This window comes from Carassius gibelio, chromosome A16 (assembly GCF_023724105.1).
Source record: "Carassius gibelio isolate Cgi1373 ecotype wild population from Czech Republic chromosome A16, carGib1.2-hapl.c, whole genome shotgun sequence".
In the NCBI taxonomy this organism is placed as follows: domain Eukaryota; kingdom Metazoa; phylum Chordata; class Actinopteri; order Cypriniformes; family Cyprinidae; genus Carassius; species Carassius gibelio.
In genome coordinates this window covers 14,054,381-14,198,559 of record NC_068386.1, presented here as the reverse complement: position 1 = coordinate 14,198,559, position 144,179 = coordinate 14,054,381, and the positions used below count along the sequence as shown (strand labels likewise).

Genomic DNA, 144,179 nt, shown 5'->3' with positions numbered 1-144,179 from the left:
TTGGCAGGACCTTCAAAGCTGTCTCCTCTTTAGCAGCTAAACAATTTGACCAAAATACATAAAGTTGCATTAACATCTATATAGTATGCTGTATATAACAATTCATATTTCTAAAGTAGCATTTCTGACTTTTCTTAACACTGATTATCTCTTCATCACAGAACCTGTCTGCACATAATTATCTGATAATTATGTGTTCACATGGGGAGTTTCTTGACGAAGTGACATTGCCAACTACTGACCTGGCATGCATACAGCCTTTTAAATCATTTTCGCAGATCCGTGTAAAAGGGGATCGTTTTTAAAACGATGACATCTGCTTTTAATACATCATTGCCCTCTAAACATTTCTGATATTTCGGCCCACGGTCATATCCGTTTAAATCGGTGTCATCTGTTAGTTTATAAGACTTTATTCAGAGCATTGCCATGACAAGTATAAAAGCAAGGCTGTAAAGGATAAACTCACCGTGTTTTAACGGCATCCGCAGTAAAAAAAAAAAAAAAAGCTGTATATAACTCCTAGATCTATTTTTCCACAGCTCATATTGACTGGGGAGTTTTATAAAATTTTCTCAGACATTTATATTTGAGTGTTTCAGCAGAACACAGTAAATAGCAGTACAACTTGCTTTTAGAGATGCATGTCTATTCGTCACAGCCTCCCGTGTGATGGCAAAGATGGCGCTGCTGTGAATATAGCAAAAAACATTAACGTTATTTGGCCTCAGAAATTCTTCGGGCACACTCGGCAGATGACCACTGTCTTAATAACGTTACTAAATTATAGTCTTAGCACCTAAAATCTTAACAACTTGTAATTTGTTTTCAGGGCGATAAAACGCTTAACATGAAATCGATTTATTTCTCCTTTCCTCTGACGCAGTTTGTAAAGATTGCACGTAATTCATATAAAACCCTTTTTTTTTTCTTTTTTTTTTTCTTTTTTTTTTTTGGCAAAAACGATTCTGGTTCAGAGTCCGACAGAGACTTTACACAAGACACACGCAGACTGTGCTGGAACTTACCTCAGTTGCTTTTTCTGACGAGTATTTCTAAAATACAGCAGACTTTCCACACACAACTCACTCACTATTTCCCGCCGATTTACGTGCGAGCCCTGTGAGGGACTAACTTACTGCGCTTGTAGGCCTATGGATTTCATACAAAACGCTTTCCTCACTTTTAAATACGCAACGTCCACAATGAATACGATAATAATTACGTGATTAATTTACAATTTAAACAGCATATTTCAAAAAGGCTGCATATATAGGCTAGCTGGTTTACAACTAAGGATTTAAGGATGCTGCATTTTGTCAAAAAATCTAACCAGCTAGCAGTGTAATGTTTCACAGAATAAATACGTTACCCCTCACACTTCCATATCAAAGACTGTATGTTGAACAGTGAAATTAGCTTGCTGTTACCACAACTTATTAAAAATATAGGTAAACATTCATTTAACTTACCATAAAACAATGCGCGCTCCGAGTGCGTGCCTCCTCCAGTCAGAAGTGAAGAATCCAGAAAGTTCCGCAAAGAATGAAGTAATAAACCAGTTGCTGGGTCAAAATAACCAAACCAACTGTTTATTTGTGAATGACCCCGTTACAAATCATTTTACCCAGCATGAGCAACCCAATAATGTGTTTACAGTACCCCAAACAACCCAACTTTTTGACCCAGCACAATCAACCCAACAATTTGTTTACAGAAACAACCCAGCATTTTTTTGAGTGTAAAGTTCATTTTATGAGGACAATCATGAGCACAGAGACCTATGGTTTTCAGCACTGGAGGAAGATGTTTTGTGTGCTTATGTGGTTTGTTCAGTCTCTTGAGGAACATTAACCTGTCAGCTTTACTGATGGAGATTGTTGTACATTTATAAGCTGGTTCACACTGACCCAACAAACAGCAACAGGGTTCACACACTGATCCAAAATTGAGTTTCTAGAAAAGAGTTTCTAAATAATAAAACTAGTAATAAAACTACAGTCAAAACTTTTTGATTCCTTGGACCCCCAAATATGAGGATCCCTTTTCTAGGGACCCGTAAAGAGTTAAAACATGGAACTAATTATAGACTAAATTAACTGGGATTATTCTTATGATTAAGCAGTCTTTACATAAAACAAAAACAAAAAAACTTTGTAATTTTTTTTTTTTACAATTTTTTTTCAAAACCCCTGAACTAAACTATTATTATGAATTATTAGTTAACTTAAACTAAAACAAAAGCCATTAAAAAAAGATGTTGCTTGAAGTAAAATACACTTTTTTTTTTAGCTTGCCAAGGCAAAAATTTCATATTTTATATATTTTTTTTCATGTAGTTTAATTTCATTTACTAAATTAACTAAACCTCAAATAAAATGAATAAAACGATAGGCATATTAAAAACATTATATAAACACTATATAAACACTATATTCTGCCACTATAAACAAACAAACAAAAACAGAGATAATTTTTTTTGTCAGACAATAATTCAAAATATTAAAAAAACACTATAATAGTATTATTATCTTATGATACTAGTAAAATTATATTTTAATCTTAACATATTGTCTTAGGGAGTACTTCAAGTAAACATTTTTGGTCTAAGGGATTTGACTGACAAAAAGTTTGAAATTCCCTGCTATAAACCATGGGTATTATTTAGTAATATGAAGTAGCTGACTATATTAAAGCTACTTAAGGTGGCAGAATCATCTAAAATATATTGCTATCTGATCATTTATAATAAAAAAAACCTTTTTTTGTGCTCAAATGCAATGAGTGGTTCTAAATGAATCTTGATTCAAGATTCGTGACAAACAGCAGCGTTTAACTACTTAATTATAAAAAGACGCCCTTCTGCACAAGAGAAACTTGACTCTTGTTTCTTTTGGAACTGCTTCATTCACATGAGCAACTAAAACTAAACAGACCAGTGCTGAGGACATTTAGGAGAGAGCTTTTGATTACCATATACTTGGCTGAGCTGTAATGATTTCTGTACAACACAATGTGACATGAAATGTTGTTTTGTCACACTAGGCTGCTACTTATTGGAAAAAGTGGCAAGTTATATGGTAAAAACGGAACTATTGTTATGCTACTAAACTTAAGTTAGCTGATCCAACAAAAAACCCATTTGCTATTTGGTGTGTCTTGGCATTTGCTGGGTTAGAGTGAACTAGTGTTGAGACGTCGCTTCTGTTGAAGGTCAACTTTGGACAGAAGCTTCATCTAATTGTTTTTGCATTGTTAGGATGCAGCACAACAGCTTAGGGTCAGTTGATGTGACTGATGAATCATCTCTGTTAATGGATTTTATGATGGATGGCTGAGCGTTTTTCAAGCAGGTTTATCTTGGCTCTCCTTTAGAGAGCTGATTGATGTCACTGAATATTCAGCTTTGTGCTTAAGAGAGACTGAAGAATGACTGCTGTGGCTGTCAAGTGTTTGATAGTTCAAAGTTTGAGTTTCGTCCTTGGGTGCCATTAAAATAACCCCAAACAGGTGAAAAGAGTCCTTCTGTAGTTTAATTTCAATGGCTGATTGGAGAGGGTAATCACTTTGTCCTTTGAGGAAAGCTCTTGTTTCAAAGAGATGTAAATGCAAATTCTCTTTCCTCTCATGTGCTGTTTTATCATTAATGATCATGTGGTCCATCTTAGCTCGAGATCTCCGCCTCCCCCCTGGAGAGCTGCCCTTTATGTGACTTTTAAGCAACACAAATCAATAATAATGATGATGATAATGAATATTATTGTTTTCAGTCAAGTATAGATGAAATAGTGTTCAAACATACAATGGCAACACTTCTTGTTCTTCAAACGACCCAGAAAAGAGATTCAAACTGAGCTGAAAAAGAAAAAGAAAACAATTGTGGAGCTGAAATTTGGGCTTCCTGTAGATTTCATTCAGGGCACACTCAGTATTTCACATTAATTACAGTAGTTCAGGTCACAGTCATTCATTTTTGCACAAAGACATTACACAACTTTTGATCTCAGATCAAGTTTTCATTTCCAAGTGCAATTGCTGTGACAAATATAAGGCCAAATGTGAGCTTTTGATGTTCTTAATATTAATAAGACCTCCATAAGTAACAAGTTGGACCCAGTCTCACCACCACAGCAGCATATGCTGCCTTTTGGATATGATATGCCCTTATTATCTTCTTATTTATTTTGCATTTATTTAGTAACGTGTAGAAACTAAATTGGCTTTAAAACTATTAACCAGTCAGATATCATTTAGAGCTATTTGAATTTCTGCAATAAATACTACCTCATGAGAATATTGTTTTACTTCAATTGCATATTAAACAGCTTTTAGGCTTTGAAACGGTGCTATAAGTATATTAAAGTGTTCGATGTGCATTCAACATCCTGTTTCATATCTGACAAATTCATATTCATATAAGATATGTAAATCCTTATTATTAGATTGAAGTTTTGTTGGGAAGTTAAAGAAGAACCTGCATACATTTCTTTACTAGAAACTAGGTGTTCCCAAACTGGTGTTCACAAACCTCTGGGAGAGCAAGTGTGAGCCCTATATGGTTGCAGGAATAATTAATACAAACCTAAATAAATCTAAATAAATTACTTAAGACATTCATTATTTTATTGGTTTACCTGCATGTCATGTGACCACCAACCAGCATCAGAGAACTGTGAACATACCAATGTGTTTATTGAAGGTTTATTAGTTAACTGAAAATAAATAAATAAATAAATAATAATAATAATAAAATATATAATATATATATATATATATATATATATATATATATATAATCAAATTTGAGAATCCTATAGAGAAAACTATAGGTATAATATTATAACGATATAATGTTTACCAGTTTAGGATAATTTTATGCCACTTCTATCCATCAGTAAAAGCTTCTTGCAGATGTTGTAAGTTGTGTAGCTTCATTTATTGTGACAGTGATGAATGACATCCAGACTGACAAGAATCACTAACATGTGATTGTTTTTCTCTTTTCAGGTGCACTTTAACACACGGTTTGTGATGAAGACCCTGATGACCATATGCCCGGGCACTGTGCTGCTGGTCTTCAGTATCTCCCTGTGGATCATCGCTGCCTGGACTGTACGAGTGTGTGAGAGGTGAGAGAGAGAACGAGCGTGAGCAATGAACAAATTAATCATTGTGTTTCCAATTGCACCTTTCTGTCTAGACACTGTCAAGTTTCTTATGCTTAATGAGGACTCACCTGAATCCTCACCAATAAGTGGCACTGCCTGGATGATAACTCACCATCTGAGGTGTGCAAACACTCGCTATACACATCCACTGTTCTGTGGGCAGGAAAAGAGACCAGAGGGAAAGAGGGATGGAAGGAAAGAAAGAGACAGAACAGGAGCACTTTCATTCACACCCTTGTTTCCAGAAGACCTGTCTATCTAAGCAGTGTTCCTGCTTTTCCAGACACTCATGCACTCCAGGCAGCAGCCAGTCACGACGTGCATCAACAGATTTCCCATGTTGCATCTTAAAAGGGTTGCGGGATAAACTAGGCCCTCAGGCCAGTAAGTGGGTGTTTCTGACTCTACCAGGGATGTTGTCATGGTTACAAACTCTAGATGTGTGTTAGTCTTGGGGTAGACACTTTAAAATATTGAGGGTTCCCTGGATTGGGGACCTGAGGTTTAATGATTATTTTGATAGCAGCAGGCTTGAGCAGCGTGATGTGAGTGACGGTTTGTGCATTTGAATTGCCACGTCTGATCAGGGCAGCGCTGTTGTGAGATGAGCCTACAGGGATCTGCTCTATTTTTGTGCACTGCACTCAAAGTCATGATGTTAAAGGCCCTTTCCAGAGGAGGAGTCTCCCTGCAGGCTGTGTGCTGCTCTTACTCAGTCCAGCACACACTGCACACAGTGGACTTTACACCTCCCCCTACCTGGATGAACTTATTTTAACTATGTTCTTGGGAGGCTGCTATGATGCTTTGAGTGGACTTCGAAGAAACTGTGTACTGATGCTATTGTACAAATAAAAGAGAAATCTGCTGTTTTACCTCAAAACTGCTGTTGATGTCAACTTGAAATTGGCAAATTTACTTCTTTGTCTACACAATTCAACTGGTAATTTTAGTAAAAATATTAATAATAATAAAAAAGTCATAATTAAATGTATGCATCCTATCGCTCTCTCAAAATGCTTTAGACAATTTTTTTCACCCATTCAGCTCATATATATATATATATGTGTGTGTGTGTGTGTGTGTGTGTGTTTGTGTGTGTGTGTGTGTATTGTCACGGCCAACTCGATCATTCTCGACCATAACATAAAATAGAAGCACTTGTTCAGATTGATTGACTTGCAAGATTCTTTATTCAAGTATCAAAATATATTTAAATATTTAAGTATTTAAGTATTTAAATATTTTTTAAATAAATGTTTATATTTATGAGATGGCTGGGAGAAACCATAATATTTTATTTTATTTTATATCAAATGTGTAACAAACATTTAAGAAGCTTTTCGAAAAGCCTGTGGGCAAACTGTTTCCTTCAGAATGCTTTGCAGATCAAATTAAGGAATGGAAACATATGAAAGTATTTGATGTGAAAACTTTGATGTGATATTTGTGCCTATTTCACATCCAGTTATTGCTTCTCCATACCTTCCACAGGCAGAACCTGTTCAAAGTTTCCTTCAATAATCAAATCTTTCCCAACTGAGCCTCAGCTTCATTCGTTCTCTCTCTCTCTTCCAGGTATCATGATGCTCAGGATGTGACCAGTAATTTTTTGGGTGCAATGTGGCTCATCTCCATCACCTTCCTCTCCATTGGATATGGAGACATGGTGCCTCACACCTACTGTGGCAAGGGGGTGTGTCTGCTCACAGGGATTATGGTATAAACACACACACACACACACACAGAGAGAGAGAGAGAGAGAGGGAGCACAGCGGTTTCACGCCCACGGCAGCAAGGGACAGTCTAAACATATGTTTTCCTACTTGTTATCTTATTTCTAGAAACCCAAACCACAGTCTCACCACCCATGTCTGTTAGCAAACACCAGGACACAGCTTGCAAACATTGAGTGTGGTTAGGATGAATCCTTTTTGTGTATTCTGGGATGGCACATTTGTCCATCTTTGAGGCTGTTGTGGGCTGCCATTGTTCTGCCTCTCTGAGCTGAGCCTGTACTGTGTGTCTCTGTGCTTGAGGAAAGCCTGACAGGTGGTGCATAGCAACGGTTTAGATGTGTTTGTTTTGATGTTGAGTTTGCAGATGGTAAATATCTGTTAGTAGAGGTCCCTTCCTCTTGTTTCTCTCCTCTCTCTGTTGTTGTGTTTGGAGTATTTGTTCTTTCTGTTCACATACTGTCAGTTTCAGTGTCTCTGAAAATATCCTCACAGAGAGTGGTGGTTAACGGGACATGGTGGTTCTTTTTCTGTTTATTTTCATTTTAGGAGTTTTTTTGAGATTTTCATCTTTCCTTCTCAATTCCACACACACACGCACGCACACACACACACACACACACACACACACACACACACACACACACACACACACACACACACACACACAATCACATAGCAGATGGGTTTGTGTCAAATAAGAATGTCCGTTATAAAGAAAACTCTACTTTAAAACACGTGACAAATGATTAGATATGGATTCTCTGAATTAATGTATTATTCGTATCTATCTTTTGTATTCTCTGAATTTTTAAAACATTTTAAAGAATACAAAAAATTAAAGACACTAAAATGTAATGTGGTGTAGCAATCAAGTAAATAGGACCAAGATATTTTCCTTTCACCTTAAAAACAGGAGTGTACACAGTCATAATAAAAAATAAAAAAAATGTATTTTTCATAAAATAAAATGTAATTTTTTATCAAATATATTATTAAACCTAATTATTATACTAAAAAAAAAAATCAGTTTTTTAGGGGTGATATTTTTACCACCTGAACTAACCATGTCATATGACACCTTGAATCATTTCTCTATGATTTAATTTCCCACTTGGCATGTTGATTACATCACATGACAGTTGAGTTTTGATATATGATTGTTAATATATTGAATAAATATATGTATTTTAAAAAAGATTAAGCCAAACTGCATAATAAGGATTTCTTTTAATGAATGTCATTATTTTAATGAGGATTTTCTTTTCTTTTTTGTTATAATAGCAGGGCAGTTGTATCATCTTGACATTTTGGCTTTATGCTCCCCAAAATGAATTTTAATTAAAAACATGCTTATCATTCAGCTGATATATTCAAGTCATTGTATGTATGACGTGTATTTGTTTTATGTATTTTGAATAAATTATTAGATCCAGGAAATATATATATATATATATATATACTGTATATATATCCAGATAACACTGACATATTCTCACAGTCTTAATTGTTGGAAAGGGCATCTAATATTTCAAACCACTTGTGTTCTTTCCATTTTTAAATATGAGCTGCTAAAGAGATGAAACACTACAGAATAGGTATAAGAGAAAGAGAGCGAGAGAAGAGAGAAAGAGTGTTGGATGTGATTTCTTTTACTGTTAAGAGTGATTGTAATGAACTTCTATAGGCAGAATTATGGGACTTGTTGCTATGACAACACCGAAGGCCAACTCTGTTAGACTGTACCACTGCCCTGCGGGAACGGGAGTGTTTGGGCAGGGTTTTAGTTTGCCAGTCTCTTGGTGCTGCTTGAGGATTTAGGGATGCAAGGAACACCTGTCTATCCTCTCTGCAAATGTAGATGTGAAATGGAGTACGTTATATATCAATATAGTGTCTTTAATAACTTACTTCCTCAACTTTCTCATTCAGACACCAACTAAAGGCTGATGGATGGTTGTAGTTGAGTATTAGCCTTTCTCTGGCGTCATAACAGTGAAGATTCAGCATTGTCAGCTCTAACACAATGTATTCTGGTCTGAGGGCAGGTGCTTTTTCTTTTCTCCGCATGACATTAATAACCTTCAGATCTGGAAAGATGTGAAATATGAACTGAAATGGAGGATGTCTGCAGATAAACGGATATCTCTTGGCACTCTTTTGTCACTTTAAGAGATAAATGTTTTGTGTTTTATTTGGGAATGGTTTTTATACAAGTTGCCATGTGGAAAACGCAGATACACACTTTGTCGATGTCATAGAGGGGTTTTCCGTGGATGGACTTCATGTTTTATTAAGTGGTGAATATGGGCAACAAAAGTGCTTCTTGAAAATGGGCTTTTTTGCTTTATTTTTATGTCTTGTGAAATGGGCTGAGAGTATTTTTGGATTAACGTTTCTCTTCTGTATGTCCTACAAGTGGGTTAAAAAACATTCCATTAACATCACACACACATTATACACATAGAAGCCTTAGGAAACACACTTTTATTAGTCACTTTTTTAATTCTAATTCATTTCTTATTAGTAGTTCTGTGACCTCATTAACACCACCACTACCCTTTTTGTCGCTTTTTTCCCCAGACCTCTTTCTTTGCTAAACTATTGTTTCTCTCTTCTTGAACTGTAATTGTATTCCTCTCTCCCTGTCTGCATCACTCCAGCTCTTCACCGCTTAATGGGTTTATTTCCTCATTTTCCCACAACCTGTCTCAGTCTCTTTTCGTCTGCGTGCCTCTATCACTTTGGTGTAGTGGTCTGCGATTTCTTCAGTTTACAGGAATAAACCTCTCTCTCTCTCTCTCTGTCTCTCGTATCACCCTGGTCTCTTCTCCGTAATGCCTATAATATTCTCAGGAAATCTCAAGAATCTCATGTCAGGGTCATGTTTCATCCATCCATCCATCCATTTTTAATTACATAAAATTATATGTAATTTTAATTACTCTGCTTAAATTAAACTCTGCTGGATGTGTAAAGTTTGTAGAGACTTCCTAACAGACTAAAGGCTATAATTAAAGCAAAAGGTGATTCTGCTTTTTTTTTTCAACTTCGATTCTGTTTTTATTAATTTTTACATTTTTATTCTTTTCTGACACGTTGGTGTTATATATTTCACAATATTACTATTTTACTGTATTTTTGATCAAATAAATGCAGCCTGGTGAGCAAAATAGACTTCTCATAATTTAAAATCTTACTGAGCCCAAACATTTAAACAATATTACAAAATGAGATATTATTTAAACATCAGAGCTGCTATTTGTTAGGTCAAGATTCGAAACTGGTACCACTAGAGTCAGTCTTTAAAAACTTTTTTCCTGTTTTGTCATGCCTCATCTCCCCTAGGGATCCAAGTGTACAGAACTGCCACTGGTTGCCCTGGTTAAAAGAAATAGGTGCATGACGCCACAGAATGTAACACTGCAAACAATCCTAACAGTCCTAAAATTGTCTTCATTTTTTTTATTATTACATTTTTTTTTCTTAGGATTTTGCCTGACTTATTTGTAATTTATCGCCTTTTACTTAAACCACTTTACAAACACTTTTTTGTTTCATATCCATTTTTTTCTCTTTCTAGTGCTCTCTCATCTGGAATGAAAGGGAGTTAATTTTTCCATGGCCCATCCATGGGACCTTCCTTATTTATTTTCAAATATGTTGTTCCATGTGACTTCTGCTAATGATACAAATATATAAGGTTTTCATGCATGCGTGTCCTCTCACCTTGACCTCGTCTCTTGTTTCTCGCAGGGAGCAGGATGCACTGCTTTGGTTGTTGCAGTGGTAGCCAGGAAGCTTGAACTGACAAAGGCGGAGAAGCATGTGCACAACTTTATGATGGACACACAGCTCACCAAACGGGTAAACACACAGACACACATACACTCACAATTCACTAAATGGACACACAGACACAGCTTTGTTTTCAGAAGAGCATATACATGTATCAGTTTTCTTTCTCCGTAGGTCCTGTTAAAATTTTGATGCACTTGAAGAGCTCAGAAATAGCTCCTCGTATCAAATATGTAGGCAACATCACGGCCGGCATCAGTGACTAGAAGGCTGGTGATCAATAATTTTAATGCAGATTAAAAAGAAATCACTTTAGCAGTGAAGTGCTGCTGCAGAGGAGCAGCTGTAGTAAATGTCTTCCTCAAGTGAGAAAGAAGGTGGAAAATGAGCTGTTTTTTTACGTTTGTTACCTCACATGCACTCAGTTGCCTCAGTTTAACAGGCTTTGGGGTGAAAGAGAAAGAGAGAGAAAGAGACCCATTGATAAATGCTGTAAAGAAACTGTGAGAATCATCCTCGTGCATTGAGTTTGCTGCTACTATGGTTACAAATCTCTACTAAAAGAGAAAAAATGCGCTGGCAACTTTGACATCACAGACCTGTTGCCGTGGAGACACGGCAACAAAAGTTTTTCCTTTAACTGGATTACAGGGTGCATGGTGTTCCTCCGTCTCCACATTAGGAGGAAAACTGCTTGTGTTCCAAATGCTGGGTGTTTCAACCCAATTTTGGTTCAGATATGGACTATACCAAATGTTTGGTTAAAAATTTTACAAAAACACTTGGGTTAGTCCATATTTGGGTTGGGATTGAATAACCCAGGGTTAAAGTATGGTAAAGATGGACAAGCTTCTCAGGCTAGAATTGTTTACCGCAAACTATCTTTAAATATAAACGCTAATGTGCTCGTTATACAGTATTCCAGTTTTCTGATCATGTTGGTACCATTTTCAAAGTGGTAAATATATTAAATACACGCCAGTCTTCAAGAATAAATATGCATTCATGTGGGTTGTAAATATTTACTTTCATGCAATTATTGTTTTTAAAGGTTGTAATGTATTGTCAGCCATTTTAACTACCAGTTTTTTTCAGTACACTTTTAAAAACAAATGATATTAAGAGGCATCTATAGTTCCATGAAAAACATTTAACATCCATAGAACCTTTCCACTGCACTAAAGATTGTTTATGAAAACCAGTTCCTCAGTTTATTAAAAAGCTCTTCACACTAAGAAAAAGGTAAAAGTGTAGAAAATATGCAAGATATAAGTTATAAATCATCCATATGCAACATGCTTATATTACCTAATCAAACTGACAGAATATCTATCCAGTGTTTAATCTAAGGTGTAATAAATGAAGAAATTATACAATCATGAGGTTTTGTGCCAATTCTGAGAGTAGCCCAGAGTATATGATCAATAATACAGTGAAACAACTCCATTAACTCTATTGTAAAAGTGTAGTGCATATCCTGCAAACGTACTTTTTTTCTTGGAGAAATGTTTTATGATTGACTTGGTGAGTCTGGCAGCTGCTGTAATGGTAAGGCTTCAATTTTCCACATAGTCAACAATGATGGTCTAGACTTCATTACAGTTTTGCCCTCATCCTTTTTCTCTCTAATGTCTGCTTGCAACTGCTTTGACCTCTCTGACGGTCTCTCTCTTGCTCTCTTGTCAAATCTTGTCTTTGATTGATTGTGCAGTACCTAGAAGTAATTGCCATGTAAAAAAAACAAAAAAATATATAAATATATATATAAACGGCAATAATGTATTAAGAGGTCATTATGGTTGGTTAACATGTTTATTCTCAAACACGCCTACAAATTAAAGCCAACTTGTTGAAACTGAAGGTAGAGCAAATAGTTTGTTGATTACCTGGTTAGAACAGTTTTGATTAAATCAGTGGTTCTCAACCAGGGGCCGTCAGCAAACTTCCAAGAGGGCCTCAGCATGAAAATGATTTAAAATAAGATAAAACCAACATTAAAATAGGCTATAGCAACCTAAAATATTGTTCTTTCCATCACAGTTTTGGGAAACCTGGATGCATAAGGTAGGATAGGTGATTTCAGGACCCTAAAAAGTCATGTAAATGGAAAAAAAAGTCTAAGTCGCCTATGCCTTGAAATGGCCCTGTACATGAAAATCACATTTCAGGAAAAATCAGTGCATACTGTATATATATATATATATATATATAAAGTCGTTGTAGGGACAGTATGGATTACTAATGGCCCTTTGTATCTAAATAGGTCAGCAATATTGTATAATCCAGTTTGTGAGTCTAGGAGATATAAGGGAGCTTTTCTGAACTTTACTTTTATTTTAGTAGCAGTATTTATTAAACACTATAATACTGCTTCAATGTCAATTGGATTTCAGATATAAGTAAACTCCTCTTGTAGACTGCTATGAGCATCCCTGCCTAAATTACATCGGTATCATCTTCCTCCCTCTCTCACTCTCTAACTTGCCCTGTCTCTGGCTCTTCTCGTAAATGAGACCTGCGTTGAGGTTGGGCCAGAGCTCCTACTGTTGTATTATTAAATACACTGACCACTGTTAATTAATCAGAGCTGTGCAGTGCTAAATTCAGACACAGTGCTTAAAAAAAGCCTGGTGCTGCCCTATGGGTGGAGAAATACTGTCAAATCAGGATCTTATTCTATCTTAGGTTCTATCGTCCCTCCGTTGCCCACCGAGGATGTAATTGTTCTTTTCTCTGAAGAGGTGCTCCTTTGAAGTCTCCTCATTCATTTTTCTTCAGCAGATTTTCTTATTCAATTTTGTGTTTTATTTGCTCTTCCTCTCCCTTTTCTGGTGCCAAACAAATCATGCGATGCATGAGGAGGTCTTCAAGGCCAGGGGGCAGGAGTTAAAAATGTTGTAATATTTGAACTTCAAAACATTCTGTTGTGCCCCGATCTCGAAATCTGCGCAGAATTATTGAATTTTGTCCCTAGTGGCAGCCCCTTCAATTTTTTTAAACTGATTGTGATATATAAATGTATTTAAATGTATTTTTAGGGCTAATAAGTGTAAATAATTAAGTAATAATTATATTTAAATAAATAAATAAATGCATATATTTTTAAGGGTTTTATATGCCATTTTTTGTCAAAATTGAGTTATTCACATATTCTTACTCTATAACAATTTATTTACATCATGTGATGTTTTTTTTTTTAAGTTGAATACATTTTGAGACCTTTTATATTGAAAACAAAACAGGTTCTGTCTAAAATATATGGATTGCAAAAACTTAGCTCAACTAAGCTCAATATATCAAAACTGCTCAGATTTATAGATTATTAAAAAATAAAATGGAAATCGGAAACTCTCATATCACAGTCGTCTTCTTAATTAGAAAGCTTCACTTCTGGTTGGATGCTCACATATGGTTTCATTATTTTAATCGATTCAAGGCTCAAATTGGATCCAAAAATGTCACATGTGCATATGATTTCAGCTCCATGCAGCTGCCGTACATCTCTCCATTGGAAATGAATGTCTTTCAGTCAGTTGTTTGGCAGACCAGAAAAGGCGGCTTTAATTTTGTCCTTCAAAACTTTACCACAAAGATATAAAGGTATATTGTAACAGCTTTAGAGTTGACCCTCTTTTATTGGACATTGCTGGTATGGGGCCAGGATAGTGAATTGACAGAATAATGTCCTACAAAATCAAGTCGCTCTGGAATATCTCCCAAGAGTACCTTTAATTTGGCAGATGTTTGGGGTTGTGTGCGTGTATTGGCGAAGCAGAGCTGTGATAACTTTCTCCTGAGATGTTTTTCCTGTTGCTTATATTGTTGTTATGGTGACATGTCCCCTCAGATAAAGAACGCAGCGGCGAATGTTCTACGAGAGACTTGGCTGATATACAAGCACACCAAACTGATGAAGAAAATTGACCACTCCCGCGTACGCAAGCATCAGAGGAAGTTCCTCCAAGCCATTCACCAGTGAGAAAAACAACCTCCCATCACAGACACACAGCTTGACTCAAACTCTCATCTAGGCACTTTATATTCTCACATTGATCACACTCATGGACCAATAATGCAAAGTGAACTTTAGCGATAAAAGATAAAATCACACAAAAAGCATTTGAAGTGCTTCGCATTTGGGCTGAGTGGTAGTTGGCATGTCTGACCTGTCCTCTGATACAGTATCTGAGAAAGAAAATGACAAAAATCTTCACAAACTGAAGGAATCTGAAGGAGGCAGCTTTTTCTAATAGCTCTATGTGCTAATTTATCAAGCTTTTTTCACTAACATTCATGTGTGATGATGGTTTTCTGTATCATTAATCACTTCACACCTGTTTTTTTTTTTTTTTGGACTACATCTTGAAACTGTGAAACTTTAACTTGAGATTTAAAATTTAATTCGGTTTTAAAATTTAATCCAAATACCAAATTCTTTATATATATATATTTTTCAGGCCTTATCAGCATAATTTGATCCCACAGATCACGCATGTAGCACCCATTGTAAAGAGCCATTCACACAAACAACGATAACTATAATGAAAAAGTTGTAATAATCATTAATAAAAACATTCAGTCAGAGCATTTAAAGTGACAGACTGCAGTGAACACTTAAAATAAACAGATTTTTATTGTCCTTTGTTTTAGATTATTATAATATCAGCTTTAAAGGGATTGTTCACCCAAGAATTAATTCATTATTTACTGATCCTCATGTTGCCCAAAACTTGTATGATTGTTTTTTATTTTGGTACATTTAGTTCACCCAAAAATGAAAATGACCCCGATTACTCACCCTCAAGCCATCCTAGGTGTACTGTATATTACATTGTTGTTTCTGACAAACTCTCTCTCGTGAACTTGAATAGAATAGTTAGTGGAAGCTAGAGATGAAGGTTTATAAAGTTGTAAATATGAATATTTTTCTTACACAAATGAAATGCATCACTTTGCTTAAGAAGGCCTTTTTTAACCCCCCCATGTGGACTTCTTTCATAATGGATGGGTGCAATTTATTGGACTTGGAATTTTGGGCTACCATCCAGTCCCATTATAAAACATGGATTATTCCGGACATTATTTAATATAACTCCGACTGTATTCATCTGAAAGAAGAATGTCATATACACCTACTGTATAGCATGAGGGTGAGTTTTTTTTTTTGGGGGGGGGGGGGGGTGAACTATCCCTTTAAGACCAAACAGATGTCAAGTGGTTGCTTTGAGGGTGCATTCTAAAAAATATTGGGTTGTTTCAAACCAACTTTAGGTCAAATATTTAATTAAAAGATTTAACCCAACAGCTCGGTTCATCCATATTTCACTCAAAGTTGGGTTGAAACAACCCTGCATTTTTTGGAGTGTGGACAAATAAGCAAGCGCTAATGTTTATATGGCTAGAGTTAGCTTGCCTTTTAGCTAATCAGAACTGCTGAGCAAAGTAATGTTATGTCACCTAATTAATATTCATAAGCCCATCCAATTTGGTAATGACATGTCCCTCTGGCTTTTCTGAACATCGTTACACTACTGAAGTCACCATGTTTCCCTATTTGTGATTGTCTGGCCAAACAGTGACTATTGTATCAGCTTCTGATGTGAACACTATCCTCTGTGTGGGTGCCCTCCACACCACTCATCATTTTAAAAACTCTAATCCTCTTGTCACTGTTTTGTCATGGCCCTGTCCGCCAATTTTAAGGGCTCCTTTCGAAATGACGGCTGTGTTTTAAAGAAATCCCACACGTATGCAATCCTTTTAAGTCTAATGCTTTTAGGATTTACGCCGTAATTGCATATTCATCTTGGGGGATTCTCTTCAACAACAAACAAAAGAAAACAAGATGATTAAGTTAATTAGCTATTTGAGGTTCACAATTGAGGGCCGTTGGTGCTAGAGAGATTAGAGGGAGATCTAATGGATTGTGTGTGTGTGTGTGTGTGTGTGTGTGTCCCTGTTTTTGTAGATTGCGAAGTGTTAAAATGGAGCAGAGAAAACTCAGTGATCAAGCCAATACTCTGGTGGACTTATCAAAGGTAAGACTACTGTAAATGCACACACATCAACACAAATCACAGACATGGTCGCACATCAGAGCCTGCACATATGCACGTTACATCTGATAGGAAACAGTAGACACCCACACACACTTTCAATGACATTGTGTTCCCTTTCCTGCAATTTTACCATGCCCACACACACACACACACACACTTTATAACACCCAAGGCTGCAAGCACATCGACTGCAACACAAAATGCTCTGTGACACACATACCTTTCCCAAATATATCTCAGCATTTAGCTGTTTCCATGCTGACCCGTTTGTTTCTGTGACTTTGTGTCTCCTAGCAACCTGAACAAGTGTTAAAGCAAGGGATGACAGTGGGAACGAGGAGACGTGGAGAGGGAGAGGGTGGGAGGGGAGAGAGACAGGAAGTTAAAGAATGACAGAAAATTTGTGCAATTCAAGATATTTTCCTTGATGGCTGTGTGTTTGGGCGTTTTTTTTTTCTAAAAGTGTTTTTATTTCTTTTATGTGAGAGGGAGTTGTTGAGTTTTCTTAGACTGTGCACCATTTTCATTACAGTGTACATGTCGTGAGCTGGACTTGATTTTTATTTTGTGCTTTGTATGAAAATCAATTCATTTGGGTTGCTCAAGGTAAATTTTATTGCATGCTCTCTCTGACATAAAGCAAGGTCAATTTATTTTTTATTAGTGTTTAATATCTTATACAGAGTTGCTTCTCACATTTCTTGCCCGACTGGCAATTAATTTCTCTCTCTCTCTCTCTCTCTCTGGAATATAAACCTCACTAAATTTTAATAGACTTGTGCATAAAGTCAAACTGTTCGCCAGTCGGGAAAGAAAAATAAACGTCATTCAAGATATGTTCTTTGAAAAAAAGTCATGTTGTCTCAAATTGTTGCTTCTTGAAATGTAACATACTTTTATATATTTTTATTGTAAAAAAAAAATAGAAAAATAGTAATTAAGACTAGGACTACTAGACTACTGTAAGTTCTTTAACCTGTTCTTCTTACCCAGAGGACCATTTGATTGCTCATATGATACCCTTTCAGTGCTTAGGAAACCTGTTAGTTACATTTAATTCGTTTTAATTTTGTCTCAGATGTTTCTCTTAAACTTCCTGAGAATAAACTTAAAGCGACTACTGACAAACACTGGTGTAGTGCTATAAAATGAATACGGATTCCATAGTTTAGATGATTTTGCACTTTGAGCCCAGTTTCTCATTGACAACCTCGAAAGGAAAGGCAAGGAGATTTAGTCCGGAATCTTTTCCTCATAAGAAAAATTGAAGAAGCTGAAAACTCAAGCATAAATCTCCATTTAATCTCTGTTTAATTTTATTTGGCTGTCTAGCCAAAGCAACGGAGATATTAAAGTCAAGATGAGATCAAAATTGACCGTTTACTTAATGCACATTCCTGGACCTATTACGAGCAGTGCATCAGTGTATGTAAAAAAATATTGTCATCATAATCAATCATTAATATGTAATAACTTACTCTTCCTCTGCTTTTCTTGTCACTATTGAATAATGCTAACCAACAGACAAATATCGTCTTGTTTTTGCAATATCTACTTGTTTTTACTCCATTTTGGTGCATAACGCCTACTGTTCACAACCCAATCATTTCCCAACGGATAAGGCCCATCAAGTTCCATCCAATACTTTTTATAAGTGAAAATCCTGTTTCCTCAGAAACGTAACACATTAAGAGCAAATGGATTGTGAACACCATGTTGACTTTAAAGAGATCTCATTTGAGATTTTTATTTCCTCTGGGTATTTATTGCTCCATTTATTATCTCTGCTCTTTCTATTTAATCTTTCTTCTGTTCTGGGATAGTATTTGAACTCTTTGACTGCTCTGAATCCTTCACGTTACTTTATCACTGTATATCTGTCTAACTGCGCTCTCATTCTCTGTCTACATAGATGCAGAGCGTCATGTATGAGCTGATGTCTGAGCTGAACGACCGCAGTGAGGATCTGGAGAGGCAGATGTTAGGTCTGGAGCAGCGGGTGGAGCAGCTGACGGCCGGCTTTAATGCTCTGCCCGCTCATTTGTCGGCCACGCTCACTTCCCAACATGCCGCGCTCGTTCAACTATTGCGTGAGCGTGATGCCAAGGTCCTGAGCCCCACTGTGCCCTCTGCCCTCTCACCCACCGCTGCCAACCCCCTCTCCGGCTCTGGCTCCGTCCCGACTCAGCCCACCGAGGACAGTCCTAACACCAGCAGCTCCAGCTGCTGAGACCCCGGTGTGGGAAGTTCCCTCCGAGGCAGAGAGATAGAGGATTAGTCGAAACGAAGAGATGACATAACCATACATACGCATTCACATATGATGCACTATAACAACGAGCATAACACAGCTTAACGCCAGAATATACAGTGTAATGATGAAGGAGGCGCTGACATTTGCACAAAAACCCTATGAGAAAACTGCCATATTTCATGTAGTCCACAAGACGGACGTACTCTACTGTTACCATGAATGTATACATTTTAGAAGACACTGACTCAGACATGTTAACATGCATGGACACTCACTCACTCACTCACTCACACACAAACACACACTTTTTCTGATTCTGTCTTTGCTACCAAAGTGCTCTGTCTATAGTTGACTAAAAATTGAGTGAGGTGTGACTTGCAAAACATGGAACTAGGGTGCTTGGTATTAGAGAGATTATAAATAATCAACAGCTGAGAATGTTATGATATCTGGACAGCACTTTTTACAGTCTGCAAGAGACTAACAGCCATTTGAGCAAAGCATTATTTCGAAGAGCAACGCTGAAGCCAGTAAATACGTTATAAAACCCACCCCATCAAGGTGGAACAGCTGCTCACACGGAAATAACTGTAGAATGAGTGATTATAGTCATTTTCTTAGTGGGATTGCTTCTATTATAATGGTGTTGGAATAATAGACTATTTTACTTCTGACCCCGTTTCAATGGAGAGACCATTTTGAAAACTGACTAATAGTGACATCCTGTGGCCGGAATACTGAATTACATCCGCTTGGAATATTGTACAGTATGCTACTACTGAAACTTAGCTTTGTATCGCTCAGTTTTTTACCATTAATAATTACTGATGCAGTTATAGCTCACATTTATTATAATTATACGATAGCCTTCTTCTCATTCGTCATGGAAATTATGATTGCTGTATAAATAACGATTTTTATTAATATTAATTATAGATAAGGGAGGTGCCGTTTGAGGTTGAAATTATTTTGTAATTTTATTTTACCAGAGAGAATTAATAAAGTATATATATATACATGACTGTCTGTGTGTGAGTATCATTGTGTGACTGACAAGATTTGCTTCTGTATAAATAGTGCAACTTCAGTGCAGCCTTTTTTATTTTTTTATCTTTATAAAATCTTTAAGATACAAACAGTAACAAAACACAAATAGATACATGAATACAGAAACAACAAATAACAGACAAGGGCAGAGCCAGGGGGAGCAGTGCAGCCTTTTACACGCTTGTTGTAGTAGTTCACAATGCGTTGCCCCACGAAAATGAACTTTTTTTCATTTACATTCAATAACCTACCCTGACAGCACACGTACATCTCAGAGACGTCTATTTGACGTGTGCATTTACATCGGCAAGACGTATTTTTTAGAGTGTTTGCTCATCTGCAATACCTCTATAGGACGTTTTCCTTTTAAGTAGATGTCGAATAGATGTCTATTAGATGTCTTTAAGATGTTTATGATTTAGAATGTATGCAAAACTGACATCTGAAAGACGTCTGTCACTGTTTGTAGACAGCAGATGCTTTCCAGATCAAGAGATCTTTAACAGAGATCTTGCTGACGTATGTGTGCTTTGTTTTGTTCTGTCAAAGTGTGTCACAGTGTCTGGTCTGTGTATCCCTGGGTGTCCAATAGTGGTCTCGCTTCCCCATATAGTCACCCCACTGCAGGCACTACATTTCCCACAAGCCTTGTCCGATTCATCACTGTTAATTGCCAACCTGTTAATTGCACTCAGCTGTTCCCACTTTCATTGTTTTCACCTGTCCGGAATGGCATGGTGAATTGTGTTCACCGACAATGTTTTCTGGAAGTATTCCTGAGCCCATGTTGTGTACTGTAATTTCCATTACAGTAGCATTGCTGTATGTGATGCATGTGATCTGGATTGTTCCAGATTCTCTAAATCTTTGGATGATATTATGCACTGCAGATGATAACTTCAAACTCTTTGCAATTTTTATCAGAGAAATCCTTTCTGATATTGCTCCACCATATTTCGCCGCAGCATTGGGGGGATTGGTGATGCTCTGCCCATCTTGACTTCTGAGAGACACTGCCACTCTGAGAGGCTCTTTTTATACCCAATCCTGTTGCCAATTGACCTAATAAGTTGCAAATTGGTCCTCCAGCTGTTCCTTATATGTACATTTAACTTTTCCGGTCTCTTAATACTACCTGTCCCAACTTTTTTGGAATGTCTAGTTCTCATGAAACCCAAAATGAGCCAATATTTAAAATGACATTTCAAAATGTCTCACTTTCAACATTTGATATGTAATCTATATTCTATTGTGAATAAAATATAAGTTTATGAGATTTGTAAATTAATTTTTGGAATCGCGTTTGTAGTTTTCGGTTTCTGCTCGTGTTCCTGCTTCAAAAATGCCATTGTTGAGTCACCAACAGTAGCCTATTCAGTTGTGTATTGTAGTCGAGTTTAGAGCAGCAGTTTCAGCATGCCTATGACAGAGAGACAGTTTGGGGGATTTTGCTAATGATCTCATTGATTACACTCAGTAAGTTGACTAAACTGAACGTTCCCAAGTTGCTGTTACCTCTCAGCACTCATGTGCCTGTGAACATCACACTGACAGCACAGAGAGGATGCTACAAATGTTGAGTGATGGGGCTGTGGCGCGTACTCAACTTAACATGCCATTCTGTCTCATTACGTGCTGTCATGTCTGAAAAGTTATTAATTAAATCAGTTAATTTCTTCGTATCGAACAACTAAATTCAAACAATCTTGTAGTGACATCATCTCCAAGGTGGATACAGCTTGGTTTGCATTAATAGAGTCAATACCCTGCATACTGTTCAGCAGTGGCATACACAAGGTGTGTGTGTATGGTGTGGGGGGGATTTATGGGCATGAGCCCATAGTACTTAAATAAGTACATTTTTAAATCATTTTAAAAGTTTAATAATTGCTTGTTTTATTTTTGTTATTTTTCTTCATGATTATTTTACTTTCTTTTATGTTCAGCACTTTGAATCTCCATTGTGTACGAAATGTACTATATAAACTTGCCTTACCTTGCTTTGAGCCCCTGCCCCTTTGAGGTCGTTTGCTAAAGTGCCCTTGCGGTCCGGTCCGATCTCGGTCTGCGATTTCTGCAAAGAGTAGGGGTGTACGATATGAAGATTTTTGATCATAGATGATGAAAATGTCTCCAAGATCTGCTTTTGAAGAAATATTCTTCATAATATTCTATAATATCAGCTGCAGTTCTGGCGCAGCGGAATTCATATACTGCCACATACCTAGGGATACCTGACATAACATGCACCCTGCCCTTATTCACAAAAGTTTTTCGTTTTTTCTTGCTTTCAAGCCTTATTGGTTATTTAATTGTTTCATGTGTGTGCTTGTCAGACACAGACGAGGACACAGAGGATTCAGTGAAACAGTATTTAATGGGAATCAGAGGTTTCAGACACAGGTGAATCTTGACACGTGGAGGACACAGAAACAACACAACTTTCCTTCAGGTGAGTGGTGGTGCAGACGGTGACTCAGACGATGGTAGTAGAAGTTCCGATGAGGATGAAGAGGGGAAGGCAGATCAGGTAGGTAGATTAATGTCGTTCAGGTAAGTGAGGAGATCGGTGCAAGACCAGACACTGAGTGATGGTGACTGGTGGCTTTATATGTGGTGCTGGTGATGATGCACAGGTGTTTAGAATTCGGGTGATTGGGGACGAGTGGGTGTGGCGTAAGTGTCCGATCCTGGGAGTTTAGCAGGTGTGGTTGTGACAGTGCTGTTCTGTGCAGTTTTTCTGAGGAGTCTAAAAGCATGCGCAAGAAAAAAACAACAAAAAACTTCACAAACTGTTCCTGATTGCTGAACTAAGTTATGTCTTGTGTTAATACTGTCAAAACACAAGGTTTATGTATAGCCTCAGTTGGTTATGTCTAAAATGAAAGTACACAACTGAAAGAAACAGATGCATGTCTGTATATTAGACGCTTGCAGGTCTTAAAGGGACAATACTGAACATGTTGCCAACTGTAATTACAGGGCTAGTTCACCCTAAAATTTAATTTCTGTCATTGTTTATTCACTCACATGTAGTCCCAAACCTACAGTATATTAATTTATTTCTTGTGCTTTACACAAAATGAAGCTATTTTGAAGAATCTGGATAACCAAACAGTTGCTGGACGTTTTGGACGTAAGAGTGTCATCTCCCATTCCCTTTAAGAGCGAGATTTGCTCGCGACAGGGTGGATCGCTATTTACATGGTGGAATTTGATGATGGAAAAGCTGAACGCTTCTCAAAGAAACCCATATGCTTGTGTGCGAAGTTAAAGTCTACGGGACAAGCAGGAATCCACCAAAGCTTCCCGAGGGGAAGAATGCGTGGGATGTAGTAGCAGTGCAGGCTTTCAAATAGCTCTGCGCAATGAGTCAGTTAATATATATGTGTGTGTATTGGCACGATTGTTCAATTAACTAGCCAATTTCATTCATCATTATAAGTAGTAATAGGCTGAATTGCAAATAGGTAGCCTAATTCTAACACACGCAATGACTATCAATTATTACATTTTTATATTTATGTAACCTACACAATAATATTAGTTTACACTGTAATCATTTTGTTTTTCATATTTGGCATGTTGGTGTGATGCACATCCCTGTGTGTAATAAGCAAAGTCAATGCACACTGTGGACCCGTCCAGTGGCGCATGTTCTACCAACACGCGCTTTAAATAACAAAAAGATATTGCGCCATTGACTTTGGATTTTAGACCAGGTTTGAGCTGGTCTATGGCGCAGTCTATTTTCAGCTCATTTAAAATAGCGATGAGCCAGCAATGTGCCTAAACACACCTATTTTTTTAGACCAGCACGCCCATGGGCGCACAAATGAGTGCAAATGCATTTGCTAATTAAACGAAGTGGCGTTTCATTTTAGGGTGGAGTATCCCTTTAAGCACCAACTCTTTTTCAGTAAGTTAACTTTCTTGTAGAATTGTGTTACAAATAAGAACTTTATGTTGACCAGATTGTTAGTTAATCATTTAGGCTGCAAGTCAATACTGCCTATATGGACAGCGATAAAAAAAAAAGAAAGAAAAAAAGTGAAGTTGTAAAACTGCGATGCTAAATGCGATGTCATCAAATTTGGGTGCACCTTAGAAAAAAATGTAGGCGCATCAGTGCAACCACTGCAAAAAGTGCCCTATTTTGCCCTCATAACACCCCTGCCCTTCCAGAGGTCTGTGCATGCCACTGCTGTTCAGAAAATATTTTACTATTTAAAGATATTACAGTACTGTATATCAGAAAACTTGAATTGCATTTGATTTTGAATACTCATGAGACATGAGACTAATCACAATATCCCACAACTCTTTTTGAATAAAATGGCAATTTTCACTGTGAATGAATCTATGAATCAGATGAATTTATGATACAGTGAATTTATGAATCAGATGATTTTTACATGTTTTTAGAAGTCTCAAATGTTCACCAAAGCAGATAAAAAAATACACTAAGTTGAATATGATGTAAAATATAATGTATTCCTGTGATGACCAAGCTGCATTTCCATCATGATGCTTGCCTTCTGTGTTCAGTGTCTCATGATCCTTCAGAGATCACTATAATATGCTGATTTGGTGCTTCAAGAAACATTTTTTTATTATTTCCCCCAAACTCTTGAATGGTAGTGTAATTATCAAATTAATTCCTCATCATGAAGGCCTATTTCCCATATTCCACACACTACTGTATTACAATATTTTTTGCATAATTTGAAGTAACTGTGCTTAAACATGCTTTTACATCAATGAACGGTGGTGTACAGATGTAACTGTGTTAAAGAAGACGTGCTGCTCAAATCTTGAAACACTCTTCATTAACTGCAAGCCGTTCTATTCGCCGCGGGAGTTTCACTCGTTCATTCTGGTCAGTGTTTACATCCATCCTCAAGCGCATGTGAGCTCAGCTTTACAGAAACTCGCTGATCAGATCACAGAGACAGAACAACAACACCCGGACTCTGTTTTAATCATTCTCGGGGACTTTAATAAAGCCAATCTGTCCCGTGAACTGCCAAAATACAGACAGCATGTTACATGTCCCACAAGAGACAGTAATATATTGGATCACTGTTACACCACAATAAAGGATGCATTTCATTCTGTTCCACGAGCAGCTTTGGGACGTTCTGATCACCTTCTGGTTCATCTAATACCGTCCTACAGGCAGAAACTAAAATCAGCTAAACCTGTATCAAGGACTGTAAAAAGATGGACTAATGAAGCAGAGCAGGATTTACAATCTTGTTTTGACCTCACTGATTGGAGTGTTTTTGAAGCTGCTGCCACTGATCTGGATGAACTCACAGAGACCGTAACATCATATATCAGTTTCTGTGAGGATATGTGTATTCCTACAAAGACTCAACTAATTTACAATAATGACAAACCGTGGTTCACTGCAAAACTCAGACAGCTCCGTCAGGCCAAAGAAGATGCTTACGTGAAGGGGGACAATGTCTTGTATAAACAGGCTAAATACACATTGGAAAAGGAGATCAAAGTGGCAAAGAGGAATTATTCTGAAAAAATAAGGACTCAGTTCACTTCCAACGACTCCGCATCAGTATGGAAAAGTCTAAAGAACATCACCGATTACAAGACATCACCCCCCAGCACCGTAGAGAATCAACGACTGGCAGACGATCTGAACGAGTTTTACTGCAGGTTTGAAAGAACACCCATCACCTGCCCTGAACGCCTCCCCACAAAACCATTCACACCCTTCACAACTCCTGCAACCAGCCCTGAATGCCTCTCCAAACAACTGTTCACACCATTAACAGCTCCTGCAACCCATCCTGAACACCTCTCCAATCAAGCACTCTCACCATTCTCACCTCCTGCATCCCCCCTCTACCCCACACCTGCAATTCAGATCAGCGAGGATGCGGTGCGCCAGGTCTTCCGGAAGCAGAAAAGGAAAAAAGCACCAGGCCCAGATTGTGTTACACCAGCCTGTCTGAAATCCTGTGCTGACCAACTGGCCCCCATCTTCACACAGATCTTCAACAGATCGCTGGAGCTGTGCGAAGTCCCTTCATGCCTCAAACGTTCCACCATCATCCCCATCCCTAAGAAACCCAAAATTACAGGACTAAATGACTACAGGCCTGTGGCTCTAACGTCTGTAGTCATGAAGTCATTTGAAAAACTGGTGCTGGCCCACCTGAAGGACATCACTGGGCCCTTGCTGGATCCTCTTCAGTTTGCCTACAGAGCAAACAGGTCTGTGGACGATGCAGTAAACATTGGACTGCATTATGTTCTGCAACACCTAGACAGACCGGGGACTTATGTGAGGATCCTGTTTGTGGACTTCAGCTCGGCCTTTAACACGATCATCCCAAACCTCCTCCTGCCCAAACTAACTCAGCTCTCCGTGCCCACCTCCGTCTGTCAGTGGATCAACAGCTTCCTGACAGACAGGCAGCAACTAGTGAGGCTGGGAAAATACACATCCAGCACCCGTACAATCAGCACCGGAGCTCCCCAGGGCTGCGTTCTCTCCCCACTGCTCTTCTCCCTGTACACCAACGATTGCACATCTAAGGACCCCTCTGTCAAGCTCCTGAAGTTTGCAGATGACACCACACTCATCGGCCTCATTCAGGACGGTGACGAGTCTGCTTACAGACAGGAGGTAAAAGAGCTGGCTGTCTGGTGCAGTCTCAACAACCTGGAGCTTAACACGCTCAAAACAGTGGAGATGATCGTGGACTTCAGGAGAAACCCCCCTGCACTCCCCCCACTCACCATCATGAACAGCCCTGTGACTGCAGTGGAGTCATTCAGGTTCCTGGGAACCACCATCTCTCAGGACCTGAAGTGGGACATTCACATTGACTCCATCGTAAAAAAGGCCCAGCAGAGGTTGTACTTTCTCCGCCAGCTGAGGAAGTTTAACCTGCCACAGGAGCTGCTGAAACAGTTCTACTCCACCATCATTGAATCCATCCTCTGCACTTCAGTAACTGTCTGGTTCAGCTCAGCTTCTAAATCTGACCTCAGAAGACTACAGAGAGTAGTCCGGACTGCTGAGCGAATCATCGGTTCAACTCTCCCATCTATTCAAGAACTGTACTTATCCAGAGTGAGAAAAAGGGCTGTCAAAATCACTCTGGACCCCTCACATCCAGCACACTCCCTCTTTGAACTGTTGCCATCTGGTCGACGCTACAGAGCACTGAGCACTAGAACGACCAGACACAGGACCAGTTTCTTCCCTCAGGCAATTCATCTTATGAACAGCTGACAATAATGGCGAACACACTACACTTTATATTTATATACACACACACTTTATTTATCTAACACACATAGTATACACTTAAATTTTGCACACAATATATATGTACATACATAACTTCACTTTGTAATATACCTGCCTACAATTGTCATTTGTATATTGTCATTCACTGTCTACATATTTGTATTTTTTATTCTTTTATTATGTGTTTTATGTTCTGTCGCTGTCATTCTGTTGTACTGTGGAGCTTCTGTCACGAAAACAAATTCCTCGTATGTGTAAACATACCTGGCAATAAAGCTCATTCTGATTCTGATTCTGATTCTTCTAAATGTCCTTCATACAAAGTGATTCTGTGATACATAGACTTTTTCAGTTGTGTAGCCTCATTATGTCAAGAATCAGCCAGTGGCGGATGTTCTTATTTTAATTAATATTCTACATTTCAAAGGTCTGTAAAAACAAACACATTCCTGAATTATTTGCAGAAAAGTATGTATAAAATGAATAACACAGACAATACGGTGTTGCCAAGCAATGTGTCTGACTCAGTTGCTATCTGCCTGACTTGTCAGGGTGTATACGCTCTCCACACTCAGCCCTCCGGCTCTGCTGCCCCTCTCCTCCTGCAGTCAGCAGTGCTTGGTGTCAGCTCTGTCCTTCCCCCAGGCTGTCCCTCTCCATACTGTGGTCCAGGCACAAGACCCTGCTGAGCAAGAGGATGGGACAGTCATAAATAGATATGCCTTTTCTTTCTACTGAAGGACGTATGACACTGTTGCAGCAGTATAGGTTATTTTTTCACAGGCAATTCAAATGAAAATGTATAAAACATGATACTATTTTCCATATGAAATTAACCGTCATTTTAATTAACAAATAAATGCTAAATGTACTCAACTAGCTCACTCTTTGCCTCACTGACTGCTCAAATGAAAATGCAGTGCACACCATTTAAATCTCGTTCATTAATTCATTAATCTCATCTATTAAAGGGGCAGTCCACTCCAAAAAAGAAAAAAGAAAAAGACAAATCTGTCATAATTTACTCACCCTTATGTCATTCCAAACCTGTACAACGTTCTTCTTTTTTTTTTTCTTCTGTGGAACATTAAAGTGTTAGTTCAACCGAGAATGAAAATTCATCCATCTCCTAGGTGTATTTGTCTTTCTTCTTTCAGAATAATCCAATCAGACTTACATTAAAAATTATCCTTGCTCTTCCAAGCCTTTCGATGGCGGTAAGCGGGTGTTTGTTGTCAACAGTTCAGAAGACATGGAATAAAGACCTGCTTACCCCCATTGAAAGGCTTGGAAGAGCAAATTTCCTTTTGGGGTGTACTAAAGCCCCGTTCACACCAAGAACGATAAGTATAAAGATAACTATAAAGATAACGATATTAGCGTCCACACCAGAGAACAATATCGTCTGTTTATTCTGAGCGCAAGTGCGTCTGCCGCTTTAAATCCTCGAGCTCGTTATAGCAGGATGGATTCTGATTGGATGTCAATGTTTGTATCGTTCATCAGCTGGAAAAATATAAATGGAAAATGATTCCAACGAAACCATTTCTCCTTTAGTTAATTTATTAGGAGATGTATCTAAAACTGTTAAAAATCAAGTTATGAGGTTTCTCAAAAATACGGGGTTGTTCTACCGTATTTAATATGTACATATTTATATAATAAGTATGCGCATAGGTGAATAATTCCCTCTGACTATTCTCGACGACCACACTCCTGTCTGGTAGATGGCGGTAAATGCACCTTAAGTTGGTTTGCCAACCGCCAGTTAAACTCTAAAAGAAGAAGAAGAAGAAGAAACCATTTCTCCGTGACCGTGTCATGTATCGTTATAGTTGTAGTGTGGACTCTGCTATTCTTATATTGAGAATGATTTTTAGAACTATATCTTTATCGTTATCTTTATAGTTATCGTGCTTGGTGTGAACGGGTCTTAACCCTTTAACCCACACGTTCTGTTGAAAATTGTGTTACCTGTAGCGAATCAGCTCAAATGGGGAATATGAATAATTCATCATAATTAGTTATAATTAATTATAAATATTTAAAGATCGCCTGAAATAACTTACTTTACATCTCAGTGTCGAATGTCTGTCAATTCCAAGAATGTTAATTTCTTTCTTTTTGTACAATACTACTCAGAGCATGTAGCAAAAATCTGCATGACTCCAGTTATGAACAAACATAGAACAACCTCAAATGTGAAGCTATGGTATCATTTGATCTACAGCCTGGAGGAAACATCAGTTTCTTAGTTCAAACACACCTTTATGAAGGGTGCAATTTATACTTAATGCATCAATTAATAAGACTAAGTTTAATACTTGCATGTTTTGCCTTTTTGAACGAGAGTCCTGGTGCACTTTGGGGCTCCAGTAGGTTGGCTGAAGTTAGGTGATGATAAAGAACCATTTTAAGTCTGAGGATCTTGATTAATGGAAGGCCAAGGCCAAATATTTAAGGGTTGCAGAAGAGTTTCTAGCTCACATCCTCATTTTCTCTCCATCCTTCTCCACCGGATCTAATAGAACTGCAGACCTGCCTGAGTTATTGGGGTCCACTGGGCACACCCGCACCAGCTCACGCTGTCCACACCGACACAGAAGACTTAGCAGAAGAAGGAGAAGAATATGGGCACAGTGTTGGGTAAGTTACTTTCAAAAAGTAATGAATTACTATTACTAATTACATTATCAATATTGTATTTAAATTACTTTACTAATTACTCTGTTTGACAAGTAACTTAGTTACTCAATAAGTAACTTAAATATTCAAATTGCTAATTAGGCTACATCCAAAACCTTTATAGAGATTAAACTCTTTATTTTTTTGATTCAAACATAGAATAGTTTAGCCTTTTAGCTTTAAAACAATTGTAATACTTAAACATTTTTATAAAAAATGTAACCTTCTTTGGTTAAAGGGGGGGTGAAATGCTGGTTTTTACTCAATATCCTGTTAATCTTGAGTACCTATAGAGTAGTACTGCATCCTTCATAACTCCAAAAAGTCTTTAGTTTTATTATATTCATAAGAGAAAGATAGTCTGTACCGATTTTTCCCGGAAAAACATGACCGCCTGGAGGCATGACGTGTGGGCGGAGCTAAAGAATCACGAGCGCGAGTAGGCTTTTGCGTTGAGAGCTGGAAGGTGTGACATTATCCTGAGGACAAAACCAACCAAAACAAAACATGGCTAACAGTCAGATTCAGCCGTTTATTTATGATCCAGAATCAGATCCAGAGGCTGAAATTTAACAAGAGCAGCATCAGCAACAACGTCTCTATGTGGTATGTACTGAAACTGTATATATAAGGGTATTATTGAAACCTTCTGGTAAAATGTTTAGGGTTAAAGTTTTTTTTTTTTTGTTTACCTTAAAAGTAAACCTTGGTGTCAGAAATGTGTTTCATGGTGGATCAATATGGAGTTAGAAATGTGTCTTTATTACATGCGAGAAAATAAAAGATCTGAGAGAAAAAAAAAAGTTTGAGAGAAAAAGTTATCACACTGATAGCAAAAAAACATTTCATGAGAGAAAAAAGAATATTTGAGAGAAAAAGTTTTCATGCCAATAGCAAAAAATAATAATATTTGAGACTAAAAAAAGTTTTGAGAGAAAGTATTTTCTCATAGAACATAAAAAAATATACATTTGAAATTTTAAAAATTATTTCTGAGAAAAAAAATCTCTCTCAAAATAGTTTGAAAAAAACTCTCAAATATATATTTTTTGCTATCAGTGTGAAAATATTTTCTCTAAAAAAAAAAGTGTTTCTCTCGAAACGCTTTTCTTTGCTCTTGATGCAATTTCTTGCTCTCGTGTCAGGATTTTGCTTTCACTGTGAGAATTGTGTCATGGGCGGGGCCACGTTCCTATTGGCCAGTCGGGTGAGCATCGTCTTGTCTTGGGAGTCGAACTGAATCATTACACCATTGTTCGGTTCACCTGCATAGATGCCGCCTCTGCCTTATGGATAGTTAAGTTGAGCACAGACACTCCAATGTTTGGGTAAGATGATGACACACAGCTGGCTGAGCAAGTTCAGTATCACTGAAGATTAAACATTAAAAAATAGCACTCATATTAATGAATGTGTATTATATTATTTGCTTGCTAATTGCTAGTAAAGCTAACCAGCCATCATGCTAGGTAAACTTGCAAACTCACCTGGTTTATACTATGTTTAAATCAAATGCCAAATTAATGTTTTGATTTAGATAGTTTCACGCCTTATTTAGTGAGTAGTGAGCAGTGATTGATATACCGTTTGAAAGTGTCCCACCTAGTTTTGTTTAAAATAGTCTTTGTATGGTTGTTGCACATGTTTAGCTACACTGCATGTATAGCTCGCAAACTCAGCTACACGGGGCTTATTCTAAATATTTTTTTACCATCTAGCCGAGGTCTAGAGCTGACAAGGTAAATTGCAGGTCTAGGACTAACTCTTACATTAGCAACCCACAAATATGTTTGTGCCTGTACTGTCATGGTAATTATTTTTTCTTTTAAATCTTTCAAACGGTATGTCAATCACTGTCTAACGTTAGCTAGTTGTAGGGTTGCCACCTTCCATGCATACTAACTAGAGATGTTCCGATACCCTTTTTCTATTCCCGATACCGATTCCGATACCTGGGCTCAGGGTATCGGCCGATACCGAGTACTGATCCGATACCTGGGTGTATATCTGTATATACAGCTGTATATACTACTAGCCCTGTGTAAATTGCTAGAATTTTTTTATGGTGTGCTTCAGACAGATCCCTCAATAAAACATGAACAAATACATGGTGAACTACTGTATTTATTACAGTATTTTTATTATCTAACATGAATTTGACAGTATTATTTATTTTCTTATGCAAAAAAGAACTTCAAATGCAGCCAAAAATCTAACACCGCAAACTAAAAAAGGTATTTAAGTTTTACAATATAACTGTATAAAAAAACTGCAACAAATAAGTCTAGGAATATAAAAAAAGATCTATTAATCAGATAATCTCTAACAAGTAAAAAACAAGTAAAAAACAAGCAACCATCTAGGCATAATTATTATTATTATAGAGATGTATTATTATTACTGTAGGCTACAACAGTAGCTTTATATATTGTCAATTTACTCATGTAAACCAAACATTTATTTTAATGGGCTGCCATGAAGATCTTTGAGTGTCTGTGTTTATGATATGACAGTATTCTCAAATGAAACGGTAAATTCTCATGAAGTGACGGTTTATGCGTTCGTGTCCTCATGACACACAGCAGAGACTACAAAACAGCGAGCTCTCGCGCATCTGTGCCAGTCACCCACAGAGATGTAGATTTTGCGGGAGTAATATTTAAATAGTATTTTGCAGTTTAATATTCACAGACACTAGTATATATTCGGCTACTGTCTGGAGCCCTGCGTTTTGACTTACACGGAAGCGACTGAACGCAGTTGCCGGTACTGAATATACTCGAGAGTCTGTAACTACCGGTACTACAGAGACATACTGCTAACCACTGATCTATAATATAGTAGCGGCTTCACTGTCTTTTGGCAGTTTAGAATGTGATGAGTGATCCAGTCATATATAGATAAGGGCTGCTAACGCGTTTTCATTTCTTCTTCGCTGCTCTAAACAGGGGTTGCTTGTGGCAACACAGCACAACTTCCTGTGTTTTCAATGCATTTTGAGCAGCGAAGAAGAACCGTGCAGCGGTTAGGCAAAGCTTGCGGTCATAACTAGGTCTTTTTTAAGAAAATGGTATCGGATCGGTATATGGGTTCATGTACTCGCCGATGCCGATGCCAGAATTTGTTGTGGTATCGGAGATATTTCCGATACTAGTATCGGAATCGGAACAACTCTAATACTAACGTTAGTTGAAAGTTGTGCGGGAGGTTGTAAGAACAAGCAGTTACTCTTCAGGTGCTTTGAGGCTAGCAAGTGCAAAGGTAGAAACTAGCTCACTACTCACTAAATAAGGCGTGAAATCTAAATCAAAACATTAATTTGGCATTTGATTTAAACATAGTATAAAACAGGTGAGTTTGCAAGTTTACCTAGCATGATGGCTGGTTAGCTTTACTAGCGATTAGCAAGCAAATAATATAATACACGTTCATTCATGAATGAGTGCTATTTTTTAATGTTTAATCTTCAGTGATACTGAACTTGCTCAGCCAGCTGTGTGTCATCATCTTACCCTAACATTGGAGTGTCCGTGCTCACTGCTCAACTTAACTATCCATAAGGCAGAGGCGGCATCTATGCAGGTGAACCGAACAATGGTGTAATGATTCAGTTCGACTCCCAAGACAAGACGATGCTCACCCGACTGGCCAATAGGAACGTGGCCCCGCCCATGACACAATTCTCACAGTGAAAGCAAAATCCTGACACGAGAGCAAGAAATTGCATCAAGAGCAAAGAAAAGCGTTTCGAGAGAAACACTTTTTTTTTTAGAGAAAATATTTTCACACTGATAGCAAAACATATATATTTGAGAGTTTTTTTCAAAGTATTTTGAGAGAGATTTTTTTTCTCAGAAATAATTTTAAAAATTTCAAATGTATATTTTTTTATGTTCTATGAGAAAATACTTTCTCTCAAAACTTTTTTTAGTCTTGAATATTATTATTTTTTGCTATTGGCATGAAAACTTTTTCTCTCAAATATTCTTTTTTCTCTCATGAAATGTTTTTTTGCTATCAGTGTGATAACTTTTTCTCTCAAACTTTTTTTTTTCTCTCAGATCTTTTATTTTCTCGCATGTAATAAAGAACCAAAACTCACTCCATAGATCAACTCCAGTCAGAAGTTCAGCAGGACATCAAAGCTGTTCAACACATTTTAAACAAGCCAAGATCACATTACTATAGAACTTCAGCAATGTGTCACCCAAATCGCCCAATTCTCCATATGTGTAAAGGAGTTGAGAAATTAGATTGAGAAAGGATTTCAAGATCTAAAAATTCTAATTGACGAACAACAAAAATTAGCACAAAAAATTCCCGACACCACTCTTACTTACACTGTGCTATCTGTATCTACTCCAGCAATTCCTTCAACTTCTTCAACCCCTCTTCCCACAACTATAGTAAAAAGTGATCATATTAAATGAACTCTTCCCACTTTTGGTAGACTCTCAGACAATGCAGACCCCCTGCTGTACTCAACCAAATGTCAGCATTTCTTGGCCCTTCATCCCCATACTGATGCAGATATCCTGCCAAGATTCCGCACTCTCCTACATGGAACTGCTCATGACTGGTGGGAGGTCAGATGTTCCAGCATATCCATGTGGAGTGAGTTTAAGTCTGCATTATTTTCTGCATTCTTGTCTGAAGATCATGATGATGAACTGGCAGAATGGGTCCGAACAAAAATTTAAAGTGAGAAAGAATCTATTAGAGACTTTGCATTCTCCTACAGAGCCCTTTGTAAAAGATGGAAGGCATATCTAACTGAAGGTGAAATTGTTAAGATGATTACTTAAGAACATCAAGCCTTATATTGCCAGCCAGTTGCATAGTCGGGGGACTACTGTAGAGGAATTAGTCAAGTTAGGACACCAACTGGATAAAGATTGAGCAACAGCTTCGATTCGAAGGTCGAATGGGCCCTAAGCATCCACCCACATCACAAAGAACCTCATCGAACCAACCTGCTGAGAAAATCCCACTTCAGTGCTGGAGATGCCGAGGACAGCATCCTTCAGGCAAGTGTCCACACTATATCCTTCCACAGTCCCCTCAGTCATCTGCACACCAATTTACCAGCTGCAAACATCTCTATTCATCTCCTCAGACAAGGGGTCAGTTTTCTAACAACTTGGTGCCTGCCAAAAGAATGCAGAAGCCTCCATCTACCAACAAGAAAGCCTCTATTTCCACAAGCCCTAATGCACCAATGGCAGTACCTCAGAAGTTAGTCATTCCCATTAGTATTGCTGCATTGACTGGAAAACCACATAGAATCTGTCCTTGTTGAATTCTGTTTCATCTCCATCTCCTTAACTGCCAATACAACAATCTGACGGTATGGATGAAAAAAAATGCAGTGGTTGAAGCTCATTTACCTCATAATAGTAAAAAACAGTTGCTCCTGGAATTTAACTCTTGGGTGTATACTCTTTGGACTGGATGAACTGATGTTCTGCATTACCACATATGTACTACTTGTTAGGTACCCATTAAGCAAAAACCATATCACTTGTCCCCTCTTAAACAACTTTGCATGGAGGAACAGCTTGAGGAAATTTTGATGCAAGGAATTGGTGAGCCATGCTAATCTGGTTGGGCCTCTCCAGTGGTCTTGGTACCCAAAAAGGAACTAACGATAAAAGCTTTGTCTATTTAACCCAACTTTAAAAGAGTTTATTTATGCTAGGGTGGCCACCACTGTTACAATGTATAAAACATATAGCATACACAAAAGACAATATAGAAGAACAGTAACAACATACACAATGCCCTGAGGTATATGTGTGTTCATTCAAAGAAGTGTTTTTCTATTAATTAATTAGAGAAGAGTCCCTTTTTATGGGCATTATGTGTCTGTTTTCGAGATGTTTTGACCCAATTCCTTTGAGCCCAAAAACTAGTGTTATCAGATAGTTTGTCTTTGGTTGCTATGGAACCTGAGGCCTGTTCTGCCTTTTTATTGTGTTAGTTGCATTTCAGTGGAAGGGTCCATAGACCTTTTAAGGGGGTGTTAGATAATATTTAGTTGTGTGTCTGATTGGTCCAAATGATACATTACCATTACCATTGTTACGAAACAGAAAATTTTGACTTCACCTATTCCCATTTTAGTGTCAGGTCACATTCTGCACAGCTATGTCATCATTAATCGCATTTTAAGGATTTAGGTTGTTATAACCCCTCTACAGCGTTTTACTAACGATCCACCCCTGCACTTATCAGTCTTGGCGTTTGACTCTGAAGGTACATTTCATTACCCAAATTTCTCTGGGACGCTGTATGTTTGTTTTGCTAAATGGATTTTTTGGAGAATAAGATTGTTATGACTATGCTCTGTTCTTGGCCTGATCCACAGGAAATACTTTCGGTCTCTGGCTGGCTTGAAATTAAATTGGAGGCTGCGAAGGCGTCTGATGCAATACAGGCAGTGAGATGAACAAGGGTCTTTAAGTGAAGAGAGATGGAGAGAGACAGGGAAAAGGCATCAACGTACAGCATGTCTTGTTTTCTGTGATTATCGTAGGTTCGTGTATCACCATGATGCAGGGTACACTCCCATATCTCATATCCTTTCTCTAGAGGATGCCAGTCAGCGGTGGGAGAGTGGCTCAGCACTTATAAATGTGTCTTTTCTTCACCCTGAACACAAGGTATGAAAACATATACAACACCAAGCACAATTATTATATCAAAAAATTCTGGCAGATGCCAATATTATTATTATTTTTTAATATATAGAAGTAAGGGTAATGGTAACCATTTAATGAGCTTGACTGTATTGTCTAAAAAAAAAGGAACACACTAGAAATAAAAGTACCGATATAACATAGTTTTAAATGTGATGTCTACAAAGTGAAATTGGATATCACATTTTATATATATATATATATATATATATATATATATATATATATATATATATATATATATATTAGGTAATGATGCTGCACATGTTTTCACAATGTTAAAAATGAAAATACATGAAATACAAAGTTAATTTTGAAAAGGAGTCAGGAGTCTTTTTCGGCATTTCAATTATGTTAGAATATTATACAATAATAATTATAATATATTTATATACAATTTAATAATAATAATATATTCATTTTAAGTCATCATGTGGTCCCCCTGGAACTTTTTTGAAGCCCCCTAGTGGGCCCTAGCCCCTTTGGTTGAGAAATTTGTTAAATAACTGAACTGAAGACTAAGGTAATGGCTGCTGAAAATTCAGCTTTGTTATTACAGAAATTAATTATTTTCTAAAATATATTAAAATAGAAAACAGGTTTTTTATTTGTAGTAATATTTCCCTGTATTAATGCCAAGTTATTTAATGAAACTGGCGCAGACTGATGGGTCCTTAATGCAAAGATAGCGTTAAAATAATTGGCACAAGGCACAACTTGGCACAAACGGATTGGTTCATGTTGCATATGCCGTCAATTGGCTTGCTGCTTTAATTTTAAATGGTTGGTTAACATTCACTTGAGCATTTTGCAGCGTGCTTTCAGAATTCCTCTGAAACCCTCCACCTTCCCCAGCTCCACCTGTATAGATCTGCTATGGGTTATTTTATGTGATATTTGTGCCGCAGCTATGTCTTCAATGCTCACACAGCACTGTATTGGCATATGTATTGGCATTAGCAAGTCCCTGTACTTGCTTTCCACCAGCAGTAGCAATAATCTACAACAAAAGCAATAACCAACAGCAGTTAACTCTGTCATATCCATTACCATGCTAAAGTCTTCAGAGAGTTCTCATTATAGAACTGTTTACTGTATTTTTTAGAGGGGTCATATGATGTTGCTTAAAATAACATTATTTGGTGTATTTGGTGTAATGAAATGTGTTTATGCAGTTTAAGGTTAAAAAAAAAAACATTATTTTCCACATACTGTACATTATTGTTTCTCTGAAACATGTCGATTTTTACAAGGCTTGTGGTTCTGAAAAGCGAGGTGTGCTCTGATTGGCCAGCTATCCAGTGCGTTGTAATTGGCCAAATGTTGCAAGCCTCTGACGGAAATGTAACACCTCTCAACATATACTGTTATTGCATGTCCCGGTCAGAACACCGGCATGACAGGACAAAAACAATAAAACCAATTACAAACGAGGCACTTGTTGCATCCAGTGGGGACGTAATTTCTGATTATAATGACTTAGGGGCCATTCACATATCGCGCCTCAAAACGCGTGGAAAACGCTAGGCGCGCCGCTTTTTCCTTCTTTCCAGAGAGCTCGGGCAGAAGCGCTCCTGAGGCGTCTGCCTTTGCTAAGCAACCATGACGTGCTCTCTCCATGAAGACGCGGAAATTTCAGCAAAGGATAAATGGATTTGCAGCACTATGAAATCGCTCGCAGTAGCTCTGCTACTAAATTTATTTCAAAATGGCAAACCATATACATATTTCAACGTTGTTACGGGAAAGGATGAAGCTGATTGGTTAGTTATTGTCACATGACCCGCGGTGCGCTTGCGGCATTCAAAAAAAATTATATGTTTTTAACTCGATGCGGTGCGGACGCGCCTTCCATTATGAGCGCGCATGCCGTGCGCCTACATTGGAAATAACGAACTTACGCGATATATGAACGACCCCTTACACTGTCTTTTTACACGTTGTGTTGCATATCGTGCCACGTAAACATAAAACCATGTCTGCATTTGTGATCGGAAAAAATGACAAACAGGTACTACTCTACACCAAGCGGCAATCTCCCTCTCTCTCTCTCTCTCTCTCTCGTGTATCCTAAACGGAAGTGACTTCAACTGTAATTCATCGACTTGACGCTTGAGGCTGGCTGCAAAGGGGACTCAATCCCATAGACACCCCATGTTAAAATGCCCAACTTTACAGCAGGAAAAAACTTGTTTACAGCCTGGTTCAAATAATGATTTCGGTCTATATAGCAAATTTTACCCTTCATGACAACTGTGAGGGGGTGATTTATTTATAACTCATCCATTTAAATTATATTAAGCCTTAAGTTCTGCATAATTAAGGGCGTGGCCACTAGAGTGACAGGTGGATTGCCGCTGCTGTCACTGCCGTTGCGCTAGGTGGGCGTGGTTTCAGCAACCAGCTCCAGCCTTTTTTCCCATTTGCGATTACCCCAGAGTGACTCGCAGTGATGAGCTGCCAATTTGGCTCCGCCCACTTTTGGCTTCAAAAACACTCTTCGGAAACCTATGGGTGACGTCACTGACACTACGTCCATGTTTTTATACAGTCTATGCTCTACACTCATCAAAACTGTGTTTGAACCATCATGTCAAATCCTTTACACATGTAAAGAATGGCCTGTGGCTTGAGTGAGCAGCAACCAGCGGCTTGAGTGAGAACAGCCAGGGGCTTGAATTAGGAACAGCCAGAGGCTTGAGTGAGGAACGGCCCGCGGCTTGAGTGAGCAGCAGCCGGTGGCTAGAAAGAGAAACAGCCAGAGGCTTGAGTGAGGAACCCTTGTTGAGCATAAGATACTAAAACATAAAGCTTATACTAACCAATTTGACACATGCCATATTTATGTTTATTTTGTAATTTATCTGCAGATCAATCAAATATTATGATGTTAATGCTGGTTTAGCTGGTGGACCAACATATCCATATTATTAACTAGCAAAAAGTGCTGATCATCCAACATGATGAGTATGCTTGACCAAGGGCAGCTTGCTGGTTAAGCTAGATGAGAGGTCTAGTGGGGACTAGAGATCTAACAATAATACACTGACTGAATGGCATTTTTTTTTGCTGATATTGATCATTTGATGGGCATCTCAACAGCATTCACAGGTGAAGTCATTTTTTTTCAGGTATTTTTTTTTTTATAATTAATCAACTATTCATTCTTATGTCAGAAAGTCTCGTTCACATCAAATATGATAACTAGAACTGTAAAGTTAAAAAAAATTGCACATTGAAAAAAATTAAATGAGAACAGGGAAGTCTATACTAGAACTATAAAGATAACAACATAGAAAAACTATATTGAATCACTTGCAGAAACATAAATGATAGAAACACTCACAGCCAATCAGAATCCACTCAACTTTTAAGAGCTTGAACATTTAATTTAGCAGACAACATAAATGTATCTAATATAGTTATTGTTATCTTAATGGTTATGGTTTTGGTATGAATTAGCCTTAACAATTACATATATCCCAAAACTAACAATAGAAATAGTAAATCAACTTTCAACCATCTAGATTTTAAAAAGGCGTAAAAAACAACCAAATAACAATTCAACAAATCGTTATTTAGGAATTATTGTGTCAAATCCAGAAATAAAGCAATAATAAAAGATAAATAAATAAAATAAATAATAATGGTTCTGCATCTTCATCTGGACACCTTAAAATACAAAAGAATTGCAGTTACCCTTATATATAAATAAATAAATCATAAAGAGCTTTTTTACCAAGTATGTTTGCACACACAATGAATTTGGTCTTGGTGTCAGAAGCTTCCAGTACAGAAAGTACAAACATAGTGCAGACATATAATTTAAGGTAATACCTTAATATAGAGAAAAGGAAAATGTCAGTAGACAGAATTGTGAATGTACAGGGTCAGTCCTAATGGTTAGAGAGTTGGACTTGTAACCCAGAGGTTGTGGGTTTGAGTCTCGCAGAGATTGTAGGAGGAGAGAGTTAATGTACAGTGCTCTCTTCCACCCTCAATACCACAAGTGAGGTGTCCCCAACCGAGTGTATGTGTGTGTGTGTTCACTTCTCACTGATGTTTGTGTGTGTGCCCTTGGATGGGATAAAGCCAATTGAATACAAGAATCTAATTTGACAAGTCACTTCAACATGTTCTTCACATAAACACACACTCAAGATTACCAGTATGCTACTGTAATGGCCTTCAAACTGGGTGTTATCACTATAACACCCTAACCGCATGCTTTCACACCTCTAGACTGATTATATACCATCTCATAAACACATCATGGCATATGTTATGAGAGATGTACTACACTTTTAACACCTGCATCTAATTGCTCACTCGCTTTTTTGTTTGTAGAGTTCACTGTCTGGGGAGGGATACGGCCTGGTTGTGGACAGATACAAAGGCATCATCTCTGTTGAGTGGGAAACAGCTTCTGTCACTGCCCTCAAGCCGGGTCATGTGACACTAACGGTTATACGGCGAGTATGATTTCACCAAGTACAACATGTCCCTGGATCAACATCCTTGTTGAACCTGGAACAACATTCCAAATTAACCAATCAGAATTGAGATATAACTTTTCAGAAAATATCTGTTTTAGACTCACAACCAGAGTCAGGTGCTTCTGCACTCTTGTTAATAAGCTATCATTTCCTGCTGATTTTGGGAATAAATTATGAGTAGGGTTAGGTTTAGGGCTAGGGATTGGGTTAAGTCTATGTTTTTTTGGACAATAATGTTGATCCAGGATCATCAGAAGGTGTTGATTCAGGAACATGCCTTACTTGGCAAAATCACAGCGACCACAGTTACACACGACAGTATCCAAAACTACTGTGTTTTTCATTGAAACTTTATGTTGTGGAGCATATGAGTGTATTGTTATGATTGCAAGCTCAATTGTGATTCAGATCTGCCCCCTGAAATAACGTCCCAACTCTCTCGCACTTCTGTATATGTGCTGAAGCCCAGCTATATGAGTGAGTTATGCACAAAACACACAGAAAATGACACACACCTGCATTAAGGTTTAGTTATATTTGTTTGTGTCTCAGCGTTGAGTATTGAGGAGGGAGAGGAAAGATGGGTGTTGGAGAAAGGGCGGCAGTATTATTTCGTATCCATGGCAACAAGGGCCATTTGGTTCACCTGTCACAGGTTGTGCTTCATAGTCTTCGGTTTATGCATTGTTTGCTTCACTGCATCTCTTGACAGGAGCATAAAGTCTGAACTTTAACCCTGTGCAGAATGTGGTGATTGTTGTGGAGGAGACTGAGGGGTCAGTGACACTCCTGTCTGCTATCTCCTTCAGACCATCATGAAAGGAAAGACTTTAATACAAGCCTCAAATTATAGCATGGTCTCTGAGATAACACACTCACAAATATGTACATACAAATTGGATAATTAATTTTTTTTAAATCTTATGGATAATGTTAATAAATAATCAAATGGCAAATATGCTCATCATCTGACCTCTCCCACCATCTGTTTGACCCTCTGCCATCAGGCAGAAGACTACGCAGCATCAGGACCCACACGGCAAGGTTCTGCAACAGCTTTTCCCCCAGGCTGTCAGAATCCTGAATGAGCTGACAACACCCAGCATCCTACTCTCGTCCTCCTACCCCATGTCTACAGGAAAGAAGCTGTGCACTATAGACACTCTTGCATAGCTGCACAATGGTCAGTTTACACACATCCACACCCAATGTGCACTAAAGACACTCTGTGCAAATGCACATATTCTTAACATAATATCTGGTCTGAGCCACCTCAACTGTGCACAAGCACTCTATTATTAAACTGTAACATTCCTTACATTCCTACAATTTCACAATTCCATCTCATTTAACACTTCTGCCTTGTTATGTTTATTGTGCTCGTCAAGTTTATTGCCCTTTCTATTTATTGTGCTCTTTTGTCTGATCCCTGTTGTATACTTGTTTTGTCAGTGTCTTCGCACTTTGGTCTGTCAGAAACAATATTTCGTTCTGTATACTGTGTATGTGGAAGAATGACAATAAAGTAAAGTTGAGTTGAAAGTTGAGTTGATATGGGCATTGTAAAATATTATTTCAAATTAAAATAACTGTTTTCTACTTCAATATATTTTGAAATGTAATGTATTAAAAAAAAATAATATTTAAAAAGCCATTCTCCAGATCATTCTGATATACTGATTTGGTTGCTCAAGAAACATTTCTTATTATTAATGATGTAAAAAAAAAGTTGTGATGCTTAATATTTTTGTGGAATTATTATTATTTTTATTTTTAAGAATTTTTTTTTTTTTTTTTTGGGGGGGGGGTGGTATTTTATGAATAGAAAGTTCAAATTAACATTTATTTGAAATCTGAAAAGTATTTTTACATTCTTTTGTTCAATTTAATATTTGTGTTAGTTTCTTACCCCTTTTTATATTTAAATAAATTTGGAAATGTGCACGCATGTGGATTAACATCAGTTTTTCATCTATTTGCTGAGTAGTTTAACAAATTAAAGAATGAAGGCAGATTAAAATGTTTAATGTTGTCTCACATCATTCCAGTCCATACAATAATAATATTCCTTAAATTTTTGTCATGCATCTCCAGTTCATTCCTAGGGGATGTTCTGCGACGCATGTCTGACCAAGCAGTCATTATGGAGAATAAATCTTAGAAAATGGTCTATATTTTTGTCTGTGAGCTATAGTTATACTTCCATGTAGACCTCAATAGCAATGCTTACTGTATTGCCAGAACTCTATAAAATGGTTTTACTGAAACAATTATTTTTGTGCTGGTCTTTGTTCCCTGTGGGCCTTATGGGTTTAATTACACAACACTAGTGTCATCAGTAACATGTCAAGTGTCTTACCTCTGGCGTTTTGTTGAGTTCATTGCTTAGTTTGAGGGGTTCAGTAGGTTATTTCACAAAAGTGAAGTTCATGCTTATTGGAGTAAATGGCACAAGCTGCTTGTAGATTTAGAGGGGAGTCCCACCTGAGGGGGTATGATAAGACAGCGAGCAGGAAATGCTGTAAAGAGATGCATGGGGTGTGTTGGGAAACCCATTGTTTAAAAAAGGAAAAGACAGCATGTTCCATCTGCAGGAGGCATTGTGGTGGCAGAAGAGGAAACTGGCCTTAGTTTTATCGGGTCGTCATGCAGGTCTTATGATTCTGTTAGATGAGCTACAGGGGAAACGTTACTCATTAGTTTCGGTCTGCAACTTCCTGTCGATCTGTGCTCACATATAAGGATCATCCATTAGATTAATGGGACAAAAAAGGCCTAACTGCCTCCAAGGGAAATCATCCTTCAGGCAGGCATACATATTCCTGCCAGACCTTCAGAACGCTGAGGAGCTGCTTTGTGGTTTGGCTGGCTATTCAGCTGATCAGCATCAGCTACATCAGTTTGGGATTTCCCAGCCTTCTTAAAGTGATATTTACCTAGAGTTTGTGTCTGAAAACATGTTCTGCTATATTGGAGTTATCAGGTACCATTAAAAACAATATCGTTATCTGTGTATGTTGAAGCATAATGACCGTTTGATCAAACAGAATCCGTGTTGCCAGGTGGAAGGAGGAAGTGGTTCTCTGATGTGGGAAGTGTCTGATTACAATAAATTGCCACAGTTACAGTAAAAGGGGTGGAGATAGCAGGAAAGAGGAGGGGCCAGGCTGAAATCCAGCTTTCAGACTCCAAAAACATCCTGCACAAAGTAGTCGGGAAGGTAATATTTGCACACACACACACGCGCACACACACACACTCACAGTCTGGTTCTATCCTTGTAGGGACTCTCCATACTGTACAAACTGAATTTTATATCGCCCTACACCAACCCTACACCTAAACCTACCCCAAACAGAAAACTTTGTGCATTTTTCAATCTAAAAAAAAAACACATTCTGTATGATTTATAAGCTTCTGTACCCATGGGGACCTCAATTTAGGTCCCCATGGTGACAAAAGTCCCCATGAGTTTGTGTGTATTCAGGTATAAGTCCCCACCAGTGTAGAAAAACCTGTACACACACATATAGGCTGTAAATTCTCATTTATTTATTTCACTGTTTGTGTACAGGTGATGGTCGTGAGGCCTGCCAGATTGCAGCTGATTTCCCAGAAGGGCGATTGTTGTGTGGGGGACAGGATAGACCTTCCCTTTGCTCTCTGGGCATGCAGGACCCACCAAACACTTGCGCTAAGACAAATTATATCTTTGATACACATTTATACACTTGCAGGAGCATAACTGCAAATTCTCCTGCAAACTTGTTCTCCGAATCACACCATCTTCAGTGCGACGAGTCTCTGCTGGAGGACAGAAATCTTGTGTTAGTCACAGACTGCTCTCAGCTCTCTCTACACGTCACACACATGCCAGGTGCAGCATTTTCACCCTCTCCATCTCTGAATTTGTATTCTTCATTTACACTCCACTGATTTCTTCAATATTCAGTTTCTCTGGTAGCACTTTCATTTATCTGCCTGCTCTAATTGTTTACCTCAGGGCATATTGAGCATGAGGAATAAGTGATCTACTCCTAGTCACACACGGAGACCTCTCCTCCCAACTCTCCTTCTCTCTCTGCCCCGCCTCCCTTAGGGCTTCCTCTCCACTGCACTGACAAATTAAAATAGGATAAATTTGTTCATTTCTTCTGCTTTAATTTAAAGAACTGAGAAAATCAAGACTCACTCTCTCTGTGTGTGTAATCCGTTTGGTACATTAGCCAGTAAACATCAAGTTGATGGAGTGTATGCATGTTTGTGTTTGACAGAGGATTTATGTAGCGATAACTTGCACAGCTGTCCGGCACATGAAGCCAGCACTTGGATTGCAGAAATGTGAATCCTAGCAAATGATGCTAGTAAAACTTAAGCTTAAATTCACACAAGAGTTTGTGGATGTTCCACCAGTGCGGTTCGGTCCCACATGTGGGATTTAAACATTCAGTAACGTCACATAATTTTCCAATTCAAACTGTGATTTATACATTACTGCCGTATTTATCAATATTTTGAATTAGTTTCAGTTTTTCATTTCAATTGTAGTAATTTTGTAGTTTTTGTCATCTTAGTTTCTTTTTATGTTTAATTTTATTTATTTATTTTTTTCGTTCCGTTTTAGTTTTAGTAGGCTACTTCAACTTTTAACTTTTTAGTAAAAACCTTTTAACTTTTTAGTTAATTTCCAAAACAACATTTATATGTTTGTTTATAATTTTATTTTCAAGTTAGAGAAAAAGGTATTCTACTTAAATTAGCAAAAATAGTTTTAGTTAATAATATAAACACCAATGTAAATACACTACCAATCAAAGACGAGAAGTATTTGTGATGCTGTTTGCCACTAAAGTATCTAAACTTACTTTTAAGTTTGAGTTTATTTTTTTTTTTCGTAAATCATTATGCTTTTCCTTTACCATATATGAACCACATGAATATTCCCTTTCTGTCTCCTGTCTCTCAGGATCTCTGTCTCCAGGTGCTGGATTCTGTAGAGGGGTCCATATGGAGGCTCTTTCACAGGGTCACATTGTTGTTACCATCACAGTGGAAACAGAGGGATGCAACATCAGTCAGACGACAGCCCTCTCAGAGTACACTATTTCTCTCTTTGTGTGTGTGTGTGTGTGTGTGTGTGTGTGTGTGCACGCAAAACTGGGTATGTGTGTGCATATGATTTGTGGCAAGTGTCATATCTCTATAAAGGGTGATTTATCAGCCCTATGGTGGCTATTTATTAAGATAATGAACTGTTTTGGAGTAGCAGAAGATTAATGTGAAACTGAGTGCTCCTGATCACTGATGTATGACTCTGTATGTCAGGGACATAGAGAGCAGCGGAGCTCTCTGGTAAAGGGCAGATGCTCATACTCTTGAATTTAACAGGACAATGTGATGGATCAGTGCTTTGCTTTTGTCATTCAGCACTAATGAAAGACAGCAATGAATTTAACAAGGACATTATCGTGAGCTTTGTACTCCATTAGCCTCTCAGTGACACTGTTTTTTCCTTCTGGGCTCATCACATATGGTTATATTTGATGGGCCCCCGGTTCCCTTCTGTTTCTTTGGTGACGTCGAGATGCAGCCAGAGAGGGGTTTTACCATGGAGGAACTTAGTCTGACGGAAACAAGGCCACCCTCGACATCACTATCAGGTCATGTGGGAGAACAGGATTGAAATATCCTCAGCTACAATGTGACTCAAGAGTCATACTTACTGAATTATTACACTAAACTCATGTAGGTGCACTTATTAATAATAATAGATTTTATTTTCTGTATTTACCCACATACAGATGGGGTATTTACAGAACCAGAAGATAACCAGAAAATATATATAAAAAATAATTTAATAAAAAATAATCAATAATAAATAATGTTTAAATTTTTTATATTTTTTAAAAGAAATGAAGGATGCATCGAGTTGATCAAAAGTGACAGTTAAGACAGTTTAGAATCTGTGAAGTACCTTACTGTATAAGTTGCAGGTTGGCATTTTTTGTCATAAAGATATTTTTGCTGTTTAATTTTTGTGTGGAATGCATTTATGGGAGAAAAAAAAAAAAAAAAATATATATATATATATATATATATAAATATATATATATATATAAGTAGTTTTTTTTTTTTAATGCTTTCCATAAAAACATTAAAAAGCCAAATATCTTTTTTTTTTTAAATATATATATATATATATATATATATATATATATAAAATGTAAACAGCACAGCCGGTTTCTAAATAAAATAAGAAATGTTTCTTTGCCTGCAATTCATGGTTTATTAAGGACCTTGTGACACTGAAGACCGGATCAATGGCTGCTTAAAATTCAGCTTTGTCATCACAGAAATAAATTACATTTTCAAATATATTAAAATAGAAAACAGTTGTTTTATATTGTAATCATATATTTAACAATATTATTAATTTTAATGTATTTTTTATGAAATAAATGCAGTCTAGGAGAGCATATTATACTCTTATTGAAAATCTTATTGACGTTAATGCATGAAAGAAAAGTTTACAAAAGTTACAGGCATGTATTTTTAAAACAAGCTTTTTTTTTTATCCTCCATAATGCGGTGGACATTTTGTGGCTTAATTAAAACCAACTAGCTGAGATGTATTTTATAAAAAAAAAAAAAAAAAAAAAAAAAACCAACAACAAAAAACTGTGAAGACAGAATTCATTCTGAATTTGAAATTTCTCTGCTGCTTAAGCTCTTCGTGCGTTGTGTGGGGAAAGTGCAAGCCTTGCAGTCATGAATGTTTTTTTTTTTTTCTGTGGTTGGTCTTCAGGTGTGGTAATTCTCCAGGTCTGTTAAATGAGACTCCTGCAGGCGAGGAGAGCAGAGTTCAGGTAGCGTGTGGCGTCTCTTCTCTTCTCTTCTCTTCTCTTCTCTTCTCTTCTCTTCTCTTCTCTTCTCTTCTCTTCTCTTCTCTTCTCCTCTCCTCTCCTCTCCTCTCCTCTCCTCTCCTCTCCTCTCCTCTCTTCTCTTCTCTTCTCTTCTCTTCTCTTCCCCCCACCTTCATCCCTTCACTATTCCTGCACTCATCCTCACTACCCCTGTGGACTGGAGAGTAATGCCCTCCCTGTCCTCTCTCTTTCTCTTTTTGTCCCCCTCCTGCTGTTACGTCCTCTCATAAACTCTTTTATGATTCACTTATTTTCCTCTTTTCCCTTCACCTGCCCAGACATCTCTTTATTTATTTATTTTTTCATTTTCTCACCTCCAGGTGTTTCTCTTTCTATCTGTTTCACCCCTACACCTACATCAGACCTTCTTCTATCTTTGTATCTCTTTCTGCTGCTCTCATTTGCCATGCAATTATGTGTGATATGCAGGGGGAAGTGTTATGGCAGTTTCCATAGTAACTGCATGCATGGGCCCTCAGTGTGTGTGTGTGTGTGTGTGTGTGTGTGTTAGGGTTGTGTGAGGGTTTTTCCTCTCCTGACATAGATGCTCTAGAAACCATGTCTTTGATCAATGCCAAACCCTCCCAATCTGAATTCCATCTGTAATATACTAAAACCATCTCTGAGAATTAAACATTACATCATATCTCTAATTGAATATGATGAGCACCGTTTAGTCATGAGGAAAACTTAGATTTTTGGTCATAAATGTTTCTTTTTTTGGTCAAAGAGAGAGGCAGAAATTATATTTACCAATTTAATGAAGCAAATCATTGGTTAAAGCAAAACTAAGTAGTTTAAGTCTTTGGTTCTTTTAATTGTGTCATCACAATTAAAAGAACCAAAGACTTAAACTACTTCAGTCTGTGTGCATTTAATTTATTTACCACATGGGTTTCACAATTTGAATTGAATTACTGAAATAAATTAACTTTAAACTAAATTTTAAAAAATGTGTTAGTGTGTTAAACTAACACCTGTATAATACCATTTTGGTGTCGGCGAATTAACTTTTCCTTGACATTTTAATTTATTGAGAAGCACCTGTATTTAACAAGGACACGCTTTACCTCTTTCAGTGTTTGGGCTTCCTTTCTTCTACTAAAAATTACTCTGATGTAATTAAATATCACATTACCATATGTTTTCATGTCATCCCTCTCTTCCTCTCTCTCTCTCTCTCTTTCTCTCTCTCTCTCTCAGTTATCTGTGTCTAGCACAAGCTATGTTGTAGTTGTCTGGGTTTGACCAAAAGGGGGTGCAGTTTGATCATTTCACTTCCTGTTCAGTAAAAAGGACCTCCTCTGAATGTGCCCCCAGTCCACAATGAAAGATACACCAACCCTGACATATTTGCATGATTGAAACAAAAATATCACAATTACTTTTTACTTGATGGATACACCATAAAACTTTTCATGAAAATAGTTTTCAAAACCATATGAAACTAACATTTACGTGTGTAGGCTATGAACTACGTGCCCTTTATAAGATGTTGACAGCTCCAGTGTCTCAGTGTGTGAATCTGCGTTTTGTAGATGTAATGGGCCAGACAATCTGTCATTTTATTCAACCATCCAAAAATCTCAGTGAGCAATTCATCCCTCTCTACCATTTCTCATCTGGCCTGTTTTGTTGTTGTTGTTGTTATATTTTAATGACTCGTCAGTCAATATGTTCATCTCTGTAGGAAAATATGACATTGATTCACTTTCATGTCCATCTACAAGACAAGCAGTTAGCCAGCATCAGTCACACGGAGAACGGAAATATAATAAGGTAAGAGATTGTCTTTAAATATTTCACCACAAAGTGAAAGTACAGAACTAACTTGTAGATAAAAAATGTTTTCCTATGTTTAGATTGAGGTCAGAAATTCTGCTGTAGTGCAAGTGTGATCTGGACTCAAAGAATCAACCGTTTCTTCAGCATTAGCTGTAGCTCATGAACCTCATGCTTATCTCTTCATCTATAATTTCTCTCTATGCCATGTGTTTTTCCTTGTTTCACATTTTGAGTTCAAGGACTACAATCTGCCCTATGTCTTTCGATTAAAAAATAGTAGAATGATAATTAAACATGCAAGTTTACCCTCCATTCAGTATGCAGCCCTGTAAACTTATTCTGGCAGTTGGAAGCATGCGACGGGTTGAAAGGATAAGACACACCAAGCCATTGGTTAGTTACCACAGAAACAAATGTTTTCCTATAAACTTATATTTGTTGTTCAGGTGAAATGGGAGGGAGGGCCTCATCCTCAGATCCGTGGCAAGTTCTCTGTGATTGACAGCTCTGAGACAGGACTGGTCGGAGGGGTGGCAGTGGGTGTGGTCAAACTCAGAGGAGCTCTTCAGACACAAGATACAGAAGCATAAGCTTTTTACAGGTAGACCACATAGTGTAGCTTTGGTAAACATGGATTTCCATTTTTTTATATTTTTTTTAAGTCATTTGTAATTAATTTCCTGCCTTGTGGAGCCATACAGCCCATTCAAAATATTGTTATTTACAGACGATTACATAGCAGTAGACAGGGACTGTTCACACTGCACATTTTTGCATTTTGCTTAGTCTCACTCATGGCACAGCCTTTTAAAAACATAGTGCTCAAGGTTAAGTTCAGCTTTTAAAAAGATAAGTCTCTAATTCACATTCACGCAGAATATGCTTTTGCTTTAAAACAGCAAGGTTTAGGCCAGCAGATTATGCTTTTAGAGTAATTTTTCATGCAAACACAACAGTCAAAAGGTTCATGTTTACATAGAAGAACAACGGAAAAGCAGCACAGTCTTCTTCTTCTTCTTCTTAACCAAATGTTTACGTATTGTGTAAAATGCCCCCTACTTAGATACTGACAAACATGTATGCTTGATGTGATTTTCCATTTCCGTGACACCCAACATGAATAATAAATGACTACTTACCCAATGCAGCAAATCCAACCTTTCACTCCTTTATTTCTTATTCATCCCTTGTCACCATTACCATCACTATATCTGTGCTCATAAACACACATCACATGCTTACATAAATGCCTCTTATTTTAAACTATAATAATGATTTCCCAAAAAATAAGGAGGAACAATTTGTTATTTTAAAAAGATATGATAAAGGTGTTCATCCTGACAGCATTGAGGATACGGACTCCTTCAGTGACTCTATCCGTATGAACAGAAGTTTGTCTTTCTCACGCTCATTTTTGTTGTGTGCAGCCATGTTTTTGCTGTCAAGAAAGGTTTTGTTGAGTCTTTCATTTTAGATGCCGGTTCATATGATGGGGAGTGACAGTGGTCAGAAACCTTATCTCTGGGTAGTTTCGAGTCTTGCCTCAGTTTCCACTGGAGTCTACACAAAGTGGGTGGGCTGGAGATCAAACCAAGACATGCAAAGGTGAGATGCACACACAAAGCATGAATTAATAAGTTTGAACACTTGTTTGTGCATTCCCTTATGAAACAAAAATATATTGCAGTATATTGGAAAATATAATGTAATATATTAGCATATATTCTTATATATATATATATTTTTTTTCCAATATATTGCAATATATTGAAAGCGGCAATCATTTGTATATTTTGCAATATATTATATAATATATGTATCATCAATATATTATTAAATGTATTCAAAAATATAAAATATTAGAAAATAAAAAGGGTAAATAATATATTACAATATATCACAATATATTTTAAGAAATATATTGGTAAATATATTTTCCTTTCGTAAGGGTTATGCTCTCTGTTTTAGATGAGCGTTAGTGTGTATCCCTCTCACAGTTTCTCTTCGCTGCTGAGGGCTAGAACTCCATGGAGGACCATCCTCAAAGTGTGTGTGTGTCTGCTACAGCAGATAGACACCAGCAGCACATAACTCTCTGATCACCTCACTGATGAGATACAGACACTGGTAAATACATCCCATTAATAAAGTTAACATTTCTTCTTATTATCATTGTTGAAAATGCTTGTGAACTGGGATTAATAAAAAAAATGGATGAATAGAAAGTTCAAAACAACAGAAATGAAGCAAAATATAAGTTTTTGTTATATATATATATTTTTTTTATTATTTACTGCAACTTTCAATCAATTTAATGTGCTTTTGCCTAAATAAAAGAAATATATTTTGTTTAAAAAATAAATCCTATTGACCCAGTGCTTCTGAACAGTAGTGTCTACAAATGAATACTACCTACTTATAAAAATATTTACTTTGATATTATACTAAAACATTTTGACAAATGTGAAATACATTGTTTGACATATCCTAAAGCATTTTTAGAAAATGGAGTTCACTCTAAATGTATCAATTATCTCTTGTTCCTCTTGTATCCCACATTTCTTAGGTGTTTGAAGAGAGGCAGTTAACAGCAGGAAGCCCAGGATCCATCCTGATGTCTCCCCTCTCTCAGTAACCCCTGCCGAGCCATAAGTGAGTTAGTATGCCTACAGGTCCTTCTAAAAAAATTAGCATATTGTGATAAAAGTTCATTATGTTCCATAATGTAATGATAAAAATTAAACTTTCATATATTTTAGATTCATTGCACACCAACTGAAATATTTCAGGTCTTTTGTTGTTTTAATACTGATGATTTTGGCATACAGCTCATGAAAACCCAAAATTCCTATCTCAAAAAATTAGCATATCATGAAAAGGTTCTCTAAACAAGCTATTAACCTAATCATCTGAATCAACTAATTAAGCTTTTAAAAACTCCCAGCCTGGTTCATTACTCAAAACCGCAATCATGGGTAAGACTGCCGACCTGACTGCTGTCCAGAAGGCCATCATTGACACACTCAAGTGAGAGGGTAAGACACAGAAAGAAATATCTGAACGAAAAGGCTGTTCCCAGTGTCCCAGTGCCTGAAGTCCAGTGTCAAGTAACTACAGTCAGTGGTGGTCTGGGGTGCCATGTCAGCTGCTGGTGTTGGTCCACTGTGTTTTATCAAGGGCAGGGTCAATGCAGCTAGCTATCAGGAGATTTTGGAACACTTCATGCTTCCATCTGCTGAAAAGCTTTATGGAGATGAAGCTCACAGTGCTCACAGTGCCAAAACCACTGGTAAATGGTTTACTGACCATGGTATTACTGTGCTCAATTGGCCTGCCAACTCTCCTGACCTGAATTCCATAGAGAATCTGTGGGATATTGTGAAGAGAAAGTTGAGAGACGCAAGACCCAACACTCTGGATGAGCTTAAGGCCGCTATCGAAGCATCCTGGGCCTCCATAACACCTCAGCAGTGCCACAGGCTGATTGCCTCCGTGCCACGCCGCACTGAAGCAGTCATTTCTGCAAAAGGATTCCCGACCAAGTATTGAGTGCATAACTGAACATAATTATTTGAAGGTTGACTTTTTTTTTTTTGTATTAAAAACACTTTTATTTTTATTGTTCGGATGAAATATGCTAATTTTTGAGATAGGAATTTGGGGTTTTCATGAGCTGTATGCCAAAATCATCAGTATTAAAACAATAAAAGACCGGAAATATTTCAGTTGGTGTGCAATTAATCTAAAATATACGAAAGTTTAATTTTTATCAGTACATTATGGAAAATAATGAACTTTTATCACAATATGCAATTTTTTTGAGAAGGACCTGTATTTTGTGTCACAGATTTTTTTTCTTATCATTTTTTTTTCAGTATCCATTCCATTAAGTCTGTTCCACATCACTGCAGTTTTAATTGTGGTTTAGACGAATAATGTGCCTGATCAAAATTACATTTACATATTTTTTTCCTTTCAGTTTTACTGAAGTATTGCATGAAGTCGTTTTCATGTAATCTTAGACAGAACATCCACAGACTTTTTGCTGTTTAGTCAAAGGTCTGGTAATGCGTGACTAGAAAACATCATAGTGTTTTTAAAATGTGTGTGTTTCAGAGACTGTCCGGTCCATTACATCCTTAGCCACTGTGTCTCGGGGCAGGACTGGTTACTGTTGATGATCAAGGAGTGTTGAGGACAGGACCTGGTACAGGCCATGCTATTTTGGAGGGTTATGCCATAGACATTTGTGGTATCTACCAAACACTGCTGAACATTGTGGAGGTGAGTGTTTATTTTGAGAAATACTGTAGGTTACCCTCAGTCAACATCCTACTTGCCTTGGTGAAACGGGTTATTATGTTATTATAACCTAAAGATGCTATGTGAAAGTTTGAAACAGAAAATACTGGTTTTCATCTTGCCACATTCTTGGTAAAGAAAACACATTTCTACTCAAATTAATCAAAATAGATTTTTTGCATTTTGGAACCAAACTCTTAATATATTCTCCCCCTCATTAACTGTTAATTCCCCAGGTTCTGTTTATATATAGTACCTTACCTTGTGGGGGGTTAACTCTTTTTTTAAACGAGTTAAAAAAGTTTGAAAACCACTGATACAGTGCATTTCAGATCAGTTCCATCTCTTATAGGATGTGGCGAGGCAGCTCAATAGGTTTTGTAACAGACCAATGTTATAAATGAAAAGACTTCTCTGGTGTCTTGCAGGTAAGAGTGGAGCATGTGTCCATTCCTCCCGCTGATAGGCTCCTCACTAATTGGTCTGAAGTCTCATAATATACAGCCAGAGCGGATCTGAACACAGGTGAGTCCTTTCACACCTCCCCATGAGATTCAGGGAGGCCACTTTACACAACCATGGAAAACACCTGATGTGCCATTAGTACAACTATATAAGGGGAATTTAAGAATAATGATAAATAATTAGCCCTTTGGACGGTTTAAGAGATTATAATCCAGTTATTAAATTCTGTCAGGAGGATCCACATGTCCCTATTTAATCACTTGACTCTTAGACTAAAATTCTCAGTGGTGATTATCTCTAACTCTTTAATATGTGCAATTAAAACGTGGTGGGTGGGAAGAGAAATGATCTCAACTATATTTGACCTGCATAAATCTTAGATCTGGGCAGGATTTTCACTTTCAGAGACATGGATACATTTCCGCACAGATCTAAGGTTGAGATTGACTGACTTGGATACAAGTAACATTTCTTGCATGGTAAAAATATTGCCAAAGCATTGATCATGTTAAATAAGTGCACACACACACACACAAGTTTGATAAAATACAAATGAGAGGATTTGCTTTATTTAAATTCTGTTTTGTTATTTTAAGAAACTGTATGTAGTTTTTGGTATTTTCACAACTTTGGAGCTCAATTTCATTCCTGTTCACCAAACTTACATCCTCCCAGAACAGATGTTTAGGGGACACGTGGGAAAAACTAGAAGCCATTTGCCTTATTAGAAGTCAGTGTACCGTCAGATTGCTTTAAACTTTACTTGTTGAAATGTTTTTCAGTGTTGACGATATCGTGTGCTTGTGACTCTCTCTATGTCTCCTACTCATGGTAGCTCAACGCAATCTAGAGCAGTGGGGAGGCCATACATCCTGAGGCAGAGCTACTGCGCTCGCTACACTTTGGCGCCCCCTATCCAGAGATGAGAATACTGCAGGCTCTCTTTAATGCAGCACCCTTCTACACTGGTAAAACAAGTTTTATATAAGATTCAATATTGAGATCCATGTTAAGTTTGGAGTCTGAGAGAGCCTAAGGGTATTTTAATAACTGAACAACATAACTGAAATATCTTAAGTTTGGAGTCTGAGAGAGCCTAAGGGTATTTTAATAACTGAAAAACATAACTGAAGTATCAGCTTTTACCTAATCTTAGGAGAATTGATTATAAACATAATTTTAAACTTGATAACACATTATTTTATTGTACCACAACTGTTTTTAACACTGATAAGAAATGCTTTTTACGAAAAAGATCAGCACATCAGAATGACTATTGAATGATCATTTGACACTGAAGACTGGAGTAATGTTTACTGAAAACAAATGACTTTTTTTTAAATATGGAAGTAGAAAACATTTTAGATTGTGATCAGTATGACAGATTTCATGCATTTTGATCAAATAAATGTAGCCATTTTTGAGAATGAGAGAGATCATGAAAGAGATGCATTTGAAATGAAACCACGTTTCAGTTTCTTTATTTATTTCTTCACTCTTATCTTAGGTTCAGTCAGACACCCCAGACATTGTGTTATCTGATGCGGTCCGGTCAGATGAAGACCCCACCCTCCTCCTGATTTCAGTCTATCCAGCCTCACATTTCCTGGATCACGTACCATCTACAGCTATCATTACTCTGTCCACAGACCTCTCTCCACTAAAGCACTTTGTGTTGGTGACAGCCTGAATTCAGGTTAGAGAGCAAGAGACACTCTTTTCACAATGTTCTACATGCACACTAATGTTCAACAGTTTGGGGTCAGTATGATATATTTGTAAAGAAATTGGTATTTTTCAGCATTAAATTGTGAAAAAAATGACAACGATTCTATTTCAAATAAATACTGTTCTCAGATCCCTGCACATAACATGCAGACAAAAATATATTTATTGTGAGCACAAATGCGTTCTTTCATTTTGAATTTATTTCCTTGTTTAAGCTCATGGCCATGATCTACTACTCATACACTTGTTAAGTCATGGCCGCAAATTGAGAATTAAATAAAAAAATGAAGGCCTGAAAAAAATACAAATTGGGGACATTTACAACAAATTAGTACAGTGTGGCCACAATTTAGTAAAATAAGGGAAAGGATTGATAATTTGTGGGACAAATTCATAATTTGATCAAATAAATACAGACCTAGTGTGAAAAAAAAAAATATTGTGTTAACCCCAAACTTCTGAACAGTAGCGCAACATATCTGTTTCTGAAACTGAAAATGTTCATTTGTATGTTCAGGTCATCTTGGAACAAATTCTGGACACTTGTTCATTTCAGTATTTTGTTTGCTGTACTGGCTGCTGCTGCTGCTCTTTTCATTGGTAGAGTCACACTTAATAAGAGTTTTACCTTCAGATTCTGTGCTACACTGAATACGCGTGATGCCCAGTGATTCATTTCAAAGTCATCATGTGATTCAGAATCAGGATTTGAAGATTTGGCCCTGCAGAGTTTTTTATTCTCTTAAATGTTTGATTTCCACAGTGAACAAAACCATGCAGTCCTCACACCCTCTACAAATGCAGGTGAAACCCAATTATATTTGAATCAACTGCTTTACCTTAAACGTGCTCTTTTAGTACTTTTTATGTTAGTTAACTGAAGTTTCACCTTGTCTTTTTAACAAATGATCTTTTTGTGAATGATTCATTACTCAGTATTTTTTTATTTTTTTCAATCAAATGTCATATATCAGTCTTATGGTGAAACCAGACTTTTCTCTGGTGATGTATGATATACTTCATTTAATCGTAATCCATTTAAATGCTGTCCCTTTCTTACAATCATCTCCAAGCTCATTTAGATCTACTTCCATCCAATCAAGACCCGATGGATTAAATTAAGTCCCTGCCCTGCATTGTTTTCTTTTGGATAATCATTTTCACAGATGAACATCACATACAGAAGAAAAGTCACTGAGTGGAGTAAATTAGCATATTATGGTTCAAACGTACTATCAGACCCATATGCTTTTTTTCCAATGAATATCTTTTCAGAAAAACATCTTTCAGAAAACATTTCTATATGTGGCTCGCACCATTGCTGGCAACACCAGAAGTCCAGCAGAGAAAACTGTGCATCTTTTCTCCCCTGATGTTATTCTTTGTGAGCCACAGTGAGAATCTTTCAAGTAAATGATTCTTTCATTTATTTGTCTCTTTTCAATTCAACAGTTAACACGTGCAAATTACTTCAGTTTTTTTTTTACCAGTTTTACTAACACTTCCTATCTTTCTTACTCTAAAATTAAAGTATTTTTTTATAATGCTTTTATTCTGCAATGATGCATTAAAAGTGCATCAAAAGACACGTCTAACATTCCTAATTCTTTAAACATTCAACATTCATAAAATTATTAAATGGAATTCTGTTCTTATTAACTTTTCATCTTGAATCCTGAAAAAAACTAAATGTATAGGATTCCACAAAAATAATAGGCACAACCATTAAAACAAATGCTTCTTGAGCATAAAAACTGTGTATTAGAATTTCAAAAAACAAAACAAAACAAAAAAAATCATGCGACACTGACATGATGTCTTCTGAAAAATACAGAATTGAGCCGTTAGAGATTAAGAGACTTTCTGAAATATATCAAATCATTGTACTGACCCAAGACTTTTGAATGATAGTCTATGTATAATACTAGTCACCTGTGAACAGTCCGAGTGTTGCTCATCTAAGCAATGCATACAATATTTAAGGCAGAATATTTGTATTACCTGGTGATAATATTAAGTTACAACAGACGAGCATGACACTAAAGCTCTGTTTATGTGGCAGTGACAATGCAGATAGTCTGGTAAATCAGCTACCACAACACAGACATAAATGAAAAATGAACCTTTATTTTAGTAAGAGAGGGAAAGAGAGACAGGTTTGGTGGTAATACACCTCACATGCTCTGTGTTCAGACAGCACTTTGACATTCCAAGTTTTCTAGCCCTCTTCTCGGTTTAGCCTTGATCTCCACTGCCCCGTTATAGATCAGAAACACAGCCTCGGAGTCACTGAAATCCCTGTGAAGAGACCAACCCTGTCTCTCCTCCCGTAGTCTCCCTCGTCCTTGCATAATGGTCAATGAGAGACTAGTGCTGCTTCCTCCTGAATGAGCATCCTGTTAACAGAGAGAAAGACCAAGGCTTTTAGAATTCAGCTTCAAATCAATTCTATATTTTGTCACCACAGTAGTGGAAAAACAACCACCACAGATAGCAGAGCAAGGACATGTTGTTCAAGACAAACAAACTTTTGTTGATATTTTTTTTTTTTTTCATTTTTTTTTTTAAATCTGAGAAATCAATTAAGTAAAGAAACAATCAATCAATCATCAAAATAATTGTTAGTTGCCACAGAATTCTCAAAAAAACGAATAAGTGTATTATAACGGTAATGAAGCAATTCAAATTTATTGAATAATAGACAATATAAATGTCAATTTGTGGCTGGGGAACTAAAAAAATAGATGGTGTTGAGTGGGACAGAAACAATCTGCTTGTACTTCTCCCACTTTCTGCTGAACTTTCTTCAATCAGGGCAGAGTGTTTCAGAGCTTCAGCGATCGTCAAGCTTTAGCTGAAGAAGAGAACAGTGATCAAGTGGGAGACACTGGGGTGGTCTGTGGGGGCGTGTTACCATGGCACATTGACAAGTGCCTGTAAATGTATCTTTGATCTGTGAGTGCACTTCCAGCCATATTTCTCCCACACAAAAACATGAATTTATTAGTCATCTTCTGAAGACTGTATTTCAATGCATTAGTCTGACATGTTCTGACTACTGCTGGAAAGAAGAAAATCCCACTGAGGGATTCTGCTTATGGGATCAGATTTATCAAGAAACTAGGTATATTCATGCTTTGGGCAATCCCTCTACACTCGTGTGCACTGGTGTCTGTGTAGACAAGCAATACCTTCTGTGAGGCGCGCCTTTCCTCCGGTGGGCTGGCACAGTACTGTAGAGCATCCTACACATAAGACCACTGTCTGTGCGTGACTAAACACTGTAGTGATCTTATAACAGCCTGCAAAGAGAGATTGATGAAAAGTTACAAACACTTACATAAGCTTGTGATCACAAATGAAGGACAGTGTTTAAATATCTAACAGCATTAAGCCAATGTCCCTTTTATGTGGACACACTGCATAGGGCCCAGAAAGCAACAATACCTGCTCACTTTTTCAACAGCCTTGGTTCCGAAAATATTTTTCATTCTCTTTCCGCCATAAGGATTAAAAAATTTAAAAAAATAAAACTTAAAAAGTTTTTAATTTTTCATATGGTGGATGCTGAAAGGATAAGTTATTGTTCAAAATCTATTTCCCTCTGGGAAAAAAATAATGCTGTTTTTACCTCTAGAACTCTGTCGCATTCTATTAAAGTTACATTTTAAAATTCATCAGACAGTGTACAGTGATCGCAATGATATAACCAGGGGTGTTTTTTGGTGGATACTGAGATGGAGCAGGGATTTTTTTTTGCATTTTAAAATGGGATTATAACATTTCTGGTAGTACCATCATCATAATGCATTTACATTGCACTGCACGTTAAAATCACTGATTATATATAAATATATATATAGAGAGAGAGAGAGAGAGAGAGAGAGAGAGAGTGCAAGAGTAGGGTTACGAAAGTAAAAATCCCATTAATTTTCTCTGTAAGGAAACTGTGAGCTCTGAGGTTGTTGATTGATGGTTTATTCTTTCATTAAAGCCCTCAACCCACATTATTTCAACTTATCCTACCAATAATCATGTTTAACGGTGGAAAGTTTATTTTTATCCATTTTGTTTCTAGTCATTCAATGTTTTATGGGATTGTAGTTCATTTCTTTATTAAAGCTGTTAAGCACGCAGTCTTGTACCTTTTTTGTATTTCAAATACTGTTTTGTTCCTTCAAATAAAAGTTTGTATTGTTGTGGTTTCACCTCGTAGATGGTTGGTTCACTTCATGGCCTATAATGCTTACATTTTCAAAATCATTGTTGGAAGAAAAGATAATTCTTGCAGAACAAAGGCCGCTAAAAAAAAGTTTTCCTATGCTTTAATAATAACTGAGACAAAGTGAGAGCTCTGTAACCAGTGTCCTGGGAGGCTCTGTTGTTTACTCCAAGCACCTATTCTGCAGATGTTACCTGGGCATTTGACATCCATAAAATAAGAGTTGGGACTTTGTACGAGACGCTTCTTCTTGTGACTTCTCTTCTCCTCCTCTGGCGTCGGATGCAACAAGTCCTTCGCGAGCTAAAAGGTGATGAGAGATGTGTCAATCACATTTGCGTACTCCGAGCTAAGGTTTATCGATGATGCTATGGCATCTCAACACATCCACAACGACAACAGAACACAAACAACTCAATAAGGGGAGACGTAAAACAAAGTGAAAGATGCATAGGCTTGATGATCTACAGCTGATTATCAAAAGATTACTGTCACTACAAAGTGCCTCTTCACTTTCCGTTTAACCAACTAAAAGACGGATATACTACCAATTTTCCACCTTCAAAAATATTAATAATCGTTAAAGTATTATTTAATTAATAACTCTCAACAACGTAATAAGATAATGTGTTTTATTTGTATTTATACACGTTTATTTACGCTCGTGCACGCGGCCATCTTGTTCATATCCACATAGCACGCGTTTCGCTCTTTTCTACAATGTTTAAACCTGTAAATATGTTACATTAATAGATCGCGGCCGGTAAATTCATAAAAACACGATCCACCCTCTTCAGTCGATGCTATTTAATCCACACACCAGGCGCGATCAGGTCGTAAATGGACTTGATTGTAATAGCATGCACTTACGGGCATGTTGGCGACAGTGGAGCTGCAGCCGAAAAGGGGGGGCGAGCGGAAATACACGCGCACATGAACGGGGCTTGTGAGCACGGGCAGGAAATACTTCACTCACGCTTAATGAAAACATTCTTCTTAATTCATTAACAGAGTATTAAGCTTATACAGGCTGTGAGTTATAAAAACTGCTGCTATATAAACTATTAGACGTCACTCTTAAAGAGACGTAATAAAAGGCAGCCCAACAAATGGCATGCATGCATTGAAATGTCATAATTTGGTGTATTGATATATTATTACAACAATTAAATTGTGTGTATATATATATATATATATATATATATATATATATATATATATATATATATATATATACATTTACTTATTTAGCAGACGCTTAACCACTTGAGTGACTTACAAATGAAGACAGTGGAAGCAATCAAAAACAACAAAAAGAGCAATGATATATAAGTGCTATAACAAGTCTCAGTTAGGTTAACACAGTACACGTAGCATGGGATTTTAAATAATATAATAAATAAAAAGAAAACCGAATAAAAAAAGAATAGAGCAAGCTAGTTAGAGGTCTTTACACACACACACACACACACATAAAATTGCATAATAAATGAAAAGAAAATAGAATACAAAAAGATTAGAAAGGTAGTTAGATTTTTTTAAGAATAGAATTAGAATATTGAGTGTTAAAGTTAGAGGGTCAAATAAAGATGGAAGAGATGTGTTTTAAGCCGATTCTTGAAGATGGCTAAGGACTCAAGGCGAATATGCAAATTGATAAACAGAGGTGTGACGTGTATTCTTTTTGGCTCATTAAAAATTAATCTTGGTGCCACGTTCTGAATTAATTGTAAAGGTTTGATAGAATTGGCTGGAAGACCTGCCAAGAGGGCATTGCAATAGTCCAGCCTGGACAGAACAAGAGCTTGAACAAGGAGTTGAGCAGCATGTTCCGAAAGAAAGGGCTTGATCTTCTTGATGTTGAATAAAGCAAATTTGCAGGATCAAACAGTTTTAGCAATGTGGTCTGAGAAAGTCAGCTGATCATCAGTCATAACTCCAAGGCTTCTAACTGTTTTTGAAGGAGTTATGGTTGATGTGCCTAACTTGATGGTGAAATTGTGATGAAACGATGGGTTTGCTGGAATCACAAGCAGTTCTGTTTTGGCAAGGTTGAGTTGAAGGTGATGGTCCATCATCCAGGAAGAAATGTCTGTTAGACAAGCTGAGATGTGAATAGCTACCGTCGGATCATCAGGATGGAATGAGAGGTAGAGTTGAGTGTCATCAGCATAGCAGTGGTATGAAAAGCCATGTTTCTGAATGACAGAACCTAATGATGCCATGTAGACAGAGAAGAGAAGTGGTCCAAGAACTGAGCCCTGAGGCACCCCAGTAGTTAGATGTTGAGACTTGGACACCTCACCTCTCCAAGATACTTTGAAGGACCTATCAGGTAAGACTCCAACCATTGAAGTGTGGTTCCTGAGATGCCATTTGCCAGTAGGGTTGATAGGAGGATCTGCTGGTTAACCGTGTCAAAAGCAGCGGACAGATCAAGCAGGTTAAGTACTGAAGATTTGGATTCTGCTCTTGCCAGTCTTAGAGCTTCAACTTGAATGTCCACTTCTGAAGCCAGATTGGTGTGAGAAATGTAGAGACTTTTTTGAACACCGCTCTAACATACATACATACATACATACATACATACATACATATATATATATATATATATATATATATATATATATATATATATATATATATGATTAGAGAACCGGCTTTACTGACGAGATGCGCATTAACGATCGGCCGATCGTGATCGGAGCACCCCTAATTTTATATATATATATATATATATATATATATATATATATATATATATATATATATATATATATATATATATATATTATGTTAGAGCGGTGTTCAAAAAAGTCTCTATTTCTCACACCAATCTGCTCCACCCCTATATAAAATGTATTTGAGATCCTTTCGATTTTCCTTTTCAATACTGTTGTTATTTCATTATTTCACATATTTATAATAACAATCGTGTCTTAACTAAAACAATCGAATAACAGAAATGATGCCCTGGCAACTAATTGAAATAATGTAAAATTTATAATAAAACTAAATATGTAATAAAACAATAAATTAGCTAAATAGAAATATTAAAAATGCTAATACAAATGACAAAGGCACATAACAAAATCACTAAAACCTTAACCCTTTACCCGTCACTCTCCATTTTTGAACATAGATGTAAAAGTGCACTATTCGAACTTAAATTGTTATAATTAATGAACACTGTGGAATATAGACCTAAAGTTGTCTACTTTTAAAAGAAGACAAACAGTAGATTATTGTAGTAAGTATCATAAAGTTATAGAAATTTAAACTTACTGTAAAGAAAATGCAATGTAATTTTTTTTTTTAATATATAAAAAAAAATCATAACAGGTTTTACCCTAAAATTGCTATAAAATTAAAGCCTTGTGTAAATAAGATGAGTTCCAAATTTGAAAAGCAAAAATATATATATAATTATGGCTCTGGGCCCACCGGTGACACTTATGAAAACGGAAATATAAAAATAAAAGCTAATTCAAAATATTGTTAAATGCTAGGACTATAAAATTTTATAAATTATAAGCCCACTGAAACAATGGTGCTTACAAATTTTCATTTTGACAGGAAAAATCAACATGAAAAAATTATATATATATAATATACGAAAAAAAAAAAAAAGACTTGAAAATCCTTGCTTCATTTCGGGATTTTTGTGTGTCAGTGGCGCCCCCTGTTGACTGACGCCGTTATCGGTTCTCCTCAACACTGTTTTATTAAACCTCTCCCTCCCACGACGTCAGCTTTTGGGAACTCGGGCAAGGGAAAGTTTAGGGAGAAAAACGTCTGCTGTTGTCTATGTATGGATGAATACTGAAAGCCTCTCGTAGAGGAGAGAAAACTAGTGCAGTGTAACGTTAACCCGAGATGGCGAATGCGTGGCATCGGCGCTGAAAAGGTTGCAGCAGACGCGTTTAAAGGGCGTTGAACAAACTTTTTGTTTTCATGGAATTTTTTTTCCTCTTTTCCGAACGGACGAAGCAACAAGGCGAAACTTGAGTTTACCGGGGACACTTTGCCAAGGAAAGAAAATCCATGAAGTTTCAAAGGAGGACATGATTCAGACGGAAGGATTTTGAAAGGCTGCGCGCGTGACTGTGAGATCAAATCTGGGGGGGAACTAATCTAAAACTTGTTATAAGATCTGAGTGAAACGAACAATGGCGAAGAAATACGACTTGCTCTTTAAATTATTGCTTATTGGCGATAGTGGTGTTGGCAAGACCTGTTTGATCATCCGTTTTGCAGAGGACAATTTTAATTCTACCTACATATCAACCATCGGTAAGTGACCAGAATGAACCTGTTTCAAATACTGTTTGATATCGTAAGATGTTTTGCTCTGCTGCCAAGTTTCTATCTTGTAAAACAAGTGCTACTTCAAGTGTTTGTTCATGTTAGTACTAGTCCAAATGTCATCTCACTCCAGCCTGCCCCAGTTTAACTCATCTATAACTCAGATCAGTCGTGGGGATCATCCCGTGCTTTATGTATCTTCCTCCCTGATTGCATTTCCTGTGCCCATTTTCGACCCCCTGTTAGATTACTACCCCCTCGTTGAAATCGCTACCTGATTGCGTAATCCTAACCCCGCCTCTAATCCTAACCCCTCCCCCACACCTAACCCTACCAAAACTCGGGGTTAATAATCTGGTGGGGGTCAGAATAGGCCACAACACCGGCATTCTTGCGCTACTTTACTTCCACCAGCCACTGCTTGCCCCTCTCTGTATCTTACTTTTCAATCTCTCTTCATCCAGTTACATCAACGCCCCCCCCCCCCCCCATCAGATGGAGGCCATCCTCCATGGCATTTAGTGCATTCACCCAGATCTTCAAATGACCCCTTCCCTCCCTTCTTCCGATCTAATTCACTGAAAAACAAACCAGGGTGTATCTCATTATGCCTGCTCTTGTATTTCTGAATGTAACAGACATTCAGACATTAGTCCACTTTTATTATGCCTCTCGGGGTTAAAACATGTTCACCCTTCCTTCCTGCCCCTCCTGGTTTATCCGTTTCCCTTTTTTCTTTTTCCTAGGTATTGACTTTAAAGTGAAGACCATTGAGGTTGAAGGGAAGAAAGTCAAACTTCAAGTCTGGTAAATATATATATATATATATATATATATATATAAATATGTATATATTGAAAGTATTTTTATTTTCTGTTTTCATTTTCATTTTGTAATTTTTTATTAATTTTAATTTCCGTTTTAGTTAAGTACTTCAAGCTAAACTGCGTTAAAATTAGAAATGTTGCAGAAATGTTCTGGCAGCTAGTTTGGCAACTAAATATTATATCATATAAATATTATATATTATATTATATTTTATATTTTAAGTTAAAATGTGTTTTAATTATTTTATTTTTATTATTAGTTGACTATAAATTTCCCATGAACATTATATTTATATATATATATATATATATATATATTTTTTTATATATATTTATTTTATTTGAGATCAAATATATATATAGCACACATACCGATGAAGTCCTGTTTGTTTGTTAAATCAGAATTTAAAGTTATGCTTTATTAATATAAAAATTCTAAATACAGTGGCAGTGTACACAAAAACGTCTTCAGTGTCTTTTTCTGTTTGAAAGTTAACTGTTAAAACTGTGAGCTCGTTGTAAATGTGTCAAAGGTGGAGTCCGGCTGACTTTAGCTCAGGCCTCCCACAGACCTTTTGACAATTCAATACAGTCATTTATGTATGGAGATGATGTCAGCCTGAAGTTCAAAGTCCACTCCTATAAAATAATTATATTAAACATGGCAATTTTTTTATTTTTATTTATTAAACTGACAAGCTTACTGAGCGCTAAAATGTCTTGTGTGTAACTGGTTTAATCTGCTAGGGACACAGCAGGACAGGAGAGATTTAAGACCATCACTACTGCATACTACAGAGGGGCCATGGTGAGACAAGAAATATGTTAATGCATAATAATCTTTTTATTCCTATAGCTTAAATATCTATAAACTTACTTAGGTGGATATTGTGAAACCCATTTTATTTCAACAGTAATTAGAGTATGGTAAATCATACACATTTTGTTAATGGTGTATTATTTTGATCATATCTTTCAGGGCATCATTCTTGTGTATGACATCACTGATGAAAAATCATTTGAGAATATTCAGAACTGGATGAAGAGCATCAAAGAAGTAAGAGAGAAAAAGGAGTATAAAATATGTTAGTCATTATAGGAGTTTATTTAAAAAAATTGAAAGTAGTAGATGAATAAATTAATAGTAAAGGTGGACATATAACCTTTAGCATATTTCTATGTCGCATTGCTGGTTAGTTTGGACAGCTTGACCCATTTTGTTTGGGAATATAAAATCTAACATTGTACCTTTGTTGACTTCAAAGGTTTGGAGTATTTATTTTGTTATTATTATTTGAATCTACAGCATAGCAATTCAGTCTTAATATTGCATATAGAATGATTATAATCAGATACCTTCTTGCAGCCTCTAGGAAAGCATCAAATGAAACCAGCTTTATTAAATGTGAGTTTCAGTTCTTGATAAGCTGCCATAGGAAGTAGGTTCTGCACAGGTTTTCAGAAAAGAGATGCAGTGTAAACACAAATGGGGCCTTTTGTTATCAGTCTCGGTTATGAAAAAATGAGGAAGTGCATTCTTATGTTCTGTGTTTCCCAGAATGCATCAGCAGGTGTATGTCGGATGTTACTGGGCAACAAGTGTGATATCGAGTCCAAAAGGAAAGTGTCAAAGGAGATTGGCGAGAAGGTAAGTGCTAGGTGTTTTATTGGAGTTATAAATGGCTTTTCAGTCAGTTTATTTATAACATGTACTGTAAACATCACTACAACCCACATGTGAAGTTTGTTGATTTTAATACTTCATCTAGTGTTGTCAAAAGACCCGGTACTTCGGTACCAAGTCGGTACTAAAAAAATGAAATTGTCACGGTACCAGGTTTCTTTAACTTACGGTGGTACCGAGGACCTGGACAACTCTGTTCTTGATGCATACAGCACTATGATTTCCGCGAAGCAGAAAAAAGTGGACGGAATCTCGAAATCCAGATTTGATAATGAAACTTACATTTTAATTTGGACAGTCAAGGAAGTTGTCAAAGTTAGCATAAATTAATCGAATCAAATCTCCATATGGACCTTTATCTGTAAATGTTAAGCCGCAGAAGTTGGTTGAAATATGAATCCTGGATGTTCTGCGCGTCTCTGTGTGAATGAATGAATGGTTTGTTTACTACATAGAATGAAGCACGAGACGCTTGCAGTAATTTCAGCATCTGCCGTATGAATGAGGACATAAATACATAAACAACAACACCAGAAATGTTTTGAGTCACTTCACAAGCATTTTACTGTTTCATTTGAGGAAAACCAGTGTCAGTTTAAAGGTATTCACGGTAGCCCGTCAAAATAAGTTCATTTTTACATAAAGGGCGTTGTGCTAGAAATATTACTATTATTTAGTAGAATTTATGTGGTACTGCTACTACTGTTGAAAAAATTTATAAAACTTTATTTTTTTTAAATAAATAAATCACACAATATTTCTTCCATGTTTTAATTTTAATAGCAAATCCCCTTTATTTACCAAAAAAATAAAATTTGAGTTTAAATTTCATTAATTAATAGACAAATTAAATTTGCGTGAAACTTGTTTACTGTTTTTCATGATTATATTACTTGTAAAAAAAAAAAAACTTTAAACAGAATTATAAATAAGTATAAAGAATTGCACTATTTTTATTTTTTTTTTGTGCTGAAAAGTGTGTGTTTTTTAAATTAACATATTTTAATGTTTTGCTTTGGTACCGTAATTGGTACAGAGAACCGTGGACTTTCACTGGTATCGGTACTGAATACTGAAATTTTGGTACCTAAAAGAAAACAAACAGCAGAAAACAAACTTTTAATTTTCAAAAAAGTGATTGTCTTTTTTCATTCATTATAGCTCGCAAAGGAGCATGCTATTCGATTCTTTGAGACTAGTGCAAAATCCAGCATCAACGTTGAGGAGGTATGGAATGATATATCGTTTTAGTTTTCTAGTTTCAGTCTAATTCAGTATCATAAGTTATAGTCACAGTTGATATTTATCTGTTACTCAGTTATCTGTATTTGTTTTGTATTCTCAATAATGATTGTTTTCATAATGAGTGCAGAAATGTCTGTGACAGCTAATAATAAAAACATAAATAGTAAATCTGTGCATTTCAGTGTGCTTAACTTTATGTATTTAGTCTACGTTTTGACCGGATTTAACTTTCTCTCCATAGTCTTTTGCTGCTCTTGCACGAGATATTTTGCTGAAGTCAAATAAGAAGCCGGTGAGTTTTCAGTGTGTGATACATAAACGTGTGGTCATATCAAAATAAAATCACAATAGCTCTTACATTTTTAAATTCTAAAGTGATTCATTTCTTCTTATTTGTGTTTTTTTTATCCTGACTGATATCACATGATGTTTTTTTGTTTATTTATTTTTTTATTTTATAATCAGACAGATCTAAAGATTAATTTAACAAGAAGAGTAACAAACCTGCCAGGCTGCAAGCATTCCATTACATTTCTTATGTTTGCTGTTTTTACAGGGTCCATCTGGTCGTGAGATTAAACTTACCAGCACAGAGAAAAAGTCCTCCAAATGTCTTCTTCTTTAGATATGCTTTTGACCAGAGGGCGGTCTCACTGCGCGCACACACACACACACACAAAACAAAACACACACACAGTAACATTGCAGTGTTTATGCCTGAGAGTTCTTTGCAAAGTGAACTTGGAATGTTAATAGGTAGTGGTTTTAAAGAATGATGGCACTAGTAAGATATGAAATACATGATATCAAATATGAAACAGGTAACAGCTTTCATGTAGATAGAGGAAAATGACTTTTTTTTTTTTTTACTTCATATTTAGATTTTCGCACTACACAACAAAACAGTGTTTAGGCCACAGTGGAGACAATGTTGGTTTTACTTGCACAACCAGTTTTGCTCGGTAAAAATGGAGAACAAGTACCTATTGAATTTCTAGTTTTTGCCAACTTCAAGTTAACTATTTAGTCCACTTTTAGACAAATGGTTTGAATGTAGATGGATATAAAAGATGAATAACTTCAATTTTAAAGACATTGACCTCTAATGGATGGATAAGAGATATGAGAAAAGGATTGACGGTTTATGTTTGGGAAAATAATAATGTTCCACTGAATATTCACAGTGTGCTTCTCCAAAAGGGATTATGGCATAATTCACGTATTTGGTTTTGCATAATATTTGCATCAAGTTTCTGTATTCCTGCAGTATTCCACTTTTCTATATTCTTTTCCACAGCATATATCTCAGAATTTGTTCAATAATCTGCTTGTAATAAAGAAAATAATGTTCAAAGTCTCATACAGTTTAAGTTTTTTTTCCCTATTTGTGATATTAACAGTGTAATAAATATGTATTTGTCACCTTTTTTTAGTACGTAACTATGTCTTTTGCGCATGCGCGGAAAGGTCGCCAACAGTTGTGACTGTCGAAGTAGGTTGCCAAGCAACCCCGCCCACCCAGTGCAGCATCAGCATCTCGCTCTGGGTGAATGCGGTGACGCATTGAACAAATATTACGGACACGTGCTACCATAATGCGCTGCGCAATTTGATCTTTCTAAAACGGAGTCAAGCTGAAACTGAATCGGATAACGTTTAAATTTACGCGTAAAGACATCATGCGTGAATAACACACGCACTCAAAGGCACTTCAAGTCTGGCGTGATTACGTAGTGATGCTCATGTCCGGGATACGGACGGGACGGGAGTCCTCGTGACTGCGGAAGGAAAAGTGGGAGACCATAGCTTTATTATTTATTATTCAAAACAAGCGGATGCACGGTGGGAGCAACATAGAGAGTTCTTCGCAGCATGGAACCAGCCAACTGAGAGTTCTTCGCAACTGGTTCCATGTTTTCATTTCCTTTTGCTGTCGATTGTTCCCTTTTCTCTTCTGAAACCGCTGTGCTTCATGAGACGTGTTTTCCGAGTTCAGGTGGGGGCTCTGAGGCTCTCTAGTGGAAACCCGGTGAACACACACTTCGATGAGAGCAGGACCTGTCTTGATTTGTCCTCCTCCGCGGAGTAGCCAGAAGGCCGAAGCTGCTCCGCTCGCTCGCGGATGCTGCAGCCACTCGGCCTGCTAAAGGCTCTGGGTACCGCAGTGCCGCGGTGATGGGGAGAGAAGGACGGCAGGTGGGCGATGGAGCGAACCAGATCAAGGGATGTTGGAGAATGCAGATGTACGACGCCAAGAATAAATGTTGACACAACATAAGTGTGTCTCGTTGCGTTTTAACAGCTGTGGACTTAATGTTAGACCCTAACTGCATATTTAAAGAAGTATTTATACATGACATATTAAACCAAGTAGCATAGTTCCACAATTTAGGAAGTTTTTCAGTAGCCATCATCATGCCCTCGCCGTCGGACTCCAGTAGCGTGGCCTCGATGTCAGGGTCTCGAGCTTTGTCTGGGAGTCGCAGAGGAATGTCTGGGCGGACCAGTGCGCGTGTGCTGCTCTACCTGGGCTTGTGTCACCTTGCACTTGGGGCCATGGTGCTGGCCTTCAGCTTCACAAGCCTTGCCTTCACCTCATCACCCCGTGTCAGACAGTCCTGTCCTTTCTGGGCTGGTCTCTTTGTAAGTTTCTTTGATAGTTATATATATATATTGGCATGACGTGTCCTATAGTGGAAGATGCTGTATTTGATCTCTGCTGTCGGTCCCACAGGGCCATTTAAATACATTGCAATAATTACATAATAATTTATTTTTTCAAACCTGTATACCTTTCTTTATTCTGTGGTACACAAAAGATGATTATTAGATGATAAAAGATGATTATTTCTTTTATATATATATATATATAAAAGAAAAACAAAGAAGCTGTACCCTGTTTCATATCTCATATAGTTTGTGTGAAGAACTGAAAATCTGCCCCTTAAACATGTTTTTGTTGTTAGGTTGTGGCGTCAGGAGTAGTGGGTGTGATATCATGGAGGAGGCCCTTCACTCTTGTTGTACGTATCTTTATCATCTTGACAGGATGTCTGTGTGTTTGTCTGCTCCTCTTAGTTTTTGCAGTGATGCTGATTTTGTTTCGTTCAGGTTTCGCTGTTCATGCTGCTGTCTGCAGTCTGTGTGATTCTCAATTTGGCTGGTTCCATGCTCTCATGTCAGAATGCACAGATGGTCAAATCTTATGTTACCTGTCAGGTATCTTCTCTTCTCTTCTCTTCTTTTCTCTTCTCTTCTCTTCTCTTCTCTTCTCTTCTCTTCTCTTCTCTTCTCTTCAGATAATATCCATGTGTTTGTTCCAGGTGGAGAATAGTCTGTGTCTTTGCTGTGACCACAAGCAGACATGCCCTCCAACAGAAGATGAGACACTAGTGCTCTACCAACATTCAGACTGCCACTCTGTGCGTCACCAGCTCAAGGTTGGGTCCCTTAACTCTTATAGGGTGTTCGGGATGGTCCCTGCCCCTCAAGGCAAACACTGCACCCAAGGTGTCTGAATACGTGTGAGTTTAACCATTATATTATATGTGTGTGCAGGATCTGCTGTTCAGTGCCTGTGGTCTTAGTATTCTCTCTACCATTATCTGCACTCTGTCCACGGTCACCTGCAGCATTCATATCTTCTCGTTGGACCTAATGCATCTAGTGAGACAAAATCCACTAAATCTTTGCACTAAAACACTCTTTTTAAATAACTGAATTTTTCATTAAAATGTTACAGTGTGTAGATACACTCTTGGCACTTTATCTCATCCCACTCTGTTTGTTGTAGCTGGCTCCTCATCGGTCTCGCTCTGTTAACCCAGAATGCACCACTCCTCAGGATGCATTTCTCAGTAACATGATGGACTTTGAGGAGTTTGTTCCACCCATTCCTCCACCACCTTACTACCCTCCTGAATACACCTGCAGCTCAGAGACCGATGCACAGAGGTGAAAACACACACACACACACACACACACACACACATACACATTTTGGCTTTTGTTTTCCATAATTTTGTGCACTTTCCATTGACGTTTCTTGTTTCATATTGAGCTAATCAAATCTCCTAGAGCTACCTCTAAAACTAAACCTTTCAGAAAAAACAAAAATGTTTTTATGGTATTTAGTATGTTTATTAAGGTCGCTTACATACTTGAAATGCTCTGACGGAGTATTGCAGTCTTTTTTCACAATCTCTTTTTTGTTCATATGAACATTTTTAAATTTTAACTACACTTCTTCTATCATGACTTTTCTTGTAATGATTACTTTTTCTCATGCCTCATTTTTCTCTGTGTACCTGCAGTGTCACATATAATGGATCAATGGAGAGTCCAGTGCCTCTGTACCCAACAGACTGCCCTCCTCCTTATGAGGCAGTGATAGGTCAAAGGGCTTCCAGTCAGGTACATGTATGCATTGAGTGGTGTTAAGATGACGTATTTTGATGTCTTGACTTCTTATTCAAACCAAGATTTTTTAAATGTTTTTTTTAATGCTGCAGTAATTGGACAACGAAAAAAATAAATAAAAACAGTCAAAATAGTAATATTGTGGAATATTATTAAATTTAAAATGTTGTATTTTCTGTTAATGTATTTTAAAATGTAATTTATTCCTGTCTTGCCAAAGTTGAATTTTCAGCAGCCATTACTCCAGTCTTCAGTGCCACACGATGCTTCAGAAATCATTTTAATTAGCTGATTTGCTGCTCAAGAAACTGGTTATTATTATCAATGTTTAAAACAGATGTGCTGCTTAATATTTTTGTGGAAACATAATACTTTTTAAAAATATTTCTTTGATGAATAGTAAATTCAAAAGAAAATTTATTTGAAATATAAATCTTTTGTAAAATTACAAAGATCTTTACTTTCAGTTTTGATCAATGTAATGCATAATAGCTGAATAAAAATATTTGTTTCTTTAAAAAAAAATTATGGTATCCTGCTTTGCATAATTTTGTAAAGAATTGTAATTCTCATCATTTTGTAATACTGTGGTCATGATGTCACTCTCACTGTTCGTAGGCCACAGTGTTTGACACTCAAGCCAGTGAGCTGTCCGGAGAGAGAGGAACATCCACAGCATTCAGTGGGGAAGGTGAGTCTTGCCTCTCGTCTGTTCATCCTTTAGCAAACTGTTTCCAAAAGCATAGTTCACCCAAAAACTAACATAATTTACTCTCCCCTCAAGTTTCTTTCTTTTATTGAACCTAAAAAATGTGGGTAAGTAAACAGTAGTTGGTCCCCCATTGACTTCCATAGTATGGAAAAAATGAAAAACTATTGAAGTGAATGGGACTAGAAACTGTATAAATGAACTATTTGAGAGTGAGTAAAGGATGACAGAATTTTCAATTTTGGGTGAACTATCCATTTAAGATATATACGTTTTTGGTAAATCAGTCACAAAAGGACAGCCAAGACACAGTTTTGTTTGCATCGTATGGTATTTACGTGCATTTCAATTGCATCTCCTCTGATCACTTATGTTCAGATTTTGTCAAGACATCCATTTTTTATGTACCATCCTACATCATTTTAAAAGGATACTCACTCCCTCAAGGCACCCTCAAGGCATCCTAGGTGTATATGACTTTCTTCTTTCAGATGAACCCAGTCGGAGGATTTATAATGCAGCTTTATAATGCAGGTGAATAGGTGTTATATTTCACTGGTTCAAAAGAAATCCAATAAAGTGCATCCATCCATCATAATCGATTCGCTTCAGGAGGCCTTTATTAACCCGCTGGAGCTGTGTGGGACACTTTTTATGATGGATGCATGCACTTTATTGGAATTCTTTTGGATTATTGAAAAATAATACCCATTCACAGCCATTATAAAGTTTGGAAGAGCCAGCACACTTTTTAATATAATTCTGATTGGATTCATCTAAAGGAAGAAAGTCATATAAGGCTAGGATGCATTGAGTGTGAGTAAATCAAGGGCTAATTTTCATTTTTGGGTGAACTGTCCCTTTAAATGACCAAACTATGTGTATATGTGTACATTTTTTATACTTTCTCTCTCAGTGTCAATGGACAGTGGCTCTCTATTGATGTCTGAGATTGTGGATATTCCAGATGACAGCTCCCCATCTGAGGACTCCTGCCTCATGGAAGTGGGTGTCGGTGTGCGGGGACGGCCACGGGGGGGCAGCGAGGGAGGGGAGGCGGGAGAGTACGCCAGCCTCCGTTCTTCCACACAACATCCTGAGGGAATGATGGCCGTTCCTTCTGGAAGGCATTGTTTCAGAGGCGAGAGATCCAACTCCTGCTCTTCCCCAAGCTCGCACAACTCCTCTACCTACAGGTAGGAAAAAGTTGCATTTTTAAACCTTTGATGCATACGGTCACACCAGTGTGATTAGAACATTTAGTGCATCACATGCTAAGTGTAATTCTGGTTTCATGCTTTGGCTGGTGCTGAGCCAGAGAAGGATGTGTTCATTGCTTGTCTTGTATCATAGCTATTCAATGTTTTCAACCACAACATATTCAGTCCTATAAAGTCACATAAGTACTACACTAAAAAAACTGTGTAGAAATAAATTTTCCTAGTAAATGGCCAGGCAGAAAGAAAAAGAAGTAAAAAATTAAAATAGAATAACTGAAGTAGTATTTTCTTGTAAAACATACTCCTATAATCTTACTAAACAAGATTTCACAGTGTAGAAAAATATAATATTTTGTAAAATACACTGATGCCTATGGAAGCATCAATAATAATTCTTTCAAACTTAAAATGACAACGTTTAATTCATATAGAAATTGTGTAGGTAACAATAAAGTTTACTCCCGAGTTCAAGTCCCGGCTCACTGATCTTTCTCGATACCACCCCCCTCTCTCACCCACTTCGCTTCTTGTCGACCTACTGGCTTATGTAAATAAAAAAAAAAAGACAAAAAAAATACTTTTCAGCTAAACATTTTCTTCACAATTTCCTCCCCAGGTCTCCAGTGTTGAGGCGTCAAGCTCTGTTGGCGAGTAGCTGCTCTCATTTGGAGTTCTTAGCAGGATCTAAACCTTCCTCTATCCCAGAAATCCGAGTTCGGCCCTGCACACCCTCCCGACGGGACTCCTCATCTGCATTCACTAACCCACCTACCACAGCCCCATCAGGTCCTGCTCAAGACCGGCCGGACCACACAGTACCAGTGCTCCTTCTGCGGCCAGGTTTCCATGAGCATACTGGACGTGAAAGAAAAGACAGCGATGGCTTCTTACCTCTCTTGAGGTCACACAGTGAACCAGGACTTAGCTCTTCAACTGACACAGGTATGAACATACATATGTAACAGACTACAGTTGTCAGGAATTTACCTGAAAATGTGAATTTATGATCGCCACTGAGTTACTTACTTACTCAGTTACTGTTTTCTTCAAACCACTCTGCAGAATTAAGATGTGTTTTTGTGTGTGCTTTTCTGTCTTCAGGTGATTTTAGTCTCTCAGGAGGCAATAAAGGAGTCAGTGAGGGGGGATCCCAGACCTCATCAGAAACAGGTAAGAGTTTGTCACAGGGGTGATTACTACAAGAGAGAGAGTGATATTTTATTTGTGTACTATTATAGATTTTATTTAACTTTTTTTTAGTTTTCATTTATATTTAATTTTTACATTTTCATTTTATGTTTTAATTGTAGTTTAAATTTTAGTAATGTTATGTACAGTCATTTTTTTCATTGTAATTTTTATAACTTTTTTAACATTTCAATTTCTGTTTTAGTTTTAATTCAGTTTTAGGTTTTATTTCTAGTTAGTAATTTATTGCTTCATCTTTAACTTATTTCAGCTAGTTCTCGAAGAAAACATTTCTAATTTTAATTTAGTTTCAGTTTATATTTACACATGTATACAAGTGTATATAAGGGCTATCAATTGGTTAAAATTGTATTATCTAATTAATCACATCCTTTTTCTGTGATTAATCGCGCTTAATCACACACTTCATGAAATTAAGCATAAACCATTTATCTTGTCTCAAATGTTTATTTTTTTATCATTTGCTATATCCAGAAAAGTAAACCAAAATATTGATATACTCTATTTTCTGCAAGATTTTTTCAAGATAAATTTAGGTGTCTTTCCAAAAAAGTACTCTTAGAAACTCCAAACGGACACCAAACAACCAAATCATACAAGTAGCCCATATGAAAGCAAGTATGTGTACAATGCAACAGCAGAAAACCTAAACACAGTCAAGGGATGTGTTGAAAACCCATTCAGTCTGTACTTCACACAGCGTGACGCAATCACAGAATATGACAGAGCTTGTGTTTTAAAGTGAAACACACTGGAATGAATAATCCACTGAAGACGCTGTTCTCGCTGCAACCTCTGAAGTAATCAGCCTGGTTTACTTTATATTAGTGCTGTTTTGGATGGATTTTTTGAATGCATTCGCTTCCTGGATCATTGGACTGAAAACTTTCTTGGAGTTTAGCAGCTTAAAATTATCTGATCGCAAGCAGAGAAGCCAAATTGGGTCAAATGGTTACAATCTTTTATTTTCATTAACCTTTTTTATAATAATTATGGTAACACATAATACATGTCTAATGTAAACAAATTTTAAGCAGTCATATTATGAGAAATCTAGTTTTTTCAAGTTCATTTCAAGTTTCAGAGCTGATCACTTGCACACTTTTCATGCAAAAAACAAAAAACATATTGAGACAAAGCATGTTCTGAAATATTCTTGGAAGCTCAGAAATGCCTACTCAATGCATGACCACCTGCATTTATACTGGTTACACCAGAACAGAGATAAGAAACTTTTTGGTTGAATGAAACCAACCTTACAAACAAGCATGTTTTTTTGTTTTACTTTTAACAAGGTTTTATTTAATTGGTATTTTATTTAATAATAAATAAAATACCAAAATAACATGCAAAGGTAAAAATAATGACTTAAGATTATTAATATTATTTTAATAACAATCTGTCTCCCAGCTCACTATATTTGAATATTTAGGTTCTGTTACCTTTGTGGCACAGGGGTATCGTCTGGAGCTGGTTTGCTGCCTCGCTCCTCTTTGGCACATCCTGCTTCCCTACCCAGAAAAGGTAGCGTTAAGGCTGTAAGTACCCGGTTACCCACAAAACAAGTCCCAGCCACCTCGCTGTGTTTACCCAAAGACTGTGCACGCTCACTTGGAGACCTCAAGGTTAGTCTTTTTGATGTCAAGGACCACGACATCTGCCGATCTCCATTTCTTCTCAATTTTACCATAATGGTAGTATAAGCAAGTAGACAAACATTTTCAATTTAAATTACAGGCCACCAAGGTTTTAGTGCAACGTTTCCTGCAGAGATCCAAACGTAACCTAACCCTTGCAACTGAACATGCTGGAAACTGTACTCAGGGGTCTAAAAGGAGGACAGGAAGTGAAGGCCTGCCGTTAGATCAGGTAAAATATTGCCAATACCACAAATAAAATAATTTAGTTCAACTAGAATTCTGTGTAGTGCGCTTTAGGATAAAATTACCCATTACATTTTTCTGTGAAGGTGCTTCGTAACTCTCTGGGGACCAACAGGGGGCAGCAGCAGCACGTCCACCACCACTGCCGTGGACACCATCACTCCCACAGTGACAGTCGCCATAATGCCCGTCGCCATGATGATGACCCCGTCAGAGCTGGGGGAATCCACTTGCGTAGCTGCGGAGACCTCAACTCGACATCCATTGCATCACTGCGCAGACTCCACCCACCGTCACACGGATCATCAGGGGCTCTTTACTCAGAATCTGCCCTCTGAAATGGGGCGGGGGGTTCTGGAATTGATCACTGCTGGATTTAGCAGAGAAAATTTGAGGAAGAATAACAGGTGGGAAATAGGTTTTAGATGAGGACTTTACCTTGCAGAAAGGGTGATTTGAAGGGTGTTTGGAAAACAGTATATGTACCATTGGTGAAGTTCTCAGCTGTTCTTACCGTAATAAAAGACTGAACAGTACACCAGATATAATGGAGTTCAACCCTTCAGACCTGCTGCTCTCTGTGCCAGACAAACTCTGGTCCATCTGTTTTATATTTCCCTTTCTGTTTGTCTCCATTTAGTGCTTTTTTTCTCGCTCACTGTTTACATGGATGTGGAAAGAATGCAGAAACTCTGACACTGTTCTTTGTCTTCACAGCTCATTACAATACACTCATGCAACTACAAACATACAACCATATGTTTGGCAGTAACAATGTTTTGAACTTGGGGTAATTTAAATGAATTAAATAATTAAAAGGAATTAAGGGATTTCAATGGATTTAAGGGAATAAACAAAAAAAAAATCAGTAAAAGTAATAGCAACATCAAAAGAAACATATTTGCAAATATTATTTACATTTAAAATAGGGACACATTTTATTTTTTTGGTATGCCTAGTATGTCGAAAATGTAAAATGTTTCATATTTTGTCACATTCATTTGAATCACAGAAATGATTCAGAAATTCAAAATGAAAATTCATCATTGTATTTTACTGTCAGTCATTTAGCAAATATATTAAATGTCAGATAGTAAATGTTAAATACATTCTTTCACTGGAAAAAAAACTGAAGATCAGCCTAAGATGTAATGTTTTAAAACTTTTTGTCATCCGAACAACGAACGGAGCAATGTAAAGAATATCAAATATTGGGAAGGACAGTTTGGCCATTTCTAAAATTAGATTGTGGATCATGGTTACAGCCCTGCAAACATAAATACTCAAATGTGGTATTAACTCTTTTGTAACAAGAGTTACCACTAAACACTTTTCACTAACTGACCATAAATAATTCAAAAATCATCTTCCATAAATAACCCGGCTGTTTAACCTTGAATTGTCTCAACAGCTAGGGTTGATGCAGCAATGGATTCACTGGCTTATTTATTTAATTTATTTATTGTAGAAGTGCATGCATGCCCCCCCCCCCAAACAACTAAGATATTTTAATTGGAGCTTTGATCTTTTGCATCTGTCTGTCTCTCAAGGTGTGGACTCTAGCTTCCCAGCCTGTGTAATACTTTCCTAGAATGTCTCTGCATGTATTGAGAAGGCTTGTTGTGTCTTTTTGATTGTACACCAAATGCACTAACACACACAGATACACAAACATGCTTGGGACAAAACTAGATGCCACTAATGCAAAGAAACTTAAGGGAATTTTGGATTTTATAATACAGATGATTCTCTGGCAATAAAAATACTTGCACAGTTATGTAGTCATTGAACTATTTCAGGAAGTTGGGACCTTCTATTGAACGATACCTATGAAAACTGAACGCTCAATGGAACTCAGAAAATGATCTGTCGATCTGATATGTTCAAGGACTTTTCAGTTTTCTGGACAATTTGGGAATAATGCATTGGAAAGTTAGCCCTGGACTTCTGGTGTATCTGGCTCTGTTGTATTTGGAAATGGATGTACATCTGAAGGAATAATTGCAGTTGTCAATTTGTCAATTGTTTAGAAGTGCTTTTGAATGCAAGCTAATGGCTTTGAATCAGTAGCAATGTTGCTAAATAATGCATTCATACTACATGTAAATAACTTTGATGCACATACTCTCATGCTCACACACATTCTGCAACTTTGAAGCACTGAAACCAAGTCTGGAAAAGAGCTTGATATTCTACCTCTTGTATTGCATACACTGACATGTTATGGCCCAGTGAAATGTTTTAATTAATTTAATGATTTTATGGACTATTTCTGAAAATACTTCTACACTGATTGATAAAAACACTGTTATTCTGGGAATGTGATGCCTAAAAAGAACATTTATAACAGCTCTTCATGAACTTTTGATGCAAGTTATGTAGTTACAACAATAAATATATGCACATCAAATTTATCACTTTCACTGTCATCTTCTCAGGTGTTATCCCTACTTTTTCAACACTCATTTAAAAAACAAAAATGTACATTACATTTTTTTGTTCGAAAGGTAAAAAGCACTGGTGATAAGTTGTGTCTGATCTGTATATAAATTTTCTTCATATTTCATATTTGAATCAGATTTATTTAAATGAATTGGTTAAACTTGTTCACAAAACCAGGGGTGAAGCGGGAGCTCATTGTGCTGAACCAGAGATTTCACTTGCAAAATTTTGTGAGCTGCGATATGACATTACATTTAATATTGTTCCTGAGACATCCAGACACAAAGAACAAAGATCCTACGTTGTATAATTCTATAATCGTGATATACGCGGTTTCAGTTTCGTGCAGCCCCATTCAATATAATATTTTATACGATTTTATTAATTTATTCATATATTTACCCTGTGCTGAATGACGTGTTCACAAATTACTATTATTAAAGCGCAGTCAATTAAATTTACATATGCCACGACAATGGTTAGAGAGTCGGAATCGCAATCGAAAGGTTGTGGTATCACTTAAAAAGTGGGTATCACGTAGTACACCACTGTAACGTTAGTTATTCATCATTTCAAAGTCTGTGCTTTTATTAAAGCTTCATTTCTTGATAGATAGGTAATCCATTTTTACCTCTTTCCTCCTGTGTCTCATGGTTCCCTCGCTTCGCGCGCACTGAAAAAGTTTTCCAAACAAATCAGTCTCTTGCATACTGTCTATATATACATGGTAGACTATGTTGACTAATTGGGCAGCTGGTATACTTGATTGGATGCAGATTTGCAATTGTGTTGCCCTAGGTGTGGTATGTAAATTTTACTCTATATATCCAAAGGAATAAATTGTTTGTCCTCTGAAATTATTAGGCTTAATTATTATACTGCTCACACAGCGCATAATAAATTAGGTGGACAATTTTCACCTTTACCAATATTTTTTTTCTACTCTGTAAAATGCAACAGAAATTACATTTCTAAGGTGTGAGACATTTTGCAAATGCACAAGTATAGACAAAACATTCTTAAATATATTAATATAAATAAATATAAATATATAAGCACACAGTCCACATACCTCTCCCAAAACCCATGTGCCAACTCCATAAACATGTCCTAATGTTTGGATTGATTAGACCCGCTCATGTATGTCATGAAGTCCCAGAGCCCAGCAACTGTATCTGCAACACGCAGTTTACGCGCATTTATTATTGCCAGTGACGATGCGTCCCCGCATTCAAGATTTATCTCGCCCAGCTGACCGGGAGCCTTGCCGCCCTCTGTGCCCTCGGTATTCAGCATCTCGAGACTGGGTATGGTGTACGAGGATGCGGTGGCGAGCATCAGCACACACACTAGTAGGCGCCACCACTGGCCGTCAGTGAATCCCTTTAAACGTCCCATTGGAACCTTGGAATCTTTCATGACTTTTTTTATATATAATTAACTATGTCCGTCTTCAGCGTTTACATTTGCATAGCTAGGCTACTAACCCGAAACAAAATCCCTGCGCGCCCATGTGTTTCAATCGTCATGCTGTTGATTGTAGCCCATTCCACTAGTAAAAACCACCTGACGTGAAGAACATAACTGGATTACAATTTGAGGAACGCAAGTACTTAGAGTTTATGATTAGCATACTGTTATTTATTTATTCGTTTATTTTTGACAGCTAGACAACCCCATAATTGTATAACTTAATATAGTAGTAATATAAGAAATAAATGTAACTTTTTTTTAATGTAGAAACTTTAGTAAATATTATCGGGCGAAATCTGAAAAATTCGGATCACAAATCTGCTGAAGGAGAGAGGCGGAAACATGCTTAATGGACAGCACTTTAAGCCAATCACAGCACACATTGGCATGTTTCCGGAAGCACACACGTGTTGGTCTTTCACTTCAGTCCTAAACAATGCAGAGAAAATAACGTTGTAACAAAAAAACACAGGTTTTGTGACACTTTGATACAATCTCTGCCTTGCGGAGTTATTTCGGGATGGTCTGGACAAGCAGAGTTTGTTTCCGGAAGGTTGGTAACGTTGACCAGTTTACCGAATGACATTTTAAATAGTTAACGTTAGCAGTAACCCGCCCTTCACATGCTCCGTAGTTTCTGTGTGTCATTAACAGATCGTGTAGCAGATGTTTATGTTACTAATTCCTGTTACAAACTCGATGCTTCACTCTAAGCACTTTTATCACGCATCAATAATAATAGCTTAGAAGAAATACCTCATGTGTCTTTCATCTTTTCCCCAGAGGCTGTAACGTTAGTGAATGTGCAGGTTCAGGAAATGTAAAAATTATTTTTACCATATTAATAGACACATATTTATGCAAATAGTGGAACAATGGCTCAGCAGACTTTTGCCAAAAAGTTTGGACTGACGACATTTGAAATTGCCTTTATTTGACTTAGAGTTTTCATGCCTTCAGAGGTGAAATACGAACTGTTTCTCGAACATAATGTCCTACTAACTTTATCTGTGTCTTTTATTTCAGTATGGCAACTTTGTGGATAATATTCGGCTTTATGTGAGGGGTGGGAGTGGAGGAATGGGTCTGCCCCGTTTAGGGGGACTTGGGGGAAATGGTGGAGACGTTTGGGTGGTGGCCAAAAAAGACATTACACTGAAGCAAATCAAGGACAAGCACCCTAACAAACGATTCACTGCAGGTGTTGGTTCAAACAGCAGGTAAATCTAACAGATGTGTTGTAGGTCATTCTTTTGTCAGGAGAACAGGACCGTGCAGAGACCTTTGGAGGGGCAGGTGCTCAAAGTATAAAAGGAGCACATGGAACAAGGTTTAAATAGCGCGGTTCAAAATAGCAATACAAAAATATATTGTGATGCATTCCTTGCCGATTTGCGTATCGATATGGATGATTATGTATTGATACGGCAGCAAATGATGTGATGCAGTTTTGAAAAAGAAAAAGATTAGAAGAGACAATTTTAACTTTAAAAGTAAAAAAAGAAAAAACAAATTCCACCTAATAATAGCTTTGGGATTAGAAACTGAAATGTCTTAAATTGTCCCAACCTGATGGCTTTTTCTTCTCTGTTCTACAGAATAATTAAGAACAGCTGTTATAGTAAAAACTATAGAAAAGCTTATGACTCTACATTTTCCTCTTTCTCACCAGCCTCTGCTTACCTGCTCTTTCTGTCACTTGTGCGTCTACATTTGCCTCTTTTTCTTCCTCTATCTCCATCTCCTCATCTGATCTATTACTTTCCAGTCTCTGTCCATCTAGGAACAAGGCACTATCTACTATTTCATTATCAATCTATTATTTTAACCATCACTACTATTCTTGCACCTAATCAATAAGTCCACCTTAAATATTGATACAAAACAATAAACAACTGAGTCTTGCTATGAAAGCACTGTATAACTTATATAGGCTTATGTTTTATTTATTTTTCCTTTTTATTCAAAACAATTCAAAACATGCTTAATATATAAGGAACTATCTCGATTCTCAAACGTGCAAGTAAACGCGTTCTGCACCTTTATAGATTGTTATTTGATCAATAAATGGAAAGGTAGTGTAATCTATTAACTACACATAAAACCCCGACTTTATAATATTTAATATTTATAAAATATTTTTAATACGACTGGATTTGTATTTAATGTAAATTTTAATAACAATATTGTAAGTTACTTATTTTAAGACTTTCATTTTACAGAGAGTAAAGAACATTTACATTATCAAATAACATTTTCATTCAGTCTAGCCAGAGTTCAGGCACTCTCAAAAACTACCATTAAAATCACTGAAGCACTTTATATTACATTATGCACATCAGGATTTTTTTTTTTGTTTTTACTCTCTCTCTCTCTCTCTGAAGAAAGAATTCGCTAAATAATTCAGTCAGCGAGCAAGTGAACAAAAACACCTCTTTTCATGATGACTCTTCTGCACGTCTCCGATTGGCCATTGCATTCGCGCAACAGAACCGTTGATTGGTTATCATCATGAAGTGTTGTACGAACGTCTCTGGCTCAGCGCCAGCCAGCGAACACAGATTTGAATTTAGCAGCTGATGCTGAACGATCTAATCACAACAGTGTGATTATATCAAATATATAAAAAATATTATTCTGCGTTTTTTTTGTTTTTGGTCGTTTGGAAGCTGCATTTAAAATCAACTTGGCTCGAAAATCTTTGAATGGGCATGACGCCTCTGCCCTCGATGCCTGTGAAACGTTTCTCCCTCAAACAGCATGCTAACTTTACTCTACACTACAGGCTACACACTGCAATATAAACAACATATCTGCATGTTCTCACATCACGTCGTTCTTGTAAAATAATAATAAGTAAATAAATATCAAAATCACTTCGCTGAGAATGAAACACCACTTACCAGCTTCCGCGGTGCTGAAAATATCCTCTGACAATAAAAAAAGCGCATGCGGCGTGACAAATCGTCCAGGTCAGATGAGGAGGTAGTCGTCGTCAGGTCAAAGGTCATGTTGGTCATCTTATTGACGGCTAAATTATTTTTCAAAATTTTACTAATATTTAGATTGGGCATGAGCAGGTAATCACAAAAGGAAACGTTATGGCAAAAAAAAAAAAAAAATTAGAGGAAATATTGCTTTGACAAAAGGGCACTTTGGGCACCAAAGGGCAAAGGGGCAGGTGCTTAAGCACCCAACGCCCCCCCCCCCCCCCCCCCCCTCTGCACGTGCCTGCAGGAGAATCTGATGTGAGGAGCTTGGTCTTCTTCTGATATTGTGAAAGCTTATTTGCCCCATGCAGAGGATATGATGCATTCTCAAATTTTAAAAGTTGCCATTAAATTTTAATGGAGATTTAGCATGTCCAAGCTACTTTTTTTTCTATATAACAAAACGGCACAGCAATCCCAAATGTCAAGTTCCAGAAAGCAGTCTATAAGACTCATGAACTGTTTTCCAAGTGTTTAAAAGTAATACAAGTGGGGGTTTATTGTTTTTTTTTGAGAAGCAGATTGCAATGTAAGAACATCATTCAATATTATTCATCGAACCTCTTGACTTCCACCTGTCAAGTGTGAGGAAAGTGAAATGCTTGTTTTTGCACTTCTTCTCACATAAAACTGTTTAATGAATTTTAAAACCAGAAAAGCACATAATAAGTCATTTACTTTTTTTGTAAATGGTGACAGATTCACTTTTTGGTGAACTAGATGAACAAAAATCACAAATAATTGCTCTGCTATACAATACAATGTGAAAATGTATTTATTTATTTTTTGTCAGTATTCATGCTCTGAGAGGGGCTAAAGGAGAGGACAGTCAGGTCTGTGCACCTGTTGGGATCAGTGTTACAACGGACAATGGGAGAATCTTAGGTAATTCCATTTAAATCCCTCTATAACATCTAGGTCATCACATCCCTCATATCACTTCATTATTTTATTTGACATGCTTATTAGACATACTTTGCACTTATATCAAATGCCATTGTATGTTGTTTCTTCCATTTCATACTGCATTCTGTATGTCTTACCTAATGAGAATAAAACATTTTTTCTCATTAGGAGAGTTAAACTGTGAAGGAGACAAACTTTTGGTGGCCAAAGGGGGTCACGGCGGCTCTCTTCACTCTGGGTTCTTACCCAGTAAAGGTCAAACCAGACAGATACGGCTTGACCTTAAACTCATTGCAGATCTAGGACTTGTAGGGTGAGTGTCTAAACAGAATTTGGACTGGAAAAGTATTGCTATAAAAAAAGGTGTAAAATTACAAAGTAAATGACATAAAGAGCAAAACATGATCTAGGAATAATAACCAAAATAATGCATAAAACAAAAATACATAATGAACCAACTATATTTGTTACATAAAAACTTTTAATATTATTGTTTTGCAATAGTAAAGTTGCTCAGTTTCATAATTGTGACCCCTCTCGTTTAATTGTTTTTTCGTTCCACTAATATGTATTTCATTTTTTTTTTTTTTGACAGGTTTCCCAATGCAGGCAAATCCTCTTTGCTGACTGCCCTGTCGCATGCTAAACCAAGGATTGCCAGCTACCCCTGTGAGAACTGATAATCAGTTACAAATATTAGTTAAACCAATGTAGTGATATATATATCATATGCATGAATGTGTGTATGCATACGTGTGTATGTGTGTGTATAAAACTGCCACTTTATTGCCACTTTTGCAATAATCCCTTTCCCTTGTTATTTTCCTTTATTGTACTTCTGCAGTTACAACTTTAAGACCTGAAATTGGAAAAGTTATGTATGATGATCACAAGCAGGTAGGATGACAAGCTCTCCTAAATGTGATGGAATGATAGCACTTAGCACTATACTGGATGCTTCTTAACAAGCATGGTTTTGACCTTAGAAAAAAATTCATAGTGTGAATTAAACCAAAAATTGCAATATACAGTTATATACAATAATACAGTATGTACAGACATACAATAGTCTGTACATATTTATTGAACAGAGCTTCAGCAAATATTATTTGATATTACATAATAAACACTTTGTCAGACTGATGCCAGAGTGAGTTACAGAAGTTTGTTTCTCTCTGGAGGTTTCAGTAGCAGACTTACCAGGACTCATTGAAGGTGCTCACGTAAATAAAGGGATGGGACACAAGTTTCTCAAGCATGTGGAGAGAACCAAGCAGCTCTTGTTTGTGGTACTGAGTTTTGCCTGTTACCTGAACTTGAATGTCAGTGGCTGTGTAATAGTAATAGTAATCCCATGTTTTGGTGTTTCAGGTCGACATCTGTGGGTTTCAGCTAGCTAGTAACACCCCTTTTAGGTCTGCATTTGAAACTGTGATGCTTTTAAACAAGGTAATAATATACACTACTGATTCTGCAAGGATGCATTAATTGATCAAAGGATCAAATATTAAGAAATGTTTCTTGAGCACAGCACCAAATCAGCATGTTAGATTGATTTCTGAAGAATTGTAATTATCAGAAGGATCATGTCAGAAGGATCATGATTTAAGGGGAAGTTGTGGCCTAATGGTTAGAGGGTTGGACTCCCAATCGAAGGGTTGTAGGTTCTTGTCTCAGGCCGGACGGAATTGTGGGTGGGGGGAGTGCATGAACAGCTCTCTCTCCACCTTCAATACCACGACTTAGGTGCCCTTGAGCAAGGCATCGAACCCCCAACTGCTCCCCGGGCGCCGCAGCATAAATGGCTGCCCACTGCTCCGGGTGTGTGCTCACAGTGTGTGTGTGCATTTCGGATGGGTTAAATGCAGAGCACAAATTCTGAGTATGGGTCACCATACTTGGCTGAATGTCACTTCACTTCACTTCATGTGACTATAAAGACAGGAGTACTTAAATTTCAGCTTCACCATCGCAGGAAGAAACTCCAATTTTAAATTGAATAAGAAAAGTTATTTTTAATTGTAAAATATTTTACAATATGTGTGATTTTGCTGTATTTTTATCACATAAATGCAGCATTAGTAAGCATAAAAAAAACTTTTGAATGGTAATGTGCATATAAATACCTAAAACAACCACACACATACACAAACAAGCACACACATACACATATATATAAACTCTTTTCTGAATGAAATGCTTCTGCATATACGATTGTGCTGCATGAAGTGCTCTTTATTTTCTCTGTTATTAAGGAACTGGAGTTGTATAAAGAGGAACTTTTAGGAAAGCCAGCGATCCTGGTCATAAATAAGATGGACCTCCCAGAGGCGCAGGGCCTTCTCCGAGAACTGGAAGCTCACTTAGAGAACCAAGAAGGTAGGTTTTTTAGAAGCAAATGGGCAATTTACGGGCTATTTATTATATAGGCCGTTCAAGCATATTAGTCACAAATTACTAAATACATTTTTGTGTTATTTTAAGGATAAAGTGGGTGCTTTACAGAAATTGTATATCACAACAGCATAGGTTTTATCAGTTAGTGGTTGCATTATTGTTTCATTTAACATTCAATAGGGGTTACCTGCAACAAACTTCCGTATTCTGTAAAACAGGTCACATTGCTTTCATTTCAGATCTTTTGTTTGTACTTATATTATGTACTTGTTTTACTCAAGATGCTTTCAAAGCAGATACCATAAATGGTCAAAACCAGTGTCCATCACATATGCAGATTGATATCATTTCAGATATTTGAACTCTCGAATTTCTGCCACAAGTCAGTTTTGCTGAACTGCAGGCCTTATGTGATTTCATTGCATTGAGCTTGATGGCTGTGTACAATAAACACCGTTTTTCTCAGTTGATAACTCTTTTAAGTGATGCTTTGCTTTCCTAGAATCAAGCCATCGCTTTGCTGAGGATGTCATCCCTAAAAGCCTAATGTGTTTCACGCATGTCGTCCCAGTCTCTGCCACAAATGGCCTTGGTCTGCACTTGCTCAAGTCTCTCATCCGGCAATCACTTGAGGAACAGAACGTCACAGAAACTGAGGGTCAGCGCAGTGAGAGGCTACTTAAGTTGGGAAGGGAGATTCCCACTTCATCTATACCTAGCCGGGGGTTTCCTCAGCCGACCTGAGATGCCACATACAGGTTCGGTTATGTAAATGATCCTCAGGGATACTGTTTAACATTTGCGGATATGTGAAATATGTAATTATATGAAGTTAAAGAGCATTCAACAGAACACAAACAGCACATTTCACTTAAATCGGTCTATATTGTACAGAGTAGGATCTGTGCCTTATATGTGTTTAAATGTTGCATACTGACGCCAAAATGCTGACCTTTGTGTCTGGGTAAGCTTTCATGTAATGCATTCCTTTGAAGTTGGTTTTACTTTACTTTACTTTACTTTATTGGTTTATAGTAATGTGGACAACCTCTTTTAATCAAAAGAGCAGCTTTAGCCTCTACGGCTAATTTCCAGCTGTAGTCCCCAGCCAGTTATTAATTGGCATACATCAATAAATACATTGCAATTAATACAAGGCTTAAGCAAGAGCTTAGACAAACAAACAAGGTGGTACAAAATTGAAACAGACAAGCAGGCACAAATTACAAAGACATAAAAGCAGGTCAAGCAATAAACTAGAGAAAATTGACACCAAAGATAATCATGCAAAGGCCACATTGAAGCACATATAAGACATAGCATTGAGACAGTCAGCAGAGATCAAGTGGCAGAAGCATGATCATGTCACATCTAGTGCGCACATCACATCTAGCATATTAATGTGTGCAGGTGTAATTGTCGGTTAGCCAATTTTTAAGGTGTGCAGTAAAAGTCGAATACATATGTATGTTTTTAATTGTAATGGGCAATGAGTTCCAGTTATGTATTGCAGTAAAAGAAAATGATAATTGACCAAATGCACTTTTTCTTAGTGGGATTACTAGGTCGCCACGTGTGGTGCTTCTGGTATTATGACTGCTGTTATTACGTTGGATTATGAATTAATTGAAAGGAGGCGGAGCGGTATTATGTAAAATTTTGTGAACCAGACAAATATTTTTGTATTTGATTACATTTTCCCAGCTCAGCAGTTTATAGTTTTTAAGGATTATACAATGGTGTAAACTGTTAGGCTTCTGGTCCAAGATTTTAAGAGTTTTTTTATAAATAGTTGCTAGTGGCTTAAGTGATGAGCTGTTAGTTTGTCCCCAGCTTGTCAGACAATATGTTAGATGTGACATAATCATTGCATCCATAAATAATTTAGCAGCATTAAAAGTAAGGGCACTTCTAATATATCTAAAATTAGCTAAACTAAACTTGACCCTATTGCAGACTTTCTTAATATGTGTTTTAAAAGAGAGATTAGAATCAATAATAACGCCCAGATATTTAAATTGTGGCACAATAGTAATGTTTTGACCCGAAATTGATATGATTGACACACTATTACATTGTCTTTTTGTAAAAAACATTCCCACAGTTTTATCTACATTTAATTGAAGACATGAGCGATTTAGCCAATTGGTGATCTGGTCCATGGCTTTGGTCAATTTTGTGGCAGCCAGATTTTTTGTCTTGGCATGCACATAAATTACAGTATCATCCGCGTACATTATTGTATTGATGTCAGGGCAAACTGATGGCAAATCATTAATATATAGACTAAACAAAAGCGGGCCAAGTATTTTTTAGCTGCTCTCCCAGTCTGATCATGCTGGTCTGGTTTGCTGGTTTTAAAGGCATTTTGGTAACTTGTCAGTTTGTCTACCAGCTATTCCATCTGAACAGGCTGGGAGCCAAGATTAAATACTGGTCAATGCAAAAAAATATATACATTTTTATACATTTTACCCAACAAAGTAAGATGGCTACAAATGCTCTCTGTGAAAATTATTATATTCTATACTTAATTCTATAAAAAGTGGCCACCTGGAGTTTTAGCCATTGCTTGTTCTCATTCAGTTAACCTCTCTGTTTTTCAAGGTCTTCACCATTTTTTTTTTATTTGTGTAACAGAATCAGAGCTCTACAGCCAACTGATTTTTCATGCTGTTGTTTGTAATGTAGGTGTTTTATGCCTTCATGAACTGTTTAATGCTAGATTAATCTGCACCAGAGTAAAACCAGGTAAAACACTTGCAAGTTCAAAACTATTTTTTTGCCTATCATAAATGTTTTTGTCCTTTTGTCCACTTGCAGACATGTGTCAGCTCCACCATACGCCACTAGATGGCACTAAAATCTTGCAGGTGGTTTGCAGGCCAAACAAGGGCATATAGGCTACTTTTCATGGTAAACTCAGACAGTGGACTTATTCAAAGGTTGCAGGTGCTTTGATCTTTGTAAAATTTGTATGCATTGTTAGATCATTTCAACACTCTGGAAACGACAAGAACATGGATTTAGTTAGAAGACATTTTTTGTTTGGTATCCAAAACCAGTTAACACCCCAAACCAGTTAGAACTGCATTTTATCCAGTTAATAATTTAAGTATTATTTGTTGTCTTGTATCATCCAAGAAGTTGGAGGAGGAAGGGTTGAGAGAAAGCAGGGAGATGAAGTGATCTGAATGAGCAGGTTTTATTGAATAATCTTAGTTCCGTCTTTTTCAGTGCTCAGCTGGACTTCATCTGACCACAACAAATTCAACATGTGTTGAATTAATGCTATAGAAAATTACCGCTTCACAGCATCATCATGTGATGTTAAATAGAATGGAAATGGTTTCACAAAGACAACTATCACTTGATACCACATAATCGTAAGATTAATCTGCAATTGCAAGCATTACAAGAGCACAGATAATAAAAATAAATATCAACAGATGGTTAAATGATATGATAAATGATTATCAATTGGAAAAAAAAACGGTTTAGTATCTGTATGTAAATATACAGTATGGATTCTCTCATTAAGGTTCACACAGATTGCTAGAATTTAATTCCTTTCAGCATTTTCTCCACATTCAAACTCATTTAAACATTTGAATAATATAGTCATATTAGGTTATTACTTGCAAAATTGGTTTGTGATTCATACAAGACATTCACATAATTATTTTGGGCACATTTAACATTTTGTATAGCAATTTACAACCAATAATGTTTATTCATTGTCTGCAATATTTCAACCATACCTAACAATAAAGTTTATCATGGAAATCAATAGACAAATGTGTATTTTTTTTTTTTTTTTGCTTAATTAAAGATAACCATAGATGTATTCTGTAGCATCTCATTAAATTCAAATAAAGGTTTAACAGTATAACATACCAGAAGGCTGAAGACAGATGCAGTTGCTTTTAAATTGAATTCATGTAGTCATACAAAATCTCAGGATTAATTTACCAGCAAACGGAAGCAAACCACCAATAGAATCAGAGAGGAAGTACTGGAAGTGAAAAATATGCCCAGACAATCACTAAAACAAGAGAAATATACATATTAGTACAATGTCAGCTGCACTGGAAAATATCAATTTCATCTCATATATTTTGATGCTGTATGGTTTGAAATATAAAGTTCTATTGTACCATTATAAAACAGCTAGTTGTGGTCCTGGCTTCTGATTAGTCAGCACCAATAGCTGATTGTTATTTTTGCCGCATAGCAACCTTATGTATACATTGTGTGGAGCACAAGCTGTTGTCAGACTCACTAGATTATTACTAAAATTAATGGCAAAATGACTGTTTGGAAATGTAAACTGATATTTTCTACTGACACACTACAGCAAAAGATATAAGTAATTGGCATAAACCTTTTTTGGGGTGAAAATACTAATGTGCCTAAGACTTTTGCACAGTACTATACTTCACAACTGACATTGTTCCTACTTTATAAAGAATGCCCATACAGTCATTCACAGCACTGATTAAAGACAGACAGTGACAGACAGCACTCATTTTAACTATATATCAGAGTGAATGACAGAGATATAGTTAAAACATTATATGTGGTTTTATATTAAACAATGACACAGATTATGAAATACATTTATTAGCCTTAGAGTAAGGGAACCTTGGGAAATTAAAGCATCTGAGGAGCGTGTGAAAGCTATGGATTTAGTTGAAATATTTTTCATGTTATCCGTAGTTTTTTGTGGCTCTTTTTTTATAGTATCGGTTCAGGCACCGTTTAGGCACCAGTACCGTTTTAAAAGTTTCGATATGGCACCGGTATCTCATACCTGCAAACTAGTCGCTTTTCAGCGAAAATCGCAGTTTTGAATGGGAAAATGTCATCCACGTGAATCGTGTAGATCCGAAGAGTTTTTTTTTTTTGACGGAGGAGGGGGGTCTTCTGCGGTCTTCCCTACTGCGGTCTTCTTTACAAACATCTTTGGTGATACAGGATGCGAGTCATTTGGTCAATCACAGTCAAGATAACAGCAGCGTCATCTTTGAAAATCCCCTGGCTGCAGCTTTTCCCGCGGATGAATTCGCTTCTATTCACGCCTACTTCTAGAACCTACTGCACGAGAGTGATTTGGCCAATCATAGTCAAGATAGCGGCAGCTTTTCCGCGGATGAATTCACACTTTGGACACTGACATTAGTTTTGAGGTAAGTGCTGTTATCTGCCAACAATATAATTGTTTTCTCTAACGTTGTTGTTAGTTAACATGTTTAAACATTAACGTTATAATGGAAGTGTCGCCTAGTCAGTAGTAAGATCAGCAAATTGTGTTGTTAGCTTACAATGTTAGTTCAATGTCACTCTGAAGGATTTTGGCAAGGCTAAGTTATCTCCTCCACTGCATTACTGTTAATTTCGTTTACGAGTACTTTTCGTCATTATTTTCATCAACGACATTTTACACCTTTATAATGACAGCATTTTTATAACCGTTTTGGTCACATGTGGTCGGGGAAAAAAATTATTTTGATTAATATGCACGAGGGAGAGAGAGCAAGACGGTGAAGGTGAGTGCGTGGCCGGGGCTCTCTCTCTCTCTCTCTCTCTCTCTCTCTCTTGTAACTGGTCTTTTGAATTTTTTCTGTATGAAATAATAACGTCATATCATAAATGATAGGAAACCCAGCAACAACGATTATCCGTTTCTCTTCCATTTTATATATCAATCTTATTTGCATGTTAAATGATGGTGCTGGCAGATAATGACTGAATAGGATGCATAAAATGTATTTTCTTCCTGGGGGGGGGGGGGGGGGTTACTAAAAATGTCACCTTTCTCAGTCCTTCTGAGTTTGCAGGTATGTATCTAAAAAGCCCAATCGATACCCAACCCTAGTTAAAGGTACCTTCCATGAACTGGTCACTTCCTGGTGCACCTCTTGGAAGAAAGGAATTAGAGGGTGGTACTGGCAATCAGCACGAGCAGCCTCCAGTAACCAATCGTCCAGCCTCGAGCGTTCGGGGCAGGGTGGAGGATTCCACTCAAGCCCAATGCTCTCAGCTGACCAGATAAGCATGGCCGTCAGCTCGGGATCAGACTCTGCAATGCTGGCATTCCCAGGGGAGGCAACGTAGCCGAATTCTCATCTCCCGACTCAAGCCCGCCTTGTGATGTGGCAGTCGACATTTTGTCATACTCGGGAGCTCCGAATGAGACGTTGGGAATCTGGTGAGAAGGTCCAGCAAACTCACCCGGAAATTAAAATAGCTGCAGCATTTGTGATGGGGAATTGGCCCAAGGAGGCTGGCTCGTCAGGGAAGACCACACAGTAACCCTCAGATCACCCTGTCCACCAGCCAAAGTAGGCCTCTTATGAGAAGAGGAACTAGATTGGGGTATGGCCAAGGGGACTCTATACCTTTTAAGGTAATCGAGTCTCCATCTTTATGCCTAGATGGTCATGTCCCCGCAATGAGAACATGAGTCGTCCATGAACGCAGTCCCAGCATGCTGAAAGCCCAGACACATGACACAGCGATCGTGGCCATCACGAGGAGCCATATATCGACCGCACTGACATCTTTTTGCTGCTCCTTATATATATCCACAGAGTGGGAAGGAGCTCACAATGCAAATTCCACAGACCAAGGTACACGGTGTACCATTTACTTGTTTTATTACCACTCAAAGGGGATTGGGCTCTTTTTGACGAGACCCCTTAGTCAGTCTCTTTCAGATATAACGTCGTAAGTGACTGACTGAAAGGGAACCCTGATTTCACTACAACTATAAGCTCCACCAGGCCTGGTTATATTTCATTTTCCCCGTTTCAGTCCACCTTGGACACAGCTGCTTCAACACAGCTTTCAAAATATACTTGACCATGGATGAGAGAGGATGGACGAGTTTGACATGTGCACAATATCACTTAGTGGACACTTTTGTCTCAACTTTCATCTTATGTCTGGGTGGACACAATAATTGGGCTGTATGTGGATCGAGTTCAGACTGTTGCAAAACCTATGGCCAAAGTGCACTTTGAGCTTATAGGGTTAGTTGCCCCAGAATGAAAATTCATCCATCTTCTACTCACCCTTGAAGTATCCTAGGTAGATGTAACTTTCCTCTTTCAGAATATTCCAAAGTCATATAAAAAATTGTCCTTGCTCTTACAAGCCTTTCGACTGGGGATAAATGGGTGTTTGTTGTCCACATCTGTAATAAGACCTCCCTGACATGGTTCCGGGGGGTGAATAAAGTCCCCCATAGTGAATCCATGCATTTTTGTAAGATAAATATCCAGATTACAAACGTAATAAACACTTTTTTTTCTTAATTCTGCTGACTGTGGGGAACTGGGAGATTTGCAGGTGGATGTCATAATTTGACGAGCCCAGAGAGAGAACTAAACAAAACGCTGGTCACAAATTAGAAGTACAAACAAGGATTTGTAAAGAAAAACGTTGGAGGATTTCGAAATAAGCCCAGAGGAGACTGGTTTTCCTTTGCTAAAGTAAGCAAACTTCCTATATTTCCCAGAGGTGCCGGGACAATATTTCATATAATTCTAATTGGATTATTCAGAAAGAAGAAAGTCACATACACCTAGGATGCTTCGAGGGTGAGTAGAAGATGGACTAATTTTCATTCTAGGGTGAACTAATCCTTTAACTTCAGCGAGTCTATAATCTCCACTCTAACTTTCAGTTTCAGACTGCTGTCACGTGTGGCACTGTGGGTCTGCAGCTTATTGTCCGGTGTAGATGGTGTTAACAGTAGTTAAATAAATATTCACCTTGTAGCACATGGTCGCCGCTTGACAGATGCATCAAATGAAATCTTGATGTTCTTCACTTTCACTTTAGGGCAGGGTAGAGTGTTATTCTTACGGAGCACTGAGATATCTGCAACAAGGTATTCTGGATTTGTAAAGATTCTCTAAAGATTGCAAGTTGCACATTTGAATCCTCTTTACCATTTCTATTTTGCCCAATTTACTCCTAATACAGTGTTTTATAAAATTGCTTTCAGAAGGTACTTCTGAAAACCTACCTTGCATGGTAAAGAGAAGGATGATGTCACCACCCTTGATAAACTCTCTTTTAGGGAGATCTTCTTTCATTATGGCATATTGATATCCCCAAAACATACCAACATATACAGTCTCATTGCCAATGACAACTCGAGTTCCATTATTTCGGGGATTGTCCCAGTCATTTCTGCCATCTGTTACGACAAAATAAGCTTTTAGACATTTCAAAGCTAAATATAATAATAACCTTGATTATCAGTTAACTAATACGTAGCATTTAATAATGCAGCATTTAACATGATATGAGAGAAAAATAATCAGATTCTCACAGGAAGAAACTAAAGCAGGGTCAGTTGTGAAGCTTTTCTCAGAGGACATGCGCTTCTGTATGTGTGGATTCTGGTCAAGCACCTGGAAGGTTATTTGTCTCCAATAACAAGGCCACTGCAACTGTTCATCATATGCACCAGATACCAGACCAACATATATTGAAAGGTAATTCTGATACACTATTAAGAGAGCCTGAAAGCGATATCCCTCACTGGAGTAATACAATGGACTGTACATCCAAGTACCAGACACACTGTTGTACATAACCTTCTCAAAGTCTCTTATCTGCCATGTGTGGGGACACTCGGTCTCTGAAATATTGATATCATCCAGTGAAAATCCTCCACTGGAGTTTCCAGCTCCTTTACGGGCTTCAAATACAACCTGGAAAGTTTTATTTGCATTCAGTGGCACATGATGAAGCTTCCAGTAATTCCCAGGGGGTTCTGTAAGAAATTAAACTGTCAGTAACATTAAATATTTGAGGGGCATCTTAAAAAGGTCATATGATGCAATTTCACATTTTCCTTTCTGTTTGGAGTGTTACCGGCTGTTTGTGAATAGATAAGGTCCCTAATGTGGCAAAGACTAAACTCTCAAACCTACATAGATATGCTTTATAAAAATTAAGACTCGTCAAGCCCCCCTAAATCAGCTGGTGTACACAGGCCCCCATATCTGTCATGATGTGGAAAGTTTGCATAATGCCGCCCAAATGTTAATGCAAAGAAAGAAGAAATAACTTTGTTTGGACTTCCAAGGGAGGACACAACTAGAAATCAGTGGTTAAGTGTATTTACAAAACTGCTCCAGAACAGTTCAACCCAAATAATCAGATTTGTGGAGCACATTTTATGGAAGACTCTTTCCTGATCTTGGGAGAGAAAACTACAATGCCGGCTATTCTGAGTCACAGTCTGTAAGTATGCTTGTAAAGGATTTGCCACTGATGATTCAAAAGCGAGTTTTGAGCAGTATAGAGTAGCACTTTCTCCAATCACAAATGCAGACATGGTTTTTATGTTTATGCGGCACGATGCTACGCAACACAGAATAAGTAATTATAATCCATAATTATGTCACCACTGGATGAAACAAATGGCTTGTTTGTAATGGGTTTTGTCTTGTATCACTGGGACACAGCGTCACACTATGGTGAGGGGCGTAACATTTCAGTCACTTGTGGCATTCGGTCAATCACTACACACTGGATAGCTGGCCAATCACAGCACACCTCGCTTTTCAGACCGATGAGCTTTGTAAAAATCGATGCGTCATGAAGGCGGGGCATAGAGGAAAAACCACAATGTACAGTATGTGGAAAATAGACATGTGCCGGTATTCGGTAATGCAATATTTAACAGTAATGAATATGCACAATATTGTTGTCATAGGCACTTCTAAATACTGTGAATAATTATATATTAAAAATTATTCAGAATTTGCAATGCATTTTACGAATAATTTTCCCATCAACTGGACAAAATGCATAACACCACTGTAGGCTGCTTTAAAGATGTGTGGCTTCGATGTAACAAACAGTCATGAGAATCATATGAGGGAACATCTGAGAGATGAACTGAATGAAAGCACATTTACTCTCTGACAGCAGATGGCGCTAAACTGCAGAAAATGCAGCCCTTGGGAAACCCCATAAATAAAGCAGCTGCCTACTTTCTAAAACGTGTTTAATAGATTTAAATAGCCATTCAGATTTGTGGATTTGCTATATTGTTTATCACAGCCCCAATACTTTTCACACTTTACATTAGGGCTTCATTAGTTAACATTAGTTAATTCATTAGTTACATAAACTGCCAATGAAAAATTCTTCTGAACATTCATTAATCTTTGGTATTCCAATATTTAAAACAACATGTTGAAATCAAAAGTAGCAAATGTGTTATTTAATGAGCTAAGATGAACTAAGAATTGTATTTTTTAACAAAGATGAATAACTTCTGTAGCAAATGTACCTATTACTTATTGTGAATGTTAATACATTAACTAAGGTTAACTTTGAGATCTTATTGTAAAGTGATGCCTAATGGTCCTTATAGTTCTTATGCACTTTAATCTGTGTAAAACTTTTAACTTTATATATTTTTCTGTATTGTTTTATAGTATTCAAATGATCATATTTTTGCTATAATAAAAAAAGTTATTAAACCTCATGTACTGTATTATGACCACTTTTTAAAACTAAATTTCAATACTGTGATAATACCGTGATAAAAGCATGAGCAATTAATTGCAACATGCAACATTCCTAGTGGAAAATAATGTTTTTTGAACCTTTAACAGCATAAACATATTTCATTACACCAAATACACAAAATAATGTTCTTTTTAGCAACATCATATGACCCCTTTAAATGCGGGGTTATATACTTTGTAATGTGTAAAAAGAAAAAAACCAGACCTATGATCTGATCCATAAGTCTGAGAGTTCCTATGCTGTCTGCTTCATTCTGGTATTCTCGGATCCAGATGTTGAGCTGGTCAGACACATTACCACTGTGATAGTAGTAGAACTGCAGGCACTGGACTTTGCAGTCTCTTTTAGGGGTCATTTTCTTGCTCTCCATTCTGGCTGAATCCTCCTCATTTCTATCTTTAGTGCTGAAGTGCATGAAGAATGACACACCTGCAGACATTATCTCAGGTGATAAGTTTACAGATGTGTGAAAAAGCACACACTGTGAAAACATTTTATATATATATATATATATATATATATATACAGTATTGTTCAAAATAATAGCAGTACAATGTGACTAACCAGAATAATCAAGGTTTTTCGTATATTTTTTTATTGCTACGTGGCAAACAAGTTACCAGTAGGTTCAGTAGATTCTCAGAAAACAAATGAGACCCAGCATTCATGATATGCACGCTCTTAAGGCTGTGCAATTGGGCAATTAGTTGAATTAGTTGAAAGGGGTGTGTTCAAAAAAATAGCAGTGTGGCATTCAATCACTGAGGTCATCAATTTTGTGAAGAAACAGGTGTGAATCAGGTGGCCCCTATTTAAGGATGAAGCCAACACTTGTTGAACATGCATTTGAAAGCTGAGGAAAATGGGTCGTTCAAGACATTGTTCAGAAGAACAGCGTACTTTGATTAAAAAGTTGATTAGAGAGGGGAAAACCTATAAAGAGGTGCAAAAAATGATAGGCTGTTCAGCTAAAATGATCTCCAATGCCTTAAAATGGAGAGCAAAACCAGAGAGACGTGGAAGAAAACGGAAGACAACCATCAAAATGGATAGAAGAATAACCAGAATGGCAAAGGCTCAGCCAATGATCACCTCCAGGATGATCAAAGACAGTCTGGAGTTACCTGTAAGTACTGTGACAGTTAGAAGACGTCTGTGTGAAGCTAATCTATTTTCAAGAATCCCCCGCAAAGTCCCTCTGTTAAAAAAAAGGCATGTGCAGAAGAGGTTACAATTTGCCAAAGAACACATCAACTGGCCTAAAGAGAAATGGAGGAACATTTTGTGGACTGATGAGAGTAAAATTGTTCTTTTTGGGTCCAAGGGCCACAGGCAGTTTGTGAGACGACCCCCAAACTCTGAATTCAAGCCACAGTACACAGTGAAGACAGTGAAGCATGGAGGTGCAAGCATCATGATATGGGCATGTTTCTCCTACTATGGTGTTGGGCCTATTTATCGCATACCAGGGATCATGGATCAGTTTGCATATGTTAAAATACTTGAAGAGGTCATGTTGCCCTATGCTGAAGAGGACATGCCCTTGAAATGGTTGTTTCAACAAGACAATGACCCAAAACACACTAGTAAACGGGCAAAGTCTTGGTTCCAAACCAACAAAATTAATGTTATGGAGTGGCCAGCCCAATCTCCAGACCTTAATCCAATTGAGAACTTGTGGGGTGATATCAAAAATGCTGTTTCTGAAGCAAAACCAAGAAATGTGAATTAATTGTGGAATGTTGTTAAAGAATCATGGAGTGGAATAACAGCTGAGAGGTGCCACAAGTTGGTTGACTCCATGCCACACAGATGTCAAGCAGTTTTAAAAAACTGTGGTCGTACAACTAAATATTACCTAAATATTACCTACAACTAAATATTACAAACCTACTGGTAACTTGTTTGCCACGTAGCAATAAAAAATATACTAAAAACCTTGATTATTCTGGTTAGTCACATTGTACTGCTATTATTTTGAACAAAACTGTGTATATATATATATATATATATATATATATATTTATTCACAGACTATTTGTAGACTGACTGTAATAGATCTCACCATTTTGTTCTTTCCCCAAGTTTGTGTGGTCAGTCACATTGATCCCACTCACTGACTTTACTGTCTGCCAGCCATAATCAGCAGCAGAACAGACGCTCATCTGACACAGAGATTCATCTTCAAAACTACAGTGATCAAGGAAAGAGATGGATGAATCTGTAATGCAAAGAAACATGTTTGAGGCAAAATCAGACCCTTAAAGTCAGTAGGTCATTATCACACAATAGACTGACAGGGTGATTGGGCTCTGGCATAAAAAACACAATTTATTTTTTATTTTTTTTACATGGCAATTCATTACAATTGTTATCGGTCTTTATACAACAGACACAAGTCCTACTGATATATTCAACAATCAAACCAAAAGCCCAGAGTTACAGTATATTTCACATAATATAGATTAAAAAAATAAATGAAAATAAAATAAATTTGAAAAATACTCACTGCATTTATAGAGTTTGTTGAGTTCAATCACATCGTATTCACTCATGTCCAGGCGTTGACCAATCACATCTTGGAACTCAGGACGCTTGGTAATGATTGTGTATCCTTTACCGTTGCTGAAGGCATTTTTATCCAAATGCATTAAAGAGAAGTAGTCATACGGGGTGTCTTGGGTGGTGGTCAGATTCTCACTGAATTTACTGAAACTGTTTGCATACCCTAAAAATAAATAAACTGATTGAATTATCGATGTAGTTGTTCATAAGGAATGGCTTATTTACTTTTAGTTAAATGGACAGTTCAGCATCAGGGCTAGTAAATAAATCAAATGACTTGTAATGATGTTTGTGAAGTTGATGGTCACATAATCATCTCTGTCATATCTTGACTGCTCATGCAAAAATCCCAGTGCATGGAGAAACTCATGCTCAACATAGGCTTTTGATCCACAACCAATTCCAATGGAAAGAGTCTGAGCTCCTGCAAAACTGTGACCAACATATGACCAACACCTGAAAAACAAGAGAACACATTCATATTACATACAGGTAAGGCGAATAAAGGTTGTTACAACACTACCTATTAAAATAAATAGTCTACATGATAAAACAAAATATCACAAAAACTATGAATTAACACAAATAAAATAATTATTATGTTAGAATCCACAAAAAATTATCTTTTTATCTAAATGTTCTATTCTTCAAAATAGCTACTGTTTACCATAGAGCTCTGTTCTTCTCAAACAAAACTAAGCAAACAGCAGGAATGCTGCACATACTATAGGCGCTTCAGATCAAAGCATACGTGGTCTAAAACTGTGCTCGGGTCAATACCATAGACAGTAAAAGAAATGGACACAGTGACCCCATTGGATTCAACGGAGACAAGTGAAGTCAATAGGCTAGTTGCATATCTCCACCATCTTGGATTTCCGATCTTGCGAGTGTGTGCAAAGATACTTCTGGTTGTGCTAAACGTCAATGCAGAGAACCAGAGAAATCCAAATATTACCTTCAATATGTTAACATGATTTATAATATCATTTCAAATGCAAATAAGATATACACTGCTATTATTACTATACTATAAATGTAAACTGAGCCAGTGGATTTGAAACTGTGTATGTTTGGGTCTGGTGAATGAATTAAATACACTATGTTCCCTACTATTCATGAAATGAAACTCATGGTGTGTATACAAAGCTACATAATCTATTTGTTTCTTAACAATTATGTAAATTTACAAATTACTTATTTCTCAGAAATTTTTGTATTACACTGATTTTTTTTTTTAAATGAAATATTTACCTCGTGAGACGTGGGCTGCGATTTATCTTCATAATTATCCATTTCTCAATTGTACACAATACATCAGTCTGTTTCATCATTACTTTCACAACATATTTTATTATTTTACACAGTTAACTAATACATGATTAATTTTAATATCTGTTTTATCTGATAATTAATGCAAAAGAATAACAACATGCGCCGCTCATAGATGATTTATGCTGCAGATCTTCCACAAAACAAATAAACATTGATAAAAACACACATGAATGCAAACAGCGATCTTTTGATTAATGCAGATACCATAATTACATTACGTTTAATTGTACAGTTACAAATTATGTTATCAAATCAAGTTAATAAAACATGCTTTATCAGAAATATTTGTGCGTCTCGTTTGACAGTCAGAAACCTTGATCTTACATAACAGTCAGATCAATACCAGCTCTTCTAAAATGAAAAGTATTGCATATTTGACTGGTTTGTGTTTGAAAGAAGAAATCCCTGTGGACTGATTAACCTGACATCGACAAAGAATAAAGCAAATGTCCGCATTGTATCTTGATGAATTTCCACACAGAGGTATGCAAAAACGCAGGGAGGGTGTTTTCCCATGTCTATACCACTATCCTCTGTTAAATTAAAAAAATCATTGATTATATACATCTAGCCAAGTTTCATATGTAAGTTTCCCTTACAGTAAATGCGAGCATGGCAAGACCGGAAGTAAGTATGTACACACTCGCATCGCTGAAGTTCACCGGCGCCATCTTGTGCACCTAGCCTAAGCACGCACTTCCTGGGAGTCTAGCTTACTCAGGGGGGCAGGGTTTCATATTTTTTTGAAGCACCCCTGGGCACCGCCATTGGCTAGCGGACCCCCACCTGCTTTTAGCATTCCATTGACTCCCAGTCATTTTGGCGTTTCTTTGACAGCGAATAACTTTACATCTGAGGTGTTTAAAGACTCCTTTTGTCCATTAATTATTTCTAAAGAAACACGAAAATGTATAAAAGGCTCCATTACCTTGTATCATACGTTATGGTCCCGTAGAAGCAGTTTTTGTAAAAAATAGTCTAACGATTGCGTCATAGCTAGCGACTCTCCGTCGCACAGTAGAAAAATTACCGTATGGACAGGAGGAGAAGCTCGCAGGCAATCTTTTATTGTCTATGAGGCTATCAGGGGGATGTGGAGTTATAAAGTCAAGCGAGATAATTAATCAGAATACAGAATACCAAAATGTGCTCCTGTTCAAGCTCGCCTTCTCTGGCAGATTCGGTGGGTGATTCAGGTACAGCGATTACAAGACTTACAGGTTGCTCACATGACATCTACGTCATCAAGCTCAGTTTGTGTCTGCGAAGTACGCCCGACCCCCAGGAAGTGTGTGCTTCTAATTGACTTCACTTGTCTCCGTTGAATCCAATGGGGTCGCTGTGTCCATTTCTTTTATACTGTCTATGAGCGTACTGCGCAGACTCAAACTGAGCAACCTGTAAGTCTTCTAATCGCTGTGCCAAGAGAAATCTGAATTAACTATTAAATCTTGCAGACGTTGTTTGACATCACATGACATCAGAGGGATATCACAAACTGCTTTGTTTTGAACTCTCTCACAACAGACACGGAAGAGACGACAATGCTGAATAAAGTCGTAGTTTTAGCTATTTTTAGACCAAAATGTATTTTTGATGCTTCAAAAAATTCCAACTGACATTCTAATGTCACATGGACTACTTTGATGATGTTTTTCTTACCTTTCTGGACATGGACAGTATACCATACACACACTTTCAGTGGAGGGACTGAGAGCTCTCGGACTAAATCTAAAATATCTTAAAATGTGTTCCAAACATAAACAGAGGTCTTATGGGTTTGGAACAACATGAGGGTAAGCTATTAATGACATAATTTTGCTATTTGGGTGAACTATCCCTTTAACATAGATTTAACGTTTAGATTTAAATTAAGATTTAGATTTAGATAAAACATTTAGATTTACCTTTAATTACTTTATTGTAATATGGTAATACAGAAAAAAATGTTAATCTTGCACAAATGTATTTGTTTTATAGTTAAATCTGACCAAATTGGACCAGTTTTTCTTACACAATTTATTTTACAAACGGCGCCCCATAGTATCAATTCAGTATTGATTAATAAAAGTCGCGTGACAACACTAACAAGTTTATGAGCTTCTGAATGTTACTTTTTGCACTGCGTGATCTCAGATCTCTGTGTGTGAGTGGTGTGTGTGTGCGCATGCACATTTTGTTAACATGATTAGGAAGTGACTAACGTGTTGATAGCATGATTAGCAAGTGACTAGCATGTTGCCAACATGACTTGCAAGTGACTAGTATGTCATTAGCATGATTATCCAGTTACTAGCATGTTGCTAGCATGTTTCCAGCATGCTTAGCAAGTGACTAGCATGTCGCTAGCATGTTTCCAGCATGATTATCACGTGACTAGCATGTTGCTAGGATGTTTAATAAGTGACTATCATGTGTCTAGCATGACTAGCAAAACACTAGCATGTTCCTAGTATGATTAACAAGTAGGGCTGGGTATCGATTCAGATGTTCCAGATCGATATTATTTTGATTCACAAGCTCTCAAATCGATTAGATTTCGATTAGATTTTCGATTATGATTCTCGATTAGATTTTCTATACTTGATTCTCGATTCAACTCAATGAATATAAATATAGTACAAATATTTATTTTTCGCAGTTATTTTTTTAGAAAATTAATGTTTCTGTTGTGTCCTGCCTTTTTATTTCACATTTTGTTACAACAACAGTGTGATTATATGGTCATATTTTATTGAAACCATTGATGTCCCGTTTTTCTTTGCAGAACTCAAACTAACTGGAGTTAATGACACACAAGTCTGCTTGTGTGAGGAGGAGGAGGTGGTTTCCTCAGCTTCTTCAGAAGACAGGGAAAGACAGTTTAATGCAAGTAAACTTCATAATTTCATGTTATCAGTTATAGTTTTTTTTTTACTAAGAGTAAAATAATGTTTGTTTTTTGTTTTTGTAGATGTTAAAAGCCAGAGACATGGGAGAGCATCTTTCTTTTGAGATTTATGCAAGTTATTTTTAGAAAATAAATGTTTCTGTTGTCTTCTGTCTGTTTACTTCACATTTTGGTGCAACAACAGTGTGATTACGTGCTCATTTCATTAAAACCATTGATGTCTGTGTTGTTCATTGCAGAGCTTAAATGAACTTTGGAGTTTTCATGTCTGTTTTGGAGAGTCATCATTTCCTGGTCTTCCCTCTTAAAGGAATAGTTCACACAAAAAAATCATTTACTTGCCCTCATGTCATTCCAAACCTGTAAGACTTATGTCCGTCTTTACAACACAAATGAATATATTTTAAATTTTCTCCTAATTTTGTTAATCCATTTATAGTCTAGATAATCAGTATTTTCAAGCCTCATGAATACAAAGTTATAGTAGAAGTAATCCATTCCGATATTTATATATGAATAAATCTTAAATTATATGATAGCAAACATGTATGTTCAAAACAAAATACTGGTCTCCCAGACTAGCAATGGAGGACACAAATTAAGAGAATATTAAAAATATTTATTCGTGTAACAACCCAACATGTAACAACCCAACTGGTTGGGTTAAAATAACCCAGCGTTGGGTTCGTCCCTTTTTGACCCAGCACTGGGTTGCCAAAATAACCGAAATTGGGTTGTTTTCAACCCAGCAGTTTTTAGTGTAATCATACAAAAGAGAAAAAAAAAATAGATTCGTGGCCCTTGAGAATTGAATTTTTTGAATTCCACATTCAATTTTTTGAATTCGACCACATTTTAAAAAACGATCGATCGAAAAATCTATTTTTTTTTACCCAGCCCTATCAACAAGTGACTATAATGTAATTAGCATGATTAGTAAGTGACTAATAGAGCTGTAGTCAAGACCAGCTTTGTTGAGTCCAAGTCAAGTCCAAGTCCAGGACTAGTCAAAACCGAGTCAAGACCAAGTCCAAAGAGGTTCAAATCCAAGTCAAAACCGAGTCCAAATTAGAGAAAAAAGGATCCTCTTCAAGACCACATACTTAACTACTGATAATGTATGTTATGTGAGAGACAGCATATCTCCTATTCTAAGAAAATAATTTTACATTATTATTTGCAATGATCAAAAAGCATGTGCAAAGTAACAGCTCTGTTGGACAGGGGTCTCCAAACTAGATCCTTGAGGGAAAATGTCCTGAAAAAGTTTAGCTCCAACTAGCGTTTTCCACACGGTTTCAGTCGCGACATGCAAATGTGGTTTTGTTTTGAAGGAGAAGGTTTTTCATTTATTATTATTATTTTTTTTTGCTGGACTCAGTCGAGACCAACGAGAACATTTGGCGAGACCAATGGCCAAGTCCGAGACAAGTCGAGTGCAAACGCAACGAGTCTGAGACATGTCCGAGGCGATAAAATCCGGACCGGACTCGAGTACTGCAGCCCTAGTGACTAGCATGTTGCTAGTATGTTTACAGCATGATAAGAACGTGACTAGCATGTCGCTAGCATGTTTCCAACATGATTAGCCAGTGACTAGCATGTTCCTAGCATGATTAGCAAGTGACTAGCATGTTGAAAGTCTTATTGAAAGTCTTTAGGTGGCTTTGATAGTCTGGTTTATGAAAACAGTACGTTGGATCAGTTAGAAAATATATAGCAACTCGACTCAGACTAGTCTGAAAGTTTTTGCTGGTTCTAGGGTTAGGGTTAGGAGATACATTTTAAAAATTTAGTCTCAAAAGAAGAAGAAGAAGAAGAATGTACGTCACAGTCAACTTTATCTTCCCCAAGGAGGAAATTTGTTTTAGAGACATCAAAAAAAAAAAAAAACAATGCTTTTCATGGATAATTTCTATAAAAGGGGAAGTTGTGGCTTAATGGTTAGAGAGTTTGACTCCTAACCCTAAGTTTGTTGGTTCAAGTCTCGGGCCAGCGATACCACGACTGAGGTGCCCTTGAACAAGGCACCAAACCCCCAACTGCTCCCTGGACACCGCGTCATAAATGGCTGCCCACTGCTCTGAGTGTGTGTTTACTGATGTGTGTGTGCGCACTTTGGATGGGTTAAATGCAGAGCATGAATTCTGAGTATGGGTCACCCTACTTGGCTGTATGTTACTTTCACTTTATAATATTTTAAAAGACCCATGACAACTGGTATAAAAGATTTTTTTAATCTATTAGTCCAACATAAAGGCAGACACTTTTATACAGATTGTATTATGCAAAAAAAAAAAAAAATCTCTATATTTGTATATGTCAGTCTATATTTGGATTACAAACCATACTGTACCCATCAAGACTCTCCACAGAGATGTAAGAAATGTCTTCTGCTGTTCTGGCCTTAAAGTCAATACATGATTTCAGTCTGAATTGCTCAAGGGCTCTCAAAATGACTCCTTTATAGTTCAAACCTACAAACATGGAAGACGTGAAAGTAAATTTAAATGCTATTTAAAACTTGACATGACATGAAAATCCAAGTTTTCTTACTGAGATTCACACTCATTTCAAAGGGGACAGGAATATTCCACTTGAACTGATTCCCAAGAATGTTGCTCCTTTGATTTGGCTTGAAAGCAGATTGTTTTAAGTATCCTGGGAGGACTATACATGCTGATTTCTGAATTATCCAATACTTTAATCATAGAATGTCTTGGAACAGAACTCACCACCATGATGTCTCCTTCTCGGAGATTTAAACCTAACAGCACAAGATAGTTCAGTACACAGTGAATATGCTTGAATAAAACAGGAGAAAAAACATCTTGGTTACGTATGTAACCCTCGTTCCCTGAAGGAGGGAATGGAGACGTTACGAATGGGATCTCGCCCGAGAGCCCAATCACCTTCGAGTGGTACAAAACGAGCCAATGGTACACAAAGTACAAAGTACCTTGGTCTGCGGAATTTGCATCGCGAGCTCCGCCCCGCAGAGCGGGTATATAAGGAGCAACGCGAGCAACTCGCATTAAAGTCTTCGCTGAGGAGCCGAGCCAGTGACACGGCCAATAAGCGGAACAGCGATGTGGCAAGGTGACGTTACGTCTCCGTTCCCTCCTTCAGGGAACAAGGGTTACATACGTAACCAAGACGTTTCCTTTCAATCGGTCACGTTCGACGTTACGAATGGGGTCCCTTACAAAACGCCACATGGCTGTCTTCAAGCGACCCGTGTGAGTGATAGCACCCTGTCGTGAGGCCAGCACGAGTGAGGGCCTATAGCTCGCACAGAATACACTGGGTAGCATATTCCAGCTGGACATATGCCAGCAGGCTGCCTGCACATGGGAGGACTTACATAAAGCAGGTATCTACAAAGGTGGTGATACATAAGAACTCTGAGGTACCCAGCCCGCAGGGTGGAAGTTTCAATGACAGAGCTGGCAAGAGGCTTGCCAAGGGAAAGACACATGCTGCGGAGAGACTTACTGTGGACATACACACGTGGGATTACCCAGAAGGGGAATCACGACACATGGAGGCACCTAGTCCCACACATGGCTGACCAACACCGGCGGCGCCAGGGGGGGTCTTGGGGGGTCTCAAGACCCTGCCAAAAAATGCCTTGACCCCCCATTTGACCCCCCAGCCTCTTCCTGATTAAAAATATATATATTCGGGATAAAGATCCAAAAATGTTTCTCTTCAAACTACGCAGAACAATAATAAATAATTATTTCGATATTTATTCATACACTGAACCGAGAACCGTTTCTGATTCGAGAACCGATGAGCTGATGATAACTGCGCATGCGTGATTCAGCGTGAAGCAGACTGACACAGAGCGCATCTGAACCGAACTGATTCTTTTGGTGATTGATTCTGAACTGATTCTGTGCTAATGTTATTAAGCGCGGGTAAACCAAAGGCTTGAATGAAGGGCAATCATCGCCAATGACGGCATTACATCGAGCGCAAAAGAATCGGTGAACCATTTTTTTTTTTCAGCTGGTTTATTTGATCGAATTGTCCGAAAGAACCGGTTCACTTGAGCACCTGCTCCTTTGACCCTTTAGTGCCCTTTTGTCAAAGCAAAATTTCCTCAAATTTTTTTTGTAATAACATAAACATTTGTGAATGCCTGCCCACGCCCAATCATAATATTAGTACAATTTATTAATAATAATTTAGCCGTAAATAAAATGACCAACATGATGACCGTTCACCTGACTACGACCTCATCCAACCGGGAAGATTCCTCATGCTGCACGCGCATTTTTTAATTGCTAGAGGATATTTTCAACATCGTGGCAGCTGGTAAGTGGTGTTTCATTCTCAGCGAAGTGATTTTGATGTTTATTTACTTATTATTATTTTACAAGAACGATGTGATGTGAGAACATGCAGATACGTTGTTTATATTGCTGTGTGTAGCCTGTAGTGTAGAAGTAACACTAGCGTGCTGTTTGAGGGAGGAAAGTTTCACAGACATCGAGGGGTCTGGTCTTTTTTATTATTTGAATAAACTTTTATTATATTACAGTACTTATTTATTTTTAACACTTAAAAATAATTATCACAACACTGGTAAGGCTTATTCAGATTTTCTCATTCTCTGAATTATCATTATAAAAATAAAAACAATTCAGAAATGAATTAAAATATAATTATATTTTAAATGTGATGCAAATATTTTTTCTACAATAGGAACAGTGTTTACAACAGCAAGATCACTTTAGCCTGTAAACTCAAAAATATCTATCTGGAAATAAATGTAAAAATATCAATGTCAATAAAAATGACATGAAAGTGCAGTGTGAAGGATATGAATAACAAATGTAGCCTGTCATTTGTTTACATTGCAAAGGTGTTTTTGTTGTTTAGTAGCAGTAATATGCAGTTATTAGCCATGTCTACTGTATTTTTTGTTGGTTTTCATGAGACCCCCCTTGAAAAGACCAGGACCCCCCATTGCCCCCCCAATCAAAATTGTCTGGAGCCGCCACTGCTGACCAAGGGGCATGTATGCAAGTGTTGGACATCAACAGTGCTGGAGAAACCCAGGGTTCTGACTGAGGAACTCACCTGAGGGGAATAGCGCACGCATCCAGTCCGCGGAGTGGAATGGCGCAGCAAGCGGATTGACACCGAGCAGGTCCTTACTGGCCTGAAGGGGCGAGTACTCGGGAGGACACGGACTCTACATGGAGATAATAAAATCTCGCGAATGTGTTAGGTGTTGCCCAGCCCGCAGCTCTACAGATGTCTGCTAGCGAGGCGCCATGAACCAGCGCCCAGGAGGAAGCTACGCTCCTAGTTGAGTGAGCTCTCACCCCTAGGGGGCATGGCAGGTCTCGAGCCTGATAAGCCAGGACAATAGCATCCACTATCCAGTGGGATAACCTCTGCTTGGAGACAGCCTTTCCCTTCTGCTGGCCTCCGTAACAGACAAAGAGCTGGTCTGAGGTCCTAAGGCACCGAGTTATGTCCACATAAGTGCGGAGCGCACGTACTGGACAGAGCAGCGCCAGGGCTGGGTCTGCCTCCTCCAGGGGCAGCGCTTGCAAGTTCACCACCTGATCCCTAAAAGGAGTGGTGGGAACTTTGGGCACGTACCCAGGCCGGGGTCTCAAGATAACGTGAGAGTTAGTCGGCCCCGAATTCCAGGCACGCTTCGTCAACTGAAAATGCCTGCAGGTCCTCGACCCTCTTCACCGAAGCCAAAGCCATCAGGAGCACAGTTTTCAAAGATAAAAACTTTAGCTCTACTGAGAGCAAGGGTTCGAAGGGAGCTCTCAGCAGTGCTGATAGAACCACTGCGAGGTCCCAAGAGGGGACTTGCTGAGGACGAGGCGGATTGAGCCTACTTGCTCCTCTCAGGAACCTGATGATCAGATCGTGCCTCCCAAGAGACTTACCTTCAACAGGGTCATGGTGAGCCGAAATGGCAGCCACGTAGACCTTTAGGGTGGAAGGAGACAGCCTTCATTCCAACCCCTCCTGAAGAAAGGAAAGCACTGACCCAATCGGGCATTTCCAGGGGTCCTCACGCCGTGAAGAACACCAAGTGACGAAGAGGTTCCACTTCAAAGCATAGGCATGTCTGGTGGACATGGCTCTAGCTGAAGTGATGGTAGCTACCACCTGTGGTGACATGGTACCTAAACCTTCCGTGACCCATCCAGAACCCACACATGTAGGTTCCACAGATCGGGACGTGGGTGCCAGAGGGTGCCCCGTCTCTGAGAAAGAAGGTCCTTCCTCAGAGGAATTGGCCAGGGAGGACCTGTCGCGAGGAGTACAAGTTCGGGGAACCAGGTCCGGCTGGGCCAAAAAGGCGCAACCATGAGGACCTGCTCCTCGTCCTCCCTGATCTTGCACAACGTCTGTGCAAGAAGGCTCACTGGGGGAAACGCATACTTGCGCAGGCCCAGCGGCCAGCTGTGTGCCAGAGCGTCCATGCCGAGGGTGCCCTCGGTCAGGGAGTAAAACAACTAGAAGAGGGAATTTTCTGGAGAGGCAAACAGGTCTACCTGAGCGTCTCCGAAGTGTTCCCAAATCAGCTGAACTGACTGGGGGTGGAGTCTCCATTCCCCGGGGTGAGACTGCTGCCGTGAGAGCTCGTCGGCTGCACGATTGAGCCTGCCCGGAATGTGAATGGCATGAAGTGACCTCAGATGCTTGTGACTCCACAGGAGGAGATGGCGAACGAGTTGCGACATGCGGCGGGAGCCTAGACCACCCTGGCGGTTGATGTACGCTATGGTCGCAGTGTTGTCCGTACGGACCAGAACGTGCTTGTCCTTCAGCAGGGCCCTGAAGCGGTGCAGAGCAAGACGTACTGCTAGCAACTCGAGGCAATTGACATGCCACTGAAGTCGGGGTCCTTTCCAGGAGCCTGACGCAGCATGCCCGTTGCACATGGCACCCCAGCCCGTGGCAGAGGCATCTGTTGATAAAAAAACATGCCTGGACACCGATTCTAGGGGCACGCCGGCCCGTAGAAACGAGGGGTCCAACCACGGGGTGAAGTATCGGCGGCAGGCCGGAGTGATGGTCACTCGGAGCGTGCCCTGTTGCCATGCCCATCTCGGGACTCGGTCGTGAAGCCAGTGCTGAAGCGGTCTCATATGGAGTAGCCCGAGTGGTATGACTGCCGCCGCGGACGCCATATGCCCCAGGAGCCTCTGAAACAGTTTCAGTGGAACCGCTCTCTTGCCCTTGAATTGTCTCAGGCAATTCAGCAGTGACTGCGCGCGCTCGTTCGTAAGCTGCATGAACATGGCGACTGAGTCTATTTCCATACCGAGAAAAGAGATCCTCTGCACAAGGGAGAGTTTGCTCTTTTCCCAGTTGACCTGAAGACCCAGTCGGGCGAGGTGTCTGAGCACCAGATCCCTGTGCTCGCACAACCGCTCTCGAGAGTGAGCTAGGATCAGCCAGTCGTCGAGGTAGTTGAGGATACGGACACCTTGTTCCCTGAGAGGAGCCAGGGCTCCCTCCGCGACCTTCGTAAAGATGCGGGGAGACAGGGCCAACCCGAATGGGAGAACCTTGTACTGATATGCCTGCCCCTCGAAAGCAAACCGAAGAAACGGTCTGTGTTGAGGAAGAATGGAGACATGAAAGTACGCGTCCTTCAGGTCGATCGCTGCAAACCAATCCATCGGACGAATGCATTCGAAAATGCGCTTGGGCGTTAGCATCTTGAACGGGAGTCTGTGCAGAGCTCGGTTCAAGGCACGCAAGTCCAGGATTGGCCGTAACCCACCTGTCTTCTTGGGTACTATGAAGGAAGGGCTGTAAAAGCCGGACTTCATGTCGGCTGGAGGGACCGGCTCTATCGCGCCCTTTGCCAGCAGGGTCGCGACCTCTGCGCGCATGACAGGGGCATCTTTGGCCACCATCATCGCGTGGACACCCCGAAACCTGGGGGGACGCCGGGCGAACTGAACCGCGTAGCCGAGCCTGAGCATCCGGATGAGCCAGCGGGAAGGCCTCCAAGTGGCAAAGAGGCCATGAGAAGGCGAAGCATTCTTGAGCCGTCTTTGCATGGAAACTGGCAAGGGGAGAGGGGAATGAGAGCGGCGAGGAAGCACGTCGCCAGCTGTCGTTCATGGCCTCTTGGGACCCGGAGGTAGAGGAAACAGCTCTTTAAGTGAAGGTTTGGGTACCACCGGCCGCAGGGCCAGTGGCGGAACAAAAAGAAAACGAGAACAAAGGATTTTCCCCCGGCCCTCCTCCGGGGGAAGGAGTGGTCCTGCTACCATCTCCTGATGAGCTGACGTCTCCAACTCCGGGTCGCCCGTCTCAGGAACGCCGCTTGGCCTGGCGTTTGGCAGGTTTAGGGGCAGAGACAGGTTGCGCCGCCCTTCTGCGGCCATCTCCTCGCTGCGGCTGGGGTGAAGGCTGCTGCTGTGGCCGAGCGGGAGTGGAGGAGGCCGCAGGGTGGCGCCCTCGGCGACGAGCAGGCTGAGGTTGCGCCAGCGGCGGGGTGGAAGCAGCAGTGGGCCGCCGGGGCAAGATGTGTCTAATGGCCTCAGACTGCTTCTGGGCGGCAGAGAACTGCTGGGCAAAGCTTTCTACCGCGCCGCCGAAGAGGCCATCCTGGGAGACCGGGGAGTTGAGGAGCTGAGCCCGATCAGACTCCCTCATGTCTGCCAGGTTCAGCCATAGGTGGCGCTCCTGGACCACCAAAGTGGACATCACCTGACCCAAGGAGCGCGCAGTGACCTTCGTCGCTCGGAGAGCGAGGTCGGTAGCAGTGCGCGCCTCCTGCAAAACCCCTGGGTCAGAACCGCCCTCGTGCAGCTGCCGGAGCAGCTTGGCCTGATAGACCTGAAGTGAGGCCATGGCATGCAGGGCAGAAGCGGCCTGGCCCGCAGCTCTGTAAGCCTTGGCCACAAGCGTGGACGAGAACTTTCAGGCCTTGGAGGGCAGCTTGGGACCACGACGCCAAGCGGAGGCGCTCTGTGGACACAGTTGCATCGCAACAGAACACTCCACCGGGGGAATCCCAGCATACCCCTTGGCCGCCCCGCCATCGAGGGCAGTGAAGGCGGAGGAAGAACCAGAACGGTTTCGGGCAGTTAAAGGTGCCTTCCATGAACTAGTTACTTCCTGGTGCACTTCCGGGAAGAAAGGAACCAGAGGGGGGTGCTGGCGATCCGCAGCCTCGAGCGCTCGGGACAGGGTGGAGGATTCCACTCAAGCCTGATGCTCTCCGCTGCCCGGGAAAGCACGGCCTTCAGCTCGGGATTGGACTCGGACAACGCTGGCACTCCCGAGGGAAGCAACGCAGCCGAACCCTCATCTCCCGAGGACTCAAGCCCGCCTTGTGATGCGGCGATCGACATACGGCCCTCTTCGCGAAGCCCCGAATGAGATGTCAGGAGCCTGAGAGGGTCCAGCAAACTCAACCAGCTGCGGCGTATGTGAGGGGGGTGTGGCCCGAGGAGGTTCACTCGTCGGGGAAGCCCACACGGTAACTCTCAGATCACCCTGGCCACCAGCCGAAGTAGCTCTCTTACGAGAAGAAGAGCTAGAACGGGGTGTGGCAGAGGGGACTCTATACCTTTTAAGGTAATCGAGTCTCGATCTCAACGCCGAGATGGTCATGTCCCCGCAATGAGAACATGAGCCATCCACGAACGCAGTCTCAGCGTGCTGGAAACCCAGACACGTGACACAGCGATCGTGACCGTCACGAGGAGCGATAAATCGACAGCACCCAGAAACACACGGGCGAAATGACATCTTTAAAAAGACGCAAATCGGCCCGTATCTCTTTTGTGAGAGAAATTGTCTCTTTTAGAGGTGTTGAAGCGCTCAGGGGAACGCGGGAGCTGTCGCAGGAAACCCAGATGAACCGCTGAATCGGGCCGTCACACCAACACCAGCTCTTGCTTGTAAACACTCCGGTGATTGCAGCAAGCGATGTGCTCGGCTCCGAAGCGAAAGCTTGAATGCGAGTTGCTCACGTTGCTCCTTATATACCCGCTCTGCGGGGCAGAGCTCGCGATGCAAATTCCGCAGACCAAGGTACTTTGTGTACCATTGGCTCGTTTTGTACCACTTGAAGGTGATTGGGCTCTCGGGAGAGATCCCATTCGTAACGTTGAACGTGACTGACTGAAAAGGGAACTAATGATTTATAAACAAAAAAAGATATTAGTTGCCTTACTGCAATGCATTTGAGTTTTTAAGATAATACAGTAGTTTTACCTTTGTTTATATCTGGACTGTCCTTCCGATCCTCATTAATGTCTGAGACAAATATAATAAAAACAAAAGAAAGAGCGAGAACCAGAATTGTGTGCATTAAATGCTTGACAAAATATTGAATTGTAGTGAAATTGTAGCCTAAAAAGTAAAATGATGAAAGGCCAATCATATCACGCAGTAATGAGCAGCCAAAACCAGATCTTTTACGCTACATACATATAAAACATATTACAATAACTTTACGACTGATTAATTTCAGTGACTGTGCTGCTGTACTTACCAGATGTATCTGGTGGGGGCTGAGAACATGAGATGAAAACAATTTTTGTAAGTCGCTTTGGATTAAAAGCGTCTGCTAAATGTTTAAATGTAAATGTAAATGTATTCAGAGAATATGACAATTTTTTGAAAATGTAAAAATATCAACAGCTTTCTACCACTTCTATGACAATATGTTAAAACATAAGCTCTCAAACGTACCATAGATGATGCTGGGCAAAAAGCCAAACTCAGCAGAAGAAATGTGCATAACTGCATCTTCACTGAAAAAAATCATAATGATCAAATTTGTTGTTGATTTATGCAGTTTTTCTTATTATTTTAAAATTGACCAGCAAAATACTTGGGACACAGAACTCTTTTTAAAAAAAACATTTAATTATGTTTTATAATATATAAATATTACACAATCAGTTATTTACAATTAAGGTAATCAATATTTAAAAAAAAATCTGGAAAATAAAATATGAATGCATACCAGTTTTCAGTCACTAATGCAGCTGAACATTAAACTGCCTCCCAGTCACCCAGTTTGACAAGAAAGTGTCAAGTTGTCACATCCACACTGTTTAGTTCCTTTTCGTTTTCTTTGTTTCTAAGTAGGTTCTCATTTTTACTACTATATTATTACTATTACTATTTTAAATTGTGTGTTAACTAATTAGCTCCACTGTTCTCTTTCCTCATTTGCCCTGTGTGTTGAAACCCCCACCTTTACTCAGTTTCCTCATTTGCCCTGTCTCTTTCCTAATTTGTTTTATACCCCCAGTCTGACTCAGTTCTTTGTCTGTTCTTGTCTTAATAGATTTTGTTTACTTTGTCCTAGTGGTTTTCGTGTGTCTCCCAAGTGTTTTTGTTTAAATACATATTTACCATTTGTAAATAAATAGTTGTCTCAACTCTTTTCGTTTCAGAAAACAAGCTAGGACAAGTAAGACATTTTTTTTTGGCTTAATATTTTTTACATGCAAATAGTATAGTCCTTCTCTTCCTTAAACTGAGTTCCCAGTATATTTACATAGTTTGAACAATAGAGATGCCCTGAAACTCAGGTTTTTACAGTTGTATTATTATTATTTTGTTTTCTACAAATAACCATTTTTTGTGCAAAGGAAAGAATTGATGGTCCAATTAAATTTAATTAATTATAATTTTTTTTTTAATTATTTGTCAGAGACAATGAACAGTCAAAGTCTGTCCCATAATTAGCTAAAGAGCTGTATTTCATCTGTCCCTGGAGAGTACCAAAACACCCTATAATAAAAAATTATATATATAAAAAAGAGACTCCCAAAGTTATGTAATCATTTCAAAACACAGTAATGTTCAATGACCACAAACCTGAATCATCTTCTTTTGAATTCTTTATTTCGATATATCATTGCTTTATAATTAAAAGGTATTTTTTTGTATTTGTTTTGTTTTTAAATGTGCCGAACAATCACATCTTGACAAAGCTATTGTTTGTCTTATATTTTTTTTGTACGCAAAGAAACAAATTCTTTCAAGGGTAAGGGTGCAAGGTTATAAGCAATTTTGTACTTTAAACAACAATTGTAAAACATAAAATTGTCAAAAGTAAAAAAAAAAATGTTTATAACCTTGCACCCTCACCCTTCTTTGCATACTGAAAATATAAGACAAAGAAGAGTCTTGTCAAGAGCTAATTGTTCAGCACATTTAAAAACAAAACAAATACAAAAAAATACCTTTTAATTATAAAGCAATGATATATCGAAATAAAGAATTCAAAAGAAGTGCATAGGTTCCTTGTCTCTGTGCTCTTTGGGTGCAGGGGATGATGCAACTTGTAACAATGAATCGTTCTTTTGAGCCAGTTCTTAAACGTACAATATGGAATGTTTGGCCACCAGGGGTCACTCAATCAAAATAATAACATAAGACGTACTTTGATGACGTCGGGAAAGAGCGTAAGGCTCATGGGAGTTGTTGTTCATTGGAACACGCGCTCTGTTGCTCCCTATCATTCCTCACTCATTCTAACTTAGTATTTTGACAATCATGTCTTTTCGAACGGAGAGACGGTTTCAACGGCAACAACATAAACAAACGTTACTGCGCATGAGTGCTTTTGTGGACCTAACTTAACTTCCGGTAGACTTCCAAATATAATCAATAACAACAGCTAAGTCCCTCTAGAGTAGATATTTTTTGATAACAAACAAAATGTTTGCTGCGTGGATCAGGCGGACTTAATGAAAATGCAAATTCATTATTTGCCAACAGGAGATGTTTTAAGCATAGACATAAAGCGCGAGAAATAGAGGTTTCCCCAGTAACAGCTGTAAACGAAGCAGAGCTGGTAGGCTCACACGCTGCTTTATCAGGCATGTAACATGCAAGTCTTTCTTCAGAAATACAGCGATATAAAAACACCTGTGCTTCGTTTTGATATTTAAACATATAACTGTAAGGAAGTATTATTATTAAACATGCAGTACTTAACGTTACTCATGTTTATTTAATGAAGCCTTTTTGAAAAAAGATCAATTTTAAAATTGTAGCGAGTCTCCAAAAATGAATAAATGTATGGGAAACACACCCCGCAGCACAACCACCTGAGCCCAACTTCAGTCTACTCATCACCTTGCCTTTAACTGCGTTTGTAGAAGGCACCGCAGCCAGACCGATGAAACCGTCTATATGAATTATGAGACCCCTATCAAATCAATATTCCATCTAGCTAGTAGTAATATATGTTAAAAAACACTGTCGCCTTTCGTTAATAATTATAATTACGTTATACTATGATATCGAACAAGTTAGAGAACTGCATTTGAAGCTACTTTATTCAGCTAGATATAGAACAAATGTAGATTTACATGAGAGCTAGTCCGTCTGCGTTTTACACAAGACATCATCGTTTCACAAAATATACGGATAGATACAGTTAGCTGAATGGATGCATACCTGTTTATCAGAATGCAGGCGAGTTCGGCATCTCTCTGTAGTTTCAGCTTGTCACGAAGCTCTCTCTGTCTTGGAAATGCAACTCCAATATTTGCCCGTGTCTTGTTGCTTCTCTTGTCCCAAAACCATCTCGGGTCATTTATTTCACCCATGCATTTGCGCTTCACAGAACGTGCAGGCAAAGCATAATCATGATCCATAACTAAGTTATTGATTGAGGTTTAAATACGAATATAAACAATATAAATATAAAATATAATAGTCTCGATCAAGGCTACTACTTTTTCTTCTTCGTCTCGTCTTTGTTTCTGTTCACCTTTGTATTTGGCAGTTCCGCAGGAAGTTAGATAAACTAGAGGGGTCAAAGTTTATATTACGCCATAGACGGGTGACAAAACGGAAATAAAGAAACGTGCCGTGTCTTCTAATTAAACTATAATTTTCTCCGGATTTGAAAGTTTGTGGAAACTGTCGGGATGATGTAAGTACACAACTAAAAAATATATATAACATAGATATAGTGATTTCTGCTATTTTTAAAGCAGAAAAATTACATATTGCGCCTTTAAGAAGCAACCAGTCGAGCCGCTTCACAAATCGAACTGAATCAAACTTTAGTTCCGGTTTGATGATGCAGGATGCACAACTTAAGTATCACGTACAAATCAAAAAGAACTGACTGAGCCGGTGTCCTGACATTTTATCCTACCCGTCAGATTTTCCTAGCAGGGTTAACTGCGCATGTGCACATGAGTATCACTTCCTTTTTCTCATGCTAAACAACAATTTTTAATGTATCTGCATTACTGTAAGGGTAGGTTTAGGGTTGGGGTAGGTGTAGACTTTAATAAAAACACCATCTAATTGATAGAAAAAAATATTTATTGTTGGTTTCCTGTAACTGTATCCCTTCTAGCTACCACCGCGGATATAACACATAATTACTGTATTTGCATTACTATAAAGGTAGATTAAGGGTTGTGGTAGGTGTAGACATCAATAGACAATAACCTAAAGCATTTTTTGTTGTCAAATTGTACTATAGTGGGAGGTAGGAAAATCTGAGAGGGTAGGATAAATCGACAGAACACCGGTTAAATCAGCTGTCGAGGTTTACCTAGGGTTACTGAGGACTCAACAAGAACCGAATGAACCATGGCAAAGTTTGCAGATGATTACTGAGGATTCTGATGAATAAGTTGACGATACTGTGTAAGTCTGAGGCACATACTGGAATGTAAATATGCTTATTATGAATTTTATGAATTTACATTTTATTAAAACTTGCAAAAACCTTTTTGTGGAGTTTTGTAAATAAATGTTACAAAATTAGAACATATCTGTGTTTGTGGATCAATGTAATGTGTGCTGTAGATGTGAAACTTTATGGAATCATATCCAAGTTGGCTAGTCAGTACTGGTCAGTCAGTTGTATCTGACATAAAAGATCTGCGAATGAATCTATGACTGCAAACACAATTAACTTAAGTGAAAATGAAAGAGAGTGACATACAGCCAAGTACGTTGACCCAAAACCAGAATTCGGGCTCTGCATTTAACCCATCCATAGTGCACACACACACAGCAGTGAACACACACACACACACACACAAACCGTGAAAACACACACAGAGCAGTGGGCAGCCATTTTATGCTGTGGTGACCGAAGAGCAGTTGGGGGTTCAGTGCCTTGCTCAAGGGCACCTCAGTCGTAGTATTGAGGGTGGAGAGAGTGCTGTACATTCACTCCATCCACCTACAATCCCTGGCGAACCCACAACCTTTGGATTACAAGTCCGAGTCTCTAACCATTAGGCCACGACTTCCCTTAAAGGGATCATATGATGTGATTAAAATTTTCCCTTTCTCTTTGGAGTTTTACAAGTGTGCATAAAGAAGATCTGTAGAGTTGCGAAGACTAAAGTCTCAAATCCAAAGAGATATTCTTTATCTCCCTCGCGCCGCTCTGTGAGCAGAAGTGTAAAAAGTACAAAAAAATTTTACTCTAGTGAAAGTACAAGTATCTGGTCAAAAGAATAATTGTGTAAAAGTACAACTTTAAATTGTACTCGAGTATTAAAAAATTAGAAGTACTTACCCAGCTGAACACCAAAAAAATAAATAAAATAAAAATACAAAGAAAGGGATTAAAAGGAAACTCCATCATTTCCACCCTCGTGCCATCCTATATGACTTTCATATTTCAGATGAACAAACTAAGTGTTTTAGAAAAAAAAAAGTCTTTATATAATGCAAGTGTGTGGGACATCAAAAAATTAGGCTTCAAAAACTATATATATATAATGATTCATATAATGTAATATTGTAAATACAACTTATCCACCACCTGGTAAGAACATTACATTTTTGGAGATTTGTAACATTTAATTAAAAATTAATTAATTAGTAATAATTGTATTTAAATTCTCATCACTGATTTTATTTTCAATTTTGTGCATTCAGCTAATATATCACATAGCTAATGGCTCTATCAAAACAGAACAAATAATGAATAAACATTTTCGGGCGGAAAATCACAACTTTGATACCTCAGTATGCCTCCTCAGATTTGAAGGTGACATTTACCTGATGAAAGTCATAAATTGAAGAAGAAATGTGTGTGTTTGATGCATGAAAACAATGATCATTAGTTCTCACGTCAAGCACACACATGTGACTCTTGATTTGGCTGCCTCTGACGTGACACCCGTGATAGCTAATGAGAGCAATCAAGCATCACCTACCTGATGTTTCATTCTTAGCCGAAAAACTTTCAGAGTGTGCAATGTTAACATATACATTTCAGGAGGCTGCCAACTGCTTGCTCAAAACAAAAAGTGTAGTTTGTTAGGTCACTTTAATAAAACTTGCTAATTCGGCTCTAGACAGAATTCAAAAGATATCTGATGGTGTGCCTGCTGCTCTGCAAAGTCATGAGCCTTTAGTCTGTCCTATCCCCCCCCCCCAACACACACACACACACACACACTTTTGTCCACCTGCAGACACGTGTCAGCTCCACCATACACCACTAGGTGCCACTAAATCTTGCAGGTGGTTTGCAGGCCAAACCAGGGCACATAGGCTACACTTTGTAATAAACTCAGACATAGGACTGTTTCAAAAGGTGCAGATGTTTTGATTTATGGAAAGTATGCATTCATTAGAACAATTACATTTTAAACACTTAGGAAAGCTGAGAATATGGAACCAGTTTCTTCATCGTATTTAGTCGGAAGACATGTTTTGTTTGGTATCAAAAACCAGTTAACTCCCCATAACAGTTAGAACTGCATTTTGTCTTGTATAAGCCAAGAGGCTGGCAGAGGAAGGAATGAGAGAAAGCATTGAGATGAAGTGATCTATATTGAATAATCTTAGCTCAGTTAGTTTCAGTGCTCAGCTGGACTTTATCTGACCACAACAAATTCAACGTGCTGAATTCATGCAATGGAAAATTAGTTTCACAGCATCATCATCTGACTTTGAAATTGAGACTTTACCTTTTTTAAGACAAATTGAAACCACATAATCATAAAATCCGCAATAAATGATTAATCTACAATAGCAAGCATTACAAGAGCACAGGGAATGAAAATAAAAATCAATAAGTGGTTAAATGACATGATAAATGATTATAAATGGATAACAACAAAAAAAAATAATAATTGCAAAATTGGTTTGTGATTCATCCAAGATATTCACATAGTTCTTGTGGGCACATTTTGTATAGTCATTTAGAACCAGTAATGATTATGCAATGATTGCAATATTTAATATATTTAACTTGAGCTATTCGGAAAATGTGTGAACCATATGCAACAATAGAGTTTATCGTGGAAATCAGTAGACTAAAATTAACATTACTGATAACTATAGATGTATTCTTGTGTAAGCATCTCATTAAATTCAAATATATGTTTAACAGTATAAATGTTCATTCTCAATGAAATCAGTGTGGAATACAGAACTGATTTCCTCTATTACATGTAATCAGAAGCAGTTTTGTCACTATAAATGCAGTTCTACCATTAGTCACTAGATGTTTTCAAAATGTTAAAATAATGCCTAGCAGAAGGTTGAAGACAGATGTCTTGCTTTGACACTGAATTCTTGTGTAGTCCGACACTGGGTGGTGGTTAATAGTGATTACTCATGTTTGATTCACCAGAAAAGGAAACACACAACCAGGAGGATCAGAGAGGAAACAGTCTTGGCACTGGAATTGCAAAATATGTCCAGGCATTCACTAAAAGAGGAAAGAGATGCAGATGTGGAAATTAATGTTATTCATACCAAACTATCTGCCTACAAAGTGGCCCTTCCATGTAATAGAAAATAATGATTTAATTGTGTGTGTGTATAAATTAAAAATCTACCCACATCTATAAAAATATGCCCATATGAAATTGTGGCTTACCCCTCAGTGGGTTGAGGTGTAGAAGTTGTTGAGATTGCTTGAGGTGTGGGAAGAGCTCTGGGGAGGGGGAGGTAATGTTATGTTTATTTCATTATTTAATCAAATATTAGATTAGATTAACTTTAACATCCACAGGACAAAAAGGTGCCATTGGACAAAATGTTAGAAGAAAAAGTGGTTCTTTTAAGAACTGTTTACTGAAATGGTTCTTCTATAGCATCACTTTAAAAATACCTTTTGCAAACTTTGTTTTTAAAAATGTATGTAACTTTTGTTATTTAACAAAAAACAAAACAAACCAAAATGTTATTAATGAAGGAGTGCAAAAGCATTACAGGAAATTGCATATATAGATAATTCACATGTGCATATTATGTTGTATCTTTATATAAAGTAAAGTAGCTCTAACTGTGGGAAGCATGAAGCCTATAGTTTTTTGTTACAACAATGAATAAAAAAAAAATTCCATAGTTCGTTAAAAACAGCAAACCCTTGGAAATCACTGACTTGAAAGAAAAAAATTCCTCCATGCAGAACTGAAGTCAAACTACATGGCCAAAGGTAAAAAGTGTCATTTTTATATTTTATTATATGGTAACCTTTTTATAAAAGAAATTAGAGACTTGATGACTTGCTGTATTGTAAATACCATCACAGCTAATGTTTACTTTATTAACAATGGACTTTAGATATGATTATGTTTACGCAATATAGTAGATTCTCTCATTTCTTCTTCAGTAGGTCTACCTTTTTTTCCCTGTAGTTTGAATAAACGTACAACAGAGCTTAAATGGATATTCACCTTGTAGCACATGATCCCAGCTGGGCAGTTGAATGAGAAGAAACATTGAAATCCTTTACTGTCACTTTTGGGCAGGGTATAAAGTCAGATTGAAATAGCCCTGAGATATCTATGACAAAGTATTGAGGATTAGTAAGCAACATTTGAATTCTTGCCATCAATCCGTTCACACAGAACACCTTTCTGAAACACGAAAGAAAAGAAAAGACCCTTTCCAAGACCCTTTTTAAGAAATGGAAGCTTTAGCCTAAGTTCTGCCAGGAAGACTCAATCACTTCGTCACTAATTACCTTCATCATTATCCAATCACGTCTTTATACTCCTGTATAAAAGATCGTACTTACACATGTTTGAGTTCGCAGATGCCAACGCGACAACAACCTTCACCCTCCCCACCACCACCAGGATGGTCCTGTCCTTACCTTCCAGGGGGGTCTGCTGCGCCCCTGCCTTCGTCTTCAGGCAGGAAATGCAGATTCGCTACCCTCGGATTACGAACCATGGACGGGGCCTTCCGCCAAAGAAATTTATAATTGTGCTCGCTGAGCTGTCAATAAATGTATGCTTCGTACATTCCTCTATCTCCCGAGTCTTTCTGGTAGAACTTGCTTTTTAAAGTTGAAACAGTCTGGCATTAAAGCCTTACATACAGAAAACTCAGCGAGACGCAGCAGTTACCAACATTCATCTAGCCAGCACATGTTCATAAAAGAAATGAATAAATAAATAAATAAAAAAAATTACAAAAAACAAACAACAACAAAAAAGTTCCGAGTGAACTTAGCACTTATCACATGGTTTCATTAAAGGTACTTCACAAAACCTACCTTGCATGGTAAAGAGAAGGATGATGTCACCACCCTTGATAAACTCTCTTTTAGGGAGATCTTCTTTCATTATGGCATATTGATATCCCCAAAAAATACCAACATATACAGTCTCATTGCCAATGACAACTCGAGTTCCATTATTTCGAGGATTGTCCCAGTAATTTCTGCCATCTGTTACAACAAAATATGCTTTTAGACCCTTCAAAGCTACATATAATAATAACCTTGATTGTCAGTTAACTAAAACGCAGCATTTAACATGATATGAGAGAAAAATAATCAGATTCTCACAGGAAGAAACTAAAGCAGGGTCAGTCGTGAAGCTGTTCTCAGAGGACATGCGCTTCTGTATGTGTGGATTCTGGTCAAGCACCTGGAAGGTTATTTGTCTCCATGGACAAGGCCACTGCAACTGTTCATCATATGCACCGGATACCAGACCAACATATATTGAAAGGTAATTCTGATACATTATTAAGAGAGCCTGAAAACGATATCCCTCACTGGAGTAATACAATGGACTGTACATCCTAGTACCAGACACACTTTTGTTCATAACCTTCTCAAAGTCTCTTATCTGCCATGTGTGGGGACACTCGGTCTCTGAAATATTGATATCATCCAGTGAAAATCCTCCACTGGAGTTTCCAGCTCCTTTACGGGCTTCAAATACAACTTGGAAGGTTTTATTTGCATTCAGTGGCACATGGTGTAACTTCCAGTAATTGCCAGGGGGTTCTGCAAGAAATGAAATGGTCAGCAACATTGTCAGTAAAATTTAAAGAACATCTTGATGTACAGGCCTGTAAGTATTTGAAAAAGAGAATGACCTATGATCTGATCCATAAGTCTGAGAGTTCCTATGCTGTCTGCTTCATTCTGGTATTCTCGGATCCAGATGTTGAGCTGGTCAGACACATTACCACTGTGATAGTAGTAGAACTGCAGGCACTGGACTTTGCAGTCTCTTTTAGGGGTCATTGTCTTGCTCTCCATTTTGGCTGCATCCCCCTCATTTCTATCCTTAGTGCTGAAGTGCATGAAGAATGAATCACCTGCAGGTATGAAAACAGGTGTAGAGATAAAATACATACATATATGTGTGTGGCGAACTGGATGGATGTTGGCTTGTAATTGTCCAATATCTAGAAAGCAGTAATGAGAGTAGACATGAACCATTTCTTTTTTGAGTTATCATCATCCTTCATCCTATACAAAAGCACAAACATCTTCAAAACAGAAGCTTTTTTGAAAAAGAAACTTCACATTCACAGACTGTAATAGATCTCACCATTTTGTTCTTTGCCCAAGTTTGTGTGGTCAGTCACATTGATCCCACTCACTGACTTTACTGTCTGCCAGCCATAATCAGCAGCAGAACAGACGCTCATCTGACACAGAGATTCATCTTCAAAACTACAGTGATCAAGGAAAGAGATGGATGAATCTGTAATGCAAACAAACATGTTTGAGGCGAAATAAATTAAAATTTTTAGACATAAAATGTTTTTATTTTTATGCTGAGAACTTTTACAAAAACATTATATTATATTAAATTTACATTAAATTTACATTAAAACAACTATTAAAACCATAAAATCAATGAAAACAATGTATGAAATACTCACTGCATTTATAGAGTTTGTTGAGTTCAATCACGTCATATTCACTCATGTCCAGGCGTTGACCAATCACATCTTGGAACTCAGGACGCTTGGTAATGATTGTGTATCCTTTACCGTTGCTGAAGGCATTTTTATCATAATGCATCACAGAGAAGTAGTCATATGGTGTATCCTGTGTGGTGGTCAGGTTCTCACTGTATTTGTTGAAATTATTTGCATACCCTAAAAAATAAAGACTTATGGAATGCTTGATGTAGCTATTCAGAAGGAATGACTTATTTAAGTTGCATCCAAGTTACATGGACACTGCAATCACTATGTCTGTATATACCATTAGGTGATTAAAGGACTGTTTCAATTTATTCCTAAAAGACAATTAAAGTTAAAGACAAGATAATAATAATAATAATAATAATAATAATAATAATAAATACATGTCAACCTGTAATGATGTTTGTGAAGTTGATGGTCACATAATCATCTCTGTCATATCTTGACTGCTCATGCCAAAATCCCAGTGCATGGAGAAACTCATGCTCAATAATGCCTTTAATTCCACAACCATTTCCAATGGAAAGAGTTTGAGCTCCTGCGAAATTGTGACCAACATATGACCAACACCTGAAAAACAAGAGAGCACAGTCACACAACACAGTTCCATTGATGCATAATGTTAACAACACCCGAATTCAAATTATTATTTTTTTCAATCACATAAAAAAATGACCAAACAATGTTAAAGGGTTAGTTCACTGAAAAATGAAAGTTATGTCATTAATGACTCACCCTCATTCCAAACCCGTAAGACCTCTATTCATCTTCGGAAAACACAGTTTGAGATATTTTAGATTTAGTCCGAGAGCTTTCTATTCAAAAACTAAGACTTTATTCAGCATTGTCTTCTCTTCCATGACTGTTGTGAATGCGTTCACTGCAGTTTGTGATATCCGGTTTGCGAACGAATCACTCGATGTAACCAGATCTTCTTGAACCAGTTCACCAAATCAAACGGAATCATTTGAAACGGTTCGCATCTCCAATACGCATTAATCCACAAATGACTTAAGCTGTTAACTTTTTTAATGTGGCTGACACTCCCTCTGAGTTCAAACAAACCAATATCCCGGAGTAATTCATTTACTCAAACAGTACATTAACTGAACTGCTGTGAAGAGAGAACTGAACACACAGCGCATCTGAACCAAACTTATTCTTTGCTAAGAATAAGGCTTGAATGAAGGGCAATCATCGCCAATGACGTCCTTATGTAGAGCACAGAATAACCTGTGAACCGTTTTCTTCAACAGGTTTATTGAATCGAAATGTCCGGAAGAACCAGTTTACGGGAAATAACCGAACTTCCAATCACTACTGGTGATCTGAAAACCGATGTAACCGGTTCTTGGATCCAGAATGAGTCAATCATTCGTTCGTTATCTGGCTCGGTTCTGTGTTCATCTTCAGGTCTCTCTTCAGCAGTTCAGTCAGTGTACTGTTTGAGTAAATGAATTACTCTGCGATATTGGTTTGTTTTGTACTCAGAGGTAGTGTCAGCCACATAAAATACTTAAGAGCTTAAGTCATTTGTGGATTAATGCTTATTGCTTATTTATTACATCGAGTGATTCGTTCACGAACCGGATATCACTAAACTGCAGTGTTTTGAACTCGCTCACAACAGACACGGAAGAGAAGACAATGCTGAATAAAGTCATAGATTTTGCTATTTTTGGACCAAAATGTATTTTCGATGCTTCAACAAATTCTAACAGACCCTCTGATGTCACATGGAATACTTTGATGATGTTTTTCTTACCTTTCTGGACATGGACAGTATACCGTACACACAGCTTCAATGGAGAGATAGAAAGCTTTCGGACTAAATCTAAAATATCTTTAACTGTGTTCCGAAGATAAACGGAGGTCTTACTGTTTTGGAACGCCATGAGGGCAAGTAATTAATGATATAATTTTCATTTGTGGGTGAACTATCCCTTTAATGTCTTCTTTTCTTTTATATTTTATTGTCTGTCCATTATAATTATCTAATAATTGGCGAAAGCCTTTCCAAGTAATAGTCAAGTGGACCCATATTTTTTACTGGAAGCATTAATTTACATGTTGTATACTACACACTCAGTACAACATAGTTTTTAGGCTATATAGTGTATAATACTATATATTACTAATACTGTGTATTACTAACTGGAACAATACTTTACCCTTCAAGACTCTGCACAGAGATGTAAGAAATGTCTTCTGCTGTTCTGTACTTAAAGTCAATACATGATTTCAGTCTGAATTGCTCAAGGGCTCTCAAAATGACTCCCTTATAGTTCATACCTATAAAACACAATCAGAAACAATAATTAAAAACCATATAAAAGTTAATTAAAATATTTTAAACTGAATTTGTTCAATTGTAAGTGAGAAATCAGTGTTTTCTTACTGAGATTCACACTCAGTTCAAAGGGGACAGGAATATTCCATCGGTACTGATTCCCAAGAATGGCGCTCCTTCGAGTAGGCTTGAAAGCAGATTGTTTTAATTATCTGAGAACACTGGAGCTACTGGATTATCCAGTATTTTATTATGCAATAAACAACAAACAGAACTCACCATCTTGATGTCTCCTTCTCTGAGATTTAAACCTAACATTAGATATTCATACATAAAACATGAGTAAAAATAATGATTTGTGAAAATAAGTTGACCAATAAAATATTGGCTTTACCTTTGTTTATATCTGGAATGTCCTTCCATGTCTCTGTAGTGCCAATGAGGAAAAATGTAATGAAGAAATGAAAAGGACAGAGAAAAATTATAGACAAAAACATAATTTTAATGAAATAGAGAGAATGCATCTTCTGACAGTGATCAAAACAGGATCTATACTTTACAAAAAAATAATAATATCTGTTCTGTACCTATACCAACTACATCTGTTGGGGGCTGAGAAAACAAGATAAGAAAACAATAATCAGACATTAGGGAAAACGTATTTAAAAGCCAACAACTGTAGATCATCATTGTTACAATGTACTATAGCAAACTCTGTTGTCTATCACACTTACCATAGGTGATGAAAGACAAAAAACCAAAGCCGAGCTCAGGACAAGAAAAGCAGAGGAATGCATTTTCACTGGAAATGATCACATGTTAATTGAAGGTTATCACTTGCATTAAAATTTACAAGCAAAATGCAGTGGATACACTAAGAATTTTAAGTATTTAATCATTTTAAAATAATATTTCAGTTACATTTATAACAACTTCAAAATGTGACTTAAAACTCTAGATTAAGGGGGATACATACCAGTTTTCAATCATCAGTGGCTGAATTTCTAATGTAAAGCTGCTTGATCACCTAACTTGGCAGGTAAATCCCAAGTGATATTTTCTTAAAGTGAAACAAGTCATTTAAATATGCAGATAGTACAGAGCTTTACTTCCTTAAACTGTGCTCCCATACAGAAAAAAACGAGACGTGCACGCGCACACACACACACACACAAACACAAACTTTTTCACAGGATGAAAGAGGAACAAAGTTCTTGAAGAACAAAAGGCAGAAACAAAACACTATTTTTTCACAAAGTTGAGTTATACCTGTAACTGTAACATTCATCAACACGATCTTATCAATGTACAGACGAACTATTGTCAGGAATCCTGTAATCTTTAAATCTTTCATTTTTTCAAAGTGTGGTTTCAGGACTTTATCTTAGTGGTCTATGAGTCACAAGGTTTCTGGATCATTGATTTAGTATTTAAAACATTTAAGAAATGTATACTTGTGATACTGGTAGGAAAAATACATTATGCTTGCTTATTCATTTTCCCAATGCATCAATGTTTTTTTTTTTCTCTCAGTATTATTTGATGAATAGAAAGTAAAGTAAGAAGAAAAAAAAAGTATTTATTTGAAACAAAAATCTTGGTAGCACTTTATTTTACAGTCCTGTTCCTCATGTACATACTATGTACTTATTATAGTAATTACAATAACTATGTAATAACTAGATACTAACCCTGAACCTACCCCTAAACCTAACCCTACCCCATTGTAGTTACCTTGTATTACCAGAACTTTCTTAGATAAGTACACTGTAAGTACACTATAAGTACATGTTAGTACGCGTACTGTAAAATAAAGTGCAACCAAAATCTTTACTTTAATCTTTTACTTCTGATCAATTTAATGCATCCTTGCTTAATAAAAATATGAATTTCTTAATTTCACTGACTGCCAACTTTTGAACGGTCACGTACACTACCATTCAAAGGTATATCAAGTTAATTAAATCTTGACATAACTTAATAATGATATTAATTAAGTTAATATCATTAAAGATGTCGATTTACAGTTTTTCTCAATTGCTTAAAAACATTTCTTGAAACTATGACTCATTTTCAGAACAGTAAACACAAATCCATAACGTCTCACCCAATTCCCCAAACAACTACACTAAGCTCTACACTCAAAACCATTCACTTTGCACATTGCTGAAAAGACAAACTTTTCCCTCAGGCATCACACACACACTACAATATAGTCTTACACACTGTGAGATAAATTCAAGACAAAACTGATTATGTTGCCTTTTTATGTGGCATATTGTTTACAGTTTTTCTCGATTGCTTAAACACATTTGCCCACTCTGACATCACATTTTCAAAACCGTTAACACACAGGATAAAACTAAAGCTCAATGGCCAAAATGACTCATTTTGTTAGCAAAATGCTCTAACACTCACAAAACATTAAAAACATGCAACATAAGCAAATATTTCCATCAAACACCACAACTTGTGGTCAAATTACAGTTTTTTTCAACTGCTTACACACATTTTCCAAAGTTTTCCTCTTTTTTTCAAAACTTAACACACAAATTCAAGAATTGCACACACAAGATGCAAAATGCCTCACATCTCTTTCAAAATGAAACACCACAGTCAAAATATCACAAACATATTTCAAAAGCAAACTTTTGTCTTCCGTTGTAAACACCTTCACCATAATGTTATATTTTTGATTATGTCATATACACACTGTTATTCAAAACCTAAAGCGCTTCTTTTAAAAGCTCACATTGAATGTAATTGGGAGAGAGCTATATATAAAGTATATATATATATATATATAAAGTAAAAACAAAAGCAAAATTGAAACCAAACTTTATTTATTTATTTATTTATTTATTTTGCTCTTTGTGGTTGTAAATGTAGTATTAGTGTACACAGTTTGAAAAAAAAAATACATCAAAAATATGTAGTGTTGTAGCATGTAGTGTAAAACCAAACATAATGTGTGTGCGTGCATGTGGAGATGGTTGGGTGTATCTAGGCTCCATCTCTCCTCCAGGCTGGGTCCGGCCAACATACGTCATCCACGTCACATGCTATATTCTCTCGATACCTTACCAAACTGTGACCAATGCAATGCACTGTAGTAAATGAATGCAAGGGTACTACACTAAAATATATTTATTATAGCATATGCCTATTGTTTGTTATGGTAGAAAAGCCTTTATGTGTACATTAGAACATGTGTACATTACATTAGATTGTTACATACCGGTTCTTATTTCTAAAGGTTCGAATTATACCCACCCAAAGTAAATCTACTCAAATTAGGCTGGACTCTCAGTCCAGCCTCTCTCATTGTTAAACCATGGTTTATCACATGATCGACTACTGTAGCCCTAATCTCATTCGAGACCACTCTTCTTGTTCCTTGTCGTCCTCCATTTCTGACTCGTCCTCTTCCTCCCCTTGCTCCCCTTCCAACTCCTCTTAGTCGAACTCGTCCTCTGACTCTCCCTTCAACTCCTCTTACTCCGTCTGCATTGTTTGCATTGATTGTCCAAAAGCTATTACTTTACATTTGGCCTATTTATAGGCCACTACTACAGTTATGATTGGTTGTTGTTAAGTAAAACAACAAGTGTTTGCACATGTGAAGAGTTAGTGTGAGGCACTGATGAATTAGTGTGCCATTTTGATTGGTTGTGTTTATAAAAGGAAATCAAGAAACTTCCTGTCAGATTTTTGTGTGTTTCATAGAAAATTGTGTGTTGTGTTTTGCAAAAAGTGTTTAACGAAATTGAAAACTGAGTAAAAGGCCAAAAACTTGTGTACGGTTTTGCAGATTTAGTGTGTGGTTCTGGTGTTTGAGTGTCAGGTTTTAGAAATTGTGTGACAAGTAATAATTTTGTGTGTAAGCAGTTGAAAAAAACTGTAATTTATTCTTTCAATCAATCATTACACAATGGACAACAAAATACAAAATGCAGCCATCAATATGAAAGCTACCAGAAGGAAACTTATGGGTGGAAATACCTTTAAAAAACAAAACAAAAAGATAAACTGTTAATGTTTTAATTTTTGGAAATATAAACTGATATTTCCTAATTAAACGCTACAGCAAAAGATATCAATAAATGGCCAAACAGCATTCTTTCGGGTGAAAATACTAACGTGTCTGAGAATTTTACACAGTAGTTTCTGTATAAGGAAGTATAATTAAATTAAGTATATTTAAATAAGCGTAATTAATGTAGGCGTTCGTGTGTAAAGGGCTAGATTTTCGGTGGAGGAAACAGCTGTGGTGTGATTAGAGGTGAACGCAGCGGAAACTTTACAGTAGATGGGAAACCTATTGCTCCCTAGTGACCTTTTATAAACTGTATTTATGACAAAGAACCGCACAGATACAGATATTCTAACAATTTATCAATAAACACATCTCGTGTCCTCTGTTTCTGTTTGAGTCCGCTCGCTCTGCTCCATCGCGGTCTCCTGATTGAGGAGTGTGCTGAAAGACGGGGAGGAGACCGATCTGCTGCCTTTTTCATATGAAATTTAAGAGGACTGACTCTGAGGCGATCGCAAATTTGTGTACATTTTATGAAGCTAAATGCTATAGCCCCGCTAAAGAAACCTAGCAAAGCCCCTGCTTCTTGTATCAATTTCAGAGAACCACGACAAACATTTAAATTGACCACTCAGGCTTTTAAGAGGCACCGAAATTAGGCACCGAAATCTGCATACTGATTCGGATTGGTGCATACCGGTTCCATAATTACCAGTGCCATATTGGCACCAGGTTTCGGTACCCAACCCTATGGGTGTGATGCTGCTTGCGTAAAACACACATGCGCTGCACCTTGTTTACAAGCAGAGGAATGCACACGCATGCGTCAGGGTACTCTCTGACAGGGAATATAACAAATTGTTGAATAGAGTTGTTTTTTTCGTGCACAAAAAGTATTCTAGTTAAGGAAAAAAAGTGAAAGTTTTGACATTTGCCAAGTATGGTAACCCATACTTGGAATTGGTGCTCTGCATTTAACCAATCCAAGTGCACACACACAGAGTGGTGAACACACATCTGGACCAATGGACAGCTATATCCAGCGCCTGCCAGCACTGTTAATTAATTTTCAATACACAAAGTAATGTGTACATTTGTACCTTCTGCATTTTAATACAGTAACTGCATACAACAACAGTTTACCTCAGGTAATACTAACAGTAACGGATATGCAGGTCATCGATTCCCCCCCCCCCCCCACATTCCAACACACACACATAAGCACACACACACAAACAAACCTTTCTTTATCTTCGTCATTTTATTAATATGTATTTTGAATGTTTGTGTATTGCATAAAAATGGTTAATCCTGTGTAAATGGTTAAAGTTGCTGACTTATAAATTGGAAATGTGTCTCCTAATTTTAAAGTTCTCAAATAGAACCATGGGTTGTAACCCTACTCCTGACCAGGTCGTATGATCCCACTGGGAAACAGGACAGGAAAAAGCTAGTTCACCGGTACCTTTTTCTCAATGTATCCTAAACTACTAGCTTTTTTTTTTATGTATCCTAAACGTATTAAGTATTGCTTTTTGTAGAGTAGATGTTTCCCCATATAAAGGCAATTTTATCACGTGATAATCAAACTTTAAATGTGTGTAATTTTGCATTTGAATGTAACTTCATGTTTTGATCATTTATATATGTCACTTTTGGTGTCTGTTTGATCATCATGCTTTGACGGACCCACTTATCACTTATCTAAAGCAAATTAATGAAAAAATGTATTAATCTTGAATTACGAACTTGCTAGAATATCACTGCTGAGATCTGACAAGCCCTAAGTTATTAGGGTGGGTGTTTCCACAGAGACAAAGGAACTTTTTCCTGCTTCAGATCGCGGACGTTCATTGGTTGTTCACGCGAACAGAGGCGTGAACCATCTCAAGCCATAAGAGCTGACCTAAGAAGGTCCGCCTCCTCTTACACGCTGCTCTTCTGCTTCGCTCCTCGTCACTCCCGCTCGTCCCTCTGCACGGCCTTGGGCCGCGCTCCTATCGCCGTCCCCCTCAGCACAGGGGCTGAGAGGACAGCCATTCTCATGGCTCCTTCGGAAGCTTTCGTTTCCGTTCTTTTATTTCTTTTCTTTACTAAGTTTATTCAACTATTCGCCTCTCCACACAAGGAAGACGAATTCTGGAACACTGTTTGTTGAACCTTTCAAATACCGCGCGATGAGTTTGCATAACTGAGCTCATTCTGTGACCACGCTCTCTCTCTCTCACCTCCCTCCTCTCAAATTCATTCTCTCTCTCTCTCTCTCTCTCTTTCTTTCTCTCTCTCTCTCTCTCTCTCTCTCTCTCTCCCTTATTTGGATTCCGTTATGTCTTGTACAAAGTTTACTGTCTGTATTGTCATACAGCGTATTTACTGTGTGTGATTTGTAGTTTGATGTATTATTAGTTCAATTATTAAAAACCCATATATATATATATATATATATATACAGGCACGTGCACACATAGACATCAAAGGGGGCTTGAACACCTGCCCTTTTTATTCCTGGAGAGAAAGTGCCCTTTTTTCTGGGGTGCTTTTTTATTTTATTTTTATTTTTTTGAAAAAATAATATATATTCCTGTTTGCGCACAGCTTCCTTGACAAACAAATATATTTATTGAAGAATAGTATATCTAAATACCAGGTCAGGAGTTCAGGAAGCGCTCATTTCCACTGTCGGGCCAGTGCGAGCCAGGGCTTAAAGCGGGCCGGGCGGGGCTCCTAGCCTCGGGCCAGTAGCACCGAGGCCATATAGCGCAGGGTTTCCACAGTGAAGCTTTAAGCACCGCTGCACGTCACTAAAACACGCCCTTTACACGCCTCTCAGAACAACGTCATGCAACCTCATCATTTCACCAACAAAGAGAAGTTATCAGAAAACTAAGAAATAAGTCACTGGAACATGTGCGATCACAAAACGAAGATGATAAAAGCGGCAGTTTGTTTGCATGCTTTGTTATATATTCAAATTCAAAAGCATTGATGTTTTAACTATAGAATAAGTGATACATTGATCATATTGTTTTACTTTATCAGGACTCAAAATTATTCACACATAAATACACTTATTTCTATTTTATTTATTTTTAACGCTCATGAAAATAGCCCGCTTATTCAGTCGAGTCTGTTTATGTTTATTAGCCACAGTAGCCGTCATATTTAGAATGAATGATAATATCTCTATTTTTATAAAAGCTCCCGAACAAAAACCATTATTAGGCTATATTATTTTATGATAGGCAACGTGAGCTAAACTCTCGAGACGAGGCTTGTGACAGATAATATAAGTTACTTAATAAATACACGACTGTTAATAAGGAGCTGACGTCTAATTTCTTCAAGAGTCATATTTTACCATGTTTACTATGGTAACAAGTTTAGCGTGCATATCTTTTTCATCACTTATAAATATTTCTGCCTTGTTTAGTGATTATAATCCACATCAGATCAAGTTATTTCAAACACTCGCTGCTGACTGAAAGTGAGTTTTGAGCTCGACTTATTTAAAAAAAAAAGTGTTTAATGCTGTTGTTAAAGCTGTTATCTTTCTGAAATGATCCGCAGCGCAGACTCTCTATTTTTATAAAAGCTCCCAAACAAAAATAATTATTATATTTTGATGATATGCAACGTGGAGCTAAACTCTTGAAACGAGACGACAGATAAAATGTTACTTAATAAATACACAATTGTGATAGAGAATAATAAGCTGACGTCTGATTTCTCCAAGCGGTCATTTTTACCATGTTTACTATGGTAACGTTAATGTTTACCGTGCATAGTCTTTTACATCGCTTATAAATATTTCTGTCTTGTTTAGTGATTATAATCCACATCGGATCAAGTTATTTCAAACACTTGCTGCTAACTAAGAGTGAGTTTTAAGCTCAACTGATTTTAAAACGTCTTTAATGCTGGTGTTACAGCTGTTGTCTTTTTGAAATGATCCGCGCTGACGCTCTGTAGACACGGAGAAACTCCGCCTTTGTTCATAACCCCTCCTCTAGCCCCAGCTGGCCCGCTTTGGCCCAAGGATTTCGTCGGGCCGAAAAAACCCTGGCCGTTGGCCCCGAGGAAGCCCCGGCGAGGCACGATCAAGCCCCGGAAGTAACAGTGGAAACGCGACTGGCCCTGGCACGCACTAGCACGCCCGGTCCTAGCTCGATAGTGGAAACACGGCTATTGACCCCCATATCTTTTTTTGGAAGAATTTTATTAAGTTGCTGTATTTTTGTATTTTTTCAGTAAAGTTATCAAAATAGCAGCAACAACCCTCTTCAGTTTAGAGTGAATATATGTGTTGATCTAAAAGTGTTATGTGTTCTGATAACACCAAAATAATTAAAATGATGTAGTGCCTTGTGCAAAAAAAATAAACAAATTATTAGTAAAACACACCCCTCTGCTTGATGCAGTTATTTTGGTTATTCTAAATATATACATGAAACTAGTAGCATAGAAAATGTTTTCAAAACATGCACATTGTGGGTTGGTTTCCTTAGCTGCTCTATAAACCTAGTGAGACCATGGTTTCTGTGTGAACTGATTATTTTGTAGACATCTTTTGAAAATTAGAGTTGAGGAAGATAAAATTAATTAACTTTTTAAATTATTTTTTTTAAAAGGAAGTCAGTGTTGCGTCAATATATATACTTTTTTGTTTAAAAAAAATAAAAAAAATACGTAATTATGAGAAGTGCCCTTTATTTCACTTGAGCCCCTGCCCCTCAAAATGTCTGTGCACGTCCCTGTATATATATATATATATATATATATATATATATATATATATATATATATATATATATATTCATGATTACCTTTGTCTAACACGCTCAAATTACGAGTCAAAGAGATGCCTGATCTAGCTACAAGCTTTACTTTTAGAAACTAAATTTATCATAATGATAGGATAATTTTTCATGGCCAGAGAATATTTTTCCTTGAATTATAAGAAGTGATAACTTTATTGAAAATTGATAAGTTAATCTTTCGGCCGTTTGCTGGACAAACCACTGTTTGATTTGCAGTAATTTACAGTAAGAGATATCACAATAATTGATTTGAAGAATGGAATATTGACATATTAATGAGTGAATTACAGTGCCCTGTAATGAGTTATTGATAAAAGCAATTGAGCTATTTTTCATAATCAATAAAATTTAGTGTAACTGTCATATGATATATATTAATCATATTCCTGATGAATTATTCAAATTCCCTATATATCATTTGAGTTCATTATTATGTACAACCCAGTGCGGCTACAACATGACTAAGCATTTTCCTATCTTGTTTGTGAACAATGACAAATGGACATCAGGCATGTGTCAGTCGAAACGGGCTGGATTCAGTTGCGGGTTTACACAGAGCTTTATTTAAAGCAGATGAAACAAGGCAGATGAGCATCATTCCACAGTTAAGCTCGTTCGACAGAATACCAGAGACATGACAGCTGGAATCTTCGAGGAGCACTGCATTCGTGAGAACAAGAGGCAGAGCAAAACAGCAAAAGACACTGGAACCTGAAGACAAGGCAAGGCAAGGCAAGGCAAGTACACAGACCAGCTTGAGCTATTGGTAAGAGTTACAACAGTCTGGCAACAAACAGAGAAACACAAGGAATTATAAAGGGAAAAAATTAGAAGAGCATTGAGAACAGCTTTAAAAAATTATTCTTACTAACTGTTAGGTAAAAAATATTTAAATTATTCTACCAAGTACAAAATGTTTAATTCCAAAACTTTGCCATTTACCAATGTGTTTTTGTTTTTCATAACACTTTTTAATTTTTTTTTATTTAATTTTTTTTATAAATTCTATGTTAGAGTCCAAGTGTATATAAAAATGGCTCATTGATTCAAGTAAATGCATGGGTACATTTACAAAATGTGTTTTATATTGTGTCTACACTTATTGTATAACTGCTGTTTTTGGCTGCAATTGAATGGTTTTTAAATAAATTGTTTTGTAAATAAATGTTCCAGCTTAAGTCATTTGTGGATTAATGCGTATTGGAGATGCGAACCGTTTCAAACGATTCAATTAGATTTGGTGAACAGGTTCAAGAAGTTCCGGTTCATCGAATGATTTGTTTGCAAACCGGATATCACAAAACTGCTGTGTTTTGAACTCTCTCTCACAACAGACACAGAAGAGAAGACAATGCTTAATAAAGTCGTAGTTTTTGCTATTTTTGGAGCAAAATGTATTTTCGATGCTTCAAAAAATTCTAACTGACCCTCTGATGTCACATACATACATTTTCAATGGAGGGACAGAAAGCTCTCGGACTAAATCAAAAATATCTTAAACTGTGTTCCGAAGATGAACGGAGGTCTCACGGGTTTGGAACGACATGAAGATGAGTTATTAATGACATAATTTTCATTTTTCGGTGAACTAACCTTTAAGTGTCCACAGGACGACAGAACCCAGGGACATTCACTGGCAAGGATCGTCATCAGAGAGGACAATGTGTATGCCAGGGAGGACTCGACCATGGAAGGGGCAATGAGAAGCCTAAATGAATGGTCAAGATCTACGGGCAGTGTTGTGAGTGCCCACGGATTCTGGGTATGAGTGGCTGGACTTAGTGGCTATGTTCTAACACTTTACAGTGTCAGGGATAAGGGGTGGGGTGTGTGATGGAGAGATTCTGAAAATGTCTACCATCATGGGTTTCACTGTTAATCTTCGTGCAAATGTTTTGGCTTATTTGTTCCCTTTTTAATTGTCTTATTAATTGTATTTATTTACTAAAACTCGTTTCTAGATCCTGTGTATATCAAGAGTCAAAGAGTTTTTATAAAAAATAGTATGTTCCAATTTGGGAAGAGCGGGAAAAAATGTGTATTTGAGATGGCCCGCCACTAGAAGTTGGGTGAACAGAGAGAGAGCTTGGACAAGATTGTTGTACTGTATAGCAAGGGAAACTCCAGCCTCAATGTTGTAGAGGGGAGTTGGTACTGTTTTTAGTACTTGCAGCTCTAGTTTTAGACTGGTTTTTATTACATCTTTGTTTTAAGCTCTTATACCTATTTATCTGCATATTTTGCACACCTGCTTAAATAAATAACCCTTTGGACCCGAGTTTCACTATTGATCCTCCTTGCTCGGGTCATTATCACAATGAGGTAGATCTAAATAGCCTATTGGCAAACTTCAAATTGGTAAATTTTCACTAGACTTTAGTGGAGTCAACAGTTCGCTTGACAGTAAAATAAGGATCTAATCCTAAAGTATCTATTTTATTCGTTGACCCTGATTTTACAATTGCACAACTTACAGTATTTGAGTGTACTGTAACATAGTGTTCATTTAGAGTTTTATTGGACCTTTTTGACCTTAATTTTTTCAGTATCCAAGTCATTCAGTACTATTCAAAATGAGCATAATACTATTCTTGCAGTACACAGTATGCCTATACAATATATTCATCTTAAGGTGCGGTCACACTAGACTTTAAACGTGCGAAATTATTTCGGACACCGCTGTGAATATGGGCGGGAGCAAGATAAAACGGTCTCTCCTCAATTTTCACAACATGGATTAATATGTGCTTGTACTGTGTCTTTTGCGACGGCATCGAAAGCGTCTTAATATATTGTACTCTCTGTATCTCTCTCTCTATTTAAATATAAACACCCTAAGCAATAAAAAATTATAAAACGTCCTTATTCAAATGTCTCATATGTTACTGTTTCCTGTTGACACTACAAACCATGCAGCTTCTTTTTTATTTAATTTTTTATAATATTTTAAATATGTATTATAAAATAGTCTACAGCTAAAGTTATAGCGCTTCCTTCATTTTTGAATTTCTGTACAGAGAGGTCACGCAGTGACGTATCGATCTTCTACTGGTCCCACATCTTCACGTGATGCGAATTCACAGGTCAGAGTTCACCAAACTTGAACTTTGGAACGCAGCGAAATGCGAAATTTTTCAGCATATAAGCTTGCGTTTCCGGTCTGATGCATTCGCATGCGTATGAATGGAAGTCAATGGAGAGAAAAGTGCAGTGTGACCGCCCCATTACTCAGTTGCAAGTACTATATGTTTTACAAGAATTTTAAAATTGTTTGCTCAAAACAATATACTGTTTTCTGTATTCGGTGTTCTCATTTTTTTATTTAAGGTCTAATGAATGTTCTGTAGTGTTTATTTTATTGACTCGTGTGTGTCAATCTGAGAGCACCTTAGATTTAGAGTGCACGTGAAGTGGTTTGCAGTGATTGTTTTATTTTGATGGAAGAGTCAGAGGTTTGTGAATTTAGTTTGTGTATTTGGATTTGTGTTTAAGCTTTCGAGAAAATGAGGGATGGTTTCAAGAAATGTGTGTGAGCAATTAAAAAAAAAAACTGTAGCAGAAGTAGAGTAGAGATGAGTGTTTTATAGTGCCTTGTTGATGGTGATCAGGTGAGGGTGGTTAATACTCAGGGGAACATGATCGTTGTGGATTGGTTGGAATCGTGCTTGCGGTCCCTGACAAACTGCTTTGACAGAATCTAATTTAAATGGCTTCCAGCCAATAACTTACTTAAATAAATGAAAATAAATAGATAAATAAATATTTTACAAATAAATAAATAGATGCACATTCTTTGTAGTGGTTACACCCACTGTGTCCATATCAACTTCAGTGTGCATTCTACACTGAGCACCACATTTTTTACATGACCGCCAGGACATGGTGTAACAAAGAAAAGCTTTCTATTGATTAATGTGTAATCCTATCACTGTTTAATATTCAATATCTCATTTTACCATTTATCTTGCAAAAAAAAAAGGGTTACCCAGAATCAACTTCATAAAGGGTTAATGATTTGTATATGATTATTAAGTATCTTTTGTATGTCACAAGTACATATGCTCTAGTTTGTGTTACATCACATCAGCTACATCTTAAGTAAATAAACAAGTCTTTGTGTGAAGGCACTGAACTTTCTTTATCAACGACTCCGATATCTAATCCATTTATCTGTAAAGGAGATACTATCTTGACAGCAGCCAAACTAACAAGTACTGGCCTGCATCCATGTGGCACAGTGGCAATCAGTGGATGACGTCTAGACATCATTTAAGGCTAAATATTGTGACAGTAATGCATTTGTAACTGTGAGCTTGAATGGGCATCCATGCTACTGAAAACACTCACGGACAAATGAAAAGCGCTCTGATAACATTTTCGATCTTACCAAAAATAATCAACAATAATGTACCGTACATTTGCCCATGTAAAAGTTGAAATTTCTTGAAATTGCTTTGTGTTCTATTTATATGCACTTGTAGGTCACACTGTAATAAACCCTAGTTTGGTTGGAGATATTTTCCTTTTTAGGTCTTATCAAACATCAAACATTCTGTTTAGTAAGAGAATTGCACTGATGCCATGTTTTCTTTTTATTTCTGTGCTTTGAATGCTCAAGGTTACAGTAAATATTGGTTATGTGTGGAGGAAATTAGATATCCAGATGAAGTGTTGTAAGTGGACTCTGGCCCTCCACGCTGGCTGGATGACGGGAGAGGTGTCATTCAACATAATAATGTTGAATGAGCCACTTAAAGTACACACTATAGTTTTCTTCATGTGAAAACAGCAACTCACCCATATAAATCAAAGATCAACACATTTGATGACGTTAAATCATGTTCATCGAACATATACTGTTAATGTGATGTGTTCGAGTCTCAAAAGTAATGTAATGTAAGTAATTTAATAATAAAAGTAATGGCATTTAAAGAATCTTTGGAATACAGTTATTAGATATTGTATCAAATAAACATTCTTTTTCCTAATTCACATGAAATTTGGTCAAAAAAGCACCATTGTCCTTGATCTGAGCAATCAAGCACCAATCCACAGTCACAGACTGTCTAAATTAGAAAATATAATTTAAAGCTGCGGTAGGTAACTTTTGACGCTCTAGCGGTTAATAAACAGAACTGCTTGCGTCTTACGGAAGAACATCATAGCCGGAACTACTTCTCTCTGTTTAGTCCGAATATAAACACTTATTATAGGTGCACCCTAGTGATTCAGGACAAGCTAAAAACACGGTTTGGAAAATGGATTCATGGTGTACTCGCTTATTATATACATTTTTCTACATTTTAAACACAAACAAAGTTACGGACCGCAGCTCTGATTGGTTGTTTCTTACCGGGAGCGGTCCGTAACTGCAAATGGCAATAGGACCACTGCGAGGAGCCAGAGGAGCTTGATTTTTTTCACAGATTATCTGTCTCATATTCTACTGTCAGGACATAATGAGGAATAAGGTCTATAATATGTACAATAACAGAATAAGGTCTATAATATGTACAATAACTATACAGGTGAGTATCTGTAAATTATGTCCATAATACTCACCTGTATAGTTATTGTACATATTATAGACCTTATTCTGTACTTACTGCTTATTGCACTTCTGGTTAGATGCTAACTGCATTTCGTTGCCTTGTACCTACATGTGCAGTGACAATAAAGTTGAATCTAATCTAATCTAATCTAATCTAATGACAGGTTTAACAAATATGCAAAATATATATTTTTACTAAAGTTACCTACTGCAGCTTTAACACAAGCATGACTCAATTTAATGTTTCAGTGTTTCCTATGCTACTATACAAGCACTTAAAGACAATTTGTACTATATTACTTTTCTTTTCTTTTGTGAAACACAAACAGGAGATACTTTAAATCAAACTTCCATACTTACCACACCTTTCCATATAATTACAATTAATATGAGCTGAGACTTATTACCTTATTTTTTAGGGAGATTCTTGGTCTTGGGCTTGGGCTTGAGATGTGTCTATTATGATACTTTTATGGAGCTTTTGCATATATTGAAGCTCTAAAAGCTCAGTCCCCATTAACAGAAAGCACTTTCTGAAGTCATGACATTTCTGCAAAAAAAAAAAAAAATTTCTTCTTGGTGTAGTAAAACTAAACTGCAAATA

General features: G+C 37.6%; 6 protein-coding genes and 3 long non-coding RNA genes across 11 annotated transcripts in view; 5 read left to right on the top strand and 4 right to left on the bottom strand.

Annotated features, from left to right (window-relative positions):
• The window catches only part of LOC128029982 (uncharacterized), a 4,660-nt gene extending 2,917 nt beyond the window's left edge, over positions 1-1,743 (bottom strand). The window contains exons 1-2 of one of the 2 annotated variants that reach the window (XR_008187764.1): positions 1,473-1,743; positions 1-36 (exon numbers count right to left, since the gene is read on the bottom strand). The exon at positions 1-36 is cut by the window's left edge and continues 92 nt beyond it. This is a non-coding gene — a long non-coding RNA (uncharacterized LOC128029982). Of the gene's footprint in view, positions 37-1,028; positions 1,248-1,472 lie in introns of those variants that run through there. The other variant, XR_008187763.1, reaches the window with a different exon arrangement.
• The window catches only part of LOC128029981 (small conductance calcium-activated potassium channel protein 3-like), a 35,976-nt gene extending 15,940 nt beyond the window's left edge, over positions 1-20,036 (top strand). Inside the window, exons 3-8 of the mRNA XM_052617430.1 lie at positions 5,008-5,129; positions 6,747-6,888; positions 10,661-10,771; positions 14,550-14,677; positions 16,671-16,740; positions 18,674-20,036. Of these exons, the coding sequence (XP_052473390.1) occupies positions 5,008-5,129; positions 6,747-6,888; positions 10,661-10,771; positions 14,550-14,677; positions 16,671-16,740; positions 18,674-18,991 (891 nt within the window). The 3' untranslated portion in view covers positions 18,992-20,036. The remainder of the gene's footprint in view (positions 1-5,007; positions 5,130-6,746; positions 6,889-10,660; positions 10,772-14,549; positions 14,678-16,670; positions 16,741-18,673) is intronic.
• Positions 20,037-27,736: 7,700 nt separating this feature from the next.
• Positions 27,737-28,745, bottom strand: LOC128030162 (uncharacterized). The gene is made up of 2 exons (XR_008187848.1): positions 28,377-28,745; positions 27,737-28,029 (listed from the first exon to the last, which is right to left on the bottom strand). It is a non-coding gene; the product is annotated as an uncharacterized LOC128030162 (long non-coding RNA).
• Positions 28,746-54,056: 25,311 nt separating this feature from the next.
• LOC128030355 (uncharacterized) lies at positions 54,057-55,659 on the top strand. Its single transcript, XR_008187881.1, has 3 exons — positions 54,057-54,218; positions 54,665-54,761; positions 55,537-55,659. It is a non-coding gene; the product is annotated as an uncharacterized LOC128030355 (long non-coding RNA).
• Positions 55,660-58,536: 2,877 nt separating this feature from the next.
• On the bottom strand, positions 58,537-63,781 carry LOC128030207 (40S ribosomal protein S27). The gene is made up of 5 exons (XM_052617679.1): positions 63,775-63,781; positions 61,522-61,622; positions 60,846-60,954; positions 59,621-59,731; positions 58,537-58,825 (listed from the first exon to the last, which is right to left on the bottom strand). Exons 1-5 carry the CDS (start codon positions 63,779-63,781, stop codon positions 58,797-58,799), a joined length of 357 nt encoding a protein of 118 aa, XP_052473639.1. The 3' UTR covers positions 58,537-58,796.
• Positions 63,782-64,344: 563 nt separating this feature from the next.
• LOC128031056 (ras-related protein Rab-13) lies at positions 64,345-70,072 on the top strand. The gene is made up of 8 exons (XM_052619273.1): positions 64,345-64,944; positions 65,703-65,763; positions 66,531-66,591; positions 66,763-66,840; positions 67,342-67,431; positions 68,629-68,694; positions 68,954-69,004; positions 69,269-70,072. Exons 1-8 carry the CDS (start codon positions 64,821-64,823, stop codon positions 69,335-69,337), a joined length of 600 nt encoding a protein of 199 aa, XP_052475233.1. The 5' UTR covers positions 64,345-64,820; the 3' UTR covers positions 69,338-70,072.
• Positions 70,073-70,162: 90 nt separating this feature from the next.
• Positions 70,163-80,579, top strand: LOC128031055 (protein ENTREP3-like). 2 transcript variants are annotated; one of them, XM_052619271.1, is made up of 14 exons: positions 70,163-71,355; positions 71,679-71,735; positions 71,824-71,931; positions 72,036-72,152; positions 72,271-72,378; positions 72,506-72,666; positions 73,026-73,125; positions 73,750-73,822; positions 74,757-75,036; positions 75,677-76,002; positions 76,162-76,230; positions 77,725-77,894; positions 78,007-78,138; positions 78,239-80,579. In XM_052619271.1, exons 1-14 carry the CDS (start codon positions 71,128-71,130, stop codon positions 78,488-78,490), a joined length of 2,181 nt encoding a protein of 726 aa, XP_052475231.1. In that variant the 5' UTR covers positions 70,163-71,127; the 3' UTR covers positions 78,491-80,579. The 2 variants fall into 2 exon arrangements, with proteins under 2 accessions (XP_052475231.1, XP_052475232.1); XM_052619272.1 differs by having other exon boundaries at positions 70,164-71,355; positions 74,808-75,036.
• A 1,873-nt stretch (positions 80,580-82,452) lies between these two features.
• Positions 82,453-90,918, top strand: LOC128031073 (GTP-binding protein 10-like). Its single transcript, XM_052619289.1, has 10 exons — positions 82,453-82,620; positions 83,094-83,287; positions 85,851-85,942; positions 86,132-86,276; positions 86,559-86,632; positions 86,808-86,860; positions 87,145-87,252; positions 87,335-87,412; positions 88,219-88,342; positions 88,863-90,918. Exons 1-10 carry the CDS (start codon positions 82,588-82,590, stop codon positions 89,102-89,104), a joined length of 1,143 nt encoding a protein of 380 aa, XP_052475249.1. The 5' UTR covers positions 82,453-82,587; the 3' UTR covers positions 89,105-90,918.
• Positions 90,919-91,332: 414 nt separating this feature from the next.
• Positions 91,333-129,968, bottom strand: LOC128030206 (meprin A subunit beta). The gene is made up of 14 exons (XM_052617678.1): positions 129,906-129,968; positions 129,759-129,783; positions 129,566-129,598; positions 129,442-129,482; positions 129,280-129,358; positions 129,053-129,173; positions 127,273-127,451; positions 126,834-127,052; positions 126,497-126,652; positions 99,128-99,352; positions 96,705-97,151; positions 96,396-96,569; positions 96,139-96,247; positions 91,333-92,405 (listed from the first exon to the last, which is right to left on the bottom strand). The coding sequence occupies exons 1-14, from the start codon at positions 129,966-129,968 to the stop codon at positions 92,324-92,326; spliced, it is 1,953 nt and encodes a 650-aa protein (XP_052473638.1). The 3' UTR covers positions 91,333-92,323.
• Between the last annotated feature and the right edge of the window lie 14,211 nt (positions 129,969-144,179).

Excerpts from the sequence above, each read along its gene's own strand:
- LOC128031056 (XM_052619273.1), top strand. The coding sequence starts at position 64,821 with ATGGCGAAGAAATACGACTTGCTCTTTAAATTATTGCTTATTGGCGAT. Across the intron at positions 67,432-68,628 it reads CAAAGGAGATTGGCGAGAAG|CTCGCAAAGGAGCATGCTAT; the intron begins GTAAGTGCTAGG and ends CATTCATTATAG. Across the intron at positions 69,005-69,268 it reads TGAAGTCAAATAAGAAGCCG|GGTCCATCTGGTCGTGAGAT; the intron begins GTGAGTTTTCAG and ends CTGTTTTTACAG.
- LOC128031055 (XM_052619271.1), top strand. The coding sequence starts at position 71,128 with ATGCCCTCGCCGTCGGACTCCAGTAGCGTGGCCTCGATGTCAGGGTCT. Across the intron at positions 77,895-78,006 it reads GCTCACTTGGAGACCTCAAG|GCCACCAAGGTTTTAGTGCA; the intron begins GTTAGTCTTTTT and ends TTTAAATTACAG. Across the intron at positions 78,139-78,238 it reads AAGGCCTGCCGTTAGATCAG|GTGCTTCGTAACTCTCTGGG; the intron begins GTAAAATATTGC and ends TTTTCTGTGAAG.
- LOC128030207 (XM_052617679.1), bottom strand. Across the intron at positions 60,955-61,521 it reads CCACTGTCGCCAACATGCCC|CTCGCGAAGGACTTGTTGCA; the intron begins GTAAGTGCATGC and ends ATCACCTTTTAG. Across the intron at positions 58,826-59,620 it reads AAAGGCGCGCCTCACAGAAG|GATGCTCATTCAGGAGGAAG; the intron begins GTATTGCTTGTC and ends CTCTGTTAACAG.
- LOC128030206 (XM_052617678.1), bottom strand. The coding sequence starts at position 129,968 with ATGCATTCCTCTGCTTTTCTTGTCCTGAGCTCGGCTTTGGTTTTTTGT. Across the intron at positions 129,599-129,758 it reads AACAGATGTAGTTGGTATAG|AGACATGGAAGGACATTCCA; the intron begins GTACAGAACAGA and ends TTGGCACTACAG. Across the intron at positions 126,653-126,833 it reads CAACAAACTCTATAAATGCA|ATTCATCCATCTCTTTCCTT; the intron begins GTGAGTATTTCA and ends TTTGCATTACAG.
- LOC128031073 (XM_052619289.1), top strand. The coding sequence starts at position 82,588 with ATGGTCTGGACAAGCAGAGTTTGTTTCCGGAAG. Across the intron at positions 86,633-86,807 it reads AAGGATTGCCAGCTACCCCT|TTACAACTTTAAGACCTGAA; the intron begins GTGAGAACTGAT and ends GTACTTCTGCAG. Across the intron at positions 86,861-87,144 it reads TGTATGATGATCACAAGCAG|GTTTCAGTAGCAGACTTACC; the intron begins GTAGGATGACAA and ends TTCTCTCTGGAG.